Genomic DNA, 144,179 nt, shown 5'->3' with positions numbered 1-144,179 from the left:
TTAGTAGGCAAAACTGGTGTGCCATTAGTAGGCCTTTTCCTAGTAGTGTTACCTACGAGGTTCGGTAGTAACTTGATCTGAAGTTACATGATCATCATCATTAGCTTCCTCACTAATTGGTGTAAGAGTCACAGGAACAGATTTCTGTGATGAACTACTTTCCAATAAGGGAGCAGGTACAGTTACCTCATCAAGTTCTACTTTCCTCCCACTCACTTGTTTCGAGAGAAACTCCTTCTCTAGAAAGGATCCATTCTTAGCAACAAATGTCTTGCCTTCGGATCTGTGATAGAAGGTGTACCCAACTGTCTCCTTTGGGTATCCTATGAAGATGCACTTTTCCTATTTAGGTTTGTGCTTATCTAGCTGAAACTTTTCACATAAGCATCACAACCCCAAACTTTAAGAAACGACAGCTTAGGTTTCTAGCCAAACCATAGTTTATACGGTGTCGTCTCAACGGATTAGACGGTGCCCTATATAAGTGAATGTAAATATCTCTAATGCATAACCCCAAAACGATAGTGGCAAATCGGTAAGAGACATCATAGATTGCACTATATCTAATAAAGTACGGTTACAATGTTCGGACACACCGTTACGTTGTGGTGTTCCAGGTGGCGTGAGTTGCGAAAACTATTCCGCATTGTTTCAACTGAAGACCAAACTCGTAACTCAAATATTCTTCTCCACGATCAGATCGTAGAAACTTTATTTTCTTTTTACGATGATTTTCCACTTCACTCTGAAATTATATGAACTTTTCAAATGTTCCAGACTTATGTTTCATCAAGAAGATATACCCATATCTGCGCAAATCATCTGTGAAGCTCAGAAAATAACGATACTCACCGCGAGCCTCAATATTCATATGACCACATACATCAGTATGTATGATTTCCAACAAATCTGTTGCTCACTCCATTGTTCCGGAGAACGGCATTTTAGTCATGTTGCCCAAGAGGCATGGTTTGCAAGCATCAAGTGATTCATAATCAAGTGATTCCAAAAGCCGATCAGCATGGAGTTTCTTCATGCATTTTACACCAATATGACCTAAACGACAGTGCCACAAATAAGTTGCACTATCATTATTAGATTTGCATCTTTTGGCTTCAACATTATGAATATGTGTATCACTACGATCGAGATCCAATGAACCATTTTCATTGGGTGTGTAACCATATAGGGTTTTATTCATGTAAACAGAACAACAATTATTCTCTAACTTAAATGAATAACCGTATTGCAATAAACATGATCAAATCATATTTATGCTCAACGCAAACACCAAATAACACTTATTTAGGTTCAACACTAATCCCGAAAGTATAGGGAGTGTGCGATGATGATCATATCAATCTTGGAACTACTTCCAACACACATCGTCACCTCGCCCTTAACTAGTTTATGTTTATTCTGCAACTCCCGTTTCGAGTTACTACTCTTTACTAACTGAACTAGTATCAAAATACCGAGGGGTTGCTATGAACACTAGTAAAGTACACATCAATAACATGTATATCAAATATACCTTTGTTCACTTTGCCATCCTTCTTATCCGCCAAGTATCTAGGGCAGTTCCACTTCCAGTGACCATTTCCTTTGCAGTAGAAGCACTCAGTTTCAGGCTTGGGTCTAGCTTTGGGCTTCTTCACGGGAGCAGCAACTTGCTTGCTGTTCTTTTTGAAGTTCCCCTTCTTCCCTTTTGCCCTTTTCTTGAAACCAGTGGTCTTGTCAACCATCAACACTTGATGCTTTTCTTGATTTCTACCTTCGTCAATTTCAGTATCACGAAGAGCTTGGGAATCGTTTCCGTTATCCCTTGCATATTATAGTTCATCATGAAGTTCTAGTAACTTGGTGATAGTGACTAGACAATTCTGTCAGTCACTATCTTATATGGAAGATTAACTCCCACTTGATTCAAGCAATTGTAGTACCCAGACAATCTGAGCACATGCTCACTGGTTGAGCTATTCTCCTCCATCTTGTAGGCAAAGTACTGTCAGAGGTCTTATACCTCTTGACACGGGCATGAGTATGAAATACCAATTTCAACTCTTGGAACATCTTATATGCTCCGTGGCGTTCAAAACATTTTGAAGTCCCGGTTCTAAGCCGTAAAGCATGATGCACTAAACTATTCAAGTAGTCATCATACTGAGCTTTGCCAAACGTTCATAACATTTGCATCTGCTCCTGCAATAGGTCCGTCACCTAGCGGTGCATCAAGGACATAATTCTTCTGTGTAGCGATGAGGATAATCCTCATATCATGGATCCAATCCGTATCATTGCTACTAACATCTTTCAACTTTATTTTCTCTAGGAACATATCAAAAATAAACGGGAAGCTATATCGTAAGCTATTGATCTATAACATAGATATGAAAATACTATCAGGACTAAGTTCATGATAATTTTAAAGTTCAATTAATCATATTACTTAAGAACTCCCACTTAGATAGACATCCCTCTAATCATCTAAGTGATCACGTGATCCATATCAACTAAACCATGTCCGATCATCACGTGAGATGGAGTAGTTTTCAATGGTGAACATCACTATGTTGATCATATCTACTATATGATTCACGCTCGACCTTTCGGTCTTAGTGTTCTGAGGCCATATCTGCATATGCTAGGCTCGTCAAGTTTAACCCGAGTATTCCGCGTGTGCAAAACTGTCTTACACCTGTTGTATTTGAACATAGAGCTTATCACACCTGATAATCACATGGTGTCTTAATACGTCTCCAACGTACCTATAATTTTTGATTGCTCCATGCTATATTATATTCTGTTTTGGACATTATTGGGCTTTACTATATACTTTTATATTATTTTTGGGACTAACCTACTAACTGGAGGCCCAGCCTAGAATTGTTGTTTTTTTGCCTATTTTAGGGTTTCGAAGAAAAGGAATATCAAACGGAGTCCAAACAGAATGAAACCTTCGGGAACATGATTTTTGGAACAAACAAGATCCAGGAGACTTGGACCCTACGTCAAGCAACCAACAGGGAAGCCACAAGGTAGGGGGGCGCGCCTCCCCCCCCCCTCCCCCAGGCGCGCCCTCCACCCTCGTGGGCCCCCTGTTGCTCCACCGACGTACTTCTTCCTCCTATATATACCTACGTACCCCCAAACGATCAGAGACAGTGCCAAAACCGTAATTCCACCACCGTAACTTTCTGTATCCATGAGATCCCATCTTGGGGCCTATTCCGGAGCTCCGCCGGAGGGGGCATCGATCACGGAGGGCTTCTACATCAACACCATAGCCTCTCCGATGAAGTGTGAGTAGTTTACCTCAGACCTTCGAGTCCATAGTTATTAGCTAGATGGCTTCTTCTCTCTTTTTGGATCTCAATACAAAGTTCTCCCCCTCTCTTGTGGAGATCTATTCGATGTAATCTTATTTTGCGGTGTGTTTGTTGAGACCGATGAATTGTGGGTTTATGATCAAGTTTATCTATGAACAATATTTGAATCTTCTCTGAATTCTTTTATGCATGATTGGTTATCTTTGAAAGTCTCTTCAAATTATCAGTTTGGTTTGGCCTACTAGATTGATCTTTCTTGCAATGGGAGAAGTGCTTAGCTTTGGGTTCAATCTTGCGATGTCCTTTCCCAGTGACAGTAGGGGCAGCAAGGCATGTATTGTATTGTTGCACTCGAGGATAACAAGATGGGGTTTTCATCATATTGCATGAGTTTATCCCTCTACATCATGTCATCTTGCTTAAAGCGTTACTCTGTTCTCTTGAACTTAATACTCTAGATGCATGCTGGATAGCGGTCGATGTGTGGAGTAATAATAGTAGATGCAGGCAGGAGTCGGTCTACTTGTCTCGGACGTGATGCCTATATACATGATCATACCTAGATATTCTCATAACTATGCTCAATTCCGTCAATTACTCAACAATAATTTGTTCACCCACCGTAAAATACTTATGCTCTTGAGAGAAGCCACTAGTGAAACATATGGCCCCCGGGTCTATCTTCCATCATATTAATCTTCCAACACTTAGTTATTTTCATTGCCTTTTATTTTACTTTGCATCTTTATCATAAAAATACCAAAAATATTATCTTATCTTATCTATCAGATCTCACTCTCGTACCGTGTAGGGATTGACAACCCCTTATCGCGTTGGTTGCGAGGATTTATTTGTTTTGTGTAGGCGCGAGGGACTGGCGCGTAGCCTCCTACTGGATTGATACCTTGGTTTTCAAAAACTGAGGGAAATACTTATGCTACTTTGCTGCACCACCCTTCCCTCTTAAAGGGAAAACCAACGCAAGTGCTCAAGAGGTAGCATGTCTCAGCACGAAGAACTTTCGCCACGGTGCATACTCAGGGAGAACACTTATACCTTGAAATTTAGTGAGAGATCATCTTATAATGCTACCATCGATCTAAGCAAAATAAGATGCATAAAAGATAAACATCACATGCAATCAAAATATGTGACATGATATGGCCATCATTATCTTGTGCCTTTGATCTCCATCTCCAAAGCATCGTCATGATCTCCATCGTCACCAGCATGACACCATGATCTTCATCATCTTGATCTATATCAATGTGTCATCACATGGTCGTCTCGCCAACTATTGCTCTTGCAACTATTGCTATCGCATAGCAATAAAGTAAAGCAATTATTTGGAACTTGCATCTTATATATGTAATAAAGAGACAACCATAAGCCTCCTGCCAGTTGCCGATAACTTTAACAAAACATGATCATCTCATACAACAATTTATATCTCATCACGTCTTGACCATACATCACAACATGCCCTGCAAAAACAAGTTAGACGTCCTCTACTTTGTTGTTGCAAGTTTTACGTGGCTGCTATGAGCTGAGCAAGAACCGTTCTTACCTATGCATCAAAACCACAACGATAGTTCGTCAAGTTAGTGTTGTTTTCACCTTCTCAAGGACCGGGCGTAGCCACACTCGGTTCAACTAAAGTTGGAGAAACTGACACCCGCCAGCCACCTATGTGCAAAGCACGTCGGTAGAACCAATCTCGCGTAAGCATACACATAATGTCGATCCGGGCCGCTTCATCCAACAATACCGTCGAACCAAAGTATGACATGCTGGTAAGCAGTATGACTTGTATTGCCCACAACTCACTTGTGTTCTACTCGTGCATATAACATCTACGCATAAAACCTGGCTCAGATGCCACTGTTGGGGAACATAGTAATTTCAAAATTTTCCTACGCACACACAGAATCATGGTGATGCATAGCAACAAGAGGGGAGAGTGTTGTCCACGTACCCTCATAGACCGAAAGCGGAAGCGTTAGCACAACGCGGATGATGTAGTGTACGTCTTCACGATCCGACCGATCCAAGTACCAAACGTACGGCACCTCCGAGTTCAGCACACGTTCAGCTCGATGACGTCCCGCGAACTCCGGTCCAAAAGAGCTTCACTGGAGAGTTCCGTCAGCATGACGGCGTGATGACGGTGATGATGTTGCTACCGACGCAGGGCTTCGCCTAAGCACCGCTACGATATGATCGAGGTGGTATATGGTGGAGGGGACACCGCACACGGCTAAGAGATCAAGAGATATTGTTGTGTCTATGGGGTTCCCCCCTGCCCCCGTATATAAAGGAGCAAGGGGGAGGAGGCGGCCGGGCAGGGAGAGGCGTGCCAAGGGGAGTCCTACTCCCACCGGGAGTAGGATTCCCCCCTTTCCAACTTGGAGTAGGAGAGGGAAGGAAGAGGAAGGAGGGAGGAAGGAAGGGGGGGCCGGCCCCCCTCCCAATTCGGATTGGGCTTGGGAGGGCACGCCATCTCCCTTGCTCCTTTCCCCTCCTTTCCACTAGAGCCCAATAAGTCCCATATACCCCCCAAGGGGTTCCGATAACCTTCCGGTGCTCCGGTATATTCCCGATCTCACCCGAAACCATTCCGGTATCCAAATATAGTCGTCCAATATATCGATCTTTACGTCTCAGCCATTTCGAGACAACTTGTCATGTCCATGATCACATCCGGTACTCCAAACTACCTTCGGTACATCAAAACACAAAAACTCATAATATAATCATCACTGAAACTTTAAGCGTGCGGACCCTACGGGTTCGAGAACTATGTAGACATGACCGAGACGTGTCTCCGGTCAATAACCAACAGCGGAACCTGGATGCTCATATTGGCTCCTACATCTTCTACGAAGATCTTTATCGGTCAAACTGCATAACAACATACGTTGTTCCCTTTGTCATCGGTATGTTACTTGCCCGAGATTTGATCGTTGGTATCTCAATACCTAGTTCAATCTCGTTACCGGCAAGTCTCTTTACTCGTTCTGTAATACATCATCCCGCAACTAAATCATTAGTTACAATGCTTGCAAGGCTTATAGTGATGTGCATTACCGAGTGGGCCCAGAGATACCTCTCTGACAATCGGAGTGACAAATCCTAATCTCGAAATACGCCAACCCAACAAGTACCTTTGGAGACACCTGTAGAGCTCCTTTATAATCACCCAGTTACGTTGTGACGTTTGGTAGCACACAAAGTGTTCCTCCGGTAAACGGGAGTTGCATAATCTCATAGTCATAGGAACATGTATAAGTCATGAAGAAAGCAATAGCAGAATACTAAACGATCAAGTGCTAAGCTAATGGGATGGGTCAAGTCAATCAAATCATTCTCCTAATGATGTGACCCCGTTAATCAAATGACAACTCATGTCTATGGCTAGGAAACATAACCATCTTTGATCAACGAGCTAGTCAAGTAGAGGCATACTAGTGACACTATGTTTGTCTATGTGTTCACACATGTATTATGTTTCCGGTTAATACAATTCTAGCATGAATAATAAACATTTATCATGAAATAAGGAAATAAATAATAACTTTATTATTGCCTCTAGGGCATATTTCCTTCACTCTGACTATAGGACTATTAGCCTCATCCACGTGATTGCCAAGATTATTGTGAAGTTTCTCTCCATTTGGCTAGGCCCACAGATGAACACCCTCGTCTCCAACGGTCAAAGCGCCTTCATCAAAAGGACAAGCATTCATGATAAATCATATGTTCAAAACCATGCTCGTCGGCTTGACAAGTACAATACCCAATCCCTTCTCTTTTAAGCTTGACATTCTCAAGGCTTTTGCTTTGGTCAAACTGGAGTACACACTTCATCTCCTCCAACAGAGAGGGGTCCCAAGCAAGTTTATAAATTGGATCACAACACTCCTTCGCTCATCCTCCTCAAGGATCCTTTTGAATGAAGTGGTCGTCCTCCCATCAAACATGGCCATGGTATTTTGCAAGGGGACCGCCTTTCCCTTCCTCTTTCTTATCATTATTGACCCGCTACAACATATTTTTGAATTGGCAACACAGAAGGGATTTATCCATAAGATTAGTGAAAGGGGTTTCCATGGCACAAACCTCCCTCTACATGGATAATGCAGTGGTGTTTATGGCCCCAACTAAAAGACATATTGACAATCTTTCGTTCATCTTGAGAGGCTTTGGTGAGGTCAAAAGCCTATGCAACAACTTCCATAAGAGTTCGGTGGTGCCCATTCCGCGCAACCATCTAAACTTCTGTTATATTTTTCAAACCTTGCCGACATCTAGAACTTCTTTCCCAATGAGATATTTGGTCCTCCCGCTCTCTGTTTGGCAACTGAAGCAGGTGGACCTTCAATTCCTTGAAGACAAAGTTGCAAACATACTGGTCACTTATGAAGGGCAAAAAAACACCACAATTGGGCGTACGAACCTTGTCAAGTCCCTGATCGCCTCCCAAGCGGTCTATATCATCACACATCTAGTTATTCTTCCAAGTTCCCTACATAATGTCAAGATTAACAGGAATTCCTTTGGTCTGGCTATGATAGTACAATGGGTGCAAAATGCTAGGTCAATTGAGAGGTCATTTGTCGGATGCATGAGTATGGTCTCTTAGGGGTGCTCAACACAGCCAATTTTGCGTGTGCTTTGCGCTTGAGATGGCCTTGGTACGAGTGGAAGGATCTAACCAAGATGTGGGATGGAATGGAAAATCCATGTGATGAGGAAGACCTCAACTTTTTCTAAGCCTCACCAACCATTGTCGTGGGGAATGGTGCGAAGACCCCCTTTTGTGACTCTCAATTGCTCCTTGGGAGCAAACCCAAAGACATCACTCCTATCATATTTGAGGCCTCCTTGGAAGGAATTGGAAGGAACGAGAAGCCCTAAAGAACAATGTGTGTTTCCTCAATATCAACCCATCCACCATCGTTTCCATTGAGTACATCCACCAAAATTTCATCCTTTGGATGCTCGTTCATGACTTCCATCTTGATCAGCACTACGATGATGACATCGTAGGAAACACACGGTTGATGGGCACTACTCAACGACCTCCGCATACAAGGCGCAATTCCTAGGCTTGATTCTCTCTCCTATGGAACAAATCGTGCCTGCTGCCTAAAGTTAAGGTCTTTTCTTCGTTGGCAATCCAATATAGGATTTCGAACGCCAATAGGTTGACCAAGCGGGGTGGAAAATTGTGGTCTTTGCCCCCTTTACAATAGGGAATAAGAATGTGGGACACATCTTTTCTTCAAATGTCGATGCTCCCTTAGGGTTTGGAACTTGTGAAGGAAATATGCCCTAGAGGCAATAATAAAGTTATTATTTATTTCCTTATATCATGATAAATGTTTATTATTCATGCTAGAATTGTACTAAACGGAAACATAATACATGTGTGAATACATAGACAAACAGAGTGTCACTAGTATGCCTCTACTTGACTAGCTAGTTGATCAAAGATGGTTATGTTTCCTAACCATAGACATGAGTTGTCATTTGATTAACGGGATCACATCATTAGGAGAATGATGTGATTGACTTGACCCATTCCGTTAGCATAGCACTTGATCGTTTAGTTTGTTGTTATTGCTTTCTTCATGACTTATACATGTTCCTATGACTATGAGATTATGCAACTCCTGTTTACCGGAGGAACACTTTGTGTGCTACCAAACATCACAATGTAACTGAGTGATTATAAAGGTGCTCTACAGGTGTCTTCGAAGGTACTTGTTGGGTTGGCGTATTTCGAGATTAGGATTTGTCACTCCGATTGTCAGAGAGGTATCTCTGGGCCCTCTCGGTAATGCACATCACTTAAGCCTTGCAAGCATTGCAACTAATGAGTTAGTTCCAGGATGATGTATTACAGAACGAGTAAAGAGACTTTCCGGTAACGAGATTTAACTAGGTATTGAGATACCAACAATCGAATCTCGGGCAAGTAACATACCAATGACAAAGGGAACAACATATGTTGTTATGCGGTCTGACCGATAAAGATCTTAGAATATGTGGGAGCCAATATGAGCATCCAGGTTCCGCTATTGGTTATTGACCGGAGACGTGTCTCGATCATGTCTACATTGTTATCGAACACGTAGGGTCCGCACGCTTAAGGTTTCGATGACAGTTATATTATGAGTTTATGAGTTTTGATGTACCGAAGGAGTTCGGAGTCCCGGATGAGATCGGGGACATGACGAGGAGTCTCGAAATGGTCGAGACGTAAAGATCGATATATTGGACGACTATATTCGGACATCGGAAAGGTTCCGAGTGATTCGGGTATTTTTCGGAGTACCGGAGAGTTACGGGAATTCGCCGGGGAGTATATGGGCCTTATTGGGCCATACGGGAATAGAGGAGAGAGGCCAAAAGGAAGGAGGCGCCCCCCCCCTGGTCCGAATTGGACAAGGGGTGCAGCCCACTTTTCCGTGTTCCTCTCCCCTTCTTTCCTTCTCTCCTACTCCAACAAGGGAAGGAGGAGTCCTACTCCCGGTGGGAGTAGGACTCCCCCCTTGGCGCGCCCTCCTCCTAGGCCGGCTGCCTCCCTCCCTTGCTCCTTTATATACGGGGGCAGGGGGCACCCCATAGACACAAAAATTGATCATTGATCTCTTAGCCGTGTGCGGTGCCCCCCTCCACCATAATCCTCGATAATATTGTAGCGGTGCATAGGCGAAGCCTTGCGACGGTAGAACATCAAGATCGTCACCACGCCGTCGTGCTGACGGAACTCTTCCCCGACATTCTGCTGGATCGGAGTCCGGGGATCGTCATTGAGCTGAATGTTGGGGAACGTAGGAATTTCATAAAAATTCCTATGCACATGCAAGATCATGGTGATGCATAGCGACGAGAGGGGAGAGTGTGATCTATGTACCCTTGTAGACCGACAGCGGAAGCGTTAGCACAATGCGGTTGATGTAGTCGTACGTCTTCACGGCCCGACCGATCAAGCACCGAAACTACGGCACCTCCGAGTTTTAGCACATGTTCAGCTCGATGACGATCCCCGGACTCCGATCTAGCAAAGTGTCGGGGAAGAGTTCCGTCAGCACGACGGCGTGGTGACGATCTTGATGTACTACCATCGCAGGGCTTCGCCTAAGCACCGCTACAATATTATCGAGGATTATGGTGGAAAGGGGCACCGCACACGGCTAAGAATATGATCATGTGGATCAACTTGTGTGTCTAGGGGTGCCCCTGCCCCCGTATATAAAGGATCAAGGGGAGGAGGCCGGCCGGCCCCTATGGCGCGCCAAGGAGGAGTCCTCCTCCTAGTAGGAGTAGGACTCCTACTAGGAGGGGGAAAGAAGTGGGGAGGGAGAAGGAAAGGGGGGCGCCGCCCCCCCTCTCCTAGTCCAATTCGGACCAGGGGGGAGGAGGCGCGCGACCCACCTTTGGCTGCCCCTCTCTCTCTCCACTAAGGCCCATATGGCCCATTACTTCTCCCGGGGGGGGGGGGGGGTTCCGGTAACCCTCCGGCTCTCCGGTTTTCTCCAAAATCATCCGGAACACTTCCGGTGTCCGAATATAGCCGTCCAATATATCAATCTTTATGTCTCGACCATTTCGAGACTCCTCGTCATGTCCGTGATCACATCCGGGACTCCAAACTAACTTCAGTACATCAAAACTCATAAACTCATAATATAACTGTCATCGAAACCTTAAGCGTGCGGACCCTACGGGTTCGAGAACAATGTAGACATGACCGAGAGACGTCTCCGGTCAATAACCAATAGCGGAACCTAGATGCTCATATTGGCTCCTACATATTCTACGAAGATCTTTATCGGTCAGACCACATAACAACATACGTTGTTCCCTTTGTCATCGGTATGTTACTTGCCCGAGATTCGATCGTCGGTATCTCAATACCTAGTTCAATCTCGTTACCGACAAGTCTCTTTACTCGTTCCGTAATACATCATCTCGCAACTAACTCATTAGTTGCAATGCTTGCAAGGCTTATGTGATGTGCATTACCGAGAGGGCCCAGAGATACCTCTCCGACAATCGGAGTGACAAATCCTAATCTCGAAATACGCCAACCCAACATGTACCTTTGGAGACACCTATAGAGCACCTTTATAATCACCCATTTACGTTGTGACGTTTGGTAGCACACAAAGTGTTCCTCCGGCAAACGGGAGTTGCATAATCTCATAGTCATAGGAACATGTATAAGTCATGAAGAAAGCAATAGCAACATACTAAACGATCGGGTGCTAAGCTAATGGAATGGGTCGTGTCAATCAGATCATTCACCTAATGATGCGATCCCGTTGATCAAATAACAACTCTTTGTTCATGGTTAGGAAACATAACCATCTTTGATTAACGAGCTAGTCAATTAGAGGCATACTAGTGACACTCTGTTTGTCTATGTATTCACACATGTATTATGTTTCCGGTTAATACAATTCTAGCATGAATAATAAACATTTATCATGATATAAGGAAATAAATAATAACTTTATTATTGCCTCTAGGGCATATTTCCTTCAGTCTCCCACTTGCACTAGAGTCAATAATCTAGATTACACAGTAATGATTCTAACACCCATGGAGCCTTGGTGCTGATCATGTTTTGCTCGTGGAAGAGGCTTAGTCAACGGGTCTGCAACATTCAGATCTGTATGTATCTTGCAAATCTCTATGTCTCCCACCTGGACTAGATCCCGGAAGGAATTGAAGCGTCTCTTGATGTGCTTGGTTCTCTTGTGAAATCTGGATTCCTTTGCCAAGGCAATTGCACTAGTATTGTCACAAAACATTTTCATTGGACCCGATGCACTAGGTATGACACCTAGATCGGATATGAACTCCTTCATCCAGACTCCTTCATTTGCTGCTTCCGAAGCAGCTATGTACTCCGCTTCACATGTAGATCCCGCCACAACGCTTTGTTTAGAACTGCACCAACTGACAGCTCCACCGTTTAATGTAAACACATATCCGGTTTGTGATTTAGAATCGTCCGGATCAGTGTCAAAGCTTGCATCAACGTAACCTTTTACGATGAGCTCTTTGTCACCTCCATATATGAGAAACATATCCTTAGTCCTTTTCAGGTGTTTCAGGATGTTCTTGACTGCTGTCCAGTGATCCACTCCTGGATAACTTTGGTACCTCCCTGCTAGACTTATAGCAAGGCACACATCAGGTCTGGTACACAACATTGCATACATGATAGAGCCTATGGCTGAAGCATAGGGAACATCTTTCATTTTCTCTCTATCTTCTGAAGTGGTCGGGCATTGAGTCTTACTCAACTTCACACCTTGTAACACAGGCAAGAACCCTTTCTTTGCTCGATCCATTTTGAACTTCTTCAAAACTTTGTCAAGGTATGTGCTTTGTGAAAGTCCAATTAAGCGTCTTGATCTATCTCTATAGATTTTAATGCCTAATATGTAAGCAGCTTCACCGAGGTCTTTCATTGAAAAACTCTTATTCAAGTATCCCTTTATGCTATCCAGAAATTATATATCATTTCCAATTAGTAATATGTCATCCACATATAATATCAGAAATGCTACAGAGCTCCCACTCACTTTCTTGTAAATACAGGCTTCTCCAAAAGTCTGTATAAAACCAAATGCTTTGATCACACTATCAAAGCGTTTATTCCAACTCCGAGAGGCTTGCACCAGTCCATAAATGGATCGCTGGAGCTTTCACACTTTGTTAGCTCCCTTTGGATCGACAAAACCTTCTGGTTGCATCATATACAACTCTTCTTCCAGAAATCCATTCAGGAATGCAATTTTGACATCCATCTGCCAAATTTCATAATCATAAAATGCGGCAATTGCTAACATGATTCGGACAGACTTAAGCATCGCTACGGGTGAGAAGGTCTCATCGTAGTCAATCCCTTGAACTTGCCGAAAACCTTTTGCGACAAGTCGAGTTTTGTAGACAGTAATATTACCGTCAGCGTCAGTCTTCTTCTTGAAGATCCATTTATTCTCAATTGCTTGCCGATCATCGGACAAGTCAACCAAAAGTCCATACTTTGTTCTCATACATGGATCCCATCTCATATTTCATGGCTTCAAGCCATTTTGCGGAATCTGGGCTCATCATCGTTTCTTCATAGTTCGTAGGTTCATCATGATCTAGTAGCATGACTTCGAGAACAGGATTACTGTACCACTCTGGCGCGGATCTCACTCTGGTTGATCTACGAGGTTTAGTAGTATCTTGTTCTGAAGTTTCATGATCATCATCATTAGCTTCCTCACTAACTGGTGTAGGTGTCACAGAAACAAGTTTTTGTGATGTACTACTTTCCAATAAGGGAGTAGGTACAGTTACCTCGTCAAGTTCTACTTTCCTCCCACTCACTTCTTTCGAGAGAAACTCCTTCTCCAGAAAGTTTCCGAATTTAGCAACAAAAGTCTTGCCTTCGGATATATGATAGAAGGTGTATCCAATAGTTTCCTTTGGATATCCTATGAAGACACATTTTCCGATTTGGGTTCGAGCTTATCAGGTTGAAGCTTTTTCACATAAGCATTGCAGCGCCAAACTTTCAGAAACGACAACTTTGGTTTCTTGCCAAACCACAGTTCATAGGGCGTCATCTCAACGGATTTTGATGGTGCCCTATTTAACGTGAATGCGGCCGTCTCTAGAGCGTATCCCCAAAACAATAGCGGTAAATCAGTAAGAGACATCATAGATCGCACCATATCTAGTAAAGTACGATTACGACGTTCGGACACACCATTACGCTGTGGTGTTCCGGGTGGCGTGAGTTGCGAAACTATTCCACAATTTTTCAAATGTACACCAAACTCGTAACTCAAATATTCTCCTCCACGATCAGATTGTAGGAATTTTATTTTCTTGTTACGATGATTTTCAACTTCACTCTGAAATTCTTTGAACTTTTCAAATGTTTCAGACTTGTGTTTCATTAAGTAGAGATACCCATATCTGCTTAAGTCATCTGTGAAGGTGAGAAAATAACGATATCTACCACGAGCCTCAACGTTCATCGGACCACATACATCTGTATGTATGATTTCCAACAAATCTGTTGCTCTCTCCATAGTACCGGAGAATGGTGTTTTTGTCATCTTACCCATAAGGCACGGTTCGCAAGTACCAAGTGATTCATAATCAAGTGGTTCCAAAAGCCCATCAGTATGGAGTTTCTTCATGCGCTTTACACCGATATGACCCAAACGGCAGTGCCACAAATAAGTTGCACTATCATTATCAACTCTGCATCTTTTGGCTTCAACACTATAAATATGTGTGTCACTACTATCGAGATTCAATAAAAATAGACCACTCTTTAAGGTTGCATGACCATAAAAAATATTACTCATATAAATAGAACAACCATTATTCTCAGATTTAAATGAATAACCGTCTCGCATCAAACAAGATCCAGATATAATGTTCATGCTTAACGCTGGCACCAAATAACAATTATTTAGGTCTAATATTAATCCCGAAGGTAGATGTAGAGGTAGCGTGCCGACTGCGATCACATCGACTTTGGAACCGTTTCCCACGCGCATCGTCACCTCGTCCTTAGCCAATCTTCGCTTAATCCGTAGTCCCTGTTTCGAGTTGCAAATATTAGCAACAGAACCAGTATCAAATACCCAGGTGCTACTGCGAGCATTAGTAAGGTACACATCAATAACATGTATATCACATATACCTTTGTTCACCTTGCCATCCTTCTTATCCGCCAAATACTTGGGGCAGTTCCGCTTCCAGTGACCAGTCTGCTTACAGTAGAAGCACTCAGTTTCAGGCTTAGGTCCAGGTTTGGGTTTCTTCTCTTGAGTAGCAACTTGCTTGCTGTTCTTTTTGAAGTTCCCCTTCTTCTTCCCTTTGCCCTTTTTCTTGAAACTAGTGGTCTTGTTGACCATCAACACTTGATGCTCCTTCTTGATTTCTACCTCCGCAGTTTTCAGCATTGCGAAGAGCTCGGGAATAGTCTTATTCATCCCTTGTATATTATAGTTCATCACGAAGCTCTTGTAGCTTGGTGGCAGTGATTGGAGAATTCTGTCAATGACGCAATCATCTGGAAGATTAACTCCCAATTGAATCAAGTGATTATTATACCTAGACATTTTGAGTATATGCTCACTAACAGAACTGTTCTCCTCCATCTTGCAGCTATAGAACTTATTGGAGACTTCATATCTCTCAATCCGGGCATTTGCTTGAAATATTAACTTCAACTCCTAGAACATCTCATATGCTCCATGACGTTCAAAACATCGTTGAAGTCCCGATTCTAAGCCGTAAAGCATGGCACACTCAACTATCGAGTAGTCATCAGCTTTGCTCTGCCAGACGTTCATAACATCTGGTGTTGCTCCAGCAGCAGGCCTGACACCCAGCGGTGCTTCCAGGACGTAATTCTTCTATGCAGCAATGGGGATAATCCTCAAGTTACGGACCCAGTCCGTGTAATTGCTACCATCATCTTTCAACTTTGCTTTCTCAACGAACGCATTAAAATTCAACGGAACAACAACACGAGCCATCTATCTACAATCAAGTATAAACAAGCAAGATACTATCAGGTACTAAGTTTCATGATAAATTTAGGTTCAATTAATTTACTTAAAGAACTCCCACTTAGATAGACATCCCTCTAATCCTCTAAGTGATTATGTGATCCAAATCAACTAAAGCATGTCCGATCATCACGTGAGATGGAGTAGTTTCATTGGTGAACATCACTATGTTGATCATATCTACTATATGATTCATGCTCGACCTTTCGGTCTCCGTGTTCCGAGGCCATATCTGTATATGCTTGGCTCGTCAAGTATAACCTGAGTATTCCGCGTGTGCAACTATTTTGCACCCGTTGTATTTAAACGTAGAGCCTATCACACCCGATCATCATGTGGTGTCTCAGCACGAAGAACTTTCACAAGGGTGCATAATCAGGGAGAACACTTCTTGATAATTAGTGAGAGATCATCTTATAATGCTACCGTCAGTCAAAGCAAGATAAGATGCATAAAAGATAAACATCACATGCAATCAATATAAGTGATATGATATGGCCATCATCATCTTGTGCTTGTGATCTCCATCTTCGAAGCACCGTCGTGATCACCATCGTCACCGACGCGACACCTTGATCTCCATCGTAGCATCATTGTCGTCTCGCCAATCTTATGTTTCCACGACTATCGCTACCGCTTAGTGATAAAGTAAAGCATTACAGCGCGATTGCATTGCATACAATAAAGCGACAACCATATGGCTCCTGCCAGTTGCCGATAACTCGGTTACAAAACATGATCATCTCATACAATAAAATTTGGCATCATGTCTTGACCATATCACATCACAACATGCCCTGCAAAAACAAGTTAGACGTCCTCTAATTTGTTGTTGCAAGTTTTACGTGGTTGCTATGGGCTTAAGCAAGAACCAATCTTACCTACGCATCAAAACCACAACGGTAGTTTGTCAAGTTGGTGCTGTTTTAACCTTCGCAAGGACCGGGCGTAGCCACACTCAGTTCAACTAAAGTTGGAGAAACTGTCACCCGCAAACCACCTATGTGCAAAGCACGTCGGGAGAACCGGTCTCGCGTAAGCGTACGCGTAATGTCAGTCCGGGCCGCTTCGTCCAACAATACCGCCGAACCAAAGTATGACATGCTGGTAAGCAGTATGACTTATATCGTCCACAACTCACTTGTGTTCTACTCGTGCATATAACATCAACATATAAAACCTAGGCTCGGATGCCACTGTTGGGGAACATAGTAATTTCAAAAAAATTCCTACGCACACGCAAGATCATGGTGATGCATAGCAACGAGAGGGGAGAGTGTGATCTACGTACCCTTGTAGACCGACAGCGGAAGCGTTAGCACAACGCGGTTAATGTAGTCGTACGTCTTCACGGCCTGACCGATCAAGCACCGAAACTACGGCACCTCCGAGTTTTAGCACACGCTCAGCTCGATGACGATCCCGGACTCCGATCCAGCAAAGTGTCGGGGAAGAGTTCCGTCAGCACGAGGGCGTGGTGACGATCTTGATGTACTACCGTCGCAGGGCTTCGCCTAAGCACCGCTACAATATTCTCGAGGATTATGGTGGAAGGGGCACCGCACACGGCTAAGAATATGATCACGTGGATCAACTTGTGTGTCTAGGGGTGCCCCCTGCCCCCGTATATAAAGGATCAAGGGGAGGAGGCCGGCCGGCCCCTATGGCGCGCCAAGGAGGAGTCCTCCTCCTAGTAGGAGTAAGACTCCTACTAGGAGGGGGAAAGAAGTGGGGAGGGAGAAGGAAAGGGGGGCGCCGCCCCCCCCCTCCTAGTCCAATTCGGACCAGGGGGGAGGAGGCGCATGGCCCACCTTTGTCTGCCCCTCTCTCTCTCCACTAAGGCCCATATGGCCCATTACTTCTCCCGTGGAGGTTCCGGTAACCCTTCGGCTCTCCGGTTTTCTCCGAAATCACCCAGAACACTTCCGGTGTCCGAATATAGCCGTCCAATATATCAATCTTTATGTCTCGACCATTTCGAGACTCCTCGTCATGTCCGTGATCACATCCGGGACTCCGAACTAACTTCGGTACATCAAAACTCATAAACTCATAATATAACTGTCATCGAAACCTTAAGCGTGCGGACCCTACGGGTTCGAGAACAATGTAGACATGACCGAGACACGTCTCCGGTCAATAACCAATAGCGGAACCTGGATGATCATATTGGCTCCTACATATTCTACGAAGATCTTTATCGGTCAGGCCGCATAACAACATACGTTGTTCCCTTTGTCATCGGTATGTTACTTGCCCGAGATTCGATCGTCGGTATCTCAATACCTAGTTCAATCTCGTTACCGGCAAGTCTCTTTACTCATTCCGTAATACATCATCTCACAACTAACTCATTAGTTGCAATGCTTGCAAGGCTTATGTGATGTGCATTACCGAGAGGGCCCAGAGATACCTCTCCGACAATCAGAGTGACAAATCCTAATCTCGAAATACGCCAACCCAACATGTACCTTTGGAGACACCTGTAGAGCACCTTTATAATCACCCATTTACATTGTGACGTTTGTTAGAACACAAAGTGTTCCTTCGGTAAACGGGAGTTGCATAATCTCATAGTCATAGGAACATGTATAAGTCATGAAGAAAGCAATAGCAACATACTAAACGATCGGGTGCTAAGCTAATGGAATGGGTCATGTCAATCAGATCATTCACCTAATGATGCAATCCCGTTAATCAAATAACAAATCTTTGTTCATGGTTAGGAAACATAACCATCTTTGATTAACGAGCTAGTCAAGTAGAGGCATACTAGTGACACTCTGTTTGTCTATGTATTCACACATGTATTATGTTTCCGGTTAGTACAATTCTAGCATGAATAATAAAAATTTATCATGATATAAGGAAATAAATAATAACTTTATTATTGCCTCTAGGGCATATTTCCTTCACTGAACGTGTGCTAGAACTCGGAGGTGTCGTAGTTTCGGTGCTTGATCGGTCGGGCCGTGAAGACCTACGACTAGATCAACCGCGTTGTTATAACGCTTCCGCTTTCAGTCTACAAGGGTACGTGGACAACACTCTCCCCTCTCGTTGCTATGCATCACCATGATCTTGCATGTGCATAGGAAAATTTTGAAATTACTACGTTCCCCAACAGTGGCATCCGAGCCAGGTTTTATGCGTTGATGTAATATGCACGAGTAGAACACAAGTGAGTTGTGGGCGATATAAGTCATACTACTTACCAGCATGTCACACTTTGGTTCGGCGGTATTGTTGGATGAAGCGACCCAGACCGACATTACGCGTACGCTTACACGAGACTGGTTCTACCGACGTGCTTTGCACACAGGTGGCTGGCGGGTGTCAGTTTCTCCAACTATCATTGTGGTTTTGATGCGTACGTAAGAACGGTTCTTGCTCAACCCGTAGCATCCACGTAAAACTTGCAACAACAAAGTAAAGGACGTCTAACTTGTTTTTGCAAGGCATGTTGTGATGTGATATGGTCAAGACGTGATGAGATATAAGTTGTTGTATGCGATGATCATGTTTTGTTGAAGTTATCGGCAACAGGCAAAAGCCTTATGGTTATCTCTCTATTGCATAAGATGCAAGCGCCAAATAATTGCTTTACTCTATCGCTATGCGATAGCAATAGTTGCAAGAGCAATTGTTGGTGAGACAACCATGTGACGACACATTGATATAGATCAAGATGATGGAGATCATGGTGTCATGCCGATGACGATGGAGATCACGACGATGCTTTGGAGATGGAGATCAAAGGCACAAGATGATGATGGTCATATCATGTCACATATTATGATTGCATGTGATGTTTATCTTTTATACATCTTATTTTGCTTAGTTCGGCGGTAGCTTTATGAGATGATCTCTCACTAAATTAACAAGGTATAAGTGTTCTCCCTGAGTATGCACCATTGCGAAAGTTCTTCGTGCTGAGACACCACGTGATCATCGGGTGTGATAGGCTCTACGTTCAAATACAACGGGTGTAAAACAGTTGCACACGCGGAATACTCAGGTTAAACTTGACGAGCCTAGCATATAACAGATATGGCCTCGGAACACGGAGACTGAAAGGTCGAGCGTGAATCATATACTAGATATGATCAACATAGTGATGTTCACCATTGAAACTACTCCATCTCACGTGATGATCGGACATGGTTTAGTTGATATGGATCACGTGATCACTTAGAAGATTAGAGGGATGTCTGTCTAAGTGGGAGTTCTTAAGTAATGTGATTAATTGAACTTAAATTTATCATGAACTTAGTCCTGATAGTATTTTGCAAATTATGTTGTAGATCAATAGCTCGCGTTGTTGCTTCCCTGTGTTTGTTTTGATATGTTCCTAGAGAAAACTAAGTTGAAAGATGTTAGTAGCAATGATGCGGATTGGATCCGTGATCTGAGGTTTATCCTCATTATTGCACAGAAGAATTATGTCCTTGATGCACCGCTAGGTGACAGACCTATTGCAGGAGCAGATGCAGACGTTATGAACGTTTGGCTAGCTCAATATGATGACTACTTGATAGTTTAGTGCACCATGCTTAATGGCATAGAATCAGGACTTCAAAGACGTTTTGAACATCATGGACCATATGAGATGATCCAAGAGTTGAAGTTAATATTTCAAGCAAATACCCGAGTTGAGAGATATGAAGTCTCCAACAAGTTCTATAGCTAAAAGATGGAGGAGAATAGCTCAAGCAGTGAGCATGTGCTCAAATTGTCTGCGTACTAAAATCGCTTGAATCAAGTGGGAGTTAATCTTCCAGATAAGATAGTGACTGACAGAATTCTCTAGTCACCATCACCAAGTTAGTAGAACTTCATGATGAACTATAATATGCAAGGGATAATGGAAACGATTCCAAGATCTCCGTGATGCTGAAATCAACGAAGGTAGAAATCAAGAAAAACATCAAGTATTGATGGTTGACAAGACCACTAGTTTCAATAAAAGGGCAAAGGGAAGAAGAAGGGAAACTTCAAGAAAAATATCAAACAAGTTGCTCAAGTGAAGAAGCCCAAGTTTGGTCCTAAGCCTGAGACTAAGTGCTTCTACTGCAAAGGGACTGGTCACTGGAAGCGGAACTGCCCCAAGTATTTGGCGGATAAGAAGGATGGCAAAGTGAACAAAGGTATATTTGATATACAGATTATTGATGTGTATTTTACTAGTGTTCGTAGCAACCCCTCGGTATTTGATACTGGTTCGGTTGCTAAGAGTAGTAACTCGAAACGGGAGTTGCAGAATGAACAGAGACTAGTTAAGGGCGAGGTGACGATGTGTGTTGGAAGTAGTTCCAAGATTGATATGATCATCATCGCACACTCCCTATACTTTTGGGATTAGTGTTGAAACTAAATAAGTGTTATTTGGTGTTTGCGTTGAGCATGAATATGATTTGATCATGTTTGTTGCAATACGGTTATTCATTTAATTAGAGAATAATTGTTGTTCTATTTACATGAATGAAACCTTCTATGGTCATACACCCACTAAAATGGTTTATTGGATCTCGATCGTAGTAATACACATATTCATAATATTGAAGCCAAAAGATGCAAAGTTAATAATGATAGTGCAACTTATTTGTGGCAGTGTTGTTTAGGTCATATTGGTGTAAAGCGCATGAAGAAAATTCATGCTGATGGGCTTTTTGGAATCACTTGATTATGAATCAGTTGATGCTTGCGAACCATGCCTCGTGGGCAAGATGACTAAGACTCCGTTCTCCGGAACAATGGAGCGAGCAACAGATTTGTTGGAAATCACACATACTGATGTACGTGGTCCGATGAATATTGAGGCTCACGGCAGGTATCATTACTTTCTGATCTTCACAGATGATTTGAGCAGATATGAGTATATCTACTTGATGAAACACAAGTCTGAAACATTTGAAAAGTTCAAAGAATTTCAGAGTGAAGTGGAGAATCATCGTAACAAAAATAAAAGTTTCTACGATATGATCGCAGAAGTAAAATATTTGAATTACGAGTTTGGCCTTCAGTTAAAACAATGTGAAATAGTTTCACTACTCACGCCACCTGGAACACCAAAGTGTAATGGTGTGTCCGAACGTCATAACCGTACTTTATTAGATATGGTGCGATCTATGATGTCTCTTACTGATCTACCACTGTCGTTTTGGGGTTATGCATTAGAGACAGCTACATTCACGTTAAATAGGGCACCATCTAAATCCGTTGAGATGACACCGTATGAACTATGGTTTGGCAAGAAACCTAAGCTGTCGTTTCTTAAAGTTTGAGGTTGCAATGCTTATGTGAAAAAGTTTCAACCTGATAAGCTCAAACCCAAATCGGAGAAGTGTGTCTTGATAGGATACCCAAAAGAAAATGTTGGGTACACCTTCTATCACAGATCCGAAGGCAAGATATTCGTTGCTGAGAATGGATCCTTTCTAGAGAAGGAGTTTCTCTCGAAAGAAGTGAGTGGGAAGAAAGTAGAACTTGATGAGGTAACTGTACCTGCTCCCTTATTGGAAAGTAGTTCATCATAGAAATATGTTCCTGTGACTACTACACCAATTAGTGAGGAAGCTAATGATGATGATCATGTAACTTCAGATCAAGTTGCTACCGAACCTCGTAGGTAAACCAGAGTGAGATCTGCACCAAAGTGGTATGGTAATCCTTTTCTGGAGGTCATGTTACTTGACCATGACGAGCCTACGAACTATGAGGAAGCGATGATGAGCCCGGATTCTGCGAAATGGCTTGAGGCCATGAAATCTGAGATGAGATCCATGTATGAGAACAAAGTATGGACTTCGATTGACTTGCCCATTGATCAGCGAGCCATTGAGATTAAATGGATCTTCAAGAGGAAGACGGACGCTGATAGTAGTGTTACTATCTACAAAGCTAGAATTGTCGCAAAAAGGTTTTCGACAAGTTCAAGGTGTTGACTACGATAAGAGTTTCTCGCTCGTATCTATGCCTAAGTCTGTCCGAATCATGTTAGTAATTGCCGCATTTTGTGAAATCTGGCAAATGGATAAACAAAATTGCATTCCTTAATGGATTTATTAAAGAAGAGTTGTATATGATGCAACCAGAAGGTTTTGTCAATCCTAAAGGTACTAACAAAATATGCAAGCTCCAGCGATCCATCTATGGACTGGTGCAAGCATCTCGGAGTTGGAATATACGCTTTGATAAGTTGATCAAAGCATATAGTTTTATACAGACTTGCGGTGAAGCCTGTATTTACAAGAAAGTGAGTGGGAGCACTACAACATTTCTGATAAGTATATGTATGACATATTGTTGATCGGAGATGATGTAGAATTATTCTGCAAAGCATAAAGGAATGTTTGAAATGAATTTTTTCAAAGAAAGACCTCGGTGAAGCTGCTTACATATTGAGCATCAAGATCTACATAGATAGATCAAGACGCTTGATAAGTTTTTCAATGAATACATACCTTGACAAGATTTTGAAGTAGTTCAAAATGGAACAGTCAAAAAGGAGTTCTTGCCTGTGTTACAAGGTGTGAAGTTGAGTAAGACTCAAAACCCGACCACGGCAGAAGATAGAGAGAGAATGAAAGTCATTCCCTATGCCTCAGCCATAGGTTCTATAAAATATGTCATGATGTGTACCAGATCTATTGTATACCCTACACTATTTTTGGCAAGGGGTACAATAGTGATCTAGGAGTAGATCATTGGACAACAGTCAAAATTATCCTTAGTGGAATAAGGATATGTTTCTCGATTATGGAGGTGGCAAAAAGGTTCATCGTAAAGGGTTACGTCGATGCAAATTTTGACACTGATCCAGATGACTCTAAATCTCAATCTGGATACATATTGAAAGTGGGAGCAATTAGCTAGAGTAGTTCCGTGCAGAGCATTGTTGACATAGAAATTTGCAAAATACTTACGGATCTGAATGTGGCAGACCCGTTGACTAAACTTCTCTCACAAGCAAAACATGATCACACCTTAGTACTCTTTGGGTGTTAATCACATAGCGATGTGAACTAGATTATTGACTCTAGTAAACCCTTTGGGTGTTGGGTCACATGTCGATGTGAACTATGGGTGTTAATCACATGGTGATATGAACTATTGGTATTAAATCACATGGCGATGTGAACTAGATTATTGACTCTAGTGCAAGTGGGAGACTGAAGGAAATATGCCCTAGAGGAAATAATAAAGTTATTATTTATTTCCTTATATCATGATAAATGTTTATTATTCATGCTAGAATTGTATTAACCGGAAACATAATACATGTGTGAATACATAGACAAACAGAGTGTCACTAGTATGCCTCTACTTGACTAGCTCGTTGATCAAAGATGGTTATGTTTCCTAACCATAGACATGAGTTGTCATTTGATTAACGGGATCACATCATTAGGAGAATGATGTGATTGACTTGACCATTTCCGTTAGCATAGCACTTGATCGTTTAGTTTGTTGCTATTGCTTTCTTCATGACTTATACATGTTCCTATGACTATGAGATTATGCAACTCCTATTTACCGGATGAACACTTTGTGTGCTACCAAACATCACAACGTAACTGGTGCTCTACAGGTGTCTCCGAAGGTACTTGTTGGGTTGGCGTATTTCAAGATTAGGATTTGTCACTCTGATTGTCGGAGAGGTATCTCTGGGCCCTCTCGGTAATGCACATCACTTAAGCCTTGCAAGCATTGCAACTAATGAGTTAGTTGCAGGATGATGTATTACGGAACGAGTAAAGAGACTTGCCGGTAACGAGATTGAACTAGGTATTGAGATACCGACAATCGAATCTCAGGCAAGTAACATACCGATGACAAAGGGAACAACGTACGTTGTTATGCGGTCTGACCGATAAAGATCTCCGTAGAATATGTGGGAGCCAATATGAGCATCTAGGTTCCGCTATTGGTTATTGACCGGAGACCGCTTAAGGTTTCGATGACAGTTATATTATGAGTTTATGAGTTTTGATGTACCGAAGGAGTTCGGAGTCCCGGATGAGATCGGGGACATGACGAGGAGTCTCGAAATGGTCGAGACGCAAAGATCGATATATTGGACGACTATATTCGGACATCGGAAAGGTTCCGAGTGATTCGGGTATTTTTCGGAGTACCGGAGAGTTACGGGAATTCGCCAAGGAGTATATGGGCCTTATTGGGCCATACGGGAATAGAGGAGAGAGGCCAAAAGGAAGGAGGCGCGCGCCCCCCTCTGGTCCGAATTGGACAAGGGGTGCAGCCCACTTTTCCTTGTTCCTCTCCCCCTCTTTCCTTCTCTCCTACTCCAACAAGGGAAGGAGGGGTCCTACTCCCGATGGGAGTAGGACTCCCCCCTTGGCGCGCCCTCCTCCTAGGCCGGCCGCCTCCCTCCCTTGCTCTTTTATATACGGGGGCAGGGGGCACCCCATAGACACAACAATTGATCATTGATCTCTTAGCCGTGTGCGGTGCCCCCCTCCACCATAATCCTCGATAATATTATAGCGGTGCTTACGCGAAGCCCTGCGATGGTAGAACATCAAGATTGTCACCATGCCGTCGTGCTGACGGAACTCTTCCCCGACACTCTGCTGGATCGGAGTCCGGAGATCGTCATCGAGCTAAACGTGTGCTAGAACTCGGAGGTGTCGTAGTTTCGGTGCTTGATCGGTCGGGTCGTGAAGATGTACGACTAGATCAACCGCGTTGTTATAACGCTTCTGCTTTCGGTCTACAAGGGTACGTGGACAACACTCTACCCTCTTGTTGCTATGCATCACCATGATCTTGCGTGTGCGTAGGAAATTTTTGAAATTACTATGTTCCCCAACAACTTGGTCATTGAGAAGCTTCGCCTTGAGAACATGGACACATCTTCCTGGCCTTCCAAGCGCTCAGTCAAGGATTGCCATTGGTGGAAAAATAGAACCGGCATTGTCATGCCTCGTAGAAAAGCCATTGCTTCACTGACCATGTTTGTGTCCTGGACCATTTGGAATGAGAGAAACACCCATGTATTCTGTCATAGGAGTGCCCCCACTACCAATCTTGCTCAACATCATCATGACCTAGAGGCGAGCCCATGGATCACTGCAGGCAGGGGCGGAGCTAGGGTGAAAAATGAGAGGAGGCAAAGATGTGTAGAAACTCTTTTGTAGGTTGATGTGTAGTTCTTTTGTGGATTGATGTATAGGAGCTTACGGGTAAATCTTCCTGAAATCTTAAAAGTGCACGCCCACTTTTTCGTAGGAACGGGCGGCCAGGCTGGTTACTTACATGTGTGTCTTTTTTTGTCAGCTAGTGAATGTTTTTTGTTAGCATTAAATGCGTACGGACTAGTCCTGGAAACAGATTCACGTACATTTATTTTGGCCACTTCAATTTTTAAAAAGTCGTATCTTTTAAACCACACGTCGGAATTCAGATCCGTCTTCACCGTTGGATTCACCGCGACGAGATCTTCGAAACTAGATCCCGCATGGATATGTTTCGACGAAATTTTTTTGATGCCAACTTTGGCGCTGTATTGTGCAACTTCAGTACTGCTTTGTGCAACTTTAGTACTGCATGGTGCAATTTTTTTCAAACCCAGTTTTTTGGAGCTGCATCCTCAGTAGTTGTCGTTGCACACATAGTAGTCCTAGTTGGCACATACATGGCCACATAGTTGCATAATCTGGTCCGCATAGTCGCATATGAATTATCATAGCTTGTAATATAGTCTAGTTGCACACACATTGATGTTTAGTTGGCTTGTAACGTAGTCTAGTTGCGCACACATTGATGTTTAGTTGGCAGGAAAACTAGTTGCACACACATATGCTTAGTTGGCTTGTAATATAGTCTAGTTGCACACACATTGATGTTTAGTTGGCAGGACACTAGTTGCAGAAGCATTAATATTTAGTTGGCAGGACTAGTTACACACACATATACTCAGTTGGCACGGCAATGTAGTCTAGTTGCATAATGCAGTACTATAGTTGCACCATACAGCACCAAAGTTGGCATCAAAAAAAATTCGTCGAAACATACCCATATGGGATCTAGTTTCGAAGATCTCGTCGCGATGAACCCAAAGGTGAAAACGGATCTGAATTCCAACGTATGGTTTAAAAGATATGACTTTTTAAAGATTTAAGAGACAAAAATAAATGTGTTTCACGGACCAGTCTGTACGCATTTGCTATACGCATTTAATGCTAATAAAAACATCCATTAACTAACAAAAAAAGACACACAATAGATAATTGCTATTTATAAATTATTAGAGGACCAAAACTTGCAATTTTGAACCGGCCGCTCGCAAAGTATAGTGAGCAGCCGGCCGCTCGCTAGACCGGTCCGTAAATCTTTACCTCTTTATCTTTATCTTTACCTCTTTATCTTTACCTACTAATAAAGCACCTACTGCTTCTGTTCGTACGTCGGGCATTTTTACAGAAAAGCCCCTTCGTTTTTCAGAATCAACCCGCAGTCCTACTTTAAGTGAGAATCTGAGAGAACCCTTCGTTTTTACAAAAACACCCCTATATTAGTTACAATTACACTCACAATTACACTCACAGTATTTGTCTTCTCCACCGCCGGGCACGGGACGGCGGCCATGCCGCGGGAGGCAAAAGGAAGGAGGAGGGAAGCGAGAAGGAGGCGGGGTCGGCCTGCTGGTTTGCTAGCGCTAGGGAGGCTCGTGGCAGGGAGCTCCTCTCCTCTACATCGGGTGCGAGGCGGCTGAAGCGCTCGGGCTGTAGAGCTGCGGGGCGGGGGCCGAGGATGGCGCAGGCTCTGGACGGGACTTGGTGCAGGTCTTTGGCGAGATGGGGATGGCGTGGAGGGGGTCTAGACGCCGACGGGTCCTTGGCCGGCGACGCTCGGGCATCGGGCAACCATGGCCATCTCTCTGCAGAAAAAATTGAAGAAAGAGAGAGCTCTTAGAGAAAAGAAGCATGGGAGAGGGAATTGAGATGTAGGAAGAAGGGGAGGGTACAAGCAGAATTACAACCTGGATGGCATGTTGAATGTTCATAAGACCAACTTATAGCAGCAATCCTGCCAAACAGAAGCTCTCATGTGTGATGTCTCACAAACTAGCAACTAATCTCAGAGTTGAATAGATTTATCTTTGTTTATCGCCACTTCGGGTCAAATAATGCTGTTTAATACGATTAGTACATATAGCGGTGAACGACATATCAACTAGGCCAAAAGGAATGTGATGTAACTTTGAGGCAATCAGATATCAAAGATTCAGAAGCAGAATCACCTCAACTTGGCCCCCTTGAAGCAGCAACATGAAAGATGGTGGCGCCCTGGGCGTCCTGGTACGCACCAGCAATGGAGCAACCCTGCAGGAGCTCCTTGAGGATCTTCAGGTCGTCGCCCCTCGCCGCGGCGTGCATTACCCGGTTCATCATCTCCCGTCTGAACATGTATCCCCCATGACTGGCAGCAGCAGGAGCATCTCCCAATTCCCCAGCCCCGTAGGAAAAGAAGCCCAGCAGCCGTGGATCGCCGCAGCCCTCACCGGAACCCGGGGGCGGGGAAACTTGGGCGGCGCTGGTCCCCATGGAGGTCAGAGGAGGGAAGAAAAGTAAGGAGGGGCGGGACATCGCGCCGCAGTAACGGGGAGGCGCGACGAGAGGAGCAGCCGCCCTGGATCCGTCGGCCGGCAGGAGGCCACCGAGAAACGCGTCGCCGGACCTCCCGAGCACTGGGATGACAGGACAGCCCGGGGGCACGGCCGGGAGACGAGGAGAAGCCACGACGCAGGCTTCACCTGGTGGTGGCCTCCGTCGGCGGCGAGGGTAGGAGCTGGAGTGGGGTGCTGGTGCCTGCAAGCTCGGGGGAAGCCGCCCACGTCGCGTAGTGTATCACGGCGGCAAATCTCGCAGGAAGCAACAACCGCTCGGCCCTGTGCAGATAGGGATGAGAGAGATAGCGACAGAATAGAACGAGGTGGAGGTGGAGACTTCGGGAGACGAATGGATAAGCGGCCTCTCTAGACATTTTTTAGGGAATCTCTAGACTTCTAGAGCGAGGCGTGCGTACACGTGATGGTTACGTGTCGGCTGGAACGTTATTTTTATCAGCCGGTTGCTTTTCTGTAATCCTTAACTATATATTATATAAACAAAAGAGGAATGAAATATAATATTACAAATCATCTTCAATAAAAAAAAGCCTACATAATCAAAATCATTGAATTTAAATATTTTGATAATTCTGTAAAAATCTTTTAAATGAATTACATTGTATGTTTCTCCCTAACACTCTGTTTGGATGTTGATATTGAGGGCCATGGAATTGAATTGGCCCCAATATCAAATCTGCTTGACTTTGATATTGACATTGAACCCGAATTCTGTTGTTTGGATGTGCACAGAATTGCCACTTGGAATTTGGATGAGAGCCCCAATTCTGAAGCTTGTTTGGATGGTCATCCTCTACATTGGAATTGCTCATTTGTCATATGATGAAAACTGAACTTCCATGTAATGTTTGAAACAAAAATACATGCAATCTTCATTTATTTTTTGAATGACTATATACAAAGAATACAATCTACGCCACGCCGCCGCCGCCGCCACGGGGAGGGAGCACCTTGGCCGCCATGGCTGGTGAGACGGGGGAGGGGGTTGAGGATTGGCACGGGGAGGGAGCAGGACGGGGACGAACAGAGCCTCGCCGGGGATAGAGAAGGACGGGGAGGACAAGGAGGGGAGGGGGAGGGGGAGGGATCTCACCTGCGCCGCCGCTGGCGTTCCTCAATCGCGCCGTCGCTCGCGCCTCTTGCCTTTCCTCGAGCGGGAACGAAGAGGTAAGTTGGCGGGGAGGGGCTCTGGCTAGCGAATACAAGGCAATATCCAGCGTTGGGGGTCCGAATTGGAGAAAGGCAGGCGCGCAATTTGCCGCGGTCGGGCCGATATTCGAGCTCGTTTCCAATGCCGAATGCCACAGCCATCCAAACAACGAGATTCGGGCCAGACCAATGCCAATATCTAATTCTGAGGCCCAATATCAACATCCAAACATAGTGTAAAAGATTGTATCATGCATCTATTCTTCCATTTGATGGTAAATATGCGCCAACAGAGGACGTTAAGATGGCCTCTTCACATCAATACTTCATGATCCAAAACAAACACTTCATGATAAAAAAAAGATAACCCAACTCGTGGCAACACACGCTCATATGCATCTCAGAGAGACAAGAGTAACCTTCTCAACATTTATCAGAGTTGATACCAGTAGGGTGTAATGGCACGTGAAGTCGGTCTTGTTATTTTTTTACGTTTGTTGTAACGCACGGACATATGTACTAGCTTAATAATAAAAGGGCTATTGCTTGTTGCGGTGGTCATGAAAATTGTCCACAAAATTGCAAAATATGACCCATCAATGCCATCTATAAGTGATAAAACACCTTTCACACAAGGGAATCCCCTGCCTGGGCCGGCATATGCAGTAGGGACCTTCTATACTTCTATCGGAGAAGAAGCAGCGCGCCCATTTGGGTCCGGTCATGTCCGGGCCGCCTATTTTTAAAATTTTGTTTTTTCTTTTTATATTTTCTATTACAATAAAGTTCCAAAAATTGAAAATATTAAGGAAATATTTAATAAATCATAAAAAAATTTGTGGATTCAAAAATGTTCGTGTTTTTATGAAAATATATTTGCTTTTTCAAAGAATGTTCAAAATTTTGAAAACTAATGTTCGGGAAATCACAAAATGTTCATGATTTTTTAAAGTCCATGTATTAAAAAATGCTAATGAAATTGAACAAAATTTCACCAATTCAAAAACAATTCATGAATAGAAAAATATCCTAAAACTTCAAAAATTTCTCTTCACTTACAAAAAAGTTTATTCATTCATAAAATATTCGCTGATTCAAAAAATGATCATGCATTTCAAAAAATGCTCGTGAATATCAAAAATTGTTCATTCAATTTCCAAAACAATGTTCATCCATTCTAGAAATGTTCGCAGATTCAAGAAAATTGTTAAAAAGATGTTCACGATTTAAAAAAACTGTTTGCAAATAGTATAAAATGTTCATGAGTTAAAAAATGTTCTTGATTTTATAAAATGTTAAAACATTTGTGAAAGCATTCACGAATTTGAAAAATATTCACAATTTCAAATATGTTCATGATTTCACAAAACCGAGAGTGATAGTGTATCTCGATGATACCAAATTGTGATCATGATCATTGAAAATTATAATTTTTTTCCGTTGTAACGCACGGGCCCTTTTGCTAATCTTTACTCTTTATCTTTACCTACTAATAAACCAGCTAGTGCTTCTGGTCGTACGTCGTCGTCGATTTTGCAGAAAACTCCTTGTGGTTTTCGGTATTAAACCCGCGGTCCTTTTTAAAGTGAGAAAACGTTTCGAGCCCAGATCCGGCCCGCACAGGCCCAGTGCCGCCGCCGCCCCCGACCCTCCTCCTCCCGTGCGCTTCCTCCCCGGCCTCCCTCGCGCGTCGCCCGCTCCCCAGCCTCCCTCGCGCCGCCCCAACCTCCACCAGCCGCACCTCCCACCACATCCCGCCGGCAGCCAAGAAACGCCGCGCCGCCTGGCACCCCTACCTAGCAGCGTGACCCCGGCCCCTTCCACTACCCGCGCTGTTGCGCCCCTCCCGCGTATGGCCACCAGCGCCGGATTCGGCCACCGGGGACCCCTGCGCCGCCAACCACCGCTTACAGCGCTGGATCCGGTCGTCCCCGGCCATCTACCACCTTCTTCTACGTTGAGCCGCAGGAGAGCTCCCCCCTCTCTCTGCAGTTCGGCGCTGGAAGCCGGGCTCATGGACCGCGCCGCCATGACCAGATGGGCCGTTCCCCTCCTCCCTTCTTCCTCACATTCGAGCATGCGCAGCTCACATGTCGCTCACTTTTCTGTTGAGGAGGTGAGCAGGTGCTCCACCGCCTTCCTACGGCTGTCACCTCCATGACACTCACCCACACGGTGGACCACAGTGAAGACGTCGGCCATCTCACGATGAAAATCCCTGCCGACGCGGACTTGCAATTTGTTCTGCGTGCGTGCAATACTTCAGGTGCAGTGCATCGGCAACGCTGCTTGCGTTCGGGCATCACGGGAGTTGCAGTTCGGTGCCCAGTCCCACAAGGTGCAGTGGCAAAAGTTTGTGGGTTGCAGTTTGATTTGTGCAATTTAAGGTTCAGTTTTCAGTTCAGCTCCCTGTTTCACGGGATATGTGTAGTTCATTACTGCGTGCTAGCAGATTTAGTGTTGTTGTGTGTGTGCAGTGCAGTTCATCGGTGGGGTGGTCTGGCTGGTGGCCATGTGTGGTTCTTGCTCCTACCTCGGATCCAATTCTCCACGACATCCAGATCTGCGAGTGTGGTTTGGGCAGCACATGCAGCTCATGGGGCGGTGTTGGTTCAGCTCGTTGGCATGCGGTTCTATATCGCGGCCGTGCAGCTCACCAGTGTCAGGCTAGCAGTTCCTTTGGCGTTGGCAACAATTTGTTGTTCGTGTGCCTCTCTAGGCTCCTACCGTAGATCTGGATATGTGGATATATTTCATTTCTTCAATGGTTCATTGATGCAGGAGTAAGCTTACAAAGCGGCATCCTACTTATGTAGCTTTCCGTCCACTGACTAGCCGGCTATCCATGCAACTGGTAATTACTGTGCAGCAGCCAAAATTAAAAAAAAATCATACATGCGGCCTCTAATCCCTTGCAATTGATTATATATTTTAACAAACATAAGATGATGAAACATTCATCTAATTTTAGGAGAATCAATAAATTATAGAAACTGAAGTGGCACATATATGACGGTTTGATCTGTAGGCCTTTTATGTTTTTTTTCCAAAAGTAGAGAAGGCAGAAGAATCTCATCTCCAAAGTGTTTAGTGCAGAGAAGATGAACCATGCAAAAACTAAGGGTGGACCATGGTGGCTTCACTGCTAGCGGAACGACAGAGGGCTTGGCTGCTACCAGGGTGATTCAAAGGGAGTATATAGGTAGAGTTTTTGCAGCCTCTTGCACGAAATAGTAGCTTCTATTACATGACATGATTTTGCCGCTGTAATGATATGTTTCATGCGAGAGGACATAATTTGCATCATACTTTTCTGTCCAGTTAGTTCCAAATCACAATGTTTGTTACAATTTGGTGGAATAAGATGAGTCATATATACACCCGATGTAAGCTTTCACATCAGCCTTTGCTCTTGATTGTCTTTGCAAGTCCATAGATATAATTTTTAGGATTTTTCTTTACTCATAGTAAGTGCTGAATATTTTGTCCTTCAACCCTTTAGGTGTAAATATCTGTGATGTGGCTAGCAAAGTTGGTAACACGCACAGTATAACCATTATGATCTGCACAGGGATATCACCTAGGTGCATAAATCATAATCATTCAGTTTTTATTTGGCAAGCTGGAGCTACCCGGAACTTTCGATTTGGTGCCAAGATGGATGGATTCCACTGGGTGACCCACTGTCAGGTATTGTTGTTCAGTTATCTTGAGGGTAAGGTGGATATGTTCTGTTTGAGATCAAAGCTTGGTATTGCTAGAAAATATATATGTGATGTGCACTGAGATTTCAGATATATAACAGCAGTGATACAACACATTGTTTCCCTTGCTATCGATGACCACTTGAAGTAGCATACCTTATAATAATACTTCTATCTTGGCACGATGAGTGTTGTTCAGTGGCAATATTCGCTATGCCGAAGGTAATAGTGATGCACCTTTGCCAAGAAGGTTCTTTCCTGTTCAATGCAATGACAGAACGCTGAAACATCATGGTGTCCATGCTAAAAGATAATGATTCACCCCTGGCTTCTTATTGTTGTATACTCTTGGGGAATAGCTTTTGGAAACCATGATACATATATATCTGTGATAGATGCTTAATATAAGTGGCCAAATTAATGGGTAGAGCAATCAAAGAACCATAATTTATATCCCTTTAAATAAAGATAAGTATTCACTCATTGTTTATTGGTTATATTTTCAGGTCATGAATCATTTCTTTTGTTGAAGGAAGAGACTCCATTTTCCGTCGAGGACCGAATCGCACTACCAAATAGGCTTACTTGGTAAGAAGAAATTGAGAAAGGGGAGCATCTTACACCCAATAGGAAGCGGTGGTCTAATCCTAATCTCACCCAATAGACGTACATTACTACCAAATTTTCTTGCATACCGCCGCCTATATTTTTTCATTACTAACATAACCTTTTTAGATCACCCGCAAAAAAAAACCTTTTTACATCAAGCATGTCTTGCATTACATTTGGCCAACTATACTGCAACTTCAAACCACAATGCTTATGTATGTTGACTGTATTTTTTGGAATTGAATTATGTATTCGAAGCTATTGTTCAGCATAGACACTGTTTAAAAATCATACAAGGGGCACACAAAATGTATATGTACTCTTCTGTTTGAATATATGTCTATAAATGGATTAACTGAGCCAAAGGCAGTGCCTTGTTCATACGAATATATGTGTACCACATCTTTCAGATAATCATATATGTTTGCCGGCAGATTATATATGCATTAAACTACAAACAAATTTATTTGTGCGACTTGATACCGGATATATACAGATTGCATGTTCTCTTAGGGCATCTCTAATGCTAGGCGCCAGTGATGGACACTAGGATTTATTTCCTGATAGATCGCCAGCTACATTAGTTGTTCCCAGTGCCTGATGCCGCATTGATGCCAATAGATGCATCAAGCGCTTTCTTTTTTTCCTGGACAAGTGGGTAAAGAAACCGGGAGCCGGCCCTACGTATTTAGAGCCCGTGATAAGCGCCTAGCATTGGAGGAGAGGGCACTTACTTTTTCTTAAATTTTTGATGTTTTTTTGCTCTAGGCGCCTGCACAAGAGTAACATTGTAGATGCCCTTAAGCTATAGGCTATCAAAGTTGTTTTACCAATCACAAATAAGCAACCAATGAAGAAATAGTACAATGATCTATTGGAAATTACATGTTCCCTATTTAACACATCAACCAGTCAAAGTGGCCATCTTGCATTGACCTTTAATGCGCGATTTTTGGCCAGGCCACCGAACGAGGTAAGCAGGTTGAAGTCAAATTTGAGCATATAGTTAATCGAGCACGATCCACTAAAAAATAAGTTAATCGAGCATGAAACAGTACATTGAGTCCGAGCTTTGTTGACAGCCCTACCAGCTGGAGGTAAACACATACTTTTTCCTTTTTTTCATAAAATAAAATACTTGTACTAACGTTTATTCCATGCATTTTCATACATTATCAATATTTTTTGCATTATTCAATTAAGTTACTCTTTTAATTCACATTATTAAGTTAGAAACACAAAAAATAATTATTTGTTTTCTTCTGTTGCAACGCAGTCAATGTTTTCTCCCGTTGCAACGCACGAGCCTTTTGCATTTTTGTACAAAAGTCCCTGTTTTTACTGATATTCAAGCCGCAGTCCTATTTTAAGTGGTTAATCAGGAAAACGCTTCGTTTTTACAAAAAACACCCTACCATTTGGAGTAATCAACCCGCGATCCGAACAGATTTGTAAAAAAAAACACGGCCAGAAACTGACCACGAACTCCTCTCCCTCTCTCCCTCTCGCCCACGAACTCCTCGGCACCAACACCACCCGCGCCGCCGGCTTCCGGCGAGCTCCGACGCCGCGCAGCACGCCCCTAAGCCCCCACAATCCGCGCCTCCCTCCCCTCCTTCCAGATTCTCCGTTCCCGGCCTCTAACGTCCGCTCGCAACCAAACCCCCGTGGCTAGGGTTTCGGGATGGGCTTCGCCGGCGCGTCTCCGGCGGCCCCAGGTTCGTCCCTCCTTCCTTCTTGGCTGGGATTTTTCACCCCTACACCTCACCATCTCTTCATATCCTCTACTGCAGATGCAGATGGAGCACGCCATGGGAGTTCCCCATCCACCACGGTCACCGCCGTCAAGTGCTTCTTCACGGAGATGTGAAGGACGCCAAGGACCTGCAGCTACTCAAGGTTTTATCTTGTCCCCATCCTATCCCCTCCCCTTGCCGCCCCTTCTTCATTGGATGACCAGATGCACAACCACATATGTTTTTTGATTCAGGCTCATAGGGTCTAGATTTGAATGTAAAACTACCTGACTTTACCATTAACAGATTGGAAGCACGATTATCGCTGCAATTTTTTTAGTCATGGCATATTTTCTCTTATATGTGTTTGTTGATGATTAATCATCAAAGGTTATACGCGTGTTTCGTCCCAAGCACAAGTCCTTCTTTCATATATCCCTTTTGTCATATGTCTTCTTGATGCAAAGAGGCTCAGCTTGCTACTGATGGATTGCAGCTTACCAAATTTGATTTGGTTTGGTACAATGGATGTTTGGTATTGATGTTGAAAGAATACTTCACTTTCTGTAATTTCTGATGTTCAGATTATACCGAATGAATGCTACCAGATTCCATATTTGTTCTAGAGATATTATTGATCTTTTCATGCACCAATTGTTCAAGTAGTGTCTTTCTGCTAAAAGCTTTATATTGCCATGTGTGTCCTTTTGTCCGTACCTTTTTCCAGTAATTTTCTCTGTTAACCTTGGGCCAGCTCATTTGTGTGTGCTTCATGTATATGCTCATGCTTTTGATGCTGCTGGACTTTGGAATGCATCCGCACAGTAACTTTCTGGGTATGACATATTCACTCTTAACTAAGAAATGCTACAGCTGATTCCTGATAATTATCAGTACACAATGTATTAAGTTGCCTTCGCTGTAGGTATGCTTGCATTCAGGTTGTCATTAGTTACGAGATGGTACATCAGTGTCTCCACTCTAGAGATGAATATAATACGCCAAAAGTAAGTGTCTGATCCCAGCTTCTTTTATTGTGGATTGTGGGTACGGTGAGCAATACACTGATTCACAAGTACGTCTTGCAGCACAGAAATTATTCCGTTCAAAGTGAATGACACGGCGTAAATCAAACATGCGCTGAGCCTACTAATGCGACTACCAGTACTGTTGCACTACTAGAACCCAATGGCATGATGGTGCAGCAAATATGGTTTTTTATTAGATAGTTTTCTGCACTGTATATGTGATGAATTCACAAATTTATGATTTTGAGGTACTGGTGAAGGTAGATTCAAATGAGTGATGCAAATTCAGAATTGCATAGGTAGTGCCTACTACTGACTAAGGGTACATGAGTTGGAAGAAAGTCCAAGCAGAAGGAACTCCTGCAGATGCCCAGGCTGCTACTGTGCCTATCTTAAGGTATTGCTTCAGCGGTGGTATTAGTTGTTATTCTTTCCTGATACAGACATGACTCTTTGAGCTCCACCAAGGCATATATAACAAGAAGATAAGCTTGATTCATTTTTTTATCAAGCAGGGGAAATGAAAGGACGATGCGCCGTACATTCTAGATTATTTATCAGTGTTAATCCGTATTAACTAATTTTATAGCCATTGTAATTAGCAATAGAGAAATTTTTGCCGATATTTTTTACCTGCGAGACCATAGTACTTTCTTGTTTTCTTTCTGTAATAAGTGCGAGATACGAGCAATAATAATATATTGGAGTTTATTCATGGATGAAGCGGTTCATCTCAAGATATATAACATTCATGTTTCCCTTCCTAATGTTTCTTTGGTGAAGTCATAACCTATTTATGTTTCAATGGAATTCTGTTCAATTTGCAATTGTTTCCTACTATGCAGGGTGATCTTGACCTGATTTTGCTTTCGAACTGAATTGTGGTAATCAAGCAGGGAGACGAGACGCTGTTGAGCTGTTTTTCGGTAGATTTGAGCTACCTAGAGTTGAGCTAGGCACCAGACGAGCAGAAGCACAAACGTAGGAGGTATCCAACAACGGCAACCGCAACGCCATTCCACTTAAACCTGGAGACCAGAGAAAGGATGCGGTACCACTGCTCTTCTTTCTCCTTACTAAATCTCTGAAAAGGGATGCTCATATAATTACTAATAATTTAGTTGCAAGTCTTCTGTAAGAGCCTTGATGTACTTTATCTCATGGTTTGGGTTGTGAAAGAATTTTGGAAGGACCACAAGGTAGTCTTCAGTTCAGTTTGTCCATTTATAGTGTTGATGTATCTAGCTACTTGTATCTGCTTTCTTTTGTTGTAAAATGAAATAGCATTCTTGCTGATCAATGAAATTAGAAAATCAACAGACTACATTGTTCCTTTTTTTTCTTTTCTTTTTCTATCCTTGAAGATATTTAATGATGTGATCTGAAACTTTTAGTTTTGTTCTGTTATGCAAAGTTAAGAGTTTTCGGGATAAAATTCTAATTTGGGCCACTCTCTTTTTTACAAGAGTTCTAGGAAAATTTACATTGAAATTTGTCACATGCAAACTGGAGGAAGGGGCAATAAGCAGAGAATTCCCCTCAAGATGTGAACTGCATTGATGCCCTCGGTATGTGTGTTGCTACTGCTGAATGATGCTCCCTTGTCGTTGTTGCTATAGTACGATTTAGTACAGCTTGTCTGAATGGGTTAGAAGAGGGGTTATGAGATGTTTTGTTGGAGTTTAAATATTCTTTCATGTATTAAACTGATAAGTTGTGCACTTTTGCTGCTGTTAGATAAACTGACTACTCTGTACTGTTGGATAGCCATGGTATGTGTTAGTTTTATTTTACCACAAAAGTTTCTTGGGAGTTGGGATATCAGGTGTATTCATTACTTTTCCTATGAATATATTCTATTTTGGTGCACTGTATAACTATCTAATCTATCTATCCAAGTTTTCAAAGAAATTGATGGCGGCGGCTCGGCCGTGTCGTGGTGAATGGCGAAGCTTCGAAACTGAACATGAGAAAGGTGTTGACGCGCGGCTGGAAGACGTACATACTTGAGGAAATATGATTCATAAGGTTTCATATTAAGAAAACTGATAATCTGAACATTTTGTTTATTCCTGGATGACTTTATTCTCCAATATGAATATGTAAGAAAAGATATGACATACATTTGTGTAAATTGATAATGTAGGGTCATCTCGAAACTTTATTATTTTTTCAAGATTGATTTACTTGGTGGTGTTAACTTCCATTTTCTCGAAACAGGACATGTGTTCTATTTCTAAAAAAAGAAGCTTCTCTGTTAGCTAGCATCCCCGACGGTACTTTTAGACTGGATGTAGACTAGTAGGGTCAATTAAAAATTGTTGGCTATAGATGACTTTAAGTTTCTAGCTTTCATAAAATGTAGACGTGTACGTACTCTAACAGTATGTCGTGGTTGATGATGGTCCTATGTACTGGTTGAAATTATCATGTTGGATAATATTGCTTATATGTTGTGGTTGATGGTGGTCCTATGTACTGGTTGAAATTATCATGTTGGATAATATTGCTTTTACTAGCAGTTGCCGTGCTCTTATTATTTTCTTTCCACAAATATAATCATGTTTTGCTATTGATGTAATGCTATGTTCCTTGACTGAAATCAAACCCTTTAGTCGCTGATGTGGTGCTCTTATTATTGTTATATTCCTTCACTGAAAGCAAACCTTGTTCATGGCTAACTTATAGAATAGCAGATGCAGAGTTCAAAAAGCATCAAGCTCAGGAACACTCTAGCCATGTATTTGATTCTGTTGAAGACCCAATATATAATGAGTGATGCGGGCCTGTTTGGATCGCAGCCGCGGGACGCCCTGCCAATTTTTTGGCGTTGACCGCTACCAGGGGCGTTCGTTTGGATTGACGCCTATGTTTCGTAGCCACGCCAAATTTTTGGTATTTCTGTTAAGTTTCGATGCCCATGCGTTGGCGAGATGTTGGTGGCAAAATTGCTCGCCAACTTTTTGGTGTCGCTGACTTTGGCGGGGCTGATTGGGGCGCAATCCAAACGCCCCCTGCATCTCCTGATGTTGAGCTATATGGACCATATGAGCAGAACCACAGTGACTAACATACGAGTCAATAGAATTCATAAAGTTGCAGTTTATTTGCTCTATTCAATAATGGCTTCAGTTTCAATGCAAATCGTTAACTGGACTTCCCTGATTGCGGTGGTGTGTATTATTCTGCAAAAAAGTAGTATCGTCGCCTTTTAATGTTTTCATTCACATCCATGGTCATATATGTTGCTTTGACGAAACAGTTTATCAACATCAATTGTAGCTGGCAGGGCTCGTGATGGACAAGGCGAACGCAGCGGATAGGGCACCAAAGGGGGGTGTGGTTGCAGCGGCATAGAGCACTTCAACAAAGGAGACTTGAGAATGGGGACTATAAGGAAGATGAGTTTGTGCTTCCTTCTATCTAAGTCAACTGTGAAGATGTAAAAAATGCCCTAAAAACAAGTTTAAAAATCTTCACAGTTTTCATATCTTCACAAATTTTTTGTTTCAAAACAATATGTTCACACTTTCTAAAAGAGCTTAATTTTTTTCCAAAAGCAAAGTTCCATTTTTACTATTTTCCCCATTTACAAATGAAAAAAACATTCTTAAAAGAAAACATCAATTCAAAAAATGTTCTTTAATAAAAACATTAACTAATCTTAAATAAGTGTTCCAATTTTTATGAAAATGTTAACTTTTGTTAAAAATAAAAAAGTTCCATGTTTAACCTTTTATTGTTGTTTATTAAAATTGAATATAAAAATGATGCACAATGGCATATGAAGCAGGTTGTGTCTTTTTCACCCGGTGCAACGCACGGGCATTTGTACTAGTCGTATACAAAAATTGATGTATAGGTCGAGACATAATCTTTGTATCTTCTTTCAGGAAATCTTGGGATGTCATATTGGTGCTCAAAGCGCAGAATTGTCGTTATGGAGTCCAAGAGTCCAGCAGCATAGGTTGACCCAATAACTCGCTCGCCCCATCTCTGGTTCGATCCATATTTTCCCCGCATTTGTCTTTTGGTGTTGCTACCCTGCTGTCACAGAAAAAGAGCCGCTACTATCTTTTTTTAAAATTTCACGGATTTTAGAAAATGCTCACGAATCTGAAGAATGGGTAGGAATTAAATATCTTTATGGATATTAAAAATGTCAGCAAATTTTAAAACTGTCTACAAATTAGAAAAATGTATGTGAATTTTAAAAATGTTCATGAATTTGAACAACTATTCATGGGATTAAAAATGTCCATGAATTTGAAAATATGTTTGCAAACCTTTAAATTTCTATGAATTTAAAAAATGTTCATGAGTTTGTAAAATGATTGCCGATTTAAAAAAGGATCATGGGTTTGAAAAAATGTTTAGAAATAATAAAAATGTTCATGAATTTCAAAAATGTTCAAAAACTTGGAAAATTGTTATGATTCTGAAAAATGTTCACGAATTTAAAAGTATGGCGATGCTCGGATTAGTCGGGTCGCTTGCGGCTGGATCTTTTCCGTGTAGCTGCTGGACAATGAAGAAGTTTGCAATGCAAGCCCCACGTCTCTACTTTCACCATCCCTCTTCATCACGTTTCGACAAGCCGGCGCAGCACCATGCCAGCAGTACCTCATCCACGCAAGTCGTCGCAAGCACCATTGGTCATCGTTGCAACATCATATGATGCCATCGCACCATCACTGAGGTTGCGATCATCGCAGTCGCAGCATCACTGCTGATGTGGTCGACGCCATTGCAGCATCACCACTCTTGTGGTTGTTATCGCCATGGCAATGTCGTCGTTGCTGAAGAAGCACTGCCGACGTTTTGCGGGGTCGCCCTTGTTGCAAAAGCACGAACACCATCGTTGCAACGTTTCACCCCCAACATTCTAGAATCACTCCATTGGAGAAGTAGACCCCTCCGCCACCGCCTGTCTTTGTAGCCCCACTATAGTTAAAGCAGAACAATCGTTGCAGTCAACTGTTTCTGAAGAACCGCCATGGTTGTAGCATTCCGGTCGCACGTTGTTGCTGAAGCTCCGTTGACGTTACTAAACCACCATCATGGTTTCTAGCATCATCGTCGTCATTGAAGAAATCAACCATCTTTGCACCTTAGGGATTTAGACCCTCGAAACATGGTCAGGCAGAGCAGCAACGCCTCCCGGTTTGCAGCAAAATCGTCACCGAAATCATTTGTCTCACCACAATCGTGTTTGTCATCACCCCAATCTGTGGTGGTCGGCCCTCGCACAACAAACATCACCTCTCACAGCGGTGCGTGACGAGCCCTATCTGCTCATAGGGGAGAGAGCAGGAGGGATGGGGAGGCTCTTGGGGCAACATCTCCAGTGGAATGATCTTGGGGAAAGAGAAGAATGGTGGAACTAAGCGGCAGGTCAAGTAGAGAGACGCGTCAGAGACGCGGCGAGCAGATAAGGAAGAAAAAGAGAAGAGCGGTGTGCTTGGGGCCATGGGATACATTTCTCCCGCATGAGGCAGTTGTGTTTTCAATTGGGTGAGGGAAAGTGTTTTTCTGAAAGCTATTCAAAATTTTAAAAGGAAGAAAAAACAAAAAGAAAATGAGAAAAAATGACAAAAGCAAGTAAAAACAGCACAACACCAGAAGAAAAACACGGGGTGTAAGCTTCTAGAAACTTTCTAAAACCGGTACTAGGAAGAAGCTTACATGGATCAGACCATGTGAAATCTATGGGCTCTTTTGAGACTATTTGGCGCCTAAGAATTTCCGAAAATCATATGTGATGCTGTCTATGGACACGATAATGTGTGTTTGGGCTCCAAGAACTCGCCGCGGCCTTAAGGACATATGCAATTGTTACTGTTATGCATAGACTTTTTGTTGATCCTGTTTGACACCCACACGCATCAAATGGACAATGCAACACTAGTAGGCGAACCAACCTGTGGTTGGATGGTTAGAGGGACAGTGGTATCCCCAGCTACCAGGGTTCAAATTCTGGTGCTCGCATTTATTTCTGAATTTATTTCAGAATTTTCGGTGATGCGTAATAAGTGGGAGGAGACGTTCCTGTCGATGACGAGGTGCCTACGGTGACTTCGTAAATTTTAAGATGATATGTCGGTTCAGTCTTTCGGAGATACTCATAGGGGTAGGGTGTGTGTGCGCGCGCGCATTTATAGGGGTGAGTGTATACGCGTGTATATCAGCGCTTGCGGTTGTACTGTGTTAAAAAAAGAATTGGACCAACGTGGGGTATTTCCTCGTCTAACTAACGCCTGCGTGCGTCATATAGGAGGACTCAGACTTTCCTATGGAATGATGCACGCTGGGAAAGAAAAGATACTAAGAAACCACGATTCCTTTAAGGCGAACGGGCCCGTGGTGTTTGGGCCTTCCTGCTTGTACAACAGTGCGTGCACGTGCGAGCTACCTAGCGTTGGCGTTTCCCTCATCAGAAGTAGCGTTGGCGAGTTGGACACTCATCCAATACCTTATACTCCGGCGAACTTTTGCAGCCAGCACGGCAGCACCTCCCCAAGTCAGAGACGGCGCCGCTGCCGCAGCCAGCGCCACCCCAAACCACAGCGGCTACGTCATCGATCTCCGGTAAGAAGTGTGGATCACTTTCTCATCTCATGTGCTCGTGTCCTATCTAGGGATCTTGGAGTTGGTATAGATAAGTTCCCTGTCAAAGCTGTTCGTCACTGCCTATAAGTTCCACGGTTGTGTCTCATCTCATGTAACGATTGCAGTAGTATGGAATTCGTCCGTTGTTAGCTGCGGTTCTCGATCGTCTTGGTTGTTTGTTCCATTGAACGAATATTTTTTCAGCGGAGATACTGTCTTGATTATCTTTATGGATAGCATAGTGTGCTAATACTGTCTTGATTAGCTCTTTGTACCAGTAAGATCTATTCGCACATATTCGTCAATATACTAATGTCGAATGATTATATAATGTCTTGATTTTACTCATCTCTAACGTGGGCCGTTTGTTACTTTTTTTTTCAGGTACATACAACATGGGAAAAGAGAAGAGACACATCAACGTCTTTTTTCTTGGTGAGATGAACTATACCATGTATAACTCTCTCATGAGAGAGCTGGGTGCTATCAGCAGGAGTGTCATAGCGGAACTTGAGAAAAATCCCCATGGTCCACTTAAGTATCTCCTTGAGGTTGCCAAGAAGGAGCTTAGAGATCAATCACTCCTGTGGAAGTTCGAGGGCAGCAACTATATTTTTTGTGTGATCGATAAAGCAGAGAAAGCCGATTGCATTGTTGTGATGATGACTGAATCCACAACCAGTGGTTTTGAGGCTAATATAGAACAACATGGCTTCCTCAATGGTGGTAAGCAGATCATCTGCTGCTGCAAGGTTCGTATAGATCTGCCATATTATATAGAGTTTTAGTATCGTAGTTGTTTACTTTTATCAGTTTATGTCACATTCTGGTGTTTATTATCCGTGTAGATGGATGAGCACAGTTACAATGCAGTAGAGGGACAACTCTCTTCGCATTTTGTGAAATCTGGGTCCAATGACATAATTGTGCCAATAAGTTGTGATGAAGAAGGGAACAATATCTCTAAGAGAGGCTCTATCTCGATTGGTACAATGGTCCTACTCTTTTGGAGGCCTTGAATCAATTAAAGGAACCAATCAGCACTCAAGGTGAATGCCGCTTTATTTTGCATTGCTTATATTATATTGCATGTCCTTTTTATGTTATGTGTTCACATATTAACTAGTAATAATTTGCTATGTAGGTTATTATTACAGAAACAAGTTAGAGACTTATTGTTTGAGGACGTACCAGATGTTTCCTGTCTATGTCACAAAAATTGAAGGAGAACTGCATAATGTGAAATTCAGGTCTGAGGTCAAAGTGAATGCTGATATTTTCTGTTCACTGGAGGCCCATCTACAGCGCAAAGAGGCAGAATTAGATGCTGCTCAAGTTGCTTGCACAAGCCTGTTGGGTAAATGCGACGATGTTACCTTGAGGATCGAGAAGGTATGGGGATTCTGTTTTGTACTTGCACAAGCCTGTCTTACCATACTTCATAGCTGCAATCGTTTACATCTGATAAATAGACCTCAAATTGGTAGCTCTTCTTCACGCCTATCCAGCTTGGAGATGGAGTAGTTATCCTCCAAGCTTTCTGCTATAATGTTCTAGCATAAAAAAATTAAGTTTTGTATCAATTTTACAACTAATGCCTTTATGTTTATCTATATAATATCATCTGCAAATTAGCCCCTGAAACTGACTTTGAACAGTAATGGAAGGTTAGTCTGGTAAATAAACGTGCAGCTTGAGTTGTATCAATGTTATAACTCAGCATTACTTTATGTTTGTCCATCATGTGCAAAGTAGTAGCCTGTTAAACTGACTTTGAACAACGATGGAAGGTTGTGTGTCTGATAAGTGTCAAATAGACATCCAGCCTGGAGATGCAGTATTATCCTCGCTAAGGGCTCATTCGGTTTGAAGGAAACCAGAACGTAGGAATTAGGAGTAGTATAGGAATTTGATAGGATGACACTTGCCATCCTAAGAAATTGACTTGCGTCGTTCCTATATGCAAAATGAGCTTTGAGTGGATGTGTAGTTTTCTCCAAAAACACAGGAAATAAATAGTATTCCTATGAAATTCCTGTACCCATTTCCTACAAACCAAATGCATCTTAAGTTTAAAGTTATAATGCTCTAGCATAACAAATTAAATATTGTAAGTACCAATTTTGCAAATAAGAACAGCTGTATGTTTGCCTATCGTACGAGAAGTAGAGGTCAACTCTCATACTCTCAACTTCATCTTGCTGAACAAGTGACTTAACATTACAAGTAGCCTTTTTGTAAGCTTATATATGTTAATCCATATTTTATCTTCCTGTTTTACTATCCAGCCTACTACTGTATTCTTCTAGCTAGTCTGAATATATGGGCTTAGCCAGATTACAACTTATTTTATTTTAGGATGAATTATGCGCGAAATCTATTCTGCGTGAGTTTGCACTTAAATCCAAGTCAAGCCTGCCTGTCTATTCTTCCTCCATAGTCAAAGAGCTTGAGATGACATACTGGAAATCAAGTGTTCTCTTTGAGGGCGTTTCCTATGTCAGCGACGACCGTGCTAAGAATAAAAGGCTGTCCGAACAGAAGGCTGCATGTGCTGCACTCAAGTCGATTCTTGCTACAGAAGATCATCTCTTGCCCTCGATCCTGGTCGCTAAGAGAAAACCGACGAGTGCAGTGGCGAAGAGTTCCCGGGCGGCAAAAAAGCAAAAGATTGGTTCTGAATGATTTTCGTGCTATCTGCATTGCTAATTTTCTCTTGTGCGAGTGTTATCTTCCATGTGAAAAGAGGTGGGTAAGACGGAGCATGTTCAAATTACTCTTTCTCAATACCATACATGTAGTGCCTGGATGTGAACCGTTCGCTTGTCACCTCTGCGAATCGATTTGTTTTAGTGCGCCATCTGTAGCGCTTGGGTGATACCCATGTGAATTGATGTGTTTTAGCTAGGATGCTTTAACGGTTCATTTATCTCCGGAGTGCTTTAGCGTGAAACTCCATGATGTGACCTTCGATGGTTCGTTCCGGGGATAGTGTTGTTTGGTCATCAACGTTGTTGTTGAAGAACATCTCTTGTCGTTTTTGTGATGTCAAAAGATGGTTGATGTTGATGGTCGTTGTTGTAGTTCGTCGATCTCTATCTTGATTGTGTCATTCCTTTTTTTTTCGTTTTCCTTCATCTAGATAGATTTTCGGTTTCGTATAATTTTGCTCTTTGTCGGCATCTTTCTTTCTCTCCATGGTCGTCAGATTTATGGTGGGAGCACACTCTAGAAGTTTCTGGTAACAATTGGGGAAGAGGGGGGCACGTCATTGATATGGGTCATGCCACTATAGGGTACAAAATGGGTGCACATCATTGGCAATTGCACTATCAGTTTGTCTAATTCACATCTAAATGTTCTTTAAGGATGTTATATTTATTCCGCAAAAAAAAAGGATGTTATATCTAAGTTTTCACAAACAAATAACACGTCAACAAGAAACAAAAAAAATTAAGAAAAAATATAGACCACAAACATAATGGACATCAGGTTAGATGTGACATAACTATGTCAGGCCCATTAATTAAGGGACACATCACTGCTATTTTTTCTAGTTACTCTTACTCATGACATGTGAGTGTCACCGATGACCATTCACTCAAAGTTTCTGCGGTAGTTGAACATATAAGGGCCTCTTTGATTCACAGGATTTTGAAAATATAGGAATAGGAAAAGTATAGGATTGCAGTGGCATGTCAACTTGAATCCTATAGGCATTCTCAGGCCATCCACGCGTCCACCCTTTGCAAATCTTGTTCATTTTCACGTCACTCCCTCCCTAGCTTATGTCGATGACGCCTGGGCCCGGTCGTGTGGCCCTTTGCGTCCCGCACGTGAAGCGAGCGAGCGCGCAAATATCTCTCTCGCCAGCCCATCTCTCTCTCTCCCTCGTCTCTTCTCATCCCCCTCCTCCCATCTGTTCGCCCCTCTTAACTGCAAGCAGCGGCACCGGCGTGCCCTCTCGGCCGCAAGAGCCGGCACCGGCGTGGGATGGAAGCAGCCGCCACCGAGAGAAGCTCTGGTCTCCCGTCCTCACCCTCCATGTCTCCTCTCATCCACCGGGACAAGCCAAGAAGCGGAGGAGAGGGCCAGAGGCTGAGGAGGGACGAGCGGCGCACGCGAGAGGCTGCCCTACCTATATATCTAAATGGACTCGGAGCTCGGCCACGCCGGTACCCTCCCTCCCTCCCGGGATCCATCGATTGGATCGAATCGCTCTGCGCCAGGTTTCGTGGCTGATTGATTAATTTGCCGGTTCTTGCGTGCGTAGATTGGGCAGGGATGGACAAGCTGGACATGGACGGTGACGAGAGCGCGGCCAGGCCCGACTTCGCCTGCCCCTACTATTTTCAGTGGCTATAACTACAACTACAGTTTTAACTCATGCGATTGAAGATGGTGTTGATCGGCAACGTCCAGATTTCTTTTGGCCCTGTTCTCCTGACGGAGAGGTGCTCACATTTGGTTGATCCTTTAATGATCGTTTGATTGGATCCCTTTGCATGATTTCATCTGACCTCTATGTCTTCATTGAAGATGGTGTTGGTCGGCAACGTCCAGATTTCTTTGTGCTTTCTGGTACCTCTGAAGAAAGGGTGGTAGGCATTCTCAGGCCATCCACGCGTCCACCCTTTGCAAATCTTACGTCTCGCATGTGAAGCGAGCGAGCGCACAAATATCTCTCTCGCCAGCCCATCTCTCTCTCTCTCCCTCGTCTCTTCTCATCCCCCTCCTCCCATCTGTTCGCCCCTCTTAACTGCAAGCAGCGGCACCGGCGTGCCCTCTCGGCCGCAAGAGCCGGCACCGGCGTGGGATGGAAGCGGCCGCCACCGAGAGAAGCGATGGCCTCCCCTCCTCACCCTCCCTGTCTCCTCTCATCCACCGGGACAAGCCGAGAAGCGGAGGAGAGGGCCAGAGGCTGAGGAGGGACGAGCGGCGCACGCGAGAGTCTGCCCTACCTATATATCTAAGACTCGGAGCTCGGCCACGCCGGTACCCTTCCTCCCTCCCGAGATCCATCGATTGGATCGAATCGCTCTGCGCCAGGTTTCGTGGCTGGTTGATTAATTTGCCGGTTCTTGCGTGCGTAGATTGGGCGGGGATGGACAAGCATGACATGGACGGCGACGAGAGCGCGGCCAGGCCCGACTTCGCCTGCCCCTACTATTTTCAGTGGCTATAACTACAACTGCAGTTTTAACTCATGCGATTGAAGATGGTGTTGATCGGCAACGTCCATATATCTTTTGGCCCTGTTCTCCTGACGGAGAGGTGCTCACATTTGATTGATCCTTTAATGATCGTTTGATTGGATCCCTTTGCATGATTTCATCTGACCTCTATGTCTTCATTGAAGATGGTGTTGGTCGGCAACGTCCAGATTTCTTTGTGCTTTCTGGTACCTCTGAAGAAAGGGTGGTAGGCATTCTCAGGCCATCCATGCGTCCACCCTTTGCAAATATTGTTCATTTTCATGTCACTCCCTCCCTAGCTTATGTCGATGACGCCTGGGCCCGGTCGTGTGGCCCTTTGCGTCCTGCACGTGAAGCGAGCGAGCGCACAAATATCTCTCTCGCCAGCCCATCTCTCTCTCTCCCTCGTCTCTTCTCATCCCCCTCCTCCCATCTGTTCGCCCCTCTTAACTACAAGCAGCGGCACCGGCGTGCCCTCTCGGCCGCAAGAGCCGGCACCGGCATGGGATGGAAGCGGCCGCCACCGAGAGAAGCTCTGGCCTCCCCTCCTCACCCTTCCTGTCTCCTCTCATCCACCGGGACAAGCCGAGAAGCGGAGGAGAGGGCCAGAGGCTGAGGAGGGACGAGCGGCGCACGCGAGAGGCTGCCCTACCTATATATCTAAATGGACTCGGAGCTCGGCCACGCCGGTACCCTCCCTCCCTCCCGGGATCCATCGATTGGATCGAATCGCTCTGCGCCAGGTTTCGTGGTTGATTGATTAATTTGTCGGTTCTTGCGTGCGTAGATTGGGCGGGGATGGACAAGCTGGACATGGACGGCGACGAGAGCGCGGCCAGGCCCGACTTCGCCTGCCCCTACTGTTTTCAGTGGCTATAACTACAACTACAGTTTTAACTCATGCGATTGAAGATGGTGTTGATCGGCAATGTCCAGATTTCTTTTGGCCCTGTTCTCCTGACGACGAGGTGCTCACATTTGGTTGATCCTTTAATGATCGTTTGATTGGATCCCTTTGCATGATTTCATCTGACCTCTATGTCTTCATTGAAGATGGTGTTGGTCGGCAACGTCCAGATTTCTTTGTGCTTTCTAGTACCTCTGAAAATAAGATTATTACTATGAATTCATCAGTTAAGCTTCTTCTCTATTCGAATTGAATCTGAGAAGACCCTGGAGCAATGACCTCTATGTCTTCATTCAGTTATTAGGCTTGGGCAGATCAAACCTGCAAAGTTCAGTGAAGATTTCAAAGTACAGGTAGATTACTTTGTGTTGCCCATAGTCCTATAACTAATATTGTTTCATTATAAACATCCTTTATGTGTTGCTTCAGTTATAAGGCTCGGGCAGGCCAAATCTGCAAAACTCGACAAAGATTTCAAACTACAGGTACATTATTTTGTGTTTCCTACAATCCTAGATTTCTCTAGGATGACCCAAACAATAGACTGCGGGTAGGCTGTGTATGAGACTATAGACATGCACATGATGTGGGTCTGCTTACAATAATTTTGCAATGCCGAGATTTGCTTAATAATTGTTTTTGTGCCATATACGCATTAAATTGCGTCATGCCAATCAGCACACCCTGGGAGTCCTCTCCTCCAACGCATCTGCCTCACCCAACTATCTAGAGGTAATTAGTTTGATCTGCTTCGGGTGAAGATGCCCTCTAACATGTGGCTTCTTAGTTGGACACGTTTATGTTCATGCATGATGCTCTTGCGGTGTTTATTGATTATCAATAGATCTGAGAAATTCTTTTTTTGCTTAAAAGTTTGATTATGCGTCTTTTCCTGCAATTAAGTTCCTGAAAAAAATGGTGAGTTCAACTTAGAGTTGTAGCAGTCCATGTTTGCTGACAATAGGAGCGCCCATGTATTATAAGCTAATATATGATTCAGGTTGTGATCATTGATTCATATGGTTAGTTGGTTTTTGAGAAAAATATACACACGCTTTCTTGACGGTCAAGGAGTTTCAGATAGATATGAGAAATTCTTTTTTTTTTTGCTTAAAATTGTAATTATGCGTTTTCTCTGCATTTAAGTTCCTGGAAAAAATGGTGACTTCAATTTAGAGTTATAGCGGTCCATGTTTTCTGACAATAGGAGCACCCATGTATTATGACTCAGGTTTGTAAACAGTCATCCATACCTTAGGTACGTATGTTAATGCAGAAGCACCACTATTCAAATAGACGTAGTAACCGTGTCAATTTGAACATTTTAGCAAGTTCATGCATTAACCTTAGGGTCCATCAATGAAACAAAGCCAATCATATGAATTGAAGTAGCTACTGAAATAAAATGGAAAGAACAAAGAGAAAATTGATGGTTATCTGTATGACAATTCAGAGAATGGGATAGGAGAGGTGGTTCTTCCCAACAGGAAAAAGAGTGGAGTATAGTACTGTTATCCTACCTTTTCTACTACAATCCCAGTTAGCATAATAATATGACATGTAAAATCATATTATCGATTCAATTATGATTGAAGCGACATGAACAATTATCCGTGAAATTCACTTCTAAACCGATGTATAGCATTTCACTTTCTAGAAAGGCGCTTGACTGGAATGTATATGTATATAGTTAATAAAATCATAGTGACTGATTTTTCAATTCCTCTATTATTTAGATTAGAGGTGTCTGCATGCCTATTAGCCAAGTGATTGGTATTTCCAGCTCAAAAGAGAAAGTGACCAATGTTTTGGCGTATTTTCCTATTAGGAATAAATGGATGTGCCCATGCACATATGCACACAGATTTCAGGTTACAGTGTAATTAAGAAACAAATGATACCTCATTGTGTCGTCTTGGTCTGAGAAGAGAAAAAGACATGCACTTCAGTAGCAAAAAATTGATTGTCATTGTACTATCTGTAATGCTAAGCATTTATTTGCTAATATCTCCTCAACTGAATTCGTATTTTGTGCCATTTGGCCTTTTAACTATATGGGCATCTGCAGATGGTCTGAAAACCAAGATATGCCAGAGATAATAACTATACAGGCTGCTCCAGATGGACTAAGGAAGGAAACATATCCTAGGCCTACATGCTAATATTGTACACCAATGAATGCTTCACTTATTTATACTTAATCGGTTGTGTAATAATAAGCGCGATATTAGCTTTTGTACCCATCTTCATGGTTGAAATACTTTTCTGCAATCTGTGACACGTTTGCTTCAGTTTCCATATGTCTTGCTTCATCCTATCAATATTGTTAATAGTTTATCTTTATCTTTCTTTCCCTTTATAGCCTACTTGAATGGATATAGTTCCTGAGAGGCCATTTCTTATGCAGCAAGTCCTGAAGATGGATGTTGCTTGTTTAGATATCTATGATTCGAGATTATTAAAAACGGTTCATGTCATAATGGACGCTATTTTATTGAGAGTGGCTTCGAACAATATGGCATGAACATGTTTGTTTTCTCTTTGTCCAATAATGAAATGATCTTTGTGCATATAAAATGGTTATCGATACAATAATTCTTAGTTTTAATTAGCATCTTACGTTAACTGGTTTAAGCCATTCTACTATCTGTAATACAATCCGCATTCCACATTGCGTCATCTTTCCATTTATGTCTCCTACTTATTCACTACGAACATCGCTTCTAACTCGCTTCTTGCGTCATTGGCGCAACGAGGTCATCTAGTGTGAACAAAGGTTAGTGGCCATTAATTAAGGGACACATCACTACTATTTTTTTCTAGTTACTCTTACTCATGACATGTGAATGTCACCGATGACCATTCACCCAAGGTTTCTGCAGTAGTGTGAACAAAGGTTAGTGGCTGCGATAATTTTAACTAGTGTTTTTTCTCCTATACAACCATCGTTCCTGAATCAAGCTTGCCAAATTGCTCGCAGTACTACTAACTTAGAGCATCTACATCCAGATCGACTTGACAAATCCAATCTCTCAAATGTCCGCGGACTCGCTAGATACGTTCATGGACAGTGACCGATCACGCCTCAAATAATCCATTTTATAATCGGATATCTCGAATTAGAAATCTCAAATATATACTATTACATGCAACGTAAATCAATTTTAAGCAGAGCTTGCCTGGCTCCGCCGTGCCTATGTTCTGCCGGCTGCGCTCCCCGGATTGTTGGTCCCGTCGCTGGCAAGATGGAGTATGGCATGGGACACGAGTCCGCTCATGGGAATCAACGTGCCGTTGTCTCCCATGCCCTATTATTCCTTGTCGGAGCCCGGAACCCTGACGGTGCCGGTGGACGTCAGATCAGTGATGGATCCATCTTGGGACAACTCGGCCACATCCACCACGACGCGGATGCGGCACCCAGACTTGTACAACATATAGGGTGCCGATGAATGTGCCTCCGCCTCACCAACGTCAACCGCCGCGAGAGCTGTCGCCGCTCCCGCGTATGTTGTCTCGCACGGCGGGCACGCCACCCCATGTTTGCATCGGACGATGCCCATGGTGCGTAGATCGCCCTGGCTCACCAATGGACAGATTGTGCGCCCGCCACTGCGTTCGGATGCCAAACAAACCGCATTGTCTCTAGTGAGGCGACGATGACACACCAAGCGTCGGATCCATGCACCATTTGGACGGACGCAACAGATTCCCGACGGAAGGATCCAAGCACTACCGTCGGGAGGCCTCCTCCCGGGAGCGGCGGAGTGCAAGCCGAACGACCATCTCCTTCTCGGGGCCGCGTGGGATGAGCTCGCGGTCGACGGATCTGAAGGTGTATGACTCGGATCCACTGCCCACCATGCTGGAGAAGGCCAGAGATCGGTGGACGGGAGTTTGGGTGGTGGAGGGGAGTGGAGTGAAGTGGTTAGGGTTTGATCCAGCGAACAAATAGTGAAAAGTGGTCGGGTGGGCTAGCGTGGATCGGATCCGATATGATGAGCGAGCACGTTCGCGCCCAGGGGCCTTAGATTTAGGCTGCATATGAGGGGTGTCAATCAGCCGGACGTTTGAGCCCCATTAGCGGCGTTCATCTGAATCGTTTTTTGTGGCCCGTCACTAATCAGGCCGTTCTTCAGGCGGATTTAAAGCGTTCAAATGTAGATGCTCTTATCTCTCAGCTAGATCTGCGATCTACTGAAACGTTGGTCCAGCCAGCTGCTGCCGACCGCCTCCATGGCAGCCGCACCTCAGATCCGTACATGAAGGAAACAAGGCATATCCATGATGCGTCGCCAGACCGTTCAAGCTGCTATGCACCACCTGGGTTGGTAGCCGCTACTTCTTGCCTGCCGTATTCAATACGGGGATGCTTCAAGCTAGCTGCACCAAACTGAGTGAGGCGTCGCAGAGGCCGGGCTCCACGGAGCCTGTTTTATCAAAAAAAATCAGAATATATTTAAAAGTTTCAAAAAATATCAAATCTTTTTATACAAATACATATGACTGTTCGTCAAGTTACAAAAAAGTTTCATCAGGTAATTTGATTATTTGCATGCTACACAAAAAAGATAAATATCTGGCCCAAAAACTACAAAGATAAAGCCCATTTTAATCTGTGTATTTATCTTTTTTGTATACATTACATGTTAACATATATGTTCATCAAATTTTATACATGTATACTACAAATAAACATCTATGTATATACTTTTTTTCAGATTTTTTCAATGTGTGGAAATAGTATTTTCGCTGAAAAGAAATAACGAGCTATGTGGAGCTCGGCCTCTGCTATGCTTTTTCGCACCAAAACTCCCGTTTTCATGCATGCTCTTGACGAGTGACGACGTCTTGGCAATGTAACGCAACGATGAACCTGGATATGGAGTATCACCAGCTAGCTATTGGTATCTCCGCGATATTAATATACACTCTTTTAAAAAAAACATCTCTGAAAGATAATGCCTATAAATTCTGAGAATGGACCAAGTGGTATCTCATAGAGCCATAGTAAACGGAATGTCAACTTTTATTGGACAAACAACCCTAAAAGATCTAGAATAAATTAAAAAGAATACAAACACCTATACCTTCTTCTTTTTTTTGCAGGGGAAAACGAGTTTATATTACTGAATCAGAGTGTTACACTCGTTTTGGCATTTGCTTACAACAACATCAGGCCCTGAGCTGAGCCAAACTACTGTGCGTTGTGAGCATCTTCCCATGTTTGCCAAACAATGCAGAACATCATTAATTCGCCTATTGATAGTAACAATCTTAGTTTCCCTTTCCTGGAGTAACATTTTAATCTCGCCGACCATGGAAGCTACAGGTGGACGATTGACACCAGCCTCCTGAATGTATATGACAGATACAAGCACCTATACCAGCTTAAAACATGATGAGTTGATTCCATCGTGAGGATCTAACTGTTTGAAATACACTCAATTTGCGAGACCTTTTTCTATTTGTTCTTTGTTGCGTCTGCAATACCAACGCGCTCGAGGAGTAAAACCGTACCCAGCGCACACGGCATCTTCGCCGATGTTGCCTCTGGTGTTAACTCGCAACCTCAGGTGCCGGCCTAACAACACCCCGCAACCTCCGCCTCCTCCTGCCCTAATTCGATCTGCCTACCGGTTGCCACCGCTGCGAGTCTTGACACATAGCTCCGCCGTTCTCACCTCGACCGCGTGCCTTTAAAAACCGTCATAGTTGCTTCGTTTGTTCCAAAATGAAGCTAGTGGATGACGGAGATGACGTAGAGCACCCGCCGAGGAGCATCGTGGCAGCGTTATCGAGGCAAGAGAGGTGATCTTTGTAAGCAACCGGCGAACTTTGTCGTCGGTCGGGGAGTTTGATTTGAGGCCCGTCGTCTGCTACCGATCGTGTACCGCCCGGCCGTCAACTGTCGTTCATCTATCGCCCCGCCCACCATCCACCCCGAGCTTTATATTCGGCTCACCGCCGTCGGCCGGTGCTCTCACCTTCTCCACCCACAAGGTGGTTAACAAATTGATTGTTGAGCATCGAGAACGGAGAAGTTCATACCCAGCTCCAAAATGAACTTTTTGAGAATTCAGTGGCTACTCCATAGCACTAGTTGATTTATTTTTGAAAAAATCAGCAGTTGATTGTTGTTCTTCTATCTCTTTAATTCATTTGGACCCTGTCATGTGTTTGAATTTGAATAATTTGGTTTATGAACTTTGAATTTTTAATATTCGTGAATTATGTGAACTGCGATTATTAAGTTTGGATATAATATGTAGTGCGTATACAAAAACATAGAAGAACTCGAGAAGGAATTTTAGGGAGTTAAGTTTTAATGGATCGGCTAGGAACTGCTTTTTTTGGCGGGTCAAATATAAGGAGTTAACATATAAGGGGATGTTAGTCACTAATACGCAAAACTTGCGTATCTTTTCACTGATAGAAGGGATTAGGATGAGTACAAGAATGATAGGGCACATGGCACAAAACGCAAGGCAGCGTGAACAGTTCCGAGAGCAGAGGAACAAGTAGTGCTCAGCCTGGCCAGAGGATAAAACACAGCTAAACCCACAAAGCCCCGAACAAGAGAGGCAGGCCTAACCAGCGAGATGTCCAACATCATCAAAATCAACCCCGAGGACGCCGCGAGCAAGATAGCATCTTCAAGAAGGAAAACACCGCCGTCCTCCGGTCTGCAGAATTAGACCAAGGGTTTCCCCTGAGCTCGAAGAGGGGCGATGTCGGTGTCAAAACCGGTGGATCTCGGGTAGGGGGTCCCGAACTGTGCGTCTAGGCCGGATGGTAACAGGAGGCAGGGGACACGATGTTTTATCCAGGTTCGGGCCCTCTTGATGGAGGTAAAACCCTACGTCCTGCTTGATTAATATTGATGATATGAGTAGTACAAGAGTAGATCTACCATGAGATCAGAGAGGCTAAACCCTAGAAGCTAGCCTATGGTATGATTGTATGTTATGGTTGTTGTCCTACGGACTAAATCCTTTTGGTTTATATAGACACCGGAGAGGGTTAGGGTTACACAAGGTCGGTTACAAAGGAGGAGATATCCATATCCGTATTGCCTAGCTTGCCTTCCACGCCAAGTAGAGTCCCATCCGAACACGAGACAAAGTCTTCAATCTTATATCTTCATAGTCTAACAGTCCGGCCAATGGAGATAGTCCGGCTGTTCGGAGACCCCCTTATCCAGGACTCCCTCAGTAGCCCCTGAACCAGGCTTCAATGACGATGAGTCCGACGCGCGGTATTGTCTTCGGCATTGCAAGGCGGGTTCCTTCTCCGAATACATCACAGAAGAATTTGAATGCGAGGATAGTGTCCGACCCTGCAAAATAAGTTCCACATTCCACCATAAAGAGAATAATATTTTCGCAGATCTAATTTGCTGGCTTGTTTTTGCAGCATGACGTTATGTCATGGCCCGGTGATTTTTCGAACCATTTCCTTTAACCAGCCCCGCACATAACGCGAGGCAGTTTTTCGACACGTCTTGTCAAAGCAGAGATCGTGTCCCCTTATTACGGGATTCTCATCAATACGGGCGTGGGTAACCCAACCGCGCCATCAATTGCGGCGCTTGGGGGATAAGCGAGTTTTACCGGACAAGTGGGGACGCTTAGTTTCGTCCGCCCATATAAAGGGATAAGGATTCACCTTTCTATCCACGCCTTCTTCCTCCTTTGCTCATCCGTTTTCGCACACTCGAGCTCTAGCGCCCAAGCCCACACTTCCACCTCAACCTTCTCCAACCATGTCCGGAGCGGGAGGCAAGTGGATGGTCTCCTCCGTCACGGAGGGAGACATCAAGAAACTGAGGAGAGTCGGATATCTGCCTGACGACATCGCGCACCGGCTCCCAGATGAGGGGCAGCTCATCCCCACCCCCAGGCCCCATGAGAGGGTAGTATTCCTCACCCATTTCCTCCGCGGTCTGGGATTCCCTCTCCATCTCGTCCGGGAGCTCATGTTTTATTACGGCCTGGATTTCCACGATCTGGCCCCGAACTTCATCCTCAACATCTCGGCGTTTATCGTCATGTGCGAGGCCTTCCTCCGCATCAAGCCCCACTTCGGCTTATGGCTGAAGACCTTCAATGTCAAGCCGAAGGTGGTGGGCGGCCGCCAGGCGGAGTGCGGAGGCGCCATGGTGGGCAAGATGCCCAACATAACATGGCTCGAGGGCTCCTTTGTGGAAACCATAAAGGGGTGGCAATTGGGGTGGTTCTATATCACCGAGCCGCGCGACCCTGCATGGGCAGCGGCCCCCGAGTTCCGATCTGGCATCCCCACGCGGCTCACCTCCTGGAAAGAGAAGGGCATGTCCTGGGGTAATTCGAAAGAGCTGATCGGACTCCAAACATGTATTCAAAACATGATGGACAAGAAGCTCAAGCTTGTCAACATAGTCCAAGTTATGCTCATCCGCCGGATACTCCCGTGCCAACAACGGGAGTTCAACTTGTGGGCGTTCAATCCGGCGCAACACCGAACTCTGAACAGGCTCTTCGACACGACTCATGAAGACGTCTGGAGGGTGCTGTTCAAAAGTGCCGAGGTCCCCCCCTATTACGGAGGATCGCGGATTCAGCGCGAAGCGCCAAGCCAGTGCGGTAAGCTGCTCTACCTTTCACAGGATAGTTATTTTTTCATATAGATTGACTCTATGCGGGATCTAAATTCCCGTACCTTCGACAGGACTGGCAGAAGATGGCTGGACAGATCGGCTGTCCGGCTCCTTTGCCCGAAGGCCCCGCAGACGCTCTTCTGGCGAAGATGTTGACTCCGGCCCCTTATAAGGTGCCGGAGAAGACCAAGAAGGCCAAGGGAACTCAAAAGAGTTCCCGACGCCAGGCGTCATCGGACTCACCGTTCGATGACTCTGCGGCGCACTCTTCCCCCGAAGACGAGGAAAAAGAAGAAGAAGATGCTCCCCCACCGACTGGGGGAGACAGAAAAAGGAAGACCGCCCCAACTGGGGGGGGCGAAGGGTCCAAGAAGGGAAGGACTCTCCTTCCGGACAGCTCCACCACCGCCGACGAAGGCGAAGACGAGTGGTTTCCCAGGGCCAAGCCCCTGGGGAGATCGTAAGTATTCGGATACCAAAGTAAGCCATATGATTCCTTTGTCGCACTGCTTTTCCTAATGTCGAACACAATTATGCAGGCCGCCCTGAGCCAGTATCGTCGGACGGCTCCTTGGGCTTGTGGGACATGGATAGCGATCCAGTCCCGACCGTCACCTCCCCTCATCCTGCCGACGACGCCGAGGTGTTATCTCAAGAGGCACCGGATCGAGGGGAGACAGTCCCGGAGGCGCCTCAAGGCGACCTTCCGGACTCTGGGAGCCGAGGGGACGGGGCCTCCGAGTGCTCCGAGTTCGGCCCTCAGCCGAACACCGCGCCGGACCCTCCAGCGGTTCCGGGCTCGGGTAGGTGGCCTCCTTCTAAGAGGGGCAAGACGCCTGTGCCGGTGACCTCTGCCCATCCAGAGGCGCCGGACAATCTGCTGGAAGCGCTTCACAGCGCTTCCACCGACGAGGAGCATCGCACTATCATGAGTGCGGTGATCCAGAAGGTTCAGTCCGCCAAGAGCGGATTGACTGAAGCCTGTGCCAGCCTTCTAACAGGCTTCGAGGTAAGTATTTTAAAATGTAGTAAAAATATTACCGCATAGATAGTAGCCTCTGATGCTTTGTTCGGTGTTCACAAAGAAAAGCCGAACAAAGGATGAAATAATATCGCAGGAGTCTAATATAGGTGTGTCAATATGCGTATGCAGGCTTCGCTGCTGGCGTCCGTCGCACTGACTGCGGAGGTCACCGTACTAAAGCAGGACCTCGAGGGGTCCAGGAAAGAGCTCGGCCTTGCCAAGAGGCAGCTTGAGGAGAACAAGGGTAAGTAATACCCCGTCTATAGATATGTAAAAAAGGACGCGATTGCAAAATGATAGGATCATCGTATGTTTGTCAGGGGCCACGACCGAGGTGGCGACCCTGAAGCAAGCACTAACCAAGGCCGAAGATACAGCGGCCAAGGAGCGCACCGAGCGAGGGAAGCACGAGGCTCGGGTGGGCGAGGTGCAGCAAGAGCTCCAGGCTCTCGTGCCAAAGCACGAGGCGTTGGAGCTTGACTCGAAGACGCGAGAGTCTGAGCTTGTCGCGGCCCTTGAGAGCGCAAAGAGTGCCAAGGCCGAGGCCCACAAGGCCCTCCAGGAGATCGACGCATGAAGAAGACAGCGGCGGGTAAGGCTTTCTATATGCAAAGCAAGCATGTAAAAGTAAATTACTGATTACTTACCCATATCCGGAGCTCTTCAGGAGCATTCGCAAATTTGCCCCGCAGTGTGTCCGATGCCGCACAATTTTACCAGGCCGAGGACGGAAGCTTGACGGAGAAGCTATTCTGGTCTCAGTATACTGAGGCCGAACATCCGGTGCCAATGAGCGACCAGCTGAAGCAGATGGTCTAGCTACATAAGGCGGCCGATCAGGCCATGAAGAGCTTTATAGTCCGGCTGTGGCCTGGCGACACCCTTCCGAACAGCTTCTTCGGCCTGGTGAGGCGGCTTGTGGATGCCTGCCCACAGATGGAGGTCGTCAAGCGATCTGTCTGCATTGAAGGTGCACGCCAGGCTTTCGCCCGTGTGAAATTGCAGTGGGTCAAGCTAGACGCCGTGAAGCTGATCAAGGAGGGGCCGCCAGAGGGCAAGGAGCACCGCCACCCTGAGATGTACTACGAGGGTGTTCTGCCGAGTGCCCGTCTTATCGTGGATGAGTGTTCAAAAGATGTAATATTTGAGTAAACTCGCTCGTTTTATCATATATTTATGAAAACATGTTTCATATGCGCTATGCAACGCTTGTTTGAATTTAAAATATTACCTTCTATTTGGATGTTTATCCAATCTGAGAGATGGCTAGTCCTCGGCTTCTGCCCCCATGCCACGAGTGCTGGGGTGTTCGGGATAAACCTGAGCACTCTTGTTCCCATATTTGGGTCCTTCGAGGGAGGTGCTCAGCACAACGAATAAGGCAACCGAACTAATAATGCTTTATCACTCTCACTTAGCCATAGAATTCTATAATTTTAAATTTCGGCGAAGCCCCTGGTATTCGGCAGGCCGAATTCGGGGCGCGATACATGCCTGTAAGCCGGACAGGGCCGGCCCCTCGCCCTAAGCGGCATAAGTCTTTAGGGACTCGAAAAACCTCGCCGAACAGCGACCAGTCTCTCGCCTTATCATGACAGTCAGTTTTAGCTTTTTCTACTGAGGTGCTAAGCCCGGCAGAATCGCAGTAGTTCTCCTAGCGCTATCTTAGCCGATAGAGCGGAACGTAAGGTACCAAAACGTAGGAGCCGGGCAAACCCAACATTTGACCAAAGGCATGATTCGGAGCTGATGCATATAATGCTATAAGTTCGGGGTGCCGCACTTGTGAAAGTGTTCGGACTTTTCACACCGCATTGTGGGGTACGTAAGCCCCTGGTGTATTGGCCGTACCAGAGTGTACGGTTGCAAGGCGTCATTAATGAACACACACACACACACACACACACACACATATATATATATATATAACAAGAATGCAATAATAGTCGTAATGTCATGCATTGTTTATTAAAAAATTGCGTTAAAGCAGAGTGATACAGATAGTGCGATAAGGAAAGAGTAGGACTATGTCTCTTCCAAGGGCAAGCTGAGAATGATATTAAATTGAATATTTCACTCGTTACTGTAATCAACCTGGGAATTCCGTGGTATAACGTAGTTGTCTGCCTCCTTGGTAGCTGCATCATGTGTTCGACAATAGTGCTGCCGGACAGTGTTTCCAGAGATTAAGATCCTCAAAGAAAAAGGAAAATAACCAAACAGGAAGCCCCTAGTGCGATTTAGGCCGCGTTTTGGGGCGTGTCGCAGTTGTGCCCCCCTTCCCACATGTGCCCATGGTATTTTTAATGCGTAATTATGTACGGGCGGCACGAGTTTCGCCGCTGGGCTGGGATTGGGGTGGCCGCCGTATTGCTACGCAAGCTCAGATCGCGCCAGGCAGTCTATTTGCCGATTGCCCCGAGTGCGCTTGAAGGTGTCCGGGCTTTGAAGCGCCGAACTGGTTGATTGCCTTGAGAGGTTGCTTTGCCCTTCTGCTGCGAGGGCCGCGGTGTGCTCCTCTGTTCGGAGAGAGCGCTCTGTGTTTCCATTGACTGTAATAACTCCGCGAGGTCCTGGCATCTTGAGCTTGAGGTATGCATAATGCTGTACCGCATTGAATCTAGCGAATGCGGTTCGCCCGAGCAGCGCATGATAACCACTGCGGAACGGGACTATATCGAAGATTAACTCTTCGCTTCAGAAATTATCCGGGGATCCGAAGACCACTTCCAGTGTAACTGAGCCTGTGCAATGGGCCTCTACACCTGGAATGACACCCTTAAAGGTCGTTTTTGTGGGTTTGATCCTTGAGGGGTCTATACCCATTTTGCACAACGTGTCCTGATAAAGCAGGTTCAGGCTGCTGCCGCCGTCCATAAGGACTCGAGTGAGGTAAAATTCGTCGATGATTGGGTCTAGGACCAGTGCGGCGAATCCGCCATGACAGATACTAGTGGGGTGGTCCCTGCGATCGAAGGTGATCGGACAGGAGGACCAAGGGTTGAACTTTGGGGCGACTGGCTCCAACGCATATACGTCCCTGAGCGCACGCATCCGCTCCCTCTTGGGGATGTGGGTTGCGTATATCATGTTCACCGTCCGCACTTGCGGGGGAAACCTCGTCTGTCCTCCAGTGTGCGGCTGTCGGGGCTCCTCCTCGTCATTGCTATGCGGCCCCTTGTCCTTGTTTTCAGCAATTAACTTGCCGGCCTGCTTGAACATCCAACAATCCCTGTATGTGTGATTGGCTGGCTTGTCTGGGGTGCCGTGTATTTGACACGAGCGATCGAGTATATGGTCCAAGCTGGACGGACCTGGCGTACTTTGTTTGAATGGCTTTTTCCGCTGACTGGGTTTAGAGCCTTTGAATCCGGCATTGACTGCCGTATCCTTAGTATTTTCGCTGTTAATGCGGCGCTTATGCTTGTTGCGACGTGACCTTCTATTGCCGTCCTTGGTATCTGAGGTACCATGGTTCTTCGATATGTTATTTCTTCATCGTCCGCATCCCAATCCTGTTGGCCATAATCCGGCCAGGGCTCTCCTGACAAAAAGAGAGACCTTAGTGAATTCAAAATATCGCCGAAGGGCGAGTGCTGAAAGATATCCGTGGCGGTGAATTCCATGATCGGCGCCCAATCGGATTCAATTGGCAGGGGCGCGGGCGGTTCGGAGTCAGAAAAAGAGTCCGGCACCTTAGAGTCACGGGCTGCGCAGAGGATTATGCTGGTGTTCGGCTCGATCGCTGTTGAGACTGCAGCCCTTGAAGCGGTGTCGAACCACCTGTCCTCGATTGGCGCAGTTGGCTCCCAACTAAGGGGCGAAGCTGATGCGGGCGCGGCCTCTGGGGTATTGTTCGGCGGCAGAGCTAGGTCATACCCATCGCGACAGTGCGGCACGCCCGGCTGTGGCTCGAATCCGTCGGAGATCAAGTCTCCGCGGATGTCGGTCGTGTAGTTCAAACTTCCAAATCTGACATGATGGCCACGGGCGTAGCTTTCAATCTGCTTCAGATGGCCAAGCGAATTAGCCCGCAGTGCAAAGCCACCGAATACGAGGATCTGTTCGGGGAGAAAAATCTCACCCTGGACCGCATCGCTATCGATGATAGTAGGATCCATCAAGCCTAACGACGACGACACAGAGGAACTCTCAATGAAAGCACCAATGTCGGTGTCAAAACCGGCGGATCTCGGGTAGGGGGTCCCGAACTGTGCGTCTAGGCCGGATGGTAACAGGAGGCAGGGGACACGATGTTTTACCCAGGTTCGGGCCCTCTTAATGGAGGTAAAACCCTACGTCCTGCTTGATTAATATTGATTATATGGGTAGTACAAGAGTAGATTTACCACGAGATCAGAGAGGCTAAACCCTAGAAGCTAGCCTATGGTATGATTGTATGTTATGGTTGTTGTCCTATGGACTAAATCCCTTCAATTTATATGGACCGAAGAGGGTTAGGGTTACACAAGGTCGGTTACAAAGGAGGAGATATCCATATCCGTATTGCCTAGCTTGCCTTCCACGCCAAGTAGAGTCCCATCCGGACACGAGACGAAGTCTTGAATCTTGTATCTTCATAGTCTAACAGTCCGGCCAATGGAGATAGTCCGGCTGTCCGGAGACCCTCTTATCCAGGATTCCCTCAGGCGCAGATGAAGGCCATGTCAACGCCTTCGAAAATGGAAAACGACACACATGAGCATCGCCACTGCTAGCATAGGCTAGCCGAGCAGAGATTTCCCCTGGCCAAACTCTGAGCAATTCTAAAGTCGTCGGACCTAAAATCGGAGATGAGGAAGCAACGGTTGATTGGAACCGCCACATCGGAGGGGCCGGGGTTGGATAGGTCGCACCTGCCGTCGGAGGGTGGCACCTGGCACTACAAAACACATGAGCATTCGATCTTGCACCAGGCATGGAGTGCAGGTGTGCAGGGTCGGGTGCGGTGAGGCAGAAAGAACTGGCATAGGGGAAGCGATGGCGACCGACAACGCCGACAAGTTAGGACTGGAGAGAGCGTAGATCCGAGTTGCTAGGGCCATAGCCATCAGGACGTCAACAACAGTGTTGGCTAGGGTTCCCTCTTTGTTGTCAGCGGGTGCAACGTGAGAGCTTAAGTATAGGTGTGGGCTATAAGAGTCGTTTGAGAGGTTAAATTATATACATCGGCTAGAGATGCCCTACCAACCGTTGTGAGCTTGGCCTACATAATATGTTTTCCCCAGCCTTAGTGTGCGCGCATACTCTCTCTCTCTTTGATATTCATGCAATATTTAAGCTATGAGAACCCATAATTTGATTTTGTCAACACGTGATATTTTTTATTGCGATGAAACACGTGAACCAATAAACAAACCTTCCCTGGCATAAAATGGAACACCCGAGGACGTGTGAGTCGCTCTGGTTTGCGACACGGTGTCAGAGTATCTCCAACAGCCGCGCTAAACTAGCGCCGCGCCGCAAATTAGGCCGTTTTAGCGCGCGCGCAACGCGGCGGGTCGCTCCAGCGGGCGCGCAAAAACGGCGCGCGCGCTATAACGGGTTGGGCGCGTGGTTGAAAACACTTACCCGCGCGGCGTATTTCGGGCGCCAGCTACAGCGCGCGGCACACTCGAGCGCTCGCGCCGCACTCTCTCCTCTCCTCGTCCTACTCCCCGCGCGCGCCGGCGCTGGCGCCCTGCCACCCACCCATGGACGCGCACACCGGCGCCCCGCTCACCCCGTTGTACAGCCGCGACCCCCCCCCCCCCCCCGCCGCCGGAAACCCTAGCGCGGGAAGCGCTGGCCTCGCCACCGCCGGAGCTCCGCCGAGCGTCGGCCTCACGCGCAGCCTCTTCTTGCCGCCGCGGATGACCACGGCGCCGGGTGGCGTCGCGCCGGCGCCGTCCCGTGCCGCCACCGCACCGTCGAAGAAGGTCCCCAATGCGGCGCGGACGAAGAAGGACAAAACATCCGCGAAGAAAAACAAGGCGGCGGACGGCTCCGGCACCACGAAGGCGAGGGGAAAGAAGCTTGCAGGGCGTTCGACGGCCGCGGCGGCTACCGAAGCGCCGGCGAGCTCACTCGTTTAGCCGGCCGCCGACGCGCACCACGTGTTCGACGAAATGCCCCCAAGGTGAAAAAAATTCCAACTTTTCTTTTCTTCTTATTTTTTCAATGCATCATCATCACATATAGATAGGTTATTTGCATTGTTCAAAAAACTTTGTAGTCTCAACGATGATGCATACATGTCCACTATGGGTGTTGGGTCCAACAATTCGCATTGGTCTCAAACCAATGACATTCATTTCGAAGACCATGAGTTTGAGGTGGACGAAGAGGGTGAGGGAATTGTCGAGGCGCCGAAAGGAAGAGCGGGCAATTACTCAACCAACGATGACAAGTTACTATGCCATACTTATTTGCAAGTGTCGAGGGATCCATCCATTGGAGGTGATCAAAGTAGAGACGTGTATTGGGGGCGAATGAAACAACACTTTGATGCTCACAACTTGAGTGGAATTGACCGCTCCGAGAGATCACTTCGGTCCCGATGGTCGACAATCAACTCGGATTGTCAAAAGTGGGCGGCCGTACAAAAGGCAGTTGAAAAGATTAACTCAAGTGGCACAAATGAGGATGATCGAGTAAGTGGCGTCTCATATATGTTCATCATACTTGTTTTTGGTGACCGAAGTGCTAACTTGTTTTGTTTTCCTTGTAGTACAACATTGCACAAAACTTGTTCAAAGAAGAGACAAGGACAACCAAGAAGGGGAAGATCAAGAAAGGCAGGGTCTTTACCTTGCCTCATTGCTATGAAGTGTTAAAGGATGATGAGAAATGGAAGAAGCGTGATGGTTTGGAGGATTTGCATTTGAGCAACAAACGGAAGCGAGCAATTGAGATGAATGATAATGAGGAGGAGGATGATGCATCAAGTGATGACGGCAAGAGAAGCCCCACACCCAACTCGGTTTCATACTCGAAGCCAAAACGACCGGATGGGTGCAAGAAAGACAAAACCGAAAAGAAGAAGAGGAAAGGAGATGATGAGCTCAAAAATGCTATGGAAGCTATTGTGAAGGCAAGGGTCGAAGCCAATGAGGTGAGGAAAATGGCAAGGAACCAAGATGCCGTGGCCGAGGAGAGGAGGTTGGCGGCTGAGGAGAGAAGGGTGGCGGCCGAGGAGAGAAAGGTGGCGTTGGAGGAGAGGAAAGTGAGCAACGAGGAGCGAGCTAAGTTGTTGGAATGGGAGAAGCACTTATTCTTCTTGGACACATCTAACCTCAATGCGGCGCAAAAAGAGTATGTCAATCTTGCCCAACAAGAAGTCTTGATCCAAAAAAGAGCCTTGGTTCGTGCAATGGGTGGCGGTGGCCTCGGCGCCATGGGTGGCGGTGGCCTCGGCGCCATGGGAGGCAAGGGTGGCTTCGGAGCCATGGGAGGCATGGGTGCACATCCGGCCGCCATGGGAAGCATGGGTGCACCTCCGGCCGCCATGGGAGGCATGGGTGGCTTTGGAGCACCCTCCGACGCTATGGCCGCCATGGGAGGCATGAGTTTTGCTTCTCTCATGGGAGGCATGAGTGCACCTCCAGCCGCCATGGGTGCAATGTCTTTCAATGTGCCTTCTCACACACATTTCCATGAAGATGTCGTTGAAGATCTTGCCAACACCGTCGGAGCTTCACATGATGCGGTGCGTGATGAGGAGAGGGAGGAAGATTCATCTTCGGAGGCGGAAGATTCGTCTTCGGAAGATGAGGACGAAGACGAAGACGAGAAAGATGAAGATTGATGTGTCTTTCATGTCTTGGACATTAGTTTGCATTTGAATTTGGTTGGATGAACTTGTGGGCATGATTTTGAACTTGTGGGCATGAACTTTTATTCATCAACTTGTTTGTGTCAAATTTCACATGTTCATTTTTTTCAAAATATCATATATGCAAAATGCCCGGCGAGTCGCGCGCTGTATTTTTGCGCTCTGCTGGAACGGCGCGCGCGCTGCATTATAGCACGGCTGCTGGAGCCAGCGCAGGCGGGCGCGCAAAACCAGCCGCAGCGCGCGCGGTAAACAGATTTTTTACGCGCGGCGCTTAGCACGGCTGTTGGAGATGCTCTCATATTTTGACATTTTTCGGCGCACCGACACACGCCGAAACTAACTAAATTTCGGAGTTCTCTGCTGCACCTTCGTCTTCACTTTTAGACACCCTCTCTCCTTTCTCGAGTCCAGCCATGGTGTCATACAAGGGCTTGTTCATCGTCTCGGGCTGGCATAAGAACAACAGCCCGCCGATGATCCCCGACATGCCGAACACCGCGAACGGCAGCCGCTCCCCGAGCACCACCACCAGGGGTGCAAGTATGGCACCCATCTGCGACGCTTGCATCGCGCATCCGAGCACCGCCGTCCGCACCACTGTCGGGAACAGCTCCGCCGTGTACACGGCCAACAGGTTGTATGTCGCCGATATCCCGAAGATCCCCACCACCCCGCACACCGTCCTCACCACCCTGCAGTGACATGCAACTGCATGTGGTTAATTGGAGCAAAAACCTGTCATTCCCATGCTAACATACAGGAAGGGGTCAACTACCTCGCGGCGCCGGCGCCGGCGATGAGACTGCCCGCCGTGCAGAAGACGCCGCTGAGAAGCGTCATGCCGATGGCGACTGGTTTGCGGCCGAAGTGCTGAAGAAGCATCGCGGTGAGCAGGTAAGAGGGCATCTCGGCCAGCGAGTTCAGGACGACGCTGACGTAAAGGTTTGTCTTTAGGTTGACCACGTTGAGGCTCAGCCCGAAGTACACCACTGCGGAAAGGAAGTGGATGATCACCGAGAGCACGAGCCTGATCCGCGTCGTCGGTGACCGGAACGCGTCTATGATTGTGCCCGACGACGACAGCTCCTCAGCCTTTTCTCCGGTGCCAACCTGAGCGCCGTTGACGTCGTCCCCCTCGTCGTCAAGCTTGAGCACGACGTTGTCCGGGATGCATCTGCCGTTGGCGGACGCGATGTCGCCCAAGACGCGCATGGCGTCGTTGGCGCGCCCGCGCACAAGGTACCACCGCGGAGACTCGGAGACGAACGGCATGACAGTGAAGACGTACGCAAGGGAGGGCAGGGAGGTGACGGCATAGAGGAGGCGCCATGAGGACTGGAACATCACAGCGACGCCGGCGAGGGCTGCGATGCCCACGGAGAAGAAGTACATGGTGGACATGCCGGCGGCGCCACGGCGGGAGGGCCCGATGGGCTCCGTGGCGAGGACGAAGGAGCAGAGGCCGACGCTGCCGGTGCTGAAGCCCGTGAGGAGGCGCAGCGCGGCGTAGACCCAGTAGTTCGGGGAGAGCGCGGTGAGGAGACCAAAGACGGCGTTGAGGAAGCAGAGCACCAGCAGGCAGCCCTTCCGGCCGAGAAACGAGTCGGAGAGGTGCCCGAACACGCCCGCGCCTGCCGAACCCACGGGATAAGTCACTTATATGAGCAAATAAAACAGCACCGGAGACGAATGGCCGACGTACCGATCATGCACCCGACGAAGAAGACGGCCTGGACGAGGCCGACCTTGTAGCGCTCGCCGCAGACGAGGCCCCACTCGGCCACCGTCGACGAGCCGCTCCCCTGCTCCCACTCCCACCCGGCCGCAGCGCCGGCGCAACGGTCGCCGCACCGCCCGTCCCCCGCGGGGCACGACATGGCCGGCTCGCGGTCCGCGAAGATCATGACCATGGTGTGCATGGCCTCCAGCGCCCACGCCGCCGTCACCATTACGAACTGCCGCAGCTGCCACCGCCCGAACTCCCCCGCGTGCTGCGCGAGGGCATCGTCGATGCTCAGGCGATCGCCGCCGCTGCTGCCGGAGGCGCCATTAGCAAGGAGCGCCTCGGCGGCGGACATTTGATTCCTGCTTTCTCTGGCGCGGGGGTGTGTGCGTGTAGGTGCTCGCGATCGTTGGAGTATTTGTAGGCGGAGGCACGTGCGCATGTCAACGGTTCTTCACAGCTAATTAATCACGGGAGAGGGACTCGTGTAGTAGTGGGAGCGTGAAGGCGCACGGCTTCACAGATCTGCGAGATACAGTTTCACATATTTGACTTGCAGTACAACAGTGTAATAGCATCTCTAGCAGATTCTGTATAACTTCGATGAAACGCACTTTTTCCAGCCATTTTATGGGATGGCCCAAAAAACGGCCCGAACAGGTCCGCTAAAAAGGACCCGGCCCGTAAATTGTTTATGGAAGCCCGTAAACTGCCCGTGATTCCGGTATATATGCCGGCTCCGGGTCGATTTAGGGTTCCCGTCTTGTTTCTCCCCCCATCCACCTCCACCGCGAAACCTCTCCTCTGGCGAGAAATCCCTACTCAAGCTACGATTTGCGGCACCGTCCCCCACTCAAACTTGCAGAAGTGTCGATGACTGCTGGTGGTTGGGGTGGCCAAGGGGGGCGCGTTGGGCTCGGCGGCGACCCACTCCTTAAGAACTGCCACGACGCGGAGGCCGGGAGCTCCTCCCTCCGCTCGCCGGTGGACGAACGGCGGAGGCAGCAGGCGCGCGACCGCGCGCCCGCTCCCGCAGCGCCGGCTATCGGGCGTGGACAAACTTCTGCCACCTCGACCGCATCTTCTCCCTGGCTGTCGGTACTAAACCGGCAAATCTCGGGTCGAGGGTCCCGAGTTGTGGATCTTCAAACGATGGTGAACATGAGACAAAGGGCACGATGTTTACCCATGTTCGGGCCATCTCGAAGAGGTAATTAAAACACTACGTCCCGCTTGATTATATTGATGGTGGAGATCGAGTACAGGTTGATCTATCTCAAGATCGTATGTTGTCTTCTAAACCCTAAGGCTGGTAATTATGATTGTGTCTCTATGGACTAAACCCTATGGCTTATATATGCACCAAGGGTATCTAGGGTTACACATGATCGGTTGCCAACTAGGGATAAGCATGCCGATAGATGAAGTAGTCCTTGAAGTACACGCCAAGTCTTCGGCAGAGTCCATCTTGGTGACGTCAGGGTTCGAGGCTTCCGGAGTCCTTCCTTGTGAGATCGGTGGGAGATTCCCTTTAACGGGGCCGCCCGCTAACCACATGTTTTAAGGGTCATATTTTGACATCTGAAGCCTTGAGATAGCTTAGCCTCGAAGGCCTGCCGCATAGGTGTGAACAGTGTTCTGGCCTCACAGCTTTTACCGAACCGTCACCACCCGTGGCACTTAGGCAAGCCAATTATTGTAGCTCGAATCGAGGACTGAGGTAGTTCTTTCTTTTTTTAGAGAAAAGGCCTTGGCCCGACTTTATAAGTAAAGCCACACGGCAGCGTCACAGACCTGAATAACCCAAACAATTAGCGAAACACCGCGAATCCAGCGAACGAAAGCCTGGAGCAGGCGAAAGAAGTTTCAGAACGATACATGGCACCCAGCCATACTCGGCGCGCAGGCCGGAGGGGGAAAGGAGACTACCACCAAAGAGACAGAACCACCGCAGCAAAGATCATCTGTTTGGACCCAGCCCTGAGAAGAAGGATGCCGAAGCCCGAATTTTGGCGATGAGCACGTCCAGGGCATCTCGATCGTCTTCTTTAGTCAATAATCTCCACTGCTGCAATATGATACAAGATTTGAAAAGAACGTCAGCGGGTTTAGATGGAAAGATATATTCAATAGTAAATTTGTTCATAATAGTCCAAAGAGCCCAACATAAGGCACCCAAGCCAACCCAGAACACCCTCTTGGTGACCCCAACCAGAACCTTGGCTAGGGTCCTAAGCTCAGAGAAGGACGAGGGATTCCAAGAGACCTGAAGCCATGAACTGACACAGCTCCAAACGAACTTAGCCAGGACACAATGGAAAAAGATATGATCCGTGTTTTCCAAAGCACAACAGAGGTGACAAAATTCCGATCCAGGACCATTGCGCTTGCGAATCTGGTCAGCCGCAGGAATCCGACCTCTGAAAGCTTGCCAAAGAAATATCTTAATCTTAGGAGGCACTTTGGACTTCCAGATATTAGAGAATCTATTCGAGGGGGTACCTCCGATTAGCCTAGAGTAAAGTGACTTGACCGAAAATCTGCCAGAAGACGAATGAGGCCAAACAACATAATCCGGAGCCTCCGAGAGCACAGGGAACAGGGCAGAAAGACTTTGCCAATCCTCCAACTCTTCAGGAGACAGGGAGGGGCGAAAAGCCAGGTCCCAATTATTATCCGTCACCTCTGCGATGGAGATGTCCGGCTTAGGACAGTAAGAAAACAAAACCGGGAACTGAGCAGCCAGAGGAGCATCTCCACACCACCAATCCCGCCAAAAACGAACAGACCTACCATTGCCCACGATAAATTTAACATGCTCCAAAAAAATTGGTCTGACTTTGACAAGGTTCTTCCAGAATTGAGACCCTCGTCTAGCAGAAGCAAACAAGGGGCTAGATTGAGGGAAATACTTGGCCTTGATGATAGAGTACCAAAGAGAATCAGCCCCAGTAGTCATAATTTTCCATCACCACTTAATTAATAAGCATTTGTTCATCACCAACGTATTAATAATGCCTAACCCCCAAGGTTCTTAGGCCGACACATAAGCTGCCACTTGACTAGTCTATATTTCCGCTTATTATCCGCCGCATTCCAATAAAATGCACCTCTGTGTTTGTCAAAGCCAGCGTGAGTGCCAGCCGATAGGAGATAAAAGCCCATAAGGAACATAGGAAGGGATGAAAGACAGGAGTTGATTAAGGCCACCTTGCCAGCGTTAGTATTGTATCCGCCGCGCCAAGGAAGGACCCTGTTCCCCACTTTAGCGACAGCCGGGGCAAAGTCCTTAGCAAGAAGTTTAAGAGGGGAAATTGGGAGGCCCAAATATTTGAATGGAAAGGAACCTAAAGAGCAGTTAAGAAGCCTGGCCACACGCAAGGCTTCCGCATCATCAACACCAGTAACTAGAACCTCACTCTTGGAGAAGTTAATCTTCAAGCCAGAGACCGCTTCAAAGCAAAGAAGGATGAATTTCAAATTGGCAATACACGCATCATCCAGCTCAACCATAATGATCGTATCGTCGGCATACTGAAGGTGAGAAACCCCTTCCGGAATTAGATGAGAGACCATCGGACTTATGTGACCACATTGAGCCGCCCTCGTGAGGATACAGGAAAAGGCATCGGCCACAAAGTTAAAAAGAACAGGGGAAGCAGGATCCCCTTGATGAAGACCCCTGCCATTGGCAAAAAAATTACTAATATGCCCATTCATCGACACGGTAGTGTGGCCCCCAGTGACCAACTGCATGATACGATGCACGTAAGCTCCATCAAAACCTTTCGCGAGCAGGACCTGCTTCAGAAAAGACCAACTGACCGAGTCATGTGCTTTCTCAAAATCTAACTTAAGAATAATCGCTTTAGAGCTCCGAGAGTGCAGGTCATGCACAATTTCATGCAAGGAAAGAATACCATCTAAAATAAAATGGCCCTTAATGAAAGCAGATTGGAAGGGGCTAATAACTCTATGAGCAACAGGAGAAAGGCGATTAGCAAAGCCCTTAGCTGGGAATTTGGCAAAATTATTAATCAGAGCAATAGGACGAAATTGAGAGATTAAATCAGCCCCCTTGACCTTGGGAATCAGAGTAATGACGGCGTAGTTCAAGCAGGAAATATCGATATAACCAAGGCAAAAGCCCTGTATGACACTGCAAGCCAGCTGCTTTAACTGAGGCCAGAATTTTCGGAAGAAAGGGATAGAAAAGCCGTCAGGCCCGGAGGCCGCATTCGGGTTAGCAGAGTTAACAATGTCCCAGATTTCCTGATCAGATAGGGGGATCATCAACGAGGCATTGTCCTCGGCCGAAACTTTTAAACCCATGTTCCAGAGAAGGGGAGATCGAGAAGCCCGAAGGAGGTTTCGCCCCAAGCAAAGAAGAGAAGAAGTCTCGCACGTGATTCATAATAACAAATTGGTCCGAAGACCGTGCACCATTGATGATCAGATTGTTGATGCCACAACGCCTCCTCCGACCGTTCGCTATGGCAAAAAATAGGCAGTGGGGGAATCGCCTTTAAGCGTCCAATTGAGCGTACCCCGCTGACGCCAATACACCTCAGCCTGATGGTGCAACTGCAGTAAGGCAGCCTCGAGGTTATACCTCACAGACCACCCATCCTCGGATAGTCCAGCAGAGTCAACAGTTAAGTCTAGGGCCGAGATTTGGGTCTCGAGAAACTCTCTGGAGCGGCGCTCCTCCGCCACACGATTCCGAGACCAGCCTCTAAGAAACTTACGCAGATTGTAGGAACAAGAGTGCCAATCATCTAGAGGACCGAAAGAGCGCGAATTAGAGGAGAGCAGGTGGGATATCTTCACGGCTAACATATCACAAAAACCATCAACGAGAAGCCAAGAGGCATCAAATTGAAATCTGGCCGGGGGTCTAAGGTTAACAGAGCCATCGTCAACAATTAGAGGGGTATGGTCAGAACCGACAATACATTTGGCACCAAGGGAAGCCCTAGGAAAGAGGGAGTCCCACCTAGGACATATGAAAACTCTATCCAGAACAGATCTAATAGGGATAGCCTGGTGATTGGACCAAGTAAAGCGGGCTCCAACCCGGGGAAGTTCACGAATAGCATTGGAGCTAATAAACTCGTTAAAAGCATTCGCCAAAGGCCAAGAGAAAATATCGTTGCTTTTATCAGAAGGGTAGCGAAGGAGATTAAAATCACCCCCGATAACCATCGGGAGGTTACAGGATTCGATCTTCACAGAAAGTTCGTTAAGAAACAAAGGAGCAATAGAGTGGTCAGCAGGCCCATATACCACGATTACCTCCATGAGAGTATTCAGCGCTTTAAGACAGAGTACAGCACTAACCCAAAAGATCCCATGGTCATAGGCAACAACATCAAAAATGTCCTTATTTGAGCCTATCAAGATCCCACCCGAGTGGCCTGAGGAAGGTAAGACATGCCAGTCAAATCTATGCATACCCACGATAGCACAAAGTTCATTAGGGGAAAAGGATTCCTTAAAAGTTTCATCCAACCCCACGAAGTCAATATGGTTCGAGCGAATCATATCTTTAATTTGGTCACGACGCCCCCTAGCGCCGAACCCTCTAATATTCCAAAATAAAGCTTTCATTTATATGAAAGATTCTTAATGCGGAGACTAGACCTGCTAGGAGTCGCGCAGGTTTTAACTCTTTTAGAAGTGCCCCTCCTGGAGGAACAGGGTTGGGGCTGGCCACAACCAGCACCCACACCCGCCTCCGGACCCAAAGGATTGATAGAAACAGTAGCGTTGCAGGCAACGGCCTCTTTAGCCTTAGCAATGGCCGCCTGAGCCACCTTGTTAGCCGAATACTTGTAAGAAGAGAACTAGGAGAACCAACATTAGGATCAACCACCACTCCCACATCCGACATGACTTTAAAAAGATGGTTATCCGAGAGAGTAGGTAAAACCAGGCGAACCGGAGAAGAACCAACGGAATGAGAGGGGATGAGTACCTGGGGTAGGAAGATCCTTCGCGGCAGCCCGCTTTTCCGCCCGCTCCAGAACATATCCACCCGAGTTGGCCACCCTCCGGCCTTTGCGAGCCGTAGACGCCGGCGACCGAATCGCCTGCGCCCGCGGCAAGGGGGAAGCCGAAGATGGACCAGAGCGAGACATGGACCCGAGATCCTTGTCGATACGATGGCAGACACCGGCAGTGGATTGTTTAGAGCCCAGAGAATTCCTGCTCTTAGCTGAGAATTTGTGCACCGAGGATTTCTTCTTCCACTGAGACTGGGCACCCACCATATCACGCTCAGGGGAGGCAGGCAGATCCTCAATCCCGGAGCGAGTGGGGGAGATCGGGCGAGCCAGGAGGTTGGAGCAGGCACCAGACATGGGGGTAGCCGACGCAGGCGGGATCTTCAGAGAAGCATCATCAGGAGCATCCACCATGGAATCAGAAGGAGGAATCGCCAAAGCCTCCCGAGGGGCAGCACCAGAGGGAGCTTGAGACTGGAACAGTTCCCTTCCAGACTCAGCCAAGCCATCCCATTCAGATTGGGTGAAACGGAGATTGGAGCCATCACTCTGGTTGTTCCCACCCATCGATCCATCCCCGTCCTTATCATGTTTATCCGAGGGATTAGAAGGAGGAGAAGGGGGGAGGGGGTTGATAGGCAGCCGCCCCCTCCACCCGCACCCTGAGCCTGATACCATTGGGAGAGGGGAAAACGTCGACCAAACCATGAACACGACCCGAATCCAGACACCAAATCTTCATCTTAGCGGGGCCAACCTTATTCAGAGATTCCAAATCCACCTCCACGGGCTTCCCAATAAGAACCCCCACCGCCATGAGAAAGGCAGACGAGCGGAGTCCAGCTGGTAAATCATAAATTAGAACCCAGACTTGAGAAAGAGGGCCAACCGTCGTACCATTGCAAGATGCCAGCTTGACCGAGACGACCAGTTGGTTGAGGGGAAGGGTAAAGCTAGTGCAGGAAACAATCATCCGCAGACACTCCTTGGAAGGGAACACGACTGAAAACTCATGATCAGAAATCTGGGCCACTTGCCAATCCCAGATCCGGAGCCCATCGAGTAAGGTCTAGGGAGAGATCTTCTGGTCCTTCACCGAAACAATAGCAGCATTCGAAAGTGAGGGGGGCACCTCCAAAGTAGGCAGATCAGAATCAAAAGCGAAGAAGGCACAACCAGGGAGGCCAGTGCCAAACTGGAGGAGCGAGGGAGGTTTCAGTCTATTAAAGCAGTTGACAGTGAGGTGCCCCTCAGATCGGCAAATCAGGCAAAACGGGGGTTTGGTACAGCGAGATTGGAAGTGGTTGGGTTGGTGGCAGGCGAAGCAGGTGAGCGCCGAAGAGTTGCTATTGGAGGCAGATGAAGGGCGGGGATGCGGGAGGGAGGAGGAGGAGGCCCCGTCCCCCACCACCGGAGGGGAGGAAGATCCAGGGAAGGGGCCGGAGGGGCGCCGCGCCGGCCCCACGAAGGACCGAGGCAGCGGACGGGACCCCACGCCCGCACCAGCCGGACGAGGAGGAGGGGGGAAACGCCCCGGGATAGGCGCGCCGCGCCCCGCGCCAGGCATAGGCAAGGAGCCCGAAGAGGAAGAACCCCCACCACCAGAGGCCACCGCCGCCTCCCATGGATCCACCACAGGAGGAGGAGAAGGACCAGACCCAGGACGCGGAGGGCCAGAACCAGGGCGCGTCCCCACTCCGAGCGCTGCGACCACTCCGGACCCGCAGTCCAGGCCGCACGGTCCCGAGCCGCCTGCTCGCGGGCCGCCTGCTCCGCCTCCAGCTTGGAGCGGAGCTCGGCCTCGAACTCCAGATCCACCGCCGACGCAGGTGACGCCTCGCGCGGCCGCTTACTGCCCGACACGGCCTCGCACGACAAGCCCCGAGATTTGTCCATGGAGAGCACCGCAGCAAAGGAGAGGAGAAGGGAAGGAAGAGGGCTAGATCTGACGAGACGGCGGATGGGAAAGCGGTGGCGGCGTAGATCTGCAGCGGAAGCCGGAAACCCTAGCAAAGGGGGAAATGAGCCACGAGGGATCCATAAGTAGTCGGTCGAAGCCGTGCCCACCTGGGCCCGGCGGGTTGAATGGGCCAACAAAGAGGGGGGAGGAGGCAGCACAGCGGGTATCCTAACTGGGCCAGTAGAAATTAGAGGGATGAAATCGACGATGGACGAGAGAGGGGGAAGAGAGGGTCCACCTGGTGGGGCAACCGCGAGAGGCCCAACAGGCCCACCAGAGAGCCCATCCAGCGGCCCACTAGCCAACGGAGCGGCCACCAGATCTAGGTCAAGCATCATCGGCGGCACCAACCACCCCGGGAGCACCGCCGCCGCCGGCGCGGCAGATGGGGAAGCACCACCGGAGGAAGAGGATGATGGGGAGCCACCAAGCACCCCATCAAGGGCGGCGCCCAGAATCCCCGAACCAGAAGAGGCAGCCGAGCACTTACCGATCTTGCACCGACGACGAGAAACCCGGATCCAGCCAACATCGGGCTCCGCAGTCGCCAAAGGCCGTCCCCTCCCACCAGGAGCAAACTTGCGGGGACGGGGCGCAGGAGGAAGGGCCAACGGTCGCCCCGGATCCGCCGGCGAGCAGCGCGGGGTGGGAGGAGCAGACCACGGCTCATCCTCAACAGAGGCGAGAGCCCAAAAGCGAGATCCTAACGCGGGCAGAGGAGAGGAAGGAGGGGAAGACCGCACCGACACGCGGGCAGGGAAAAGGGGGAGGGTCGCATCAGTGAGGGGAGGGGAAGACGCCCGGGCCACCACCGGCGACGGGGAGGGGGATGGTGGGGCGGGGGAGGACGGAGAGCTCCTCGGGCGAGAGGGGGAGAAGGGAGAAGGGAGAAGGGAGAGCCATCCCAGATCGAGGCAGTTCTTTCATTAGCACGTTTCATCAAAGCAGAAATTGTGCTCTGAATTTTGGGGGATATCATCAAGGATTGTTTCACTCCATGCACGTATGACGGCACCAGATACTGGAACGTGGCATTTCCTCTGGCCTAGTAAAAGGGACCTTCGGCCTTTCACTAACCTATAAAGGCAAGGACCAGTAATCCATTTTCCCTCACGCCAGGCTCCTTCTAAACCTGCTTTTTCGAAAAACGCAAACATGATATTTCCAAGTTTTTTAAAAAACATCTTGTGAAACTTATATGTATTCGTGACAAAACTGTAAAATTTCGTTCAGAAATATTGTAATTTGCAAGCTACGAAAATAATCCAGGCCCAACAATAAAAAATTTGGCCCATTTTCATGTACATATTTGTCTTTTTTGTCTAGCCACATATGCAAATATATTATTATGAAACTTCTCTTGAACATGTTATACATATATTTATAAATCTTTTCAGGTTTTTTGTGCTATGAAAATATGGTATTATAAAAGACGGGCTCCATGGGGCCGATCCTCCGTTGGTCATTCCCGGGGGTATCTAGGGTAAATATACAATTGTTGTTGGATAAATTGTAAAAAGATCACGACATTAATACTTTTTTTAACTGACCACATTAATACTTTGATTGACTGGATTTGCTACCTCTAAGAAGATCGAGGTATTATAATTTCTAAACTGATCAAGTGGTACATCATGAGACTTGTAGCTGCACCAAAAATGGTTCTCACATTTTTCAAACCTAATATAGCGCATAATTTTATAAGTGTGTAACTATCTAATTTCCGCCCCTAAAAAAACAGAAATCTTATCAGCCGAATGTCAGCCAGGGGATGGTCCCAGGGAACGGCCTATCTCAGTAGGATTCATTTGCACGTATATTGGCGCACGATCCGAGCCACGTAGGATTTTCAAACCAGCTCGCTATAAGAAAGACACAAAGTGTTCATATATACGTGCATGCATTTATCTATATGAACACACATACACATCTTACCCATATGAGCACCTTCAAAAGACTGAGTCAGCATATCATCTTAAGATTTTACAAAGTCATCTTAGACGTCTCGTAGTCGACGGAAATGAAAGAAGATGAATTTTGGAATAGAAAGAATTCCTTTTCTAGGTTTCTGCTTCAAGTATTAAGCAAAGGATCCTACCTGCTAATGGTTGAAGACCTTGGCGGCTTCTAGTTCTTCTATCTAGTTTTTTAGCTTAGCGCGAACGAATAAGCTTAAACAAATGGTTTTTTTGGCAACGGTTTTTCCTAGTTGATTTGTCCTTATATATATTAGCCGTAGTGTAGTTTAATAAACTGCTCATAGCTCTTATCATTCATTTATCCATGCATAGACTGGAAATATATTAGCTCGCCCAAAATCCTGAAATAAATCCAGAATAAATGCAAGCATCAGGACTTGAATCCTGGTGGGCTGGAGATACCACTGTCCTCTTAACCATCCAACCACAAATTGATTCGCAATGTCATTTTTGTTATTAAGAGATGGTTTTTTACGAATTTATAATGTGGTGCGTATCTTTTGGTTCATGGCGTTTTTTATCTAGAGGATCGCAATTTTAAAGTTTAAAGGATGTCAGTTTTGAAGTTTGCATGGCAGTTTTAAAACAAAATACATTAAACTGGGCTTTGGGCCAATCGGGGGGTTTGATCTTTACCTACCCCCCCCCCCCCCCCCCCCCACACACACACACACTGCGGCTACGTTGGGCCGACCCGTTTTTTCTTTTTTCCGTTCAAACAGAAGCAAAAAAGATATGCACAGGCGGGGTTTGAACTCCAGAGCTCTTTTATTCTTTCTTTAGGTCGTCGTCTTTATTCGGTTTTTCCATGTTCCTGTTTCCTTTCTCTATTTATTGTTTTCTTAAATGTATGAATTTTTTTCTATTTGCAGAATTTTTTTAGATTTATGAACTTTTTTCAAATTCGTTGGACTTTTTTCGTACTATAATTGTTTTTCAAATTTATTGAAATGTTCTCAAAATTGATGTTTTTTTTCAATTGTTGGAACGCCTCCAATTTCGTGAACTTTTTTTGAAAATCAATGATTTTTTTCAAATTTGCAAACTTTTTGTGACATTTGATTACATTTTCAAAAACCGGTAAACATTCAATTTTGGTGAACTTATTTCAGAATTTATGAAGTATTTGTCCAAATTTATTAACTTTAGAAAAAATATTGTATGTTTTTTTAATTCATGAAATATTTTTCAACCCGTAAAATTTTCGCTAATTCATAAGCAAGCGAGCGATCCTGTAGAAAAAAGGCTCGTGAACAAGAGAGTGGTACTTTTTCGTTTTTTAGGGAAGCGAGCGAGTTCTTGGGCCACGGCCCAGTAGGTACGGGCATGAGCCCCCTCAAACGGCACTCAAACGTCCGGATTGATCGGCACTCCTCATATCCAGCTCAAATATAGGATGAATATGCGGACGCCGGGATACGTCTGGGCACGCCCGTCACGTCGGACCTGGCCCACGCTGGTCCATCTGACCCCACATATATTCCACGCCATCCGCTCGCCGGACCAAACCCTAGTCACTTCACTCCACTCCCCTCCGCCACCCAAACTCGTCACAGGCGCCTTCCGACGGTCTTCGGCAAGGCGGGCGGAGGATCCGAATCCTTCACCTCCAGATCCATCGACCCCGAGCTCTTCCAACGCGGCCTCGAGGAGGAGATGGTCGTCCGGCTTGCGCTCCGCCGCGCCCGTGAGGAGGCTCGTGCACGGCAGCACTCGGACTCCTTCTGTCGGGATCTAATTCGTCTGCACAGATGGCGCATGGATCCGGCGCTAGGCCAGCGGTAGCTACCTCGCCAGAGGCGCTGCGGTCCGTATGGCGTCTGAACGCACCGGCGGACGCGCAACCCCTCTGTTGGTGCGCCGAGCATCGGGACGCACCATGGGCCTCGTCCGACGAGAACATGGCACGACATGCCCGCCGTGCTTGACACCGAGTGCGGGAGGCGGCAGCAGCCCTCACGTTGGTGGACGTCGGCGAGGCAGAGTCGCATTCTCCGGCGTCCCGCATGGCACATCAGTTCGGGCGCAGCACCCGCATCGTGGTGGACGTTGGCCGCTCGAACCAGGACAGATCCGGCATCGATCTGATGTCGACCAACACCCAACGGGTTCCAGGCTCCGACGAGGAATAGTAGGGCATGGGAGATGTCGGCGCCTTGAGTCCCGTGAGCCGGCTTGTGTCCTATGCCCTACTCTACCTTGCCGGCGGCCGGGCCAACACTTTGGGGAGCGCAGCCGGCCGCTAGGCATGGCCACGGTAACCGGAGGAGCTCGGCTTAAAAATCACTATGTTGCATGTAATAATATGAATTTGAGGTTTCTAATTTGAGTGTCCGGATGTGGATTGCATTTTTTGAGGCGTGACCGGATATGTCCGCAGGCGTTTGAGGTGTCAGATTTGCCAAGTTCAAATATAGATGCTCTGAAACGCCTATAGGAGGTCCCTCGCTGTGAGCTGCTCCCCGGGTGAACGATCGTTAGATGGGAGCAGGTCCATGGCGATCGAACGCCAAATATTGGCGTCCAATGAACAATGTCTCAACCAACTTAGAGAACAACATTCCTTTGATTTATTAACAGGTGAAATAATCTACAGTATATTCCAAAACAAAAATGTACAAACTCCACACAACAAGAAAATAAATCTACAAACAAAGCTACTTGAGCGATTCACCCCACCAGCAACATTTTCCACCGGCAACATGTTTCAGTATGAAGGTACACACGAAAACTGATGCAGTTCAGAGTCACCCGCGCTGGGCGCTGCACCTTACTCTTACTTCAAGGGGGTCTTCTCTCCTTCCTCCAGGCCGGCCATGGTGTCGTACAAGGGCTTGTTCATCGTCTCCGGGAGGTAGAACACCAACAGCCCGCCGATGATCCCCGACACGCCGAACACTGCGAACGGCACCCGTTCCCCGAGCACGACCACCATGGGCGCCAGTATGGCACCCATCTGCGATGCCTGCGACGTGCACCCTAGTGCCGCATTCCGCACCACCGTGGGGAACAGCTCCGCCGTGTATATGAACAACAAGTTGTACGTCGCCGCCATGCCAAAGATGCCCACCACGCCGCATACCATCCTCACCACCCTGCAATGTCACATACTCAAACGTATTAGAACAAAGAACATGGAGGACACACGTAAATTTGAACGCTGACTTGAGCTCTTCAACTTACCTCATGGCACCGACGCCGGCGATGAGGCTGCCGGCGATGCAGAAGACGCCGCTGAGAAGCATGGTGCCGATGCCGAGTGGCTTCCGGCCGAAGTGGTCGAGGAGCAACGCGGTGAGCAGGTAGGCGGGCATCTCGGCGATGGAGTTCACGGCGACGCTGACGTAGAGGTTGGTCTTGAGGTTGACCACGTTGAGGCTCAGCCCGTAGTACACCACCGAGCAGAGCAGGTTGATGAGCACAGACAGCACCAGCCTGGCCCGCGTCGTCCTCGACCGGAACACGTCCAGGATCGACCCCGACGACGACGGCGACGACTCCTCGATCTGCTTGCCGCCGTCGACATCATCTCCCTCATCATCGAGCTTAAGCGTTACGCCGTCCGGGATACGCCGGCCGTTGGTGGCTGCAATGTCGCGCAAGACGCGCATGGCATCGTCAACGCGCCGTCGCACGAGGTACCAGCGCGGCGACTCGGAGATGAACGGCATGACGGCGAGCACGAAGACGAGGGAGGGGAGGGAGGTGACGACGTAGAGGAGGCGCCAGGAGGACTGGAACATGGCGGCGACGCCGGCGAGCGCCGCGATGCCGCCGGAGAAGAAGTAGAAGCTGGACATGCCGGCGGTGCCGCGGCGGGAGGGCCCGATGGGCTCCGTGGCGAGGACGAAGGCGCAGAGGCCGATGCTGCCGGTGCTAAAGCCCGTGAGGAGGCGGAGGACAACGTAGACCCTGTAGGTGGGGGCGAGCGCGGTGAGCAGACCGAAGAGCGCGTTGAGGAAGCAGACCACCTGGAGGGAGCCCTTCCGGCCCAGGAACGAGTCTGACAGGTGCCCGAACACGCCCGCGCCTGCAAAGAGCCAACGACACTGATCGATCACATGGTGTTCTAAAAAAACAGTCGCGTGAAACAACAGAAAAATGACCATAAATATAAATGATAAAATGAATGACATGGCTACACTTTTTTTCCTCAGAGAACCTGGCTAAAGTTTATTAAACAACGACGTTCAGTGGAACAGTTACACTGTTACAGTATCATGTGGCACGCCAAGCCAAACATGGCGGCCCACATCAATCAAGAGATAAAAAAAACTTTGCTAAGCCTGATTTTGGGATCAAACACATTACCATTTTGTTCTATAGCAAAATCCAGCCCATTACTAGCTACTTTTGTGAACTATACCAGTCTACTCAGCCAAAGCAGGGGAAAAGAATTGTTCGCAGAAAAAAAACAGAGGAGAAGAAAGTAAGGACCGGCGTAGGACTCTCTACTATAGTGTCCAAAACTCGAAATATTTCTGGTGCAATTCCCTCCCAGCAGGAGCATACCCCAGACCAGACGTATCCGGACGCCGGCGATAGATGACCTGATCTGATCCGGATCCGACTGACAGCCTAGAAGAACTGGCACGGCTCGAACAGCCACGTAGGCATGCTAAATCTACGGCACATCTGGGCGCGCGCGCGTCACCTCGCACCGCACGCCGTCATCCGGGACCAATCGCTTCGTTCCGATTTGGAGGGCTTATTATTGAGGTCTCTCTAGGACACATCACATCTAAACTGACTTTCACTTTATTTGTGGTCTATTATTTTTGTTCTAGTTTTTTCGTTTCTTGTTAATGCATTATATATTTGTGGGAGGTTAGATGTGACATCCTTAAAAAACATCTAAATGTGAATTAGACAAACTGTTATTATTGAGAGCCTGAAGAAGCATACGCCGTGTGCCGGTCACTGTCAACGCCCTATCAGAAGACGAATATGGAAGTATAATTCTCACTGTTCTCTAATAACCGAATCCTACCCAACCCCATGCTGCCATGCATCAACACCACAGACTAAAAGGCGTCGAGCAGAATAAGGAACCTTAACGACGCGGCAGTGGCTTTTCTAGCGCAAGAGATGCTCAATCTACGCGCATTTCTTGAGGGAAAGTATGTTAATTTCACTGTTGTTGTATTGCTGCAACTTATTAAACTGTAATAATTCAGTGGACGGGCCACTAGTCAGTGTTGGTTAGGCTTGTACAGTACTACTGTCCTAAGGATATACTACTAGACCACGGTTCTCATCCACATGCACTGGTTCAGTGAGCGGGATGCTTGGACGGATCGCCCAAGAGATCCCAAGCATCATATCTGATCCCCAAAGCACAAAAGACAAAAAGGGCTTGGAAAATTACTCCCTGGTACTACTAGTAGAAGAATGCGACACCAACATGCGAGGGTGAGACTAATCTAAACGGAGTACTTAATTAGTCTGCAATGCGCCTGAGATCACATCACCGAGACTGACTGACCCATTAGGCGATGCGAGACAAATTTGTACTTATCGTAACCAGCAAGCTGATTCGTGTTTTGCTTCATACTGGCCGGTCGGCATTCAGTACTGATGTCAGACCGGCGCCGTGCCGATGCATGCATGAGGTCGAGCTTGTACCATTAATGAAAATTAAAAAGCGCACTAGGCTCAGTAGAAAAATATGCAGCAGGAGTCAAAACAGGCTGCTGAAGTAAACTAGTACAACAGTTTTCCTACTCAAGCAGTGACGCTGGCTGCATGCGTCCAGATGAGCAGCTAGCTAGACCTCAGTTTTTTCCAAAGAATACAGCTATTCGGCAGGCATACGGCGCTTGGCACGGAGCGGCTGGCGATAAAGACGGATCTCGGGAGGGAGGAAATTCGATTTGGCGCCGTCGACACGGCGAAATTGCACTGCTCCACGGCGGGACGCATGCCATGCCACGGCGAGCTGCGCCCCCAGACTCGGGGGCGCGGTCTGGGGCTGGGCATGCCATCCGTGTGACAGACAGAGCACGAGGCTCTGTACTTGATGCGTATGCTGGAACGCAAGACACTATCAACGGGACATCAGAGAGCGCACGCGAAGCCAACCGGCGGGAGTTAGTTAGGCTGACGACGAAGCAGTCATATGGTAGGCACATGTTAGGCTGACGAAAAAAGGCAGAATTACGATACCGAAAGGCGGTAGCAGAGAGAGCGGCGGCGTACGTACGTACCGATCATGCACCCGGCGAAGAAGACGGCCTGGACGAGGCCGACCTTGTACCGCTCGCCGCAGACCAGGCCCCACTCGGCCACCGTCGACGACGCGCTCCCCTGCGCCCACTCCCACCCGGCCGCCGCGCCGGCGCACCGGTCGCCGCACCGCCCGTCCCCCGCGGGGCACCGCATGGCCGGCTCCCGGTCCGCGAAGATGATGACCATGGTGTGCAGCGCCTCCAGCGCCCACGCCGCCGACACCAGCACGAAGTGCCGCAGCTGCCACCGCCCCAACTCCCCCGCGTGCTCCGCCAGCGCCTCGTCGATGCTCAGCCGCCGGCTCGCCACTCCCCCTCCGCCGCCGCCGCCGCCTTGGGCGGCCAGCAGCGCCTCGGTGGACATGGCCGGCTGTCGCACGCACGCACGAACGTCGCGGAGCCGCGTGGTCCCTTTCCCTTGGCGCGGGGTGTGTGCGCGCGCGCGTGTACTGGGGCCGTGCCTTCGACCGCGCGCTATTTGTAGTTGTGGGCAGCGCGCCCGAGGCATGTGCGCAAGCGTCCGCGGGTAATCGCGGCTGAGGAAGCCATTTACAGTTGTTCAACAGAAATGGAAGCCATTTACGGCGCCATTTTCACCACCCTGCTGGTGACAAGTTGTGAAAGCCGCCGCATTACTTGATGATCTACACGCCAGCCCTCATGATTAATATTGCTCTGCATTCGTCAACTGACTCGAGACGATCAAATAGCAAATATGAGATGTGCAGCATGAGGAGCTCTTTTGCACAAGATATTTATAGATAAAGGCACCTGTGTTTGCTATTACGGTGTTTTTTGTCATCACTTTTTTTTGGAAAACTTTCAATCTATTCATCTTCAATCATGACAGTACAACGAACATCCGAAAAAAAATTGCATCCAGATCCACATATCACCTGGCGACGGCTACAAGCACTGAAGCGAGCCGAAGGCGCGTTGCCGTCATCGCCCCTCCATCGCCGGAGTCGGGCACAACTTGTTGTAGTAGACAATCGGAAAGTCGTCGTGTTAAGGCCCCATAGGACTAGCACCCCAGAACAGTAACCACCGCCGATGAAGAATAACGTAGATCGGAAGGATCCAAACCGAAGACACACGAACATAGACGAACAACGACGAGATCCGAGCAAATCCACCAAAGATAGATCTGCCGGAGACACACCTCCACACGCCCACCAACGATGCTAGATGCATCGCCGGAACGGGGGCTGGGCGGGGAGACCTTTATTCCATCTTCAAGGAGCCGCCGCCGTCTCGTCTTTCCGAGAAGGACGCAAACACTAACACGATTGAAAAAATAACTAAAAATGAAGCCCTCCCGTCGGCCCTTGCCAGGATCCACCGAAGACGAGGCGGACCTGTGCTGGCGTCGACGAGAGGCACGAACCCTAACTTTCTTTCTTGGAGAAGAAGGAGGCGGCTGCTGGTGTCTTGGTCAACGAGTATTTCGATGGGAAAAGAAAGGATGAGCAGGTCTGCCCTCGCCTATTTTTTTTAGCTGTGAGATTTGAATCTTCAAGTACACTTTAAACTCTACTGGTCATGGTTTTGTTTCTAGAGTGGTGTTTGTGTCTTTGTGGGTGGGTGGGTGTTGGGGGGGGGGGCCTTTAAGGTGACAAAATATGTGTAGAAAAACCATCACAAGGTACCCAAAAGTAAAGGCATCTTAACTATCCAAGGGACTCTCCTAAATCTCCTACAATTAACTAAATTGTATGGAATCTCCAACTCTAGTGTGAAATGAAGCGAGAAGTGGGATGTCTTGACTGTCCTTCACATAGGCGCTGACACCCCACACCCATCTGAAGGAGGGGGGCTAGCCGACTTGGAGGAGGGGAACTCCTTCCTTGAGGTGTTTTTATAGAAACAACATTGTATTCCATTAAAAAGTTAGGCTACCTAAATTGTCAGCTACAGATTTTACAACAAACTCAGAAAAATGGCCTAGCCAAGTTTCATACTCGCCAACTCCTAGGCTTTCTTCATGTGATGTAACCCGGCGTTAGCCAAGTTGGAGGAGTTCTCCTCCAACTCCCATGCCCCCTTAGCTTGCCCAACAAGCCATAGGGGGCGCCACCTCCTTATTGGGCCTCTAGGACCAGGTGGCTGCCCCCTAATAGGCTATAGCCTATTTGAGCAGCTCATGGTGCGTAGAATAATCCCGGGGTGCTCCGGTAAATAATGTAGCCCTCCTATATTATTATTAGGTCCTCAAGTGTATGTTTCATCGATCCGGTATTACTCAATATTCCGAAACGCTTCCGTTTTCTATCGAAACAAATTCTTTTATGCCCGAAACATTTTCGGTAATATTTTTTCATATTTTCCTAACTCCAATGGAACTCAACATATCATAATCCCTTAAGCGTGTGACTCTACAGGTTCGGTGAAATATATACATGAACAAAAACACCTTTCATTCAAAAATCAATATCGAAAACGTGGGCAGCCATATTGACCCCTATATATACTCACACAAATGATATTTAAGTGAGCAATGCCAGATGATGCAATTGGCGCAGGACCTGTGGAGTGCATGCGCTTCATTTCTGTGGGAGTCCCGTTGCTACTTCTCTCATTGTAGTCACAGATTCTTCTTTACGGCACTGGTAGAAGGCTCGCTTGTTTGGTGGAGCGGGGTTCCCGTTGCTTATGTATGTGTGGTGGGTGTTTCTTGTCTTGTTCGACATGTTGTCGATGAGAGTGGATTGACATCGTGTCCTTTGGTATTCAATAATGGATTTGACCCTTGATGTATTAGTTTTTGCCTGGTTTTCCCCCACTTAACTTAACTGGGCAACTCTCTTCTGCTTAATTAATGGATAAGGCGAACCTTTTTTGCTTCCATTTTGAAAAAATATGTTATTCCTTTTGCTTGACAATACTCTACAAAATCTGAGGTGAGATGTATCGGTATCCCCACGAGTCAAGCTCATGCTCACTATACCGGTCTCCTCATTACCGGTTTGGTTCTCTTTTCTTGTTCTCGTGTCCGGCATCCCCGTGATCAAATTCACGTTGTGTATGGACAGTTGATTGTGGACGCCGTCACACCGAGAGAGTCCTAAAAATATCTCTCCATCGTCAAAAGAGCAAATCCCAGTCTCGAGCTATCTAGTCCCTCGTCATATGTTTTCGATGAGCATATAAGTTGTCGTTATGATCATCTTGTTATGGATGACGTTGGAACAACCCCAAAGCGCACCGTCCGGTATGGAGTGACTCGATACTCTCATTCTCTAAGGAATCATGCATACATTAACTTCCTTGTTATGTAGTATAGACCGCAGGCAATGTAATCTCTAAGTATAACGAAGAACTTGGATCAATTCAACACGAGTGTTCTTCCAAGATCATGCTCTCAAATGTTGTCGGCATTATGGTCTTGTCCATGATCAGGAAAACAGAACCATCAGTCAACACTTTGAGCTAGTCCTAGAGGCAAGACTAGGAATCGTGTTTTACTGTTTTATAGTTCTACACGTGCTCATGAGTTTTCGTCTGAATCGCATATTCGAGATATCAATTATAGCATAGATATAAATATTAATTTTGAAGCTAGAAATAAACAATACTCAAATATTATTGCCTCTAAGGCATATTTCCAACATGCGTCCGCTCTGCACCGGCATGAATACAGTCCTAGCACTCTGGAGTGGCGTTGAGCGACATGAATGTGCGGCAACCGCTCTGGGCAGGGGAGGGCGCAGGCGCAGGAGAGGTCTTTGGGTGAGTCCGGGTGTCTGACGCGTGCCTGACAGCGGTCTGGACGCCCATAAAGCCCTTTGGTTTTGCCTTCGGATTATGGAAAAATGGACTTCCAGACGGGTCCGCATACCGATGAAATATCATGTTGATGGGAAATTGTGTCCAAACCGCTCGGTCCGGACAATTTAAGGATCCATATTGGAGAGGTCCTAAGACGGGAAAAATAGTAAATTTCTCAGCTTACGCCGAGCCGAGAGAAGAGAGACTATTGAGGTTTTGTGTCATGGTCATTGGGTTAGAGCATTACTAGTAGAGCCCTCAAACCCTCAAACCCCTAAAAATAACCGCTTTTTACAGTTTTCGCCGAAAAAACGCCGTAGACTAGAACCTCTAAACCCTCAAACCCGTAAAAGAATTTAGAGGTCCAACCCTCAAACCAATTTGCAATCTGTAGAAGTAGGGGTTGAGGGGAAAATCTCCCCCCAACCCGCACTCCTCCTCGTCGCTCGCTCCGAGCTCGCGCGGGAGCCAACCGCTCCTCCTCCCGCCCGCGTCCCGCCGCCTGCTGCCGCACCGGCCATGGAAGCCCCCGCCCGCTGCGGCCGCCGCTCCCGCCCGCGTCGCCCGCCCCGGCGCCCGCCCAACCGACCGTTGCCGACGTGGTGGCGGTGACCCACGTCGGGGCCAAGCAGCGGCGGGCGGGCCTCGCACCACCTCCTGCCGCCCCGACCGCCTCGCCCGCACTGGCTCCCGCCCTCGCCGCCCGCCCCGGCTACCAAGAAGAGCCGGCCGAAGGCGGCCTCTCACGGGCCGCGAGGGGCGGCCTCCAAGGTCGCCAGCTCGTCCCCGTCCGTGACCAAGGCGCGGAAGAAGCCCGCGGCGGCCGCCGTCACCGAACCTCCTCCAGCTGCGCACGAGGTGTTCGAGGAAATGGCAAACCCATCCTCGTTCATGGACCTCCTCCAAAACGCGGAGGTGGACCTCGGAGCTTCGCCTCTAGACCCCTTTAGGGTTGGTGACGACTTGGAGGAGAAGGAGGAAGATGAGGAGGAGGTGAGGGATGACGAGGAGGAGGTGGCCGAGATAGGGGAGGAGGCATTCACCGCCGCTTCCCGCCCACACGCGCGGTCGACAAACTACACCGAGGCGGAAGATGTCCTCTTGGTTCGTGCTTGGGCAGCTGTGGGAATGGATGCAACCACCGGCACCGATCAAACCGGTAAATGGTATTGGCAAAGGATCGAGGACGTCTATTGTAAGATCAAGCCGAAGAATAGTGGGTTCATCCATCGCTCTTTCCGGTCGCTTCAAGGCCGGTGGGAGTTGATCAAGCCCGCTTGTTCTCGTTGGAGTGCGGCCATGGACCAAGTGAGAGATGCACCACCTAGTGGAACCATGGAGAGTGACTATGTGAGTACATATTTCTTCACTATTTTGATTATGTGTGTGCCATGGACCAAGTGATAGATGATATTGGTGGGTTCTTATGTGATTTATGTGTGGTTGATAGGAGACAATTGCCGGCATGAGGTACAAGGAGATGGCCGCTTCCAAGGGCAAGCCATTTTCATTTAAGCATGTTTGGTCAATTCTTCAAGCCTTTGACAAGTGGAAGGTGAGGGATCAAGAGACCGCACCCAAGAAGTCGACAATGCTAAGGATGGATGATAGTGAAGATGAGGAGGAGAGGAACTTGGGCAAGCCCGAGGGAAACAAGAAGGGCAAGCTAAGGGTGAAGATGGAAGAAGAAGCGTCAAGCCTAAGGGAGAAGATGGACCACATGATGAAGGCAAGAGAGGAATTGACAACGAAGACATTGGAGACGAAACTTCTTATCACCGAGAAGAAGAAAGAGGTCAAGCTTGCACAAGTTGAAGCAAAGCGTGAAGAAGCAAAGCGCAAGGCCGAGTTGGAGGAGAGGATGATCAAGCTCAAAGAGGCAAAGGTATGGAAAGAACTCATGGTGGAAGGGAAAGAGCACATGATGATGTCCAAGAAGGACATGGATGAAGACCAATTGCAATGGTGGAAGGACTACAAGGAAGACATCGCGGAGAGGAAGAGGATGTTCCGTGTTGCGTCCTCTACTTTTCGAGGTGACACTCCGATGAGTAGTTGTGGTGATGGCGGTGTGTACGACTCCACCGGTGCCGATGGAGATGCTTGATGGAGCCCGCTTGTGGTCTATGAGATGGCGCCGAGGTGCAACTTTTGGGTGATGGTGCCGATGAGAGAAGGAAGATGATGATTTTGTGATGTAAACTATTAAACCATGCATCAATGATTGTTATTTGGTAGTTTGTTTGGAAGTTGATTGTGTTCTTGTTGTCATGAATTGTGAGATGTCCCTCAAATCCAATCCTTAAAGCAGTTTACGGGTTGAGTTTGAGGGTTCTAGTATTTGCCCTTGTTTTTCAACCCTTAAAAGTGTCAAAAAGTGGCACAACTCAACCCTTAAAACTGCTTTTAAGATTTGAGGGTTTGAGGATTCTACTAGTAATGCTCTTAGTACGGTACGGTATTTTCTTCTCTCGTTGCAACTCAGGGGCTCTTTTGCTAGTAAGATTTATGAACGATGTGAGATGAACTTCTCGTGGTAATCGTTAACTAGAAATCCTGCTAAAACTGTGGTGCGAGGCTTGTCTGCATCGAGAGATAAAAAGTACTAGCTGGCAGTGGCAGAGAGATCGTCGTTTACCCGAACAGAGTACCAGTAACTCGCCTGGGCAAGCCGATTGATCCATCCGCTGTATGTATCCAGCCGACAGATCCACCGAGTGTGCTGCTACTACAGTGCCGAACCGCCCATGAGAGGTGATGCTGGTTGAACGACCAGACTTGATACTCTGCTTTTGGCTGCCAAATTAACACATCACGTGGGCCGACGTGTCTCGCTCGCATCATTTCCCTCGTCCTCCAGACTTGAGAGTACGTACCATGTATGCATGGCATGTCTACCATGATGATCTGCGTAGCGCGTCCTGCTCTCGCACAGGTGTTTGGCATGACCGCGCCGCGCGTCACAACCGTACGTCCAAGCGTGCATGGAGCACGTAGGCGTTCCCCGCTAACGGGATAAGGCCAACTCCAACGCACGACCCCAAATAGATGGCTGTTTCTTTTGCTTTTCGTTTGTTTAGGATGATGATGGAGTCGCGTCCGTCTGAATTTGTGGATGCGCCGGTCGTTGCCCAACACACGGCTGCATTTTGACCGCATCTTGCCCGTTCGAGATCAACAAGCATACTAAAAATAAAGCATGGTTTTAAATAATTCAAATCAAACATAGCAAATAATTTCACATACAAAATAGTTTTACAACCCAATCAAAATAAAAACAATATCAGAGTCTTTATAATCCAATCGAAACTTGTTTGCATGGCAAAGAAATTAAACCGATAGTTGTACTGGTTGTCAATGTGAGTTCACATGTGCTCAACCAAGTCATTTTGGAGCTGGACATGAGTACGCCAACCATGCAATTCACGATAAAAATGGACAAACTGTTCGAAGATTGCAGGAGGTGGATGCTCAAGCTCAACATTTTCACCCTGGAAGTCAAACTCTTGGTCGTAGATGTTATCATCACGCTCATCATCCACCATTATGTTGTGCATGATCAAACAAGCAGTCATCACCTTCTAAATCTTTTGAGTGCTCCAAGTCAATGCAGTGCTTCAAATGATACCACATCGAGACTGAAGCACACCGAAAGCACGCTCCACATCCTTTCTTGCACTCTCCTGCATTTGGGCAAACCTCTATCTCTTCTCTCCTTGCGGATTGGGTATGGTCTTCACAAGAGTGGACCACTGTGGATAGATACTATCAGCAAGGTAACATCCCTTGTTGTACTGGTCGCCATTGACCTCAAAGTTGACCTCCGGGCAGTGGCCTTCTGCAAGCTTTGCAAACACTGAAGAACGCTGAAGAACACCGATATCATTATGAGAACCAGCCATGCCAAAGAAAGAATGCCATATCAATAGATCTTGTGAAGCCACTGCTCCAAGTAGGACAGTGGCACATTTCACATGCCCTTTGTACTGCCCCCTACCAAACAAATGGACAGTTCTTCCACTTCCAGTGCATACGATCAATACTACCAATCATATGCCTGGAAAGCCTCTCTCGGCATACGATCAATACTACCAATCCTATGCCTGGAAAGCCTCTCTCGGCATTGATCAGCAATAACCTCTCTATATCAGTGGCAGTTGGCTCTCCCAGGTACTTACGGTAAACACTGTCACCACGACCTCGCAGAAACTATACATTAAGAGGAGACATGGGAGCTCATTCATACGAACATACCCATCCACAAGATCACTAGGAATCCCATATGCAAGCATGCAGATAGCCGGAGTGCATTTCTGATAAGAAGAGAAGCCAAGCTGTTAAAGGGCATCATCTTTGCACTCAAAGTATGAGTCATATGCTACCACTCCCTCCTGAATATGATTGAAAACATGTCTCGCCATGCGGAAACGGCGACGAAATTTGTGTGGTTTGAAGATTGCGCTATTATCAAAAGTAATCGGCATAGAGAAGGCCGTGACCTCTCTCCCTATTGCGGCTCAAGGCCGAAACATGGCCGGGTATTGGGCAAGGTTGGTGTTGGTGGGGTGGGCGCCCTGCGGCAATGCAGCACCTGCCAGAAGTTGTTGTGGTCGACGGTCGGCGCTGACGGCCGTAGCTTCTCTCCCACTGGCAACAAGGAACCGCGAACACCGGGCAAAAAGCTCTACCAAAACGCGGGCGTGGAGCGGCTATGACATGTCGTGGTTGCGGAGCGGACGACCTTAATGGAAGGCAACGCGGCCGGGAACGGAGGTGGCGGCGGCGATGGCGGGGACGGAGGGCGGAGGGCAGATGGAAAAGAAGGGGAAGAGAAAAATGGATGTGTCTCCGACGGATGTGCCGAGGGGCGCGCCCCTCCATGTGTGTTTGTTTAACCGCAAATGCGGCCCAACTTTAGACTGAAAGTAGATCAAAAGTGGATAAAAAATGGACTGCTCCCGCGCGTTAGACGGTCTGTTTGGTCGGTTTACCTTTAAACGGAAGCGATCGGACCATATGAAGTCATGGGTTGGAGTTTTGCCTAAGACGGCACGCACGACCGCTGCGCCGGGTCGATCTACTCGACCGGACGCTGCGCCGCTCGCTCGGAGCTTGGAAGGGAGCCCATGACATTGGCTGGCGCACGGCACCATGGAAGGGATTTCTGATTTGTATCCGCGCGCAGGCGTCGCCTGGTCCGACGTCGTACGTGTCGCGATTGTGTACGGATAGGGCCATATGGGAGTCTGCGATTGGACTCCAAGGGCGGCTCGTACAACGCTGGTCTGGTGCGCGCTTGGGTTCGTCACCGGCCGCATCCCATCCGATTCCCGCGCCGCCCGCCGGGGACGGAAGCGGTTGGTCGGGGAGGAGCCGATTAGCCGCACGCCGCGTGGCTCCACTAGCTAGGAGTAGATGGCAGGCAGCTCACACAAGCGTAGCCGGATGTGGTTGTGGGCGTGACTGCCGCCGTTCCACCCATCGGCGGGAAGGGCACATTCGAACATGTCCATGGATAGCTGGCTTTTTTGAAAAGGCTGGCCAGTCAATCGGACTCACCAAGTATTCGCTCCTTGTTCGGTCTTCTTCCTCTGACATGAATATCAAGGCCAATATCAATTTAATCATACATTTAAATACTACTTAGTTTCTAACGAATGAAGCCACTATTAAAAGCTGAAGGTTGGATATTCAACAAGAACCCCACAAAAAAAAAAGGACATTCAACAAGTTTTTACATCAATTGATCCCAAAAGCTCCTACTCCAACTGTCCGTTGCAAATACCTCCATTTGCGCAAAGCGTTTTATATGCGACGCGGTAGTCTTCAACATACCTCGCCATGTCTCAAACTTGTAACTGCCTTCTCTTGGAGGCATCCTCTCACCATGAAATGCTCAATGGAGCTCGGCCTCTATGGAGGCTGAATTTCAAATGATCAAAATTCGAGGTTTGCATGTCTTAATTCCTTTTCTTTACGCCTATAAAAGCTTGAGTTGATGATGATGGTGTGCCTGTCATCTTTCACCGATAGCCGTCGGATCTAAATCTGACGCATACAAAGCAAACTGCTGCAATTTTGCAAAAAGATGCCCGCACTTGTTTTCATATTTACAAACAACTCTTTGTCTCTCGCAATCAGCCTTATCCCCATCACATCTAGAAGGCCATGGAACAATCTGGTGTGATGGCCGCTGCCGGCGCCGTCCACCCCTAATCTTGATGTTCCGTGCAATGCACGGGCACCTTACTAGTTTTTTTTTTGAAAAAAATACACATATATCTAGAGGCACAATGCACAAGTGTGTAAATTTTCAGGACGAAATACGTTGCCTATTAATGAAACGCCCCACTCCGCTCACCACTCATATATAGTTACTAGTAAGCATGCACGTATAACTTGCGCGCGGGGGGGAGGGGGGGGGATTGATACACCGATCTTGCATGAAGACCCTTGTGCTTTGAAGAACACACCTCTAATAGGTTACTCATGACCCCATCACTCTCTATCTCCAACCATATTTCCCTTCATTTCATACCAAACAAATATTTCAAGAAAAAAAATGTGATATGGTTGTTCATGTCGCCATTAAGTTGACTTGCATCTTCTTTGCTCTACCATAGTATATAATAAGCGTTGTAGTTGTAGGAAATAAGTTCAACACTTTTCTTGAATTTTCATGCATCAGTGACATGTTATTTTGTATTATACGCACATATTACTGAAAAGTTAGCAGAAATACATCTATATGACACGTAAGTCTTTTACTTCCAACCAAGAATAATTGCATCAAGTACTAAACCAATAAGCTCATTCCATCTCGCCGGTTAATGCAACTTATTAACCACTCCCTGTACGAGAAACCAAATGTCAAACTGAGTAGGAAAGGTAGTTACAATATCATAGGCGGCCATAGAGTTAAGTAATTCAAGGTCCAGAAGATCAAATGTGGTTAGATTTTCTTTTGCAGTCAATATAAAAATTATATTCTGTACTTTAGAAATATCTTTACTATCCTCCTGATATAGATATAATAACCACAACTGTTCATTAGCAAAAATAAATAAATAAATAAATAGGATAGGTTTATGTACGGCTGAATGCTGAGGCTCAAGCATAGGTTTTGCTTTCCCATGCTAACTGAAATATACCAAAAGCACTAAATTTCACCTTTGTACAGAAGCAAGGTTGATTACTAATAATTGTATAGCAGAAGAAAATACATAGCATATTCATCTACTACATATTTATGTGTGAAAACAAATTTGGTAATGTTCCCAACACAAGGAATGAACCAGGTGTCAAAGCTGCCACCAGTATCAGAACAGCGCATGGCATCCAAATCAAAATAATTAATCACTTAACTGAATTAATCAAAATCATTACCATCATGAAGTATCCAGGGTAATGGTGCTGGGGTATACATATCCTCCTCCTCTGCAATTAGTATCACCTCGTCGGTCTCTTGTGAGACATAGCATCATCGTGATGTACAGTTAGCAATTAGAAATAGTGTAGTTACTGAAGTTCATCCAGTACTCAGCAAGGGAATTGTAATAATCATTCCTCTTAGATGTAGCCATGTAGGTAAGTTCGTCAGTGTGTGCATCTTTCACATGTAGGACAAGCACCCAAGTTAGTTCAATAAAACCTGCAACCCCATGCTCAAAAGAACAATGTGGAAGTAAAATGAATTATATAAGCCAGTATGTGGCAGTGCGACAACATGACTATGAGTGGAATTAAACAGAGCTAATACGTACATACGAAGTCAAGCGAAGATTATAAGTTTAGTGCAAGAAAGTTTTTGAAGAAAATAGACTATCTATTTCAAAATATATCATTTTATGTCATTGCCGTCCAAACCCCAAACACTCATTATCATAGCTCCATATCGTGTTTCAACGTAATAAAATTACCACTAATGAGAGGCTTACCATCTTCTCTAAACATGGCATTTGAGTTTTCAGATTAAAATGCCTATATGTTTGCCATTTCCTTGTCACAGAACTAAATAATCAGTAATGAAATCTCTGAACAAAATGATATTAGTACAACAAGGTAATACATGTAATCATTTTGGTTCAGAATTCAGCATTAAGTTTCTAAACCAGAACTTTGCATACATTAACTAAATAGTTAAGTAAAAGTTTGTTGAAGTGACAAAACATGGTAAAATACGGGAGTTAGTAGAACCCGAAACACAAGATTGGAGATAATTCAAATATTTATAGCCAACAATATACACTGCTCAACTGGTATGAAGCAAAACTCACTGATGACCTGAGACTCTGAGTCACCGAGGCGCATCTAATCTTACCTTGAAGGGCCTCCAGCATCGCTGAAGCAATAACCTCTGTATCATCGGCATCAAGCTCAACCACCTTGCCCATGCCTTCCCATGGTTTGGCACAACTTGCTGAGTCCAACTTGCATCCACAATAATTCTGCTTTGTTTATGATACGGAACATAATCGGTTTCAAGGTTTGCTGATATACAATGGTGAGCTGTCTCAGTTTCATAATGAGGAAATAAAAGGAAGTTTCACAGGCTCCCTCACCGGATAATGAAATAATATACTAACCATGAAAAAATGATATAAATGTGCACCAAGTTGCAGCAGGCTCCCTCACCTTTGCAAACCCAATGCCACCTTGATAGTATACACTACTAATATACGTGTTTGCAATGTTATGCTTCTTGTCGTCATCAGACTAATTGCAACGAAATAGATAATCCGAGTTTTCTGGCCAGTTTACTTTGATCTATTCTTGTATTTCTTGGACCTGGTCGTAGGAGGCATGCCAGTGATGGAATATTGGAAACGATACTCCATTCTATGCAACTTTTTTTAAGTGCAGACATCATGTCACACTGTCCTCAGAAACCCATTTCGCTCATATCGGGAATACTACTGGGAATTATGGCCCAAACTAACATTACCTTGTTCCAATAGCTTCACAATAAATATAGCACCATCAACGCCAGCATTTGCAGCTATTGTGACCAGGGGAGCCTGCAAAAATTTCGGAATAATTCATATATGTCAATGAACAACTATGGAATGACAGGCCTGAGACATAAATTGGAGAGCATGTACAACATATAATTATGTTGCAAAAAACAGAGTGATAAGAAACAAGTGGAGAAATATCTTTATTAAGATGATAAAGCAAAGTGTGATTACATGTTAGTACATAATAGGAAAATGATCACAATTCACTCTCCTGCAATGTTCCGTCATGATCCATTAACCTAGAGGAAGAACAACAATCAAGAACAGCAAACTATTCAGAGAAACTATTTGTCAAATTTTGTAGCATTGATTTCATTGACTTGGTTCCTCAAACTTCAAATCTCAATGATTATATATATGCTAATGAGAAATATGATTAAGAAACTGTCAATAACTTACCTGTATCATTTCGCAAAAAAAGTAACTTACCTTTATCAGGAATAAAGCACCCTGGGATATCTTTGTCAGATAAAAACTTAATTTACCCCATGTACACATGCAAGCTGACATTGAGCGGGCTTCTGAGGATGCATGACAATCATCCTGGATTATATTATATTTGACAAGCAGCCATTCATTCCTTTCATGACGAAGCTCCTTGCTTTCTAGTACCTCTCTTCGCCATGGCGGCGTGATGCTCATTGCGCTCCTCGTCTTTGCCTTCGCCGTCACCAGCGGATCCGGAGGTGGGGCCCGAAGCTTCGGAGAGGCGTGTTTGGCAGAGGGGAGGCCGTGGTGGAGAAACGTCGTGCTGCTGCGCCCAATCTCCTTGTGCGCCGAAGCTGCCGCTGCTACGCCGCCGTCACGCCAAAGACCTATGGATCCCACCGTTAGAGAAAGTATTGCAGGCATGGAGCTAGGGATCCACTGCTGGAGAGAGAGAGAGAGAGAGAGAGAGAGAGAGATGGTTGCTCATGTCGATCTGCTATTGTTGCCGCCGCCGCCTTGTGCCCTTGTTCCATCGCTGCTGCTCTAGCTTCCGCCTGGTGGGGGCATCAATTCGCTAGCGTGGGGATAGGCGAGAAAGAGGGGGCCGATTTGGAAGGGATCCTAGAAGATCTCGACGTTGGGCTGATCCAAAATTTCAGGCGTGTGAGGAGGCATGACTTGCGTGAGATTGATTTTTTCCGGTGGAAGAACATGTGTGGGATTGATGTCCTGTGGCAGAACATTTAATCTCAGCCATTAGATGGGATGGCAGACCACTGAGGCAATTAGGACTGTCAGATTTAACTATGCGGGTTAGATCCTAAGGTGCTGGTTGATCCGTGTACAAATAAGTTTGGTGACTCTAAGGGAATTCATGTTTGCTCTTTTAATAGTAGTGGAGATATACCATGTCTACCAACTATCTTTTATTTCATTATTATTGTTTCATTCGTCATCTCTGTCACTTCTCTGTCGTTCCCTTTTAACAAGGTGTTGGGCCAAATAATGATGATTGGCCGATGATGGGCTGCGGCAAGGTGTGGCCATTGCATGTCGTGTTGGTCCAATGAGCCGGTGTGTGTGCGAGCAGCATCAGTATAAAACGCTGGCTTCCTCTGCTGAATCAGACAACTAAGTTCAGAACTACAGAACCACTTCTTCCCCTGCTTCCTTCCCCGCAAATTCTCCGCTGTTTACCCAAATAACTACCTCCAATGCTTGAGAGTTTCTGAAAAGTTCTGATCTTGTTTTAGTTGATGGCTTCTGAATTTTTTATAGAGGGGCTGAGCAGAGTTTCCAATTACTGTACTTCTCACTACCACTGCCAGTATCTCGGTGAATTGATCTCGTCAAGGGACTGGAACTGATTAATCTACCCATGCTAGTGATAATTCGCAGCAACATCTACTGTATTGTCGTGTATAAGCCTTAAAACTGCAAACACAAGAACATAGCTGCATCCTCATTACACAAGGCGTTCATCAGTGCTTAGCTTAGCAGAGTCTGACATGGATCAAAGTACTCCCTCCATTTTTGTATACAAGGCCACAAATCCATATTACAGGTACCAAGGCAAAAGTTAATGTCTTCTAAATCAATGTTGCAAGGCAGCTTGTCTCCTTGTTTGCCGTGTAAATTAATGTGTATTCTTCTCTTTCATGTACATCAAGCCAATGCTCTCACTCCCGCATGCATGCAAGGGATAGTTAATGTCCTCCTTTACTAGTACTACGAGGCAAACACCATTAATATTGCATCGATTAGTGTTAGTGGCCTTGTATATCTGCAAATTGTTATTTTGATAGTGACCTTGTATATAAAAATGGAGGGACTATAATAATCGGTGGATCACAGTTTATGTGACGGAAGAGACACATGACTAAACTTAAAAGCAAGACGGCAGATTGTTCATGACAGATGATACGGATTCAGAACCATCTGGTCGTAAGAAGTCTCTTCAGATCATCGTCGTCGTCAGAGAAGTCGATCGTGTTGAGCATATCCTCCCGTGCTCTGTCGCTGTCTGCTCGGACTCTGGCCCTCTTAGCGAGGAAGTCGTCATCGACCTCGACGTAGCCGTTCTTGGTGTACTCACTGCGTACCCATGCCTGGAATTTGAGGAAGTCCTCTCCGATTTTATAGTAGGCACGCACGCCGGCATAATATTCCACCATCTCCTCGTCCAGCTCCTCTTCCGGCGAAGGGAGCAGTTCAGGGTTTTGGAGCTTGAGGGCCTTGAAGTCGGAAGGGGCATCCTCGGCATCATCGATCACACGGGCGAGGATCCGAGCGACGTCCTCCTGCGGCAGCCGCGTCATTTTCTTCCCTGGAGCATACTTCACATAGCCAGCCTCGTTCGCCGTGGAACAAGAAGCAATCGCCGGCGCCTTCCTTTTGGCGGTGCGCAGCTTCTCGTCGTCTGCCGCCGCCGCCTTCCTTTTGGCGGCGCACGGCTTCAGCGCGCGCTTCTCCGTCGAAGCATGACGGCATCGCTTCAGCGGGCGCTCCTCGCCGGTGGCCGCCGCATGCTTGGCCGCCCTCTCGCCCCCCCGTCGACATGCTTCCGGTGATGCGCGGACCCTCCTCACCGGCCATTGATCGGTTGATTAGATCTCCCGCGCCTCGTCTCACTGACCACGCCCCGAGATTTGGTGGATGGTTGCGGAACCCTGGCTCTCGAATTAAGGCAGGAGGAGGAAGGATTATGTGCAGGCAGGGGCTTTGTTAGCGCGTCTAATTAGGAGTGCGAGTGGAGAGTTGAACTCGGAGACGAAAAAAAATAAATCCTTTTTGAGTTTGCTTCGACCAAGCCCACCTCGGAGTCGGAGTTCCTCGACAGACGGGCTTCCAATCCAAATCCCACTCTTCTATATCTAAAGAGCCACCATCACTAACATATTTCTCCCAACATTGCAAGCATGTCATCTCATCATTCAACATGCATAGGAAAGGTCCACCTCAACTTACAACCATGCATATTAAAAATCCACTTCAACATACAAACATGCATGCATGTAAAATTCATTTCTATTATGGTATTAAATTTAATTCTTGTATAATTTTAAAAACTATTATTTCAAATATTCATGTTTCATATAACTAAAATTTCATTAAAATACTGCAAATATTCCCGCAACAACGTGCGGGGCATCATCTAGTTTGCCAAACGACTTGCATCTGCCGGCCCTCGAATCGGTCGGCCGTCCCATGCTATCCACACGAGAGGCTCAGCCTGCCCTGCGCATCGCCATGCTTATGTGGTCTTGCTCACTGGGCGTCGCCATGCTTCCGTGCTGCACATGTTGTTGTTTTTTTGAAGTTTTTTTTGTTTGCAAAAATCAGATCAATTATAAAGATTTACCGGAAGTACAAAGCACCTTAAACATAATAAACATTACATCAAGGTACATGAACAACCGAACAATCATTACTGTCGCCAGAATGAGTCATCAACGCGTCACTGTCGCCGCTCCCATACCGGCTATTATATGATGCAAGCATTGCTTTCCATGTTGCGTACGTGGAATGATTTTCTTGGGTGATTTTTGTGCTGTGATTATCAACCGCTCAAAAACAACATCTTAATTTTGATTGAACTCGGTCCAACAATTAAGACGGCCGTCTTCTGATAAAAACATGTTCATGTATTTTAAAAATATACTCATATAGATATTAAAATTGTTAACTTATTTTATAATATTAAAGACTGCTCACAAATCTTATAAGAAATGGTCATATAATGAAGAAATAGTTTGTATGAAAAATATAAATATGTTGCAATGAAATGAGCACACATATAAAAATAAATGTTTGTACTTTTTCAATAAAATATTTATGTATTCTTATGAAAACTCTTGTGCATAAACATAAATGTTTTCACATATTGCATAGACGACCATGTCCTATTAAAAAAATTCATAAGTTAAAATACGTGTCCATGTATCTTGTGAAAAAATTCTTGTGTTTTGCTCAAGAAAAAAAAGAAATGAAAACAAAAGTAGAAAAGTAAAGACAGAAAACAACATAAAGGGGGCAAACACACATAAAATAACAAAAAAGTCAAAGAAAGAAAAAATAATAAAAAATGAAGAAAGAAAGAAAAAATGGGGAAAGGGACAAAAGAAGAAGAAAACCGACACCATTGGACCAGTCCACATGGAAACCTGAGCAACTGCTCCCGCAAATGACTATGTTTGCGAAATTAAGGATACATCTTGCAAAGGTCACTCTCGTCTTTTCAGATTGTAACAAATGACGCACTGTCGCAACTTGAGAGTTTTCCTTTTTTTCGTACATTCGTTTATTAAAAATGTTTAATATCTTAAACCATGCACCGAAAATCGTGAACTGTTTTCATGTTTTGATTTCTGCGTTGAGATTTTCGAAATTAAATTGCAATGTGAGGTCGTTATCAGTATGAATGGTACGCCATCCAGATCAGCGTCGTTAATGTTGTGCGGTTGATATGCTGGAGGCAATGTGGCCATTGCACGTGGCAGCCGAGGAGATCGTAAGTTTTGTTTCTTCTTGCTCAACTTGTTACGCGTACGATGCCGGAAATCCACACTACTTGGCCCAGTGTGTTCATATGGTCCCTATAGGGTGTGGTAAAGTTTTAAATGCATTTTCGCAAAAGCTTAACTAGAGGCCGCGTATAAACCGTACCATCTCTGAGGGAGGATTTAGCTTTTTTAGAGGGAATGTGTCTGGTTTGTGAAGAAAATGCATGGTCCGTTACTCCGTTGGTCTTGAAATTGTTTGTGCACTCAAAGGAGGCCATCACATAAGACATGCCAGGCCCTGGACTTGTTCGGACCAGCCTGCAATATATGAGTCTTTTTTTAGGGTTTTAATGCGAGAATTTTTAGATTTAAAAAACGTATAATGTGTAAAAAAATGTAGACATGTTTAGAAGAAAATGAAGGGAAAAAAATAAAGAAAACGAATGCAAAATAATAAAAATAGTGAAAACAGAAAAAACCCCGAAGAAAACGGATGAAAACCAAGAAAGAAACAGAGAAGATTTCCCTCAGAAATAAAAGAAACAGAGAAGATGGAAGAAAAATAAAGAAAATAGAAAAGAAAAGAAAAGGTAAGAGGGATTGGAGCGGGCCTGCCCTGTTGAACTGACCGGGTTTAGAAGCTCGAGGCGAGGCCCGCCGGCTGGCTCCTTGACGCGCCACCGCAGATTCCTCGACCATCCTCAACGCTGCCATCCCTCCTCCGGCAACCTGCTCTTCTTCTCCCCGGAGGTACTTCCTCACCGCCCCTCCCTCTCCTCCCTCTCACTGCCCCCCCCCCCCCCCCCCCCCCCTTTTCCGGAGCGTAAAGACATTGGGGCGACGACGGCGACACATCTATCCGGCGCTAGTTCGGGGGCGATGGCGCTATAGTGAGCCATCTCCTGCGTCGCCCCCTACCTCTAACGCCCACTAGTTAGCTTCTCCTCTCCCTCTTCCTTAATTTCTAGGTCAGATTCTTGATGCGACCGGTACTTTCTGCTGCTGCTGATGTGCTTCGAAATTTGTTGGGGAAACTTGTTGATTAAAGAATTTTCGTTGCAATGCACATGCTAGCCAGCCCATTTGTGGATGGGGAACTGCAATACAATGTTTTTAGTCAGGATTTGAGCAAACTGTAGGACAGCTTTGTGAAGTTTGGTAGGACCAGGAGCCTGTGGCTCTTTAGTTCTGAATTTCATTAGTGAAAGTTATCATCCTTCTTGCCTTATTCTGCCTGTAGTTGTACTTTTTATGATTGCTTTTCTTTCTATTTTCATCTCTTCCCAGCTGGTAATGTGTCGAGCAAGTTGTGAGATGGACCCTGAAATATTTGCCAACACTTTAATGTACAATACAACCAAGAGCTTGAAACGCAAATAAAATTCATCTTATCTTTATACCACCAAAAGATACCTTTCTAGTATAAATTTATGCTGACATCTTAGTCCACCTCAACATGTAGATGTTTAGGCATCTCCAGTTTGAAAGTCGGGCATAAGTTCCTCTAGAGTACATGCAAGCATGTTCACACATAATGATGTTATCAATCAGAATATAAATAAAAGCTTATTTTTCAGTCATCCGCAAGTTTTGTACTTGGGACTTTATTTCTTAATTAAGCAATGATGGACTGGGATAGAAGTTTGTTAAAGTATGGCAATAGTTTGCAGCAGTTTGTATCATGTGATCAGTGAGCTGCTCTTCAACTATCAAGCAACTTTGTTATTGTTGAGAACAATATGATTTGTATTTCCTAATTTCCTGTGATATATCTTTAAGGATGATCAAGTAGCATTTACATTGACATTTGTTGGCAGTTGCTGCTGTAGCCTACCCATTGAGCTTCTCCAGTACGCCTTCCCTTCACTAAGTCATTGTGAATAATTAAAATGTCACACTATCCAGTGCAGCCTCCCTAGTCATTCCAAACATTTTTTTTAGTTTTGGTATATTGCCTGTTGACTCATGGCTACACGATTTTTTCTCCTCCCTCTTTCTTTGTTTCTTTGTATGTGGAGATTCTACTTATCTAGAGACATATTTGTATTAGTATTTAGTAGTACTTGATGGAACCTAGTTCTTTGATAAGCAGAGACGAGCAAGTAATATAACTGTTACAGGCATGGCTACTGGCATTGGGAAATTGCCCCTTTTGTACTAGAATCAATGATTCTGTCTCTTTCTTATTTCAAGAACAGTGTTAGCTCATACATGAGGTCTTATCTTTTTTTATTCAGATTTGATATAGATAATAGCTATTGCAATGATTGCCTTGTCTCTGAAGTAGTCATGCAGTGGCCTTGATTCCCACTGTATTTCTAGTCTTTTTAGCACTAGGCTGGACCTGGCATGTTTTGCTGCTTCAACACAACTGACGGGCATAAGCATCATGTGTGTAAACTGAAAATTCAGTATGCTCTCATGCGAAACCGAGCATGAGCTTCCAAACTGATTAAGAAAATGCTGCTAGGCTACAAGTAAAAAATTATACATATAAGGGGTATTTTATTTTTCAAAAATCGCCTTATGAAAAAAAACTGTATATGCATGTCATTTCTTTTACCTATTACTAAATGTACCTTACTGAAATTGATGTTTATATACTTCAGTGTCAGGTGGAATCAAGCTTGATTATGAAATCTTGGAAAGTATATAACACTGTTCTTGCATGTTCAGAACTTACATGCAAACTGACAATAGGTGCGAGGTAAACTGATTCGATTTCACTTTGTTTACTGTTAAATATTTAGTTTTCATCAACCAGTTCAACGCCTTTGTGAATGATATTGGGTCATATTCAATACTGAAATCTGCACTGCCCTTGCCTGCATAATCTAGGAAGCTTAATCTGAAATTTGAATGGGACCAACACTAATAATTTGCTTCAAACTTGTAACTGTGACATCACTGAAATTCATTCGCATGTGGGAAAGTAGCATGTATCTTGAAATCTTTTTCTTTTCAAACTACTACCCAGTTTTGAGAAATAATTTCTGGATTAAGAGAGCATGTTCTTTTTCCACATATCCTCTGATATTTTTAACCTGCTACATGGCTAAATTTGTTAAACATTGTTGTAACATAAATTTTTTAGGACCTGCTTCTCTTGTCATGAAGTGTGCTATCGATGGATTACCCTATGTTCCATTCCCGATATCTATGTTTTCACTAATCTGTAATACTCATACTCCTCGCCAGTATCAATTTGGTAACAAGATGCTTGGTTTTATGTATGGATTTTGCAGTTTTGTAGCAATTTTTTCTTGCTTTGATGTTGTTTAACTTGCAAAAATTGGATTTTAACTGTTTGCATTATCTTATCTCAGTATGGCAATCTCTGCCTACCAAGCATGATTTATGTAGGAAGGGGAATGGGGATGAGAGAGGTTGGGGGTTAGTGGGGATTTGAGGGGATTGGGTGAAAGGGAGGGATTCACCAAATCCCCAGCCCCAAAGGGGCTTGAAAAACCCTTGTGCCAAACAAGGCCTAGATATGACGGATTGATGAAACTGGCCTGACTTGGCCGCTACCTCATCGTAAAATAACATGGAGGCTGCGAAGCAGAGTGGGAACCGGATTTGGCGGCAACAAGCAAACTCTATCGGGAGAACCCAAATTGAGAGAGTACAACTCCCTGGGTCCACTTGCCAGCCACTTGGTTAGCAGAGCGAAGTTATAGTCACCCAAGGAAACATGTGCATGGCCACCAAGTAACCCAACAAATCTAGAGATGAAACAATTGCTTCATAATATTTGGTCAGCAATTCAAAGTTTGACAAGGGATTGAAGTATCAACAAAATTTCTGCCTCCATTAACTCGTCAGAAATGACACCATTACTGGTCACGTTTTACATTCTCGGACGAGTAAAGTAGCAGCTACTCAGCTAGAGCTGGTGAAGAAGCTGGAGGCTCAACAAGGCTAATTAGTCTTTCCTATGAATCCTACAGATACAAAGCATGGATGTGCGAATTTCTACAGGCTTGAAATACAAAATAACCTTTATATCATTTACAGGAACAACTATACTTAGCTCAATCCATCCACACTAGTGGTTGGACAGTAGTATGACAGATTGACAGTACGTACAAGAAATCTGAAAGAATGTCGTCCTCCTCATCTCTTCTGGAAGTTGAACCTCATGATGGCGAAACTGAACAGGAAGGCGAACAACACGGTGAAAGCAACGTGCACCACCGCCACAACCCACAAGAAGTCATGATGGAAGCCATAATAGTCCCTGACAAACTGGGCCACAGTTATCTTTGGGCCTGGGACTCCCGTATCGAGCGGATGGTGGAGATCACCAAACTGGGAGGCAACCAGTCCGTACATCGTCCATGCCACCGGGCAAATCCATGCGTACCACCTCCACCAAATAGGAAGTTTCTGAAGTAAAAGTTCAATGGATGAGTAATGTGACCGGTAAGTATTAAGTTTACACAAAAGAAAAGAAAATGTAAGTGTAACTTACAGGTCGCGGGATTATATATCCTGAGAAGAGGTTCCATACGTTGTAGAATGCTGATGAGATGATAGCTGCTATGCTCTCATTCGGTGTCAAGCCTACAGCCATCATTCCATAGAACGTGAAATATAGCATGGTGAAGTACATGAAGAACAGGTACCACAAGAACTTGGCAACTGTCCACTCAAATCCTATCATGGAATAGACGAGCCCGCCATATATCAAAGCCTGAACCATGATGTATGGAAATTCAATCGCAACCTAGAAAAGGGATAACGTGGCATTGTTAGGTTCCAGGACTGATATAGCTCAAGAATGTTGATAAACTGATCCATGATAAACTGCCCCAACCGCAGCTGTGACTTAGATTGCAAGAGAATTTGCATTCTCAAAGGTCATTCATACATATGCCCTGAAATAGGTAAACCGAGGGTCAAAGAAATTACCTGTCCAAATGCATATGGAAAAGCTGAATACATGCCAGCTGCTCTTTCCCGGTAAAAGACTGTCCGCTCCACCACGACAACTGGTTGAACAGAACCAGAGTTTTGCACACCGATGTATAGTACTGCAGCATACATTGATCCCATGGCATTAAATAAGTCCTGCTGGCTTCGACTGCATCGTGATATGAGTAAGGCGTCAGAATATATCTTACTTGAAGTAGATTCTATATCCAAAGTATAGAAGCAGTTCTAATAACAGTTGTATGCCCAAAAAAGTTATAGTAACAGTTAGGAGATGTACGTTTTATTTCCAAGGCCCCAGAACATTGTTCCGAACATTAGAGCAATGACGATGGTGAATAGTAATCTCACTGCTGTGTAGGATGGGTTTCTCCAATATGACCAGTTTTGCTTCCACAAGCAAGCTAGACACTGTGTAACGAATGATCTAGAGTACTGTGTAGGGAAGTTGAGATCTCTAGAGCCAGAAGGTGGCATGCTTAGCTCCTTTATGAGTTCCTTGTTCCTTCTGAAATTGCGAAAATGAAAGGTAGTTAGAAATGTCACTCAAGCTACACTGCATACGGATGGCTTGTGGGGAAGCTTACTGATATAGTTCTGATTGTCTGTAAACTTCAGCGAAATCAATACCCAGCATTTCCTCCTGGGCACTAGAGGACACTTCCAACATCCACGTTGCTGGGTTATATCCATCTTTTATCTTACTAATGCCTTCAATTTCCTGAACAAACATACACAAGGAATGTTGGACGTGATCTAGCTGGTAACAAGAGTGCAAACTGCAGTAGCACTGTTGATTTAATCTTCTTACCTCAAAATACTCAATCAAAGTTGATGAATTTTGTCCAACAGGACCAACATAAATTTCTTCTCCCCCTCTCTTCATTAGGAAAAGCTGCAGCCGTACATAGTCAATATACGACCTTAATAAAGCTAAGGATAATAACTGAAATAGGGAATAATGAATAACCACCTCATCAAATGCTTCAAATATGTCAATACTTGGCTGGTGAATGGTGCAAACAACGGTCCTACCAGTGTTAACAGTGTTCCTGACAGTCCTCATCACAATTGCAGCTGCTCGAGCATCAAGACCAGATGTTGGCTCGTCCATAAAAATGATCGACGGGTTAGCAACAAGCTCCACGGCAATTGTAAGCCTCTTGCGTTGCTCAGTTGACAGACCATTCACTCCAGGAAGCCCAACAAGTGCACCCCTCAATGATGTGAGCTCTACTAGATCCATGACCTCCTCGATGAACATCTGGCATCACAGTTCAGCCGGTGAGATCTCCAACCAAATGAGAAAAAAGAAATCAAGAGTTGATAATTTGCCTAGATCAAAGCTAACTAACCTTTCTTCTTTCTGAATCAACATCTGAAGGAAGCCGCAGCCATGCGGAAAATATGAGCGATTCATATACTGTCACATGTGGAGAATGAATATCATTTTGCTCACAGTATCCTGAGATACGTGCAAAGGTCTCTTGCTTCTTTGGATAGCCTGATACGGTGATTTCTCCCTCTATGTATCCTCCGGTTTTCCTACCGGCTAAAACATCCATCAGGGTTGTCTTTCCAGCACCACTCACACCCATTAATGCAGTAAGTACTCCTGGCCTAAAAGAACCACTGACACCCTTTAAAAGCAACAAGCGGTCTTCCGTTACTCCTTGTGCTTTCATTGCCTGTGAATATAAAGCATTATAACTGGGTAAGCAAACTTGGTTAATGGGTACACAATCATACTTGTGCGATCATTGTTCATTGATAAGAAATTTACCTCTGGCATGTCCACCGAGTATTTTGTGTCGTTAAAGGTAAGTGACAGTGGTGTAAATGGAAGTACTAGTCCCTTCCTGCTGCCACTAGAATCCACACCACTAATCGCTGAGTTTCGGTCACTAATGTGAGATAATTCCAGTTCTTGCGTCCTAGAATTCTTTTCCTTATGATCCTCTAGAGCTTTACCACTTAAATTTGCATGTTTTTCTTTCAGTTCCTCTTCAGACATTGATGGGTGAGAGTCTGTCAACGCTGCAAAGAAAAGCAAGTGGCTACAGTTATTATCATATAAGGTAAATGCCTAAGTTATAACCTGCAAATGTTGATTATCTAGTCCTTGATAAATAAGCAGTCTTTTAAATATGCTTACGACTCAAAACTGAAAGGGCTACGGTGTAGAGCAGGTTGAAGAGGAGAGTGTATCCAACCATGGCACCAAGCCCAATCCAATACCACTTGGCTTCTGTAAAGATGCCACGACTCTTAAGCACGGTAACTCCAATGGTCTCATTTGTTCCATTAACAACCTGTAAAATACGAATACATGTTGAATTTTCTATTTGTATGTAGTGGTGAGTTTGATTTCTTCTGCAGGCAGAGGGGACTTACTTGGTTCCAACTGGGTCCTAGAAATTCGTTTGTTGAGAGAGCGTTTTGTGCATATGATAGCGGAGATATCCAGTAACCCCAAATCCACCACTTTTTGATACTAGCTGGAAATGAAAAATAAGATGGTCATGTGAGCAACAATTAACATTTAGTTCCATCATTGTCGTGTAAACATGGCAACATCCATTTTATCATGTCCGAGTCAGTAACTTACGTCTTGCAAGGATAAAGCCACCCAATGCTACAAAAGCCAACAATGTTAAAGGTCCAAATGTGTGGGACACAACCATGTCTCTTCCAATTCCAGCAATGAAGCGGAACAATGAAGATGACATTTGATTGATTGCAAGGAGCAGCAGATACTGCTTAAAAAACCTGAGCACAAGAAATCATTAAAACTTCACAGAGCTAGTTCATTTCTTGTGAAACAATAATTTAAAAATACTTGCTCACAAAAATTCATAACTGCCTAAGAAGCAATATAATTGAGTAAGGAAATTGATTTCTGCATGAGTTTTGTACCTGCTTACACTAGGATCAAATCCAATGACATAATATGTGGTGAAAACATAAACTCCGACTTCAACAAAGGTGATAGGGATCTGAAGAATCCACGATGGTATGGTGTAGGCCCATGCAGGAAAGAAAAGAAGATCCCTCTGCTTGAAGAAGACCGGAAGTTTCATTACGGTCATCGCAAGCTCCGCAAAACCATTAAACATTATTGTGTCGAGAGCAAAGAACAAGGCCCCCAAATAGATAATTCCATATTCAACATTGCGGTGCATGGTTGTGCGGAAAAATGTGGTCATCACAATGAATGCCATTAGAGTTAACTGCAATGATGGAAAAGTTTAGATTGATGTTATCTAATAATCTTCATCCTAATAATCAAGGAAAACACGTTGAAGATATGAACTTACATTGACAAGTTTGAATATGTACATGAATGCGTTCCTCTTCATCAGTAGAAGTTCTCTATCGATAGTGGCTTTGAGCAACTCTTTCCTGCTGACACCAAACTTGGAAGTAGCCAGAGCAGCAGGGTGGCTCCTGGTCCTATCAAATGGCTCTTTAAGCTCCTTCTCTATGGACTGCCCGACATGGAAGGAACGGAATGCATCCGCAAATTGCTTCACAGGTACAAAACTATATGGCCTGTCACCCCTGCACCAATATTGCTCCTGGTCTTTCTTTGATGTCACCTTTTCAGTTATTCAGATGTTTCAGTACCATTTTCTTAAAAAAAACAGAATCACAACTGTAATAGGAATTTATAGGTGAGACACACACCTCCTGTAAAAAATCAGCAACACCCTTTCTGCTAGGGCATTTGAAGCCCATGAACTCAAAGAACTCGAGCACATTTTCCCGGGGGCCCTGGTACACAACCTGCCCGTCGGAGAGGAGTATAATGTCGTCAAACAAGTTGTATGTTTCAGGGGCTGGCTGGAGCAAGGAGATGACAGCAGTTCCGCCTAGGATGTGGATAGTCTGCCTGAGAGAATTCACAATCTGGTATGTGGTTGAGCTATCCAGCCCAGTGGATATCTCATCCATGAACAGAGCTTTTGCAGGGCCAACGAGCATTTCACCTGTGCATTGAAGATGCATAAGTCGATTAGGAATTTCTTAAACAAGACTGTTTCATTGTGATGAAAAAAGCGCAAGTCTTTGTTGTACAAATATAAAAGGAGCCTCATTCTTGGTGAAAATATACCTGTTGTGACACGCTTACGTTGTCCACCAGATATACCCCTTAGCATCTCATTGCCTACCATCGTGTCAGCACAAATATCCAGTCCTAGTATCTGCAGTTACATACGTGACACACATGAGAAGTCCGTTCTGTTAACAAAACAAATGTCAAGAGTCATCCTTGCACTGCTATACCTTTAGTATGTATTCTGTCACAATACTTGATTCTTGCCCTCCGATAGCTGAGGCCTACAGGGCGTAAGTAATGAAACAAGTGTTAACTAATAATTTACTGATAAACAAGTCTTCTTCAAATGATTCTCTTCAATCCTAAGCTAGTCACATAAACAACTTTAAGAAGCATAAAATGCTCTAAACTTTGATAACATCCTCACCTTCATGTAGACATCGATATCATGATCTGGCTTGATGTTCGCTGCCTTTTCCCTTCTGGCCAGCTCAATAAGCATCTCTAGAACAAGCGAAACAGCAAAGCTCGAAGCTTATCGCCATGATCACATCTAACATAAGCATATCATCCATGGCATAGTCCCAATAATTAGGCAGCATACCGTATCTAGTGCCAACACCTTGGCACCGGGCCGAGAACGCCAGCGTCTCCCTCACGGTCATCTCCCCAATGTGGAGATCGTGCTGGCTGATGTAAGCTGCGGTCCTCTGCGGGACGAACTCGTCCATCCCGTGGCCATTGTATGTGACCTTCCCTGAGACCTTGAGCTCCTTGTCGAGCTTCCCTGCCATCGCCAGTAGCAGTGTCGTCTTGCCTGAGCCAGGAGGTCCAAGCAGCAGTGTCATCCTCCGGGGCTTGATGATCCCGTTGACATCGTGTAGGACGTTCATGGCCTGCTTCCTGCTGGGGATGATGTGGAGCGCGTTCCCGACGGCCTGGAGCACACCGAAATATCAACAGGCTTAGATATCGAAAAAAGGACACGGTTCTTCCAATGGGGTGCTTTTTTTATCCCCTACTCTCTCTCTCCCTCTTTTTTTTTTTTTTTTTGCGAAAATGACCCCCTACTCTCTGTTAACCCGTAAACTGCGGAGTGACGTATATAACAGTTAGGCAATGGTTGCTATTTTCGTGTAGATTGGATGGGACGGTAAATGGGTTATGCGTGTATTCTTTGTGATTTTTGTGGGTTTTGCACCTGAGGATCTTCTTCCTAGTTCAGTTTTGTGATTCGGTCTGTGAGGATTTCATTTGGCTCCTTGATCCTTTTTTTGCAGGTTTTGTGAACTCCATCTGAAGAGGGAGTTCGAGTACAATTTCAATATAGGCATAGCCGATACAATTTTCTTGTTTTCTCTGGTACTTCATCATTGTTAGCCAAATTCAGAACCCCATATAGCGTGACTAAATACATGATAGTTTTATAATACCTTACTAGCAAGAGGCCCATGCGTTGCACGGAACATTAAGATGCATTTATACGAGTTGTTTATCCTGTGGGAGACAAAGATGTACGAGAGAAGGCCTTATCTGTAAATGTGGAGAGGGGTGCGGGTATCTTTTTACAAAATTGCCCTAGCTTGTTTTCTATCCGTCAGATAATCGAAAGGTCTATATTGTAGGATGACAGGCACACCATTATCATCAACTCGGTTTTTTTTTGTAAGAGTAGAGAATAGTAAGGGTGTGACTAGGTCTCAGTCGACTGGGATTTAAACAAGTCTTGGTCAACTGACATAACATGCAAAAAAGAAGAAAAACTAAAAGGAAAATTTTGCTCTGATCTCAATGTAAGATCTCACAGAGATAATACCGACTGAAACATAGCAAGACTGTAATAGTAATCTCTCCACCCAACTATATATAGGGCAATATACACCACAATATATATGTCCATGTGAATCTTGTTTTGGAGTGGAACCGAATTGTGTGAGTTGTGTTGACGAAGGAGTGATTTACCTCGAGGGTGTTTGTGACGGAGTTGACGATGGTGGGGAGGCCGCGGTTGCCGACGCGCACCTCGGCCTCGACCTCCAGCTTCTCGAACCGCACCTCAATGGTGGGGTAGTCGATGCCGACCCTGTCCATGCGCTCCTTGAGCCTGAGGAGGAAGTTCTCGTGGTCGTCGTCGGCGGCGCGAACGAGCCGCTCGATGAGCGCCCGGCTCTCGTGGGCGCCCAGCCGGGCCACGTCCACGTCCACCTTCTCCCCGCCCTCCTCCACCATGAGGATCCCGCGCCGCACGCGGTCGTACGTCGGCAGCCGCTCCAGGGCCGCCCACCGCAGCGCCTCCTCGTCGTCCTCCTCGTCGTGGAACCGCGACGACGTCCGGGAGAAGACGTCGTCGCCGCGACGCCATAGCGAGCTGTCCCGCTGCAGGCTCGCCACCCGGTGGATCTCTCGACTCATCCTCGCCTACGTACTTACTACTTATACTTACTCAGACACCACCAACATGTATCTTCTTCCTCCGTTGATCACTGTCTGCACCGACTTGGCTAGATTGATCTGTTGTGCAGCTCCTCCTTGCCTCGCGACAGGGGACTGGTTTGTCTCGAGCAAGCGAAGGCATCTGTATATAACTATATATACGCCCAAGAGAAGGAATGGTTGAAGCTGGTGAGGAGGAAGACCACACCCCATTCTCGAGTTTGATTTCACCTCACCTACCATGAGTGAGTCCTTGACCCTGTCGCACTTTGCACCGGTGCGGTGAACTGTGCGAGCTTGGACCCGGCACGGGATGTTTTCAAGGGGACACACCATGGAAATGTGCATCCCCGGCATAAACTAATTAAGCTTTCGAGCTAGCTCTGCATTTTTCTCGCACGTGCCTAGACTTGAAGCTTCCTGGCATGCGTCCGTCAAGGCGGGCAGGCTAGCTGAAGATAGCTTACCACATGTCCAGGCCGTGTTGTTGCCGTAGTAGGTTCGGTTTGCCCGGATACGAAGGGAGCCACTTGCAGATGCAGATACTTACTATAATCTCTAGATACTTACTATAATCTCTGATTGCTAATCAGTGATTACTTTGGGGTGTGACCGCGCGTGGCCACACACTGTAATATGGGCCAATAGCTCCTATGCGACACATTTGAAGTGAATTGGCAAGAGTGCGACGTTGTTCGAGGGAATGGCTATGGTGCGATAATTTTGAGCAGGTAAATAGCCCACGCACGACATGGCTGTTAAATGTGGTTAAATTGGTCGTCAGCCAAGCCCGCCCGTTTATGTTAGGACATGTGGGTCCAACTTAATTGTTCGTCAAAACAGCTGACCGTGCCCTGCCGCCCGACCGTGCCGGGCCCGCCACTCTGCCCCTCTTCTTCTCCGGTGGCGGCGGATCTTGCGTTCTCGGTGGCGACGGCGGAGCCCTCGTTCTCAACGGCGGCGGAGCCTTCGTCCTCAGAAAATGGTGAGTGAATTCAAACCCTAGTCGCCCTCCCGTTCCTCTCTCGGACCCATAGATCTCAGCTCGTTTCCTCTGTTTTCTCTTGCGGAATCGATAGGTTGTGAGGGGAGCCCGTGAGCATACTGAGATGGAGCCGCCAGATTCAACTTCGAATAGGTAATGCGCCTCTCCCTGATCCAATTTTGCATGCAATTAGGGGGTGGCCTCGTCTGGTTTCCCCCCTTTTTCTCACGGGCTCACACTGTCCGCCACTGACAGAGGGGATGCTGCCGCTCGGACCTTCGAATTGACAGTTAATTTCTTTCCATCAAAGGCAAAATTAGTTGATGGTAGCATACAGAACATTGAGAGAGATACAATTGTTAAATGGGAGGTTGAGTTTACAGAGATTGATCCACAAGTTCTACAGAACATGGGAGAGACGGCAGTGAAGAGATGGGTGGAAAAAATTGGGGAGAATGTTGTTTGGGGTCCAGAGCAAGAAGTATCACTGTTGAGGTTTGATGATTGGAAAGGATAGTATGTGAGAATAGAAGATGGTGAACAGATTGTTGAAGAAATCGATCGGCAAAACGGCTGGACAAGCAAACGGGCTAATTTTTTTGCTGAGCTCGTTGATCTGAACATTTTTTCGAAGGTTGGATATGTGCCATCACAATTGGCTGCGCATATGGTAGATGATGATTGGGCTACACAGAGGCCATTGATTCCCATGTGTATTGAACTTACAGTAATAGCCGAAGAGGGACAGGTGACTGGAACTGAAACTGAAACTGCAACAACTGTTGATTGGAATGTAGTTGAATTAGATGAGCCTACTGATTTGGTCATTGCACCAATGCCTGACATTGAGATGGCCAAACTTTTTGGCATTCCAGTCAATGACAGAGATAAGCAGGAAAGGGGTGAATCTAGTTTGCCTGCTAATGCTGATGAAGAAGTAGATGGACAGTTGATGGAACAAGCTGCAGATGAAGTAGATGATGCACATGATGATGAGCTGGTGCATGTGTATGACAAAGAAAACCATGTCATTGAAGTAGGTAAGTTGTTCCCAAGCATGAAGGAGTTTAGAATGTGTTTCAAGACTTATGCAGTGAAACATGAGTTTGATGTCAAGACTGTTTAGACTGATAGAAAGAAGTTTTATGCGAGGTGCAGAGGATTTGATGGTAGTGTGAAGCCTGGCAAGTGGTACATATCTGCTAGACTGCAACCTGATGGAAGTACTGTCAGGGTTAACCAAATCCCCAATCAACATACTTGTATTACAAGTTCACAGAGAGTATCAACCATGACATCACAACTTTGGGTTGCAGAAAAGATCACCCCAATTTTAGCCAAAACACCAAACACTACTGCGAAGAAACTCAAAGTAGACTTCAAAAAGATGTACCCCATTAAACTGAAATATACCACAGTGTGGAAGGCAAAACAAAGGGCAATGAAAAATTTATATGGTGATTGGACAAATACATTTAGGATGCTTTACAACTTCAAAGCAGAGGTGGAAAAGAGGTCACCTGGCAGTGTTGTGGAGATAGATACAGAGGTATCAGCCAAAGGTGAAGTCAAGTTCTCCAAGTTTTTTATGGCTTTGAAGCCTTGCATTGATGGGTTCAAAGCAGGGTGCCGCCCATATTTGAGCATAAACTCATCATTTTTGACAGGCAAGTGGAATGATCAGTTGGCAACATGCAATGCTCTAGATGGACACAATTGGATGTTTCCTATTGCTGTTGGCTTGTTTCAGTCAGAAGCAGAGGCTTCATGGACATGGTTCATGATCCAGTTGAAAAGATGCCTAGGGCCAGTGTCACCTTTGGCTATACACACAGATGCATGTAAGGGGCTTGAAAATTCAGTGAAAAATGTTTTCCCACATGCTGAGTAGAGGGAGTGCTTCGGTCATTTGTGGATGAATTTGATCAAAAAATTTAGAGGAGAAGAATTTGGGCGCATGTGGCCAGCAACAAGATCTTACACTAGACGGACACACAAATATCATTTGATAAGATAATGGCAGCATGTGATGAGTTTGGTCCATGGCTGAACACCTACCATTCTTTGTTATGGTACAGGTCAGCATTCAACACTGCCATCAAGTGTGACCACATCAACAAAAATTTGGCAGAGAGTTTCAACAACAAGGTGAAGGAGTTAAAAGATTTGCCTGTGCATGACATGGTTGACCAAATCAGGATCATGCTCATGCGGTTGTGGGAATTGAGAAGAAGGATAGGTGATTGTCTGCAAGGTGATAAGCTTCCAGCAGTGGTACAACAGGTGGTCAATAGGAGCAGATGTCTTTCACATTTGTTTGTTGAAAAATCTTCACCTTGGGGTGCTGAAGTTAGAGATAACAAAACTGGAAGGAGACATGTTGTTAACACTGAATTGCATGATTGCACTTGCCTCGAGTGGCAACACATTGATAAACCATGTGAGCATGCCATTCTCTTCTTAGCATCCCAACCGAAGATAAACATGTACCCATATTTGCATGAATATTATTCGGTAGCAAGATTCAAAACTGCATATGCTACTCCAATTCCAGCACTTACAGATCAGTCTCAGTGGCCTGAAGTGGACATTGTATTTTCCATGTGTCCTCCCTTGACGAAAAGAAAGGTTGGTAGGCCTAAACAGAGTAGATTCAAGGCATGGTTTGAGAAAGGTGGGAGTAGTAAGAAGGGCCCAAAAAGGTAACAAAAACAGATGCAAGTTGTGCCAGGAACTTGGGCACAGAGTGGGATCTGTCAAATGCCGTTACACTTCTGATAAGCCAAAGTATGTTCTTGTTTATTTGTCTATGTTTCGATTTGGTGCTTTTTTCCAATTACTATATCTATAACATTTTCCCAATGTCCAGGAGGAAGCGAGCAAGTCAGCCCCTTGTTGTTGAACAGTGTTGGCCAACAAAAAAAGCAAGAGTCAATGGCGGTAGAAAGAAGAGAAGTGTGCCTCAGCCTGAGTAGAGTGAAGAAAATCCTGCTGCAGTCAACATTCAGACTGAAGAAACTGCTCTCGAGGTTGAAACTGAACCTGAGCGTGTCGAGGTTCAGACTGAAGAAACTGCTCTCGAGGTTGAAACTGAACCTGAGCGTGTCGAGGTTCAGACTGAAGAAACCCATGTTGAGGTACACACCGAAGAAACTGAAACTGCTGTCAACATTGAGACTGAAGACACTGATCACGAGGGTGTTGGTGAGGTGTTGAAAAGACCAGTGAAAAAAAATCAAGATGATCAGTGAACTTGTGTGTGTAGTTGAACCAAAAATAAGAAGTGCTAAGGCGAAGAAGGGCACGCTACGCGGTAGGAAGAGGTAGAACAGAGAACAGTTTGGAAATTTGGGGCATGTAATAATATTTGTAACTTGGTGCATACTGGTAGTCACTATGTATCCCGTATTTCTATTCGAACTTGTTTGTTGGTACCTTGTCTAAACCAGCCAAATAAAATTCAAATTTAAATTCAAATTTGGGCTCAAATTTGAATTAGGGATGGGGTATTGATGTTTTAATGCTATCTAAAGTATCTCAACTGAAATATGTTTGTTTGCTGATCATTCCGAGCCCTTTTGGTAAGTTGAACTCATAGTCATGAAAAGTGTGTCTCAAATGACCTCCAAAGGTAGGGTAAACGGCCTCATATTTAAGCAAGTTTTTTTGCACCTTGTCTAAACCAGACAAATAATTTTTCTACACATCTATTCTACCTATATAGTGTAAATCTAAAGTCTCACTATTTATTGAATTAATTTTCTATTATTTTCTTTTTTTTGGAAAAACAAGGTTTAATAGAAAATTATATATAAAACAAGTTTAAAACATGAAAATGAGAAAAGTAAGTTAAGATCTTTCTTAGTCAATCCAAAATGAAGTTTTGGTGAGGTTTTCACACTTTTCATTTTCAAAACCCCACCTATACTCTCGGGTGCCCACTACTCTCTTCTTTGAACTCCATACTACATTGTTCGAGGAATGACAATTTTGTGAAGGATTTTTCGCAAAAATGTATGTAAATCATATTTATATTTTTTTCTCGTTACTATACGACATAATAAGACTATGTGCGCAAGTTTTATATTTTTTTGATTTTTTTTGAATTAGTTATGCCCAACCCTAATCAGCCAAAACCCCTCAAAACCCCTCTCAAAACCCCTCAAAACCCGCACACTACTGGGTCGTCGATTGTTGTGCGTGGACGGTTGAGATCAGGCGCTAGGGTTAGCTACAGTGTGCATCGATCCGCATGAGACGCCCTGATTGGTTGAATCAGTGTGCATCGATCCGCATGAGACGCGCTGATTGGTTGAATCAGTGGGGTTTGGATCAGCCTCTCTCGTTGGGGCATCAGGACCGTTCATTTGAATCCAACGACAAGAGTTGACGCGGTGCATGGACCAAGCCTACGTAGTGCCCTTTCCATCGTTGCATGTGTGCTCGTGCCTACCCGCAGCATGCATGCTCACCCGCAGAACTGCACCCGTGCTTGCATGCATGGCCTCGACGTAGCCCTGCTCCGCCACCCCTATGGACGTAGTAAGCTGTCGCATGTCTACCATTACAACCGGTGCATCGTCGCATCAAAGCATGCACCCGGCCATAATGCAGCAGCCCGATGAAGACAACCAAAAAGCCAACGCTGCATGGCGTGCTGTACATGGCGTGCTCCTCTTTGAGGACGCAATACTGGCATGGGGTATCGATGTGGGTATCGATGCAGTTCAAACGGCGTGCTGCCCGTTACAAGATGGGCAAATGAAGGCGTCCATTATTGTCACGTCTCCCATCGACCGAACTTGCCCTCTAGCCAGGCCCTAGCAAGATGTGCAAATTAATGGGCTACGGCATGAATGCACGGGCGGCACACACAGAGAACCCGGGGCAGGCGTGTCCCCTTGACCCACGACGGCACAGACGCGTGCGTGAACTCGTCCCCCTTGACCCGCGACCGGTGGCACAGAAGGATCGCAGCCCGTTTCCCACGCTCATGTACATACTTTCATGGGGCGCCACCAAACGCCGCCCGCCCATTAATTCTATGGGGTGAAACCACATCGCACTTGGGCTATTTAAGCCGGGCACTATCTGTTGGGTTTCGTAGTAATTTCAAAAAATTTCCTACGCACACGCAAGATCATGTGATGCATAGCAACGAGAGGGGAGAGTGTTGTCTACGTACCCACGCAGACCGACTGCGGAAGCGTTGACACAACGTAGAGGAAGTAGTCGTACGTCTTCACGATCCAACTGATCAAGCACCGAAACTACGGCACCTCCGAGTTCGAGCACACTTTCAGCTCGATGACGATCCCCGGACTCCGATCCAGCAAAGTGTCGGGGAAGAGTTCCGTCAGCACGATGGCGTGGTGACGATCTTGATGTACTACAGCAACAGGGCTTCGCCTAAACTCCGCTACAATATTATCGAGGACTATGGTGGCTGGGGCCGCCGCACACGGCTAAGGAATAGATCACGTGGATCAACTTGTGTGTTTCTGGGGTGCCTCTGCCTCAGTATATAAAGGAGCCAAGGGGAAGGGGGGCGCCGGCTAGGAGGAGGGCGCAGGAGGAGTCCTACTCCTTCCGGGAGTAGGACTCCCCCCCCAATCCTAGTTGGACTAGGATTCCCCGAGGGGGAAAGAGAGAGAGGGGGGGCGGCCACCTCTCCTAGTCCTAATAGGACTAGGGGAGGGGGGATGTGCGCAACCACCTTGGGCTGCCCCTTTCTCCTTTCCACTAAAGCCCATTAAGGCCCATATGGCTCCCGGGGGGTTCCGGTAACCTCCCGGTACTCTGGTAAAATCCTGATTTCACCCGGAACACTTCCGATATCCAAACATAGGCTTCCAATATATCAATCTTTACGTCTCGACCATTTCGAGACTCCTCGTCATGTCCGTGATCACATCCGGGACTCCGAACAACCTTTGGTACATCAAAATGCATAAACTCATAATATAACTGTCATCGTAACCTTAAGCGTGCGGACCCTACGGGTTCGAGAACAATGTAGACATGACCAAGACACGTCTCCGGTCAATAACCAATAGCGGGACCTGGATGCCCATATTGGCTCCTACATATTCTACGAAGATCTTTATCGGTCAGACCGCATAACAACATACGTTGTTCCCTTTGTCATTGGTATGTTACTTGCCCGAGATTCGATCGTCGGTATCCAATACCTAGTTCAATCTCGTTACCGGCAAGTCTCTTTACTCGTTTCGTAATACATCATCTCACAACTAACATATTAGTTGTAATGCTTGCAAGGCTTATGTGATGTGCATTACCGAGAGGGCCCAGAGATACTTCTCCAACAATCGGAGTGACAAATCCTAATCTCGAAATACGCCAACCCAACATGTACCTTTGGAGACACCTGTAGTACTCCATTATAATCACCCAGTTACGTTGTGACGTTTGGTAGTACCCAAAGTGTTCCTCTGGTAAACGGGAGTTGCATAATCTCATAGTTATAGGAATATGTATAAGTCATGAAGAAAGCAATAGCAACATACTAAACGATCGGGTGCTAAGCTAATGGAATGGGTCATGTCAATCAGATCATTCAACTAATGATGTGACCTCGTTAATCAAATAACAACACTTTGTTCATGGTCAGGAAACATAACCATCTTTGATTAACGAGCTAGTCAAGTAGAGGCATACTAGTGACACTAAGTTTGTCTATGTATTCACACATGTATTATGTTTCCGGTTAATACAATTCTAGCATGAATAATAAACATTTATCATGATATAAGGAAATAAGTAATAACTTTATTATTGCCTCTAGGGCATATTTCCTTCAGTCTCCCACTTGCACTAGAGTCAATAATCTAAATTACACTGTAATGATTCTAACACCCATGGAGCCTTGGTGCTGATCATGTTTTGCTCGTGGAAGAGGCTTAGTCAGCGGGTCTGCAACATTCAGATCCGTATGTATCTTGCAAATCTCTATGTCTCCCACCTGGACTAGATCCCGGATGGAGTTGAAGCGTCTCTTGATGTGCTTGGTCCTTTTGTGAAATCTGGATTCCTTTGCCAAGGCAATTGCACCAGTATTGTCACAAAAGATTTTCATTGGACCCGATGCACTAGGTATGACACCTAGATCGGATATGAACTCCTTCATCCAGACTCCTTCGTTCGCTGCTTCCGAAGCAGCTATGTACTCCGCTTCACATGTAGATCCCGCTATGATGCTTTGTTTAGAACTGCACCAACTGACAGCTCCACCGTTTAATGTAAACATGTATCCGGTTTGTGATTTAGAATCGTCCGGATCAGTGTCAAAGCTTGCATCAACGTAACCTTTTACGGTGAGCTCTTTGTCACCTACATATATGAGAAACATATCCTTAGTCCTTTTCAGGTATTTCAGGATGTTCTTGACCGCTGTCCAGTGATCCACTCCTGGATTACTTTGGTACCTCCCTGCTAAACTTATAGCAAGGCACACATCAGGTCTGGTACACAGCATTGCATACATGATAGAGCCTATGGCTGAAGCATAGGGAACATCTTTCATTTTCTCTCTATCTTCTACAGTGGTCGGGCATTGAGTCTTACTCAACTTCACACCTTGTAATACAGGCAAGAACCCTTTCTTTGCTTGATCCATTTTGAACTTCTTCAAAACTTTGTCAAGGTATGTGCTTTGTGAAAGTCCAATTAAGCGTCTTGATCTATCTCTATAGATCTTAATGCCTAATATGTAAGCAGCTTCACCGAGGTCTTTCATTGAAAAACTCTCATTCAAGTATCCCTTTATGCTATCTAGAAATTCTATATCATTTCCAATTAGTAATATGTCATCCACATATAATATCAGAAATGCTACAGAGCTCTCACTCACTTTCTTGTAAATACAGGCTTCTCCGAAAGTCTATATAAAACCAAATGCTTTGATCACACTATCAAAGCGTTTATTCCAACTCCGAGAGGCTTGCACCAGTCCATAAATGGATCGCTCGAGCTTGCACACTTTGTTAGCTCCTTTTGGATCGACAAAACCTTCTGGTTGCATCATATACAACTCTTCTTCCAGAAATCCATTCAGGAATGCAGTTTTGACATCCATTTGCCAAATTTCATAATCATAAAATGCGGCAATCGCTAACATGATTCGGACGGACTTAAGCATCGCTACGGGTGAGAAGGTCTCATCGTAGTCAATCCCTTGAACTTGCCAAAAACCTTTCTCGACAAGTCGAGCTTTGTAGATAGTAACATTACCATCAGCGTCAGTCTTCTTCTTAAAGATCCATTTATTCTCAATTGCTTGCCGATCATCGGGCAAGTCAACCAAAGTCCATACTTTGTTCTCATACATGGATCCCATCTCAGATTTCATGGCTTCAAGCCACTTTGCGGAATCTGGGCTCACCATTGCTTCTTCATAGTTCGTAGGTTCATCATGATCTAGTAGCATGACTTCCAGAACAGGATTACCGTACCACTCTGGTGCGGATCTTACTCTGGTTGATCTACGAGGTTCAGTAGTATCTTGATCTGAAGTTTCATGATCATTATCATTAGCTTCCTCACTAACTGGTGTAGGTGTCACTGAAACAGTTTTCTGTGATGTACTACTTTCCAGTAAGGGAGCAGGTACAGTTGCCTCGTCAAGTTCTACTTTCCTCCCACTCACTTCTTTCGAGAGAAACTCCTTCTCTAGAAAGGATCCATTCTTAGCAACGAATGGCTTGCCTTCGGATCTGTGATAGAAGGTGTACCCAACAGTCTCCTTTGGGTATCCTATGAAGACACATTTCTCCGATTTGGGTTCGAGCTTATCAGGTTGAAGCTTTTTCACATAAGCATCGCAGCCCCAAACTTTAAGAAACGACAACTTTGGTTTCTTGCCAAACCATAGTTCATAAGGTGTCGTCTCAACGGATTTTGATGGTGCCCTATTTAACGTGAATGCGGCCGTCTCTAAAGCATAACCCCAAAACGATAGCGGTAAATCTGTAAGAGACATCATAGATCGCACCATATCTAGTAAAGTACGATTATGACGTTCGGACACACCATTACGCTGTGGTGTTCCGGGTGGCGTGAGTTGCGAAACTATTCCACAGTTTTTCAAATGTACACCAAACTCGTAACTCAAATATTCTCCTCCACGATCAGATCGTAGAAACTTTATTTTCTTGTTACGATGATTTTCAACTTCACTCTGAAATTCTTTAAACTCTTCAAATGTTCCAGACTTATGTTTCATTAAGTACATATACCCATATCTGCTTAAATCATCTGTGAAGGTGAGAAAATAACGATACCCGCCACGAGCCTCAATATTCATCGGACCACATACATCGGTATGTATGATTTCCAACAAATCTGTTGCTCTCTCCATAGTATCAGAGAACGGTGTTTTAGTCATCTTGCCCATGAGGCACGGTTCGCAAGTACCAAGTGATTCATAATCAAGTGGTTCCAAAAGTCCATCAGTATGGAGTTTCTTCATGCGCTTTACACCGATATGACCTAAACGACAGTGCCACAAATAAGTTGCACTTTCATTATCAACTCTGCATCTTTTGGCTTCAACATTATGAATATGTGTATCACTACTATCGAGATTCATCAAAAATAGACCACTTTTCAAAGGTGCATGACCATAAAAGATATTACTCATATAAATAGAACAACCATTATTCTCTGATTTAAATGAATAACCGTCTCGCATCAAACAAGATCCAGATATAATGTTCATGCTCAACGCTGGCACCAAATAACAATTATTTAGGTCTAATATTAATCCCGAAGGTAGATGTAGAGGTAGCATGCCGACCGCGATCACATCGACTTTGGAACCGTTTCCCACGCGCATCGTCACCTCGTCCTTTGCTAGTGCCCGCTTATTCCGTAGTCCCTGTTTCGAGTTGCAAATATTTGCAACAGAACCAGTATCGAATACCTAGGTGCTATTGCGAGCTCTAGTAAGGTACACATCAATAACATGTATATCACATATACCTTTGTTCACCTTGCCATCCTTCTTATCCGCCAAATACTTGGGGTAGTTCCGCTTCCAGTGACCAGTTTGCTTGCAGTAGAAGCACTCAGTTTCAAGTTTAGGTCCAGACTTGGGTTTCTTCTCTTGAGTAGCAACTTGCTTGCCATTCTTTCTGAAGTTCCCCTTCTTCTTCCCTTTGCCCTTTTTCTTGAAACTAGTGGTCTTGTTGACCATCAACACTTGATGCTCCTTCTTGATTTCTACCTCCGCAGCTTTCAGCATTGCGAAGAGCTCGGGAATAGTATTGTTCATCCCTTGCATATTATAGTTCATCACGAAGTTCTTGTAGCTTGGTGGCAGTGATTGGAGAATTCTGTCAATGACGCAATCATCCGGAAGATTAACTCCCAATTGAATCAAGTGATTATTATACCCAGACATTTTGAGTATATGCTCACTGACAGAACTGTTCTCCTCCATCTTGCAGCTATAGAACTTACTGGAGACTTCATATCTCTCAATCCGGGCATTTGCTTGAAATATTAACTTCAACTCCTAGAACATCTCATATGCTCCATGACGTTCAAAACGTCGTTGAAGTCCCGATTCTAAGCCGTAAAGCATGGCACACTGAACTATCGAGTAGTCATCAGCTTTGCTCTACCAGACATTCATAACATCCGGCGTTCTCCTGCAGCAGGCCTGGCACCCAGCGGTGCTTCTAGGACGTAATTCTTCTGTGCAGCAATGAGGATAATCCTCAAGTTATGGACCCAGTCCGTATAATTGCTACCATCATCTTTCAACTTTGCTTTCTCAAGGAACGCATTAAAATTCAACGGAACAACAGCACGAGCCATCTATCTACAATCAACATAAACAAGCAAGATACTATCAGGTACTAAGTTCATGATAAGTTTAAGTTCAATTAATCAAATTACTTAAGAACTCCCACTTAGATAGACATCCCTCTAATCCTCTAAGTGATCATGTGATCCAAATCAACTAAACCATAACCGATCATCACGTGAGATGGAGTAGTTTTCAATGGTGAACATCGTTATGTTGATCATATTTACTATATGATTCACGCTCGACCTTTCGGTCTCCGTGTTCCGAGGCCATATCTGCATATGCTAGGCTCGTCAAGTTTAACCTGAGTATTCTGCGTGTGCAAAACTGGCTTGCACCCGTTGTAGATGGACGTAGAGCTTATCACACCCGATCATCACGTGGTGTCTGGGCACGACGAACTTTGGCAACGGTGCATACTCAGGGAGAACACTTCTTGATAATTTAGTGAGAGATCATCTTATAATGCTACCGTCAATCAAAGCAAGATAAGATGCATAAAAAGATAAACATCACATGCAATCAATATAAGTGATATGATATGGCCATCATCATCTTGTGCTTGTGATCTCCATCTCCGAAGCACCGTCATGATCACCATCGTCACCGGCGCGACACCTTGATCTCCATCGTAGCATCGTTGTCGTCTCGCCAATCTTATGCTTCCACGACTATCACTACCGTTTAGTAATAAAGTAAAGCATTACATCGCGATTGCATTGCATACAATAAAGCGACAACCATATGGCTCCTACCAGTTGCCGATAACTTGGTTACAAAACATGATCATCTCATACAATAAAATTCAGCATCATGCCTTGACCATATCACATCACAACATGACCTGCAAAAACAAGTTAGACGTCCTCTACTTTGTTGTTGCAAGTTTTACGTGGCTGCTACGGGCTTAAGCAAGAACCAATCTCACCTACGCATCAAAACCACAATGATAGTTTGTCAAATAGACTCTGTTTTAACCTTCGCAAGGACCGGGCGTAGCCACACTTGGTTCAACTAAAGTTGGAGAGACAGTCGCCCGCAAGCCACCTATGTGCAAAGCACGTCGGGGGAACCGGTCTCGCGTAAGCGTACGCGTAATGTTGGTCCGGGTTGTCTCGTCCAACAATGCCGCCAAACCAAAGTATGACATGCTGGTAGGCAGTATGACTTATATCGCCCACAACTCACTTGTGTTCTACTCATGCATATAACATCAACATAAATAACCTAGGCTCTGATGCCACTGTTGGGTTTCGTAGTAATTTCAAAAAATTTCCTATGCACACGCAAGATCATGTGATGCATAGCAACGAGAGGGGAGAGTGTTGTCTACGTACCCACGCAGACCGACTGCGGAAGCATTGACACAATGTAGAGGAAGTAGTCGTACGTCTTCACGATCCAACTGATCAAGCACCGAAACTACGGCACCTCCGAGTTCGAGCACACGTTCAGCTCGATGACGATCCCCGGACTCCGATCCAGAAAGTGTCGGGGAAGAGTTCCGTCAGCACGACGGTGTGGTGACGATCTTGATGTACTACAGCAGCAGGGCTTCGCCTAAACTCCGCTATAGTATTATCGAGGACTATGGTGGCTGGGGCCGCCGCACACGGCTAAGGAATAGATCACGTGGATCAACTTGTGTGTTTCTGGGGTGCCTCTGCCTCAGTATATAAAGGAGCCAAGGGGGAGGGGGGCGCCGGCCAGGAGGAGGGTGCAGGAGGAGTCCTACTCCTTCTGGGAGTAGGACTCCCCCCCAATCCTAGTTGGACTAGGATTCCCCGAGGGGGAAAGAGAGAGAGGGGGGGCGGCCACCTCTCCTAGTCCTAATAGGACTAGGGGAGGGGGGAGGTGCGCAGCCACCTTGGGCTGCCCCTTTCTCCTTTCCACTAAAGCCCATGAAGGCCCATATGGCTCCCGGGGGGTTCCGGTAACCTCCCGGTACTCCGGTAAAATCCCGATTTCACCCGGAACACTTCCGATATCCAAACATAGGCTTCCAATATATCAATCTTTACGTCTCGACCATTTCGAGACTCCTTGTCATGTCCGTGATCACATCCGGGACTCCGAACAACCTTCGGTACATCAAAATGCATAAACTCATAATATAACTGTCATCGTAACCTTAAGCGTGCGGACCCTACGGGTTCGAGAACAATGTAGACATGACCGAGACACGTCTCCGGTCAATAACCAATAGCGGGACCTGGATGCCCATATTGGCTCCTACATATTCTACGAAGATCTTTATCGGTCAGACCACATAACAACATACATTATTCCCTTTGTCATTGGTATGTTACTTGCCCGAGATTCGATTGTCGGTATCCAATACCTAGTTCAATCTCGTTACCGGCAAGTCTCTTTACTCGTTTCGTAATACATCATCTCACAACTAACATATTAGTTGTAATCCTTGCAAGGCTTATGTGATGTGCATTACCGAGAGGGCCCAGAGATACTTCTCCGACAATCGGAGTGACAAATCCTAATCTTGAAATACGCCAACCCAACATGTACCTTTGGAGACACCTGTAGTACTCCTTTATAATCACCCAGTTACATTGTGACGTTTGGTAGTACCCAAAGTGTTCCTCCGGTAAACGGGAGTTGCATAATCTCATAGTTATAGGAACATGTATAAGTCATGAAGAAAGCAATAGCAACATACTAAACGATCGGGTGCTAAGCTAATGGAATGGGTCATGTCAATCAGATCATTCAACTAATGATGTGACCTCGTTAATCAAATAACAACACTTTGTTCATGGTTAGGAAACATAACCATCTTTGATTAACGAGCTAGTCAAGTAGAGGCATACTAGTGACACTAAGTTTGTCTATGTATTCACACATGTATTATGTTTCCGGTTAATACAATTCTAGCATGAATAATAAACATTTATCATGATATAAGGAAATAAGTAATAACTTTATTATTGCCTCTAGGGCATATTTCCTTCACTATCGTCTTCCTCTCCCTCCTCATCCACACCCCATCCTCTGCTTCCTCTGCCCTCCTTCTTCCTTCTTCTCCATCAAACCCGATCGAGCCCTCGAGCCACCCCGCCACCATGCAGTACAATGGCCCCACCTACCGCTTCCCCCCAACCATGCCGGAAAGGCTCTACCCGGCCGGAGTGTATGTAGAGAGAACCCTTAGCGTTTGGGCGATCTCGAGGTGGAGGGGCGCAAGGGAGTTAACGGAGTTCTTCCTTGCGGCCGGCTTCCACCACCTCCCCCGCGGTTCTCCTCGGATGTACCATCTTGAGGAGGTCAACCACAACGGTGTTGTGGTTGGGCTCCTCGCCACGTTCACTAACCCTTTCGATGCTTTCCATCTCCTCGGGCGAGCGTATTGGGTTGGTTGTGAGTTCATAGCTTTCACAACCTACAATATCTTCACCGACTTCAATGACATCTTCCCCAACAACGGCGTTATGCACACGCTCCTGTACCCCATCAACAACAGGGAGGGGGAGGAGTGAAGGGCGGCGCCCGGAGGAGCGAGGTGGCCCCAGAGGAGGAGGAGAAGAAGAACCCGAAGAACCCGCGTTTGGTGCCCCCTATCTATCTAGCTTGCTATAGATCTATCGTGTTAGTTTTGTTAAGTTGTAATCGTTATGCTACTATTATTAAGTTTTATTAGTACTTTAAGTTGTAAGGCTATCATGGAGTTGTAAGGCTATCATGGAACTATGGGTTGCAATCGTTATGCTTCTATATAATTGTTGGGTATGCTACTATATAGATTTTGTGTTTTGTGCTATTATTTGTGGATTGCTATGGGTTGTTTTTGCTTATTATTCATGTATTGCTATGGGTTGCTATGGGCCCGGGTTTCTACACCCCAATCACCACACACAACATCTTCAAAATATTGGCCAAACCATGGACATGCAACTAGGAGCCCCATGCAAACCCACTATGGACATGGGTGCAACTAGGAAATGCAAACTAATTTACTTCGGGCACTTCATGCACGCATGCAACTCATTTAGTTCATGGAACAGTAGACATGCATAAAAACAATTAACATTTAGCTTTAGTGCATCAAAAAATGATCCATCACAAAATTTAGTGCAAGAAAAAGGCAAAATAAAAGGACAAGTAACATTTTATTGGGCCCCATTTTATTTGCCGAAGTTAGAGGTGGGCTGGTGCCCCTACGCGGGTGGGCTGGTCTTGGGCATGCTTATTTTCTCAGGGCCCATTTTCTCACGGCCCAACATCTATTCGGCAGCCCAGTTTTGTTTTTTTACTAGAAACTGAATTTGGGTGTGTACTTTGTTAACTGAAGAACAAAAACAGAGGAAACAGAGCATCAACACTGAATAGGGCCCCTGAGAATATCATTACAATAATTCAAGCAAGTTTTGCTTCACACTAATTCAAATTCATCTAACAAATGGTCCCTGGCTAACTCAAACTACTGGGCACCCCTGAAACTAGTTGACACACTAACTGAAACTCTAACAAATTCTAGCGATTGATGAACATCAAGTAAAATAAACCCATAGCAATGACACAACCATAAAATGCTCCAGCCATCATATTTGGTTGCTGCTTCAAATCGATCAGATGCTTTAGTTGCTTGCGAATTTTCTTCAATTCACACTTCAGTTCTGCACTGTGCATCATCGGATCGGCTCTGTCCGCCAAATTGGGGGCTTGTTCCACGGCAAGCCGCCCCCCAAAATTGAGCTCTTGGGTTCCGGTTGATCCCTCCAATTTCAACCTTTCAACATAGTCATTGAGCCACTCAAAATGCCCACATTTCTTCAGAACCTGAAAAACAGGGGGCCGGAGGCGCATGAATCCTAGATCCACCACCCAGATCCACCGCCCTAATTCGAGGAAAAAAGAAAGAAATCGGGAGAAATTAGACCATAGGATTGGTCAAGAAGACGGATCTAACCTGCCCCGGCTGTGGCTTGCTCAAGCATTTCACAAACTCGCGCCCACGGTTGCCATTTTCTTCCCTCACACAAGTCAAACGCTTTAGAGGCTCCATGCGCGGGCAATCGGGGCATCTTGTCAACGGCAGTGGACCATACTGCGTCCATGATTGGCGGGAGGCCGAAGTCGAGCTAGACATCACTCGCCGGCGGCGCGCTTCGTTGCCGGAGCAGAGGAAGAAGAAGGTGGGAAAGGAAAGGGGCAGGGAAAGCAATGGAGGGCGGGGGGGGGGGGGGCTGGCTCGGGCTCATGGCTTGCTCGGGTCGGGGCACGCTGATGAGCACGGGCATGCTTGCGTGGATAAGTTGTGGGTCCCACCTGCATGCGAGTAACTTCTAGGTCCCGCGTGTCATAACTTGAGTCACTAACCCCTCGTGTTTTTCATTTCATGGTTAAACAGAGCCATGTCGCATCGGAGCTATCGTTTGCTTCTAAAATGTCGCATCGCAGCCATTCATTCCAACAACGTTGCACTCCTTCCAATTCACATGAAAAACATCGCACATGAGCTATTGGCCCCTGTAATATATAACTACATGTATTTTCATGCTTTGGCCTATTAGGCTGGTCAAAGTGGGGAGTAACTTATATCAGTTTCATGCATATGACACTAGTCTAAGTCACTATCTTGCAAAGTAACATAGTAGTAGTGTCATAAATGACTTCATTTATTAGCTTGTAAACTCATCTTCTCTTAGAAAGTGTTATGTTACAGTAACATACTATATTACTCTAAACACATCTCTTCTCATTAAGTACATATCACATAAGCAAATTTGTGTTGGAACCCGCTATGCTATTAGCTAAGTTACTCCCACTATGACTAGCCTTAGGAGCGCATGCATGCAGCAGCTGTCTGGCGACTATAATGCTTAGAACCATGGCTTGGTTTGGTTGTTGCTTTGGCACATGGCTTTTATTTTGTTTGTTCTATTTGGGCATATTCAAAGTTGACCCGCAACCAGAGGCCGCATCCGTTCCTGGACCGGGGGACTAGTCCGGGGACACGGATACGGTAGCCATCCATCCAAAGCTAGCCGCATACATTTTAAACCGGGTTTCACAAGGGTGTCAGGATCTCTCACAGCTCTCGTACAACTGAACTGTTTATTCGGCTAGACTGTAGCTCTGCGCTTAGCCTCAGGCCTCCCACAACAACCAACATGAGGTTCTATAGGAGTTTTAATTTTTTGTGAAAAGTACAGGCTAGCATGACTTTTCGATGGAACACACCTCCTAGATTCCTTCGAACTGAGCAGACTATGGGCGAAAATTCCTACGGAAACTAATCCTCCGTATGTTCCTCTGAAATTCCCGTATACCAAACGGGCCCTAAAGTTGGGGTTTTGGAGCTTCAGAGCCTTGAAGTCAGAAGGGGCACGATCGACATGGATCACATGGTCAAGGATCAGAGCGACCTCCTCCTGCGGCAGCCGTGTCATCCCCACCCCCCCCCCCCCGCGGAACAGAGCTTTCGGCGCCGAGGAACAACTGATCGCCGCCCACACTGCCTTCCTTTTGGTGGTGCGCAGCTTCTCGACATCAGCCTCCTCCTTCCTTTTGTTGGTGCACCGCTTCAGCGTGCACTTCTCTGTCGAATCATGTTGTCATCTATCTAGCGGACACTCCTCACCAGCGGTTACCGCATGTTTGGCCCCCTCTCGCCCGTTGACATGATTCCGGTGATGCGTAAACCCTCCTCGCTATGGTCGATCAGATCTCCTGCGCCTCGCGCCTCACTCGCCATGCCGAGATTACATAGGAGGAGCCTTTTCTTGATGCTTTTGGTGGAGTTAGACCCGGAGTCGGAAACATTTTATTTTGAGTTTGTGACTGACCCCGCCGCTCCCAGAGTCAGAGTTCCTTGTGGCCGGGCACCCAAACCCACTATTCTTTCTTTAGATCAAACCCAATCCCACTATAGTAGTAAACGAACTTTTCCTTAAAAACGTTTTGAAAATGATTTTCAAGTTCCTCTTATTTGCCAGGCAATTGACAAGGTGGTCGCGGCAATGACGTGTTAGAATATGGTCTCTTCCGTCTCTAACTATCAGTGTTGGTGGATCAGGCACGGGGGAGGTCAAGGAAGTACATTCAATGGGGAAACTAATATCAGGGAAGCCGACTATGGTGGATGTCTTAGGGCATACGTTGGGCATGTGTAATGATTGGGCGATGGGCTCACTACTAGGAAAAGGCATGCTAGTGGCGCACCGGTTTTGCCTACTAATGGCGCACTACTGGTGCGCCACTAACACCACGTCATTAGAATTAAATACTAATGGCACACCACGCAGTGCACCATTAGTATCTGGTGTACTAATGGCGCACCACACAGTGCGCCATTAGTATAGCCCACAGTGCGCCATTAGAATGCCTCCCAGGGGGCCATATGTACCCATGTGTTTTGGCATACTAATGGCGCACTAGTGGGTGATGCGTCATTAGTGTCATTTTTACAGTGCGCCATTAGTGTCTTGAGTGGTGCGCCACTAGTATGAATATTAGGGATTTTTTCTTTTCTGATATTTTCACAGGTTACAAAACACATTATTGGACAGAATTTAGACAACACCACACAACAACAGCAGATTCATCGAATACAATAGAAGATTAGTCTCCGAATACAAATCATCATATTAGTCTCCGAATTCAAAAGACCGAACAAAGATAGAACATTACAAGGCTCGAGACCGCGAGTAGCGAGTTTGTCTTCACATTACAAGTCGATATCGATCATCTAAACTACCATCACATAGAAGAGAGCTGCGGTCATCACGATGAGCATAATCGCGATGAAACTGGTCTTAATCCGGTTCCTCCAACGCTCCCTCCTCTCTCCCGCTAGATACCGCACGTATCTAGATTCCACCTCCGTCCTAGTGGTGTACCCTTTGTAACTATTACCGCTGAAATGATGAACCTGTCTCCAACACTCCTCCCAGTTGTCGTAGACTCCGGGAACCTTACCCTTGTGCACGACATACGACGACATCTCTATGCACTAGCCAAACAAAATGTTAGTAGCAATTCACAGACAATACATAAGCAATATATAAGTATGCAACAAAAGGATCGGAAGAGAAAAGCAAGACATTAATAGCATCGATTACATCTAAGTTGAACGACTGCCCAAACCAAAGAGACATACAAGTTCATTAAAGTTTAATTACAACCATTAGTAGAAAAGGGGGCAATGGTCCAGGCCGGGTCAGCCCATTAGTCCCGGTTCAGTCCATAACCGGGACCAATGGGGGCATTGGACCCGGTTCGTGATCCCAGGGGGCCGGCTGGGCCACGTGGGCCATTGGTCCCGGTTCGTCTGGACCTTTTGGTCCCGGTTGGTGGGACGAACCGGGACCAATGGGCCTCGCTCCTGGTCCACCACCATTGGTCCCGGTTGGTGGCTTGAACCGGGACCAAAGGCTCCCATTTAGTCCCGGTTCATGCCACCAACCGGGACCAATGAGGTGCCTATATATACCCCCTCACGTAAGAGCAGAGCACATTGCTCTGTTTTTTCTGGCCAGGGGGAGAGGGCTTGGTGGTGCTCTAGCTCACCTCCTATGCACACAAGGTGTTCGATGGAATGCCCGAGCCACACTACTTAAGCTTTCTCCTCTCCAAGCTCGACCTCCAAGCTCCATTTTCCTCAATATTTGTCTAGGTTTAGTGGTCCATCACGCCCCGTCCCCATCTTCACTGCCGTCGATCACCCGCGCCAAGCTCATCGCCGGCACCACCGTGGTGAGCCTCTTGTTCTTATCTTCTTTCTGAAAGGAAAAAAATATTCTTACTTGTATGTTTACATAGATACTTGTATTATTTTCTTACTTTTATTATTTCATCTTATATAGTGCGATGGTTTTGGTATCCGCCCTCGTCGGCCCTCGTCCTGTCTATGATTCGGATGTGGTATATATATTATCTTTATAACTATTGGTTCATTTATTGTTTATGAAAATTATGCCGACCAACGTGACATAGATTTTATTTATCTAGGATGTATGTGAACCGGAAATTCCAACTGACCCTATTGTCGAGAGGTTAAATTTAGTTGAAGAAGAAAACAATTTCTTGAAGGAAAAAATAAAAAAATTCGAGGAGGAGAAGATGATATTGGAGTTGCATGTTGCAGATGTCGTCGATGATCACAAGATCAAGATGGATGCAATGCGCTTGAAGATGAGAAAGATTAGAAAATATGCCATTCATACCGAGGCTTGGTATCATTATGCCGTTGGATCAATTGTTACCTTGGTTGCGATTATGATCGCATTTGTTTTCGCATTGAAATGTTTTACATAGTTTCAATGTATGGTTTAATTAATTAGATGCTCTGGAGAGCTATATGTTGTTAGATGAGAACTATGTATCTACTTTGGTTTTAATGTGATGATGAACTTCTATTAATTTGGACACTTAATTATATATAATGCGCGCAGATGAACCGGCAATGGATGTACGGTGACAGACACACCTCCGAGTACATTAAGGGCATGCATGAGTTTCTCGATGCGGCTGAGGCAAACAAGCAGAATGGTTTTATGTGTTGTCCATGCACTGAATGTGGGAATATGATGTCTTACTCTAACCGGAAAATCCTTCACTCCCACCTGCTTTACAAGGGTTTCATGCCACACTATAATGTTTGGACGAGGCACGTAGAAATAGGGGTTATGATCGAAGACGGCGAAGAAGAAGAGTACGATGACAACTATGTGCCCCCTGAATACGGTGATGCTGCAACGAGGGGAGTTGGTGAAGATCAAGAGGAACCAGACAATGTGCCCAATGATGCTGCAACGGGTGAAGCTGCTGAAGATCAAGAGGAACCAGATGATGTGCCTGATGACGATGATCTCCGCCGGGTCATTGTCGATGCAAGGACGCAATGCGAAAGTCAAAAGGAGAAGCTGAAGTTCGATCGCATGTTAAAGGATCACAAAAAAGGGTTGTACCCCAATTGCGAAGATGGCAACACAAAGCTCGGTATCGTACTGGAATTGCTGCAGTGGAAGGCAGAGAATGTTGTGCCTGACAAAGGATTTGAGAAGCTACTAAAAATATTGAAGAAGAAGCTTCCAAAGGATAACGAATTGCCCGACAGTACATACGCAGCAAAGAAGGTCGTATGCCCTCTAGGATTGGAGGTGGAGAAGATACATGCATGACCTAATGACTGGATCCTCTACCACGGTGCATACAAGGATCTAAACGCATGCCCGGTATGTGGTGCATTGCGGTATAAGATCATACGAGATGACCCTGGTGATGTTGACGGCAAGCCCCCTAGGAAGAGGGTACCTGCGAAGGTGATGTGGTATGCTCCTATAATACCACGGTTGAAACATCTGTTCAGAAACGGAGAGCATGCCAAGTTGATGCGATGGCATAGTGAGGACCGTAAGAAAGACGGGAAGTTGAGAGCACCCGCTGACGGGTCACAGTGGAGAAAAATCGAGAGAAAGTACTGGGATGAGTTTGCAAAGGACCCAAGGAACGTATGGTTTGCTTTAAGCGCGGATGGCATTAATCCTTTCAGGGAGCAGAGCAGCAATCACAACACCTGGCCCGTGACTCTATGCATGTATAACCTTCCTCCTTGGATGTGCATGAAGCGGAAGTTCATTATGATGCCAGTTCTCATCCAAGGCCCTAAGCAACCCGGCAATGACATTGATGTGTACCTAAGGCCATTAGTTGAAGAACTTTTACAGCTGTGGAATGGAAACGGTGTACGTACGTGGGATGAGCACAGACAGGAGGAATTTAACCTAAAGGCGTTGCTGTTCGTGACCATCAACGATTGGCCCGCTCTCAGTAACCTTTCAGGACAGACAAAGAAAGGATACCACGCATGCACGCACTGTTTAGATGACACTGAAAGTATATACCTAGACAAATGCAGGAAGAATGTGTACCTGGGCCATCGTCGATTTCTTCCGACCAACCATCAATGTCGAAAGAAAGGCAAGCATTTCAAAGGCGAGGCAGATCACCGGAAGAAGCCTGCCATGCATACCGGTGATCACGTACTTGCTATGGTCAATGATTTACACGTAATATTTGGAAAGGGTCTCGGCGCACTAGCTGTTCTGAATGATGCTGAGGGACACGCACCCATGTGGAAGAAGAAATCTATATTTTGGGACCTACCCTACTGGAAAGACCTAGAGGTCCGCTCTTCAATCGACGTGATGCACGTGATGAAGAACCTTTGCGTGAACCTGCTAGGCTTCTTGGGCGTGTATAGAAAGACAAAAGATACACCTGAGGCACGGGAGGACCTGCAATGTTTGCACGAAAAAGACGGCATGCCTCCGAAGCAGTATGAAGGTCCTGCCAGCTATGCTCTTATGAAAGAAGAGAAAGAAATCTTCTTTGAATTCCTGCTCAGTATGAAGGTCCCGACTGGCTTCTCGTCGAATATAAAGGGAATAATAAATATGCCAGAGAAAAAGTTCCAGATCCTAAAGTCTCATGACTGCCACGTGATTATGACGCAACTGCTTCCGGTTGCATTGAGGAGGCTTCTACCGGAAAACGTCCGATTAGCCATTGTGAAGCTATGTGCATTCCTCAATGCAGTCTCTCAAAAGGTGATCGATCCAGAAATCGTACCAAGGCTAAGGAGTGATGTGGCGCAATGTCTTGTCAGTTTCGAGCTGCTGTTCCCACCATCCTTCTTCAATATCATGACGCACGTCCTAGTTCATCTAGTCGACGAGATTGTCATTCTGGGGCCCGTATTTCTACACAATATGGGCCATCAAACAGAGGATATCATCGGGTTTTGTGTTGACTTCATTCCTGGCCTTAAGAAGATAGGTCTCCCTAAATCGCGGTATGAGGGGAGACTGACTGGAAAAGGCACTCTTGGAAGTGACTCAATAATATGCAGGGACGGATATTCTTGGTCTCAAGCACACTACACAGTTTTACAGAACTCTACATTGGTGACCCCGTATGTCAATGAACACAAGAACAGTCTGCGCTCCAAACACCCGGAGCAGTGCGACGACTGGATTACATGTGAACACATCAGGACTTTCAGCAGTTGGTTGGAAGCACGTCTCAGAGGTGACAACATTGTTTGTGATGAGTTGTACTTGTTGTCCAGGGGACCATCTTTGACTGTATTGATTTACAAAGGATACGAGATAAATGGGAATACATTTTACACGATTGACCAAGATCAAAAGAGCACCAACCAAAACTGTGGTGTCCGCTTTGATGCAACAATTGAGAGGGGAAAGGACACATATTATGGTTACATAGTGGAAATATGGTAACTTGACTACGGACATGATTTTAAGGTCCCTTTGTTTAAGTGCAAATGGGTCAATCTATCAGGAGGCGGGGTACAGGTAGACCCACAGTACAGAATGACAACAGTGGATCTGAAAAATCTTGGGCACACTGACGAACCGTTCATCCTAGCTAATGATGTGGCACAAGTTATCTATGTGAAGGACATGTCTACCAGACCGAGAAAAAGAAAAGATAAGGAAGCGAATACATTGTATGATGAGCCAAAGCGCCACATAGTTCTTTCAGGAAAAAGGGACATCCTGAGAGTGGAGGGCAAGACAGACATGTCTGAAGATTATGAAAAGTTTCATGAAATTCCTCCCTTCAAAGTCAAGGCTGACCCAAGCATCCTGATAAACGATGAAGATTATCCATGGTTACGGCGCAATAAGCAAATGACACAAGCGAAGAAAAAGTGAAGACTTTCTCCCGCAACTATTATGATGATACCATGCCAACTTTGTAACAGACGAGTACGATACCATTGTCCGTTTTGTACATGCACTTGCTATGCCAACTTTTTCAGAGTTCATTTGAAAACTATGAATTTAGGTCGAATTTTCTCTATAGATGCATCTATGTTCATTTTTTAGTAAAGTTAATCACAAACTTGTGATTCACATAAATGTCAAAGAATTCAAATTTTAACTATTCAAATTTGAAAACTAATGGCACTAACAAAAAGTTTATAATTTTTCTAAAACTAATGGCACTACCAGAAAGTTTATAATTTTCTTGACCTAAAAGCAAAAACAATTTAAAAATAAAGCAAAAAACAAAAGAAAATAAATAATACAGAAAACAAAACAAAAAACTGAAAAAATAAAAATAGCAACAATAAGTATTTTGTTGTAAGTAGAAACAAAATAAAATAAATAAAGCAACAAAGAAAACAAAAAAACAAAAAAAGTGTTTTCAAATTTGAAAACTAATGGCACTAACAAAAATTTTATATTTTTTCTAAAACTAAAAGCAAAAAGAATTAAAAAAAATAAAGCAAAAAATAAAAGAAAATAAATAATACAGAAAACAAAACAAAAAAACTGGAAAAAATAGGGCTCGCCCCTGGCCCATGACCATTAGTCCCGGTTTGTGCTACAAACCAGGACTAAAGGGTTGGTCCTCGTTGCGCTCAGAGTTTAGTCCCACCTCGCCAACCGAAGGGCGCTCACACCGGTTTATAAGCCCGTCTCTCTCTGCCTTGTTGAGCTCCTCTCAAAGTGAAAATAGATGCCCCTATACAGGGAATTTGACCTAAATTCATAATGAATTTCTCTGAAATTCATAGAAATTGATTATGAATTTAAGTCGAATTTTCTCTATAGGTGCATCTATGTTCATTTTTTAGTAAAGTTAATCACAAACTTGTGATTCACACAAATTTCAAACAATTCAAATTTTAACTATTCAAATTTGAAAACTAATGGCACTAACAGAAAGTTTATAATTTTTCTAAAACTAATGGCACTAACAGAAAGTTTATAATTTTGCTGACCTAAAAGCAAAAAGAATTAAAAAAATAAAGCAAAATACAAAAGAAAATAAATAATGCAGAAAACAAAACAAAAAAACTGAAAAAAAACAAAAATAGCAACAATAAGTATTTTGTTGTAAGTAGAAACAAAATAAAATAAATAAAGCAACAAAGAAAACAAAAAAACTAAAAAAGTGTTTTCAAATTTGAAAACTAATGGCACTAACAGAAAGTTTATAATTTCTCTAAAACTAATGGCACTAACAGAAAGTTTATAATTTTGCTGACCTAAAAGCAAAAAGAATTAAAAAAATAAAGCAAAATACAAAAGCAAATAAATAATACAGAAAACAAAACAAAAAACTGGAAAAAAACAAAAATAGCAACAATAAGTATTTTGTTGTAAGTAGAAACAAAATAAAATAAATAAAGCAACAAAGAAAACAAAAAAACTAAAGAAGTGTTTTCAAATTTGAAAACTAATGGCACTAATAGAAAGTTTATAATTTTTCTAAAACTAAAAGCAAAAAGAATTAAAAAATAAAGCAAAAAACAAAAGAAAATAAATAATGCAGAAAACAAAACAAAAAAAACTGGAAAAAATAACAACAATAAGTATTTTGTTGTAAGTAGAAACAAAATAAAATAAATAAAGCAACAAAAAAAACCCGCCACCTATTAGGCCACCACGGCCTGAATACGACTAGAAACCCAACCTGCGCCAGGATTCAGGCCCGCAGAAGGCCCAATAAGCCCACAAGCAGAGAGGTGTCAGATTAGGCCCATAAGCCTGCAGTTCAGAGGAGTTCGAGAGGGAAGAGGCAGCGGAGCTTATAAACAGGTGTTGGCCGCTCTCAACTAGCGAGGTGGGACTAAACTCCCACCACCGCGCCAGCGCAAGGCCATTGGTCCCGGTTGGTGGCACCAACCGGGACTAAAGGGGGGCATTGGTCCCGGTTCATGGCACAAACCGGGACCAATGTTCCCTTTAGTCCCGGTTGGTGCCACCAACCGGGACCAAAGGCCGCCGCTTCCCGCCCTTTGGGCTGCTGAAAAGAGACCTTTGGTCCCGGTTGGTGGCACCAATCGGGTGCCACCAACCGGGACCAAAGGCCACCGCTTCCCGCCCTTTGGACTGCTGAAAAGAGGCCTTTGGTCCCGGTTGGTGGCACCAACCGGTACTAAAGGGGGCATTGGTCCCGGTTTGTGCCACGAACCGGGACCAATGCTCCGTCTATATATACAACACTTGTGAATTTTTTTGTTCAGTTCTTAGATCTCGCCCCGACGATGCCGCCAGGTTGCCCCTCTGCGCCTCACCGTCGCCCCTGCCTCCGATGCCGTCCCGCACCGCCCAGACACCGTCGCCACCCCCGCGCCGCCCCGACGCCGTCGCCGCGCGCCACCCCCGCGCCGCCCCGACGCCGTTGCCGCCCCGCCTCTGCCTCGCCGCGCCCCAGCTGCCTCGCGCTGCCGTCGCCTCTGCCTCGCTTTGGTCAGGGCCGGCACCGCCCCCCTCTTCTCCCTGTTTTTTTGCAAATATATATATATATATATATATGTTTTTTTCCTGATTATATGTATATGTATGAGTATATGTATGTGTGTATATCTGTTTATATGTCCTTTTTTAGATTTTTTGTTTTTTGCATTTTTATAAAAATGTATATATGTATGTATATATGTTCTCTCTCTGTGTGTATATATATATATATATATGTTAATGTATATATGCAAAAGATAGATTTTTAGAAAAAATAGTATTTTTTCTGTTCATAGATCTTTTTGGTGATATTGATTATTGTAATTATGCAAATATTTGTATATTCATATGAACAATGAATTAGGCAAAACCTTTACTTTTTTTTCTAAAATTTCTATTTGAACATTATTTTTAAAAAAACAAGCAATACTACTTCATGTATTTTTAAGAAGGAAGAAGAAGAAAAAGAATGAGAGGAAAAAGGAAATAAGAAGAGGAAGAAAGGAGAAGAAGAGGGGAGAGGAAGACGAGGAGAAATAAATAAGAAGATGAAAAAAGAAGAAAAAGAAGAGGAGAAGAAGAAATGAATAGAGGAGAAGAAGAGAAAATAACTATTCCTTTCTTCTTCTCCTCTTTTTATTTCTTCTTTGTTTTCTTATGTTTTATCGGGTCTGTCGTTGTCGATATATACCCACTACTAGGGAAAACCCTATACACAGAATCTTAGCAGCAGCGCGGCTCAAAAAGGAGCGCTGCTGCTAATTAGCAGTAGCGCGGGTGTAGAAAACCCGCTACTGACAAGTGCTTAGCAGTAGCGCGCTCGGCGTAACCCGTGCTGCTACAAATATCGACCGACAGTGCCCACCCAACTCCATTTAGCAGCAGCGCGGTGCCGCGAGCCGCGCTACTGCTATAGCTGTAGCAGTTGCGCGGTTTTTTGAGTTCGCTGCTGCTAATTTTCAAATCGGGCACACTTTTGGTCCCAGTTAGCAGTAGCACTTGTACCAAAAGCGCGCTGCTGCTACTTTCTTAGTAGCAGTGCATTTTACGTACTGCGCTACTGCTAATCCGCACCCACCACCTTTTCCCCACCCGTCCTCCCCCTCCTCTCCCTTTCCCCTACGTGCGGAGGCCCAAATCCAAACCCACACTCTTCTGATTCCCCTTCTCCTCCCACTCGCCATTCCCTTCCTCGCCCAGCACCACTGCCGGCCTCGCACCTCGGCGCCACTCACAAATCCGGCGACCTCCTCTCTCAGACCCCTCCCCTCCCCCTCCATCCTCCTGCTTCTCCGCTGTTGGAAGGAGAGGGAAACCAGCAGAGCATCGTCCACATGGCGGCGGCCAGATCCATGCATGGACACAACCACTTGCACCTCCTCGCCGGGTCAAGGGTCCCACGACAAGCAGCAGCAGGTCCCAGAGCTCCATCTAGGGTTTCGGGCATCGGCACCAACTCCGGCGGCCACCGGTGAGTTACTCCTCCTACTGCTCTCTATCTATCTCTTCCCTTTCTAATAATTTTCTCTTCTTTTGTAGCAGCAGTAGACGAGAGCTGCGGGCACAAGTTGGGTGGGGAAGCACCATCACCACGAACAACTTCATCCCCTCCAGGACTAGTAGTAGCCATGAATGGAGAGGACGATGACGCCGAGCAGAAGCAGCCGCCATGGCTGCAATTAATTTTTTTAATTCTGAATTAGTTAGTAGTAGCACGGGGCGCTGACCCGCGCTACAACTAAGTAGTAGCAGCGCGGGTGGCAACAACGCTACTACTACTAGAAGTAGCAGTAGCGCAGGTACCACCCGCGCTACTGCTAAAAGATAGCTGTAGCGCCCTAGCAGTAGCGCAGCCCCCCACGCTACTACTTGCAATTATCCCGCGCTACTACTAGGGTTTTCCCTAGTAGTGACCCCTCCCGATAATTTCAACATGAGGGGGGGGGTCGATATACCCCCTCCCCGATAATATTATTTTCCCATGTACGTATGTCATGTCGATATAAACTCCCGATAACTTCAACACGTGGGGGGGGTTGATATACCCCCTCCCGATAACTTCAACACGAGGGGGGGGTCGATATACCCCCTCCCGATAACTTCAACACATGGGGGGGGGGGTCGATATACACCCCCTCCCGATAACTTCAACACGAGGGGGGGTCAATATACCCCCTTCCGATAACTTCAACACGTGGGGGGGGGTCGATATACCCCCTCCCCGATAATATTATTTTCCCATGTACGTATGTCGTCGTTATCGATATATCCCAAACCCTTGAAGCGTTGTCGAGGCCACCCCAAACCCTAGAGAAGCAGCGTCGAGGCCACTAATTAATATTAGTTCTACGTTTGCCACTCATATATCCATCTGTCATGTTTGAATAATAATTGCCATGTTCTAAATATTTGTAGAAACTATGGACACCGCCCGAGACGAAGTACAAGAAGAGTTGTTGGGGGACATAATCACACGAGGAAGTGATGACGTCTGCTTGTTGTTTCTCAATGACACCGATGGTGTGGAAGCAGCTGGCTATGATTATGATGGCTCCGGTGACCCAATGCCGGTGCAAGAAGGAGACCGTGAGGACGGCTCCGGTGACCCAATGCCGGTGCAAGAAGGAGACCTTGATGACGGCTCCGGTGACCGAACAGAGTCCGGCCAGGTATATATATTAGTTAAGCCTGTGCTGACTAGCCAATTGATGCATTCATTGTTTTGGTATGTACACATATTAATTAAGTCTTTGTTCTTTTTTCTAGCCCTCCGGATCAAGCACAACTTCGGTAAAGAGGCGAGGCCCAAAGAAAAAGTTGAGCTCGGATGAAAGGTTTGAGATCATAGCAATCGCGCCCGACGGCCAACCGATTGAACCCATCCGGACAAAGAACACATTTGTTGCTCAGTGCGGAGTTCTGGTTAGGGACAAGATCCCGATCAGCATCCAGCAATGGTTAAAGCCGGCTACAGAAGACCCTGAGGTGTCTTATGTCAATGATATGCAGAAAAATGATCTTTGGACTGAGCTGAAGTCAAATTTCACCTTACCGCCAGAGGATGATCCGGAGAAGCCAGTTAAAG

General features: G+C 45.8%; 3 protein-coding genes and 4 long non-coding RNA genes across 31 annotated transcripts; 3 read left to right on the top strand and 4 right to left on the bottom strand.

The window, feature by feature from the left end:
• Positions 1-27,173: 27,173 nt before the first annotated feature.
• Positions 27,174-28,921, bottom strand: LOC123190584 (uncharacterized). Of its 2 annotated transcripts, XR_006496418.1 has the most exons (3): positions 28,203-28,921; positions 27,942-27,988; positions 27,174-27,839 (listed from the first exon to the last, which is right to left on the bottom strand). It is a non-coding gene; the product is annotated as an uncharacterized lncRNA (long non-coding RNA). The 2 variants fall into 2 exon arrangements; XR_006496417.1 differs by having other exon boundaries at positions 27,174-27,988.
• Positions 28,922-35,455: 6,534 nt separating this feature from the next.
• Positions 35,456-46,451, top strand: LOC123190583 (uncharacterized). 22 transcript variants are annotated; one of them, XR_006496404.1, is made up of 13 exons: positions 35,458-35,769; positions 35,845-36,623; positions 36,713-36,794; positions 36,876-37,212; positions 37,712-37,866; positions 38,282-38,843; positions 40,098-40,220; positions 40,709-40,782; positions 43,313-43,403; positions 43,809-44,176; positions 44,273-44,473; positions 44,569-44,816; positions 45,783-46,451. It is a non-coding gene; the product is annotated as an uncharacterized lncRNA (long non-coding RNA). The 22 variants fall into 22 exon arrangements; XR_006496415.1 differs by lacking the exon at positions 43,313-43,403 and having other exon boundaries at positions 35,457-35,769; positions 38,290-38,383; positions 38,715-38,843; positions 40,098-40,782; XR_006496413.1 differs by lacking the exon at positions 43,313-43,403 and having other exon boundaries at positions 35,457-35,769; positions 38,290-38,383; positions 38,553-38,843; positions 40,098-40,782.
• An 879-nt stretch (positions 46,452-47,330) lies between these two features.
• Positions 47,331-51,824, top strand: LOC123190582 (uncharacterized). Of its 2 annotated transcripts, XR_006496391.1 has the most exons (5): positions 47,331-47,599; positions 47,698-48,419; positions 48,518-49,308; positions 49,407-49,879; positions 49,956-51,824. It is a non-coding gene; the product is annotated as an uncharacterized lncRNA (long non-coding RNA). The 2 variants fall into 2 exon arrangements; XR_006496390.1 differs by having other exon boundaries at positions 49,407-51,824.
• Positions 51,825-67,189: 15,365 nt separating this feature from the next.
• LOC123186213 (organic cation/carnitine transporter 4-like) lies at positions 67,190-69,118 on the bottom strand. The gene is made up of 3 exons (XM_044597998.1): positions 68,707-69,118; positions 67,780-68,635; positions 67,190-67,696 (listed from the first exon to the last, which is right to left on the bottom strand). Exons 1-3 carry the CDS (start codon positions 69,080-69,082, stop codon positions 67,345-67,347), a joined length of 1,584 nt encoding a protein of 527 aa, XP_044453933.1. The 5' UTR covers positions 69,083-69,118; the 3' UTR covers positions 67,190-67,344.
• Positions 69,119-81,218: 12,100 nt separating this feature from the next.
• Positions 81,219-85,359, bottom strand: LOC123190581 (organic cation/carnitine transporter 4). The gene is made up of 3 exons (XM_044603253.1): positions 84,878-85,359; positions 81,855-82,701; positions 81,219-81,766 (listed from the first exon to the last, which is right to left on the bottom strand). Exons 1-3 carry the CDS (start codon positions 85,260-85,262, stop codon positions 81,448-81,450), a joined length of 1,551 nt encoding a protein of 516 aa, XP_044459188.1. The 5' UTR covers positions 85,263-85,359; the 3' UTR covers positions 81,219-81,447.
• A 17,868-nt stretch (positions 85,360-103,227) lies between these two features.
• On the top strand, positions 103,228-110,166 carry LOC123190580 (uncharacterized). 2 transcript variants are annotated; one of them, XR_006496389.1, is made up of 6 exons: positions 103,228-103,364; positions 105,224-105,321; positions 108,627-108,833; positions 108,934-109,627; positions 109,739-109,826; positions 109,929-110,166. It is a non-coding gene; the product is annotated as an uncharacterized lncRNA (long non-coding RNA). The 2 variants fall into 2 exon arrangements; XR_006496387.1 differs by lacking the exon at positions 108,627-108,833 and having other exon boundaries at positions 109,549-109,627.
• LOC123190579 (ABC transporter G family member 37) lies at positions 106,079-114,021 on the bottom strand. Its single transcript, XM_044603252.1, has 20 exons — positions 113,572-114,021; positions 112,214-112,547; positions 112,037-112,113; positions 111,837-111,890; positions 111,664-111,754; positions 111,237-111,538; positions 110,867-111,148; positions 110,466-110,779; positions 110,158-110,318; positions 109,944-110,047; positions 109,705-109,861; positions 109,333-109,586; positions 108,905-109,237; positions 108,523-108,813; positions 108,361-108,444; positions 108,137-108,270; positions 107,830-108,057; positions 107,529-107,700; positions 107,089-107,343; positions 106,079-107,003 (listed from the first exon to the last, which is right to left on the bottom strand). Exons 1-20 carry the CDS (start codon positions 114,019-114,021, stop codon positions 106,731-106,733), a joined length of 4,350 nt encoding a protein of 1,449 aa, XP_044459187.1. The 3' UTR covers positions 106,079-106,730.
• Positions 114,022-144,179: the final 30,158 nt, after the last annotated feature.

The sequence above is a fragment of the Triticum aestivum genome, chromosome 2A (assembly GCF_018294505.1).
Source record: "Triticum aestivum cultivar Chinese Spring chromosome 2A, IWGSC CS RefSeq v2.1, whole genome shotgun sequence".
NCBI lineage: Eukaryota > Viridiplantae > Streptophyta > Magnoliopsida > Poales > Poaceae > Triticum > Triticum aestivum.
This window is presented reverse-complemented; position numbering and strand designations above follow the sequence as displayed.

Bases quoted from the DNA above. Each gene is read 5' to 3' on its own strand.
- LOC123186213 (XM_044597998.1), bottom strand. From the start codon at position 69,082: ATGTCCGCCGCCGAGGCGCTCCTTGCTAATGGCGCCTCCGGCAGCAGC. The intron at 68,636-68,706 runs GTACGTCGGCCA...TGGGTTCGGCAG, and splicing joins CTTCGTCGGGTGCATGATCG to GCGCGGGCGTGTTCGGGCAC. The intron at 67,697-67,779 runs GTAGTTGACCCC...ATGTCACTGCAG, and splicing joins GCCGGCGCCGGCGCCGCGAG to GGTGGTGAGGACGGTGTGCG.
- LOC123190581 (XM_044603253.1), bottom strand. From the start codon at position 85,262: ATGTCCACCGAGGCGCTGCTGGCCGCCCAAGGCGGCGGCGGCGGCGGA. The intron at 82,702-84,877 runs GTACGTACGTAC...GGCTCTTTGCAG, and splicing joins CTTCGCCGGGTGCATGATCG to GCGCGGGCGTGTTCGGGCAC. The intron at 81,767-81,854 runs GTAAGTTGAAGA...GTGACATTGCAG, and splicing joins GCCGGCGTCGGTGCCATGAG to GGTGGTGAGGATGGTATGCG.
- LOC123190579 (XM_044603252.1), bottom strand. From the start codon at position 114,021: ATGAGTCGAGAGATCCACCGGGTGGCGAGCCTGCAGCGGGACAGCTCG. The intron at 110,319-110,465 runs GTACAAAACTCA...TCTTGTGCTCAG, and splicing joins TTTGATCCTAGTGTAAGCAG to GTTTTTTAAGCAGTATCTGC. The intron at 108,271-108,360 runs GTAAGAAGATTA...ATGTTTGTTCAG, and splicing joins CTTTGATTGAGTATTTTGAG to GAAATTGAAGGCATTAGTAA.